Source organism: Silurus aristotelis (genome assembly GCF_946808225.1).
Source record: "Silurus aristotelis genome assembly, chromosome: 13".
Classification (NCBI taxonomy): domain Eukaryota; kingdom Metazoa; phylum Chordata; class Actinopteri; order Siluriformes; family Siluridae; genus Silurus; species Silurus aristotelis.
In genome coordinates this window covers 1,181,750-1,312,100 of record NC_139586.1, presented here as the reverse complement: position 1 = coordinate 1,312,100, position 130,351 = coordinate 1,181,750, and the positions used below count along the sequence as shown (strand labels likewise).

The window sequence follows — 130,351 nt, the reverse complement described above, 5'->3', positions numbered from 1 at the left end:
ACTTTTTGAACATCCTATTCCACATTTAGTCCACATTTGATCCTTCAATTACCTCCACTCCACTTGGAAAATGTTCTACTAGACTTTGGAGTGTGTTTTTTTTAGAAATTTGTGCACATTCAAACACATTCAATTCAGTTTCTGATGTAGGTGAGGAGGCCTGGGGTGTACTCAGCATTCACATTCATCCCAAAGGTGTTCCATAGGGTTTAGAGCGTCATAGCAGGAGATCTTATACCATGTGCAAACCCATATAAAGCACATCTTCATGGAGCTGGCTTTGTGCACAGGGGCGTGGTCATGCTGGAACAGGTTTGAGACATCCTGTACAACTCCAACATTGTGTAAACAGTTTGGGAAAAGAATCACATTTTGCTCCGAAAGTCAGGTGTCGCAATATTTTTGATTTCATATAGTGTTCCTTTACAATGCACTAAGATTTAAGTAGTTCTGAGGTCAGAAGAGATCAAGAGTAGATATTTTTGACGTCATTGCCCGAGGACCTCCGGGGTTACACATGTGTACAAAACATCTGTTTGCAGCTACAATTAACCTGACCTGAAAGCAGAGCCAGAGGTGAAACAACCAACATATCACACATTACATCAGGCTCTATATCTTTGATGTTCTAGTGGAGAAAAGTGCAGCAATAAAGTCAACACACACCAGTAGTTTACTGTGATTCCTTTTAAACAACAGTAATAATATCATATATATATATTTCTGTGATTTCTGTGAAAATCACCGTTCCAGCTTTTATTTATACATTCAATACTTTGGCATAAATGTACCAGCAACAACAATCATAATAAAAACTGCAAGAACAACATTAATAATAGTAATAACAATCACCACCACCAACAACTAATAACACATTAATAATTAACAACAACAATAACCAACAACAATCATAATACTGGCAACAACACCTACTACAACATCGTATTAACAAACAATTATCAATTATTATAACAGCAACAACAACGGTAATAACAACATTAATGATAGGAACAACAACAACAATCAATTATTATAACAGCCACAAATACTACAATCATAATAATATAAGCAACAACCACACCAGCAACAAATGCAATCATTGAAACAGAAACAACAGTGATAAATAGCAACAATACCAATATTATTAATTCTAACAACATTTATCATTGTAACAGCAACAACTGCATCTACCACAACTACGACAATAATAATATCAACAACAAAAACAACAAAAACAATCGATATAACAACAACAACAACAACAACAGTAAAAACAATAACAACAACAATAACAACATAAATAATTACAACAATCATCATTGTAACAGCAACAACTGTAGCTACCACAACTACGACAATAATAATAATAACATCAACAACAACAACAATCGATATAACAACAACAACAACAACAGTAAAAACAATAACAACAATAACAACATAAATTAATTACAACAATCATCATTGTAACAGCAACAACTGTAGCTACCACAACTACGACAATAATAATAATAACATCAACAACAACAACAATCGATATAACAACAACAACAACAACAGTAAAAACAATAACAACAATAACAACATAAATAATTACAACAATCATCATTGTAACAGCAACAACTGTAGCTACCACAACTACGACAATAATAATAATAATAATAACATCAACAACAACAACAATCGATATAACAACAACAACAGTAAAAACAATAACAACAACAATAGCAACATTAATAATCACAACATTCACCATTGTAACATCAACAATAGTGCCAACATCACCACCCACACCACTACAACTACAACAATCATAATAACATCAACAACAACCACAATCGATATAACAGCAAGAGTAAAAACAACAACAACAATAACAACATAAATAATCACAACATTCATCATTGTAACTTCAACAACAGTGCCAACACCACCACCCACACCACTACAATTACAACAATCATTATGACAACAACAACCACTAATACAAGCATCAGGATAATTATAATAAACATAACAACAATTATCATAACCGCGGCCACGCCCCCTACACCCCTCCCCCACCACCCCCGCTCATACTAGTGCCTTATTTGATTGTTACAGATAGTTAATTTATTCTGCATATTTTTAATTAACGGCGACATTTTTGTTTGATCTTCTTCATCACAATTATGCTATAAAACCATGACAATTCTAAAACAGAAATCATGTAAAAGTGTTTTCTCTTCGCGCTCGTGCTTTCCCCTCTCTTCCACTCTCACCTGGGCGGAAGTGACTTGAAAGTCGGCCAGGTAACAGCGCCGGCCCACTTCCCCCTCTTCCCTCCAGGTGAGACAGATCTCCCTGCGTGTTCCAACGTCCCCTACACACACACACACACACACACACACACACAGACTCAAGCCGAGCTTCACCTATCACCTCTGCATTTCCGTTCTGGAGCGATATGAACTTCCCTCATCCTCCTTTCTCACCTGTGCAGCGGCCGTGAGCAGGAATGGGGATCTTTCTCCTCATCCTCTTCCTTCACTGGTGGATTAGAGCGGCAGCAGGTAAGGACTCTTTAAATCTTAGAATTAGTTCACTGAAATCATTTCGTTATTGGTTTATTCTTTTATTTACAGCCATAAAAATCGAAATGTTTTTTAATTCTGCTACCATTCATCACACAGTGCGCGTGCCATGGCAAAACAGCCAAGAAAACTAAATCCGGTCAGACATATAGAGCATTTTCATGTACAATCTTATTTATCTTATTCCGTTGACCATGTCAACAAACACACATGCGTAAGTATACACACACACACGCGCACACACGCACACACACGCGCACGCATGCACGCACGCACGCGCGCCCATGCACACCTTGAGAGTGAAACCCGATTTCAAGAATGCGACTGAATCCGGAAAGATGTATTAGTTGTTATCCAGGGAAAATGCGCAACGTTTTAGGTTCATTCCTGATGTTTGTTGTAAAGAAAGAGTGATTTTGAGTGTTTTAAAAATTTTTGTTTGCGCCTCTCGCGCGTCCAGGTAGCTGTGGGGCGCGAGGCGCGCGGTCGTGCGGCGAGTGCGTGCAGCTGGGACCGCAGTGCGCGTGGTGCTCTTTACAGGTACGCGTTTACCTTCATCTTACCTGTATCCTCACCCTCAAAATTACCTTCACACTCATCCTCAACCTCATCCGCACCCTCACCTCATCCTCATCTCCCTCTCATCTTCACCCCCACATCACCCTCGCCCTTACTGCATCTCACCCTCACCTCACCCTATATCATCCTCATCTCATCTCATCTCATCTCATCTCATCTCATCTCATCTCATCTCATCATCAACTCATCCTCACCCTCATCTCACCATTTTTGCGATCTATCTGTTGAATGTTGCAATAGCTTTTTTTTTTCTACAGCTTTTCTCCACACACCTCATCCACATCTCATTACTTCAGGACTCATTTGCACCATTACACACCCACAGCTACATGGACACCTGATCATCACACTCATATAGAGGCCTTCCACAAACTGTTGCCACAAAGCCGGAAGTTCTGCACACAATCGTATGGGATTCCATTGTATGCTGATGTCTATTTACTGGAACTGAAGGTTGTGGTTTAGTGGCCACCATATCTGCATTTCACCTCCAGGGATGAATTCTGGGTGCGCCGGTTTCTGGTCCAAAAACTGGAATTATAAGCATATTTGTGTGTCACCTTCATGGCTGGAGGCTCAAATTCCATCTCCGCCTTGTGTGCATGAAGTTTGGAGTTTGCATGTGATTTGGGGGTTTCCTCCGGTCAGTCAGGTGGTCTGATTGGCCAAGGTCAAGGACGAAAACATGCTGTACCACGTGCACACCTGTACCAGCATGACACAGGGAAGGCAAGGGTTACCAAGATCAGAGATGAAGAACATGGTAGGACCGGAAGAACAGGGCAGGAGTGTCATGCACAAAAGAAGACCTTTGTTATGAAGTGCAACATCGACGATGCCTCAGGCGCATCTTAAAAATACACACGTGTAGATAAATGACACACTAAAATGTTGTGGAAATCCGTCTCAGAAGAATGAAGCTTATAATAACAACAACCGGAACCCAAACTTTATATCTCAATTTACAAACACCCTTTTGGCTGAATGAATCTCCACAAATCTCCACTAAATCTCCACAAAATCTAGTGGAACATCTTCCCAGAATAGGAATTACAGCTGCAACACATCTGGGAAAGTGTGTGACTTTTTTTTTTTGTTTGGCTTTACAGAATTTCACAGATTCTTTAGCAGCGAGCGAGCGCTGCGCAACTCGCGAAGAGCTTCTTCTTCAGGGATGTCCTCAAGAGTTCCTGCAGTTCCCGGTCAACACCGTAGAGCTGCTGGATGACGGGCCGTTAGGGAAAAGCGCAGACCCCGATAACGCGTCTTATATCGCACCACAGAGGATGGCGCTCAAACTTCGGCCAGGTGAGATGTCCAGGATGCTCTCAAGAATATCTGGGGGTTTTTGTTTGTTTTTGTTTGTTTTTACGTATTTAAAAAAAAATAATTTTACATCAGGAACCAAAGTGACCTTTCAAGTAAAAGTACAGCAATCAGAAGACCATCCGGTGGATATGTACTACCTGATGGACCTCTCAGCCTCGATGTTCGACGATCTGAAGAGGATCACACACCTCGGGTCGACGCTTTCCAAAGAAATGGCTGGTCTCACGAGTAACTTTCGCCTGGGATTCGGTTCGTTTGTGGAGAAGCCGGTTCTGCCCTATATAAAAATTACTCCAGAGGAGCTGAAAAACCCCTGCTGGTAACATTCCCATAATGAATTGCTCATTAAGATTAAACGGGACGAACCGAATGATGTGAGGCAGAAATATATTTCCGGAAAAGAAAAATATTTCATGGCGTGATGTTTTTTTTTCCGTTTAGGAGCGTCGAGCACGTTTGCCTGCCCACGTTCGGATACAGGCACGTCCTGTCGCTAACGAGCAGCACAGAGCAGTTTAATAAGATCATCTCGAAACAGCGCATCTCAGCGAACAACGACATTCCCGAGTGTGGCTTCGACGCCATCATGCAGGCGGCGGTGTGCGGGGTGAGGGGTTTGGTTCTCCGTCCTACACACATGCACTGAACACACCGGGCTCTTTTGCTGTTTCTGAAAGGAATCTGTTTTGCGTCCGTAGGACAAGATCGGGTGGAGGAACGATTCCATGCGCTTGCTGGTTTTTGCGAGCGACGCCGATTCTCATTTCGGGATGGACAGCAAAATGGCCGGCATCGTCATCCCTAACGATGGACAGTGCCACCTAGATGCCAACAACGAGTATTCCATGGCAGGTGAAATGGTAATGTGAAGCCCCTGAACTCTGATAATGTAAATAATAATTGCAGTATTAGAAAAGAACATTGACATTATATGGACAAACCCGTGTGGACACCTGAGCATAAAGTTGGTATGTCCTTTTTTGAACATCTCGCATGTAGTCTCCATCTGCTGGTTTAATAAGCTCCACTTTTCTAAGATGTTCCACTAGATTTTGTGGGGATTCATTTAACCACAAGGCAGGTTCTGATGTAGGTGATGAGGTTTTGGGTTTCACATTCATTCCAAAGGTGTCTAACAGGGTTTAGAGCTCTATAGCAGGCCACACGAGATCCTCCGCATCTTCTGACGCCATGTAAAGCATAACTTCATGGAGCTTCAAATGAAGGGAACCATGCCACCACAATTATGTGTCTCCAACTTTACAGTTTGTGGAAGATATGGCTGGAAAAAAGTCAGGAAATGTCCCAGTATTTTTGATTCAGACATTGCATGGTTTTGTTTCTCTCTCATGTTTAGGAGTATCCAACATTAGGACAAATAATAGACAAGCTAGTGGAGAACAACATCCTCCTCATCTTCGCAGTGACCGAAAACCAGAGACAAACCTACACGGTGAGATCAAGTCTTTCAGGATTGTGTACTAAATCCACACAGTAGGTTTTATGCAGGAAAAAAAAAAGGTTCAGCTGAATCCCATTAATGGAGGACGAGAGACACGCTGCGATCGCATGCCTCATTTAGCCGCGCTTTGGACGTGTTTAAACACGATCACGCCACTCGTGTTTACCAGGCATGACGAAACTTTTTCCTTTCGAAGCTTTCTCTGGACTCATGCCCGCTTTATATATCTCTATATCTACCTTCTGCATTCCGCAAGCCAGTGGCTGTTTTTATGTGGAATTTTGTTTTGTTTTTCTATTTTGTACAGAACTATGCAAGTCTAATTCCTGGTGCGACAGTGGGTGTGTTGGAAAGCGATTCCCGGAACATTCTCGAACTGATCTTGACTGCGTACAAGGTACAGTAGTTCTTTGTCGATCTCTGGATACCTTCGTGAACTCAACAGGTTCTGAGCTGTTAGAAGAGAGAAGAAGAGAAATCTCGGTGGTCTTTCAGAAACCCCACAATAATGAGAAATTCCACAATTGGAAACTTTGTGAACCTCTTGAGTCATACAGCATTTAATGAATATGGTCATTTCGGGGAGTGTGGGCGCGTATATGATGATGATGAAGGTGCTCAGTGGTTTTTTTTTTTTTCCATCTTCCTGGCCTTTTCTATTTTTTTCTTCTTGTCTGGGCCTTAATGTTCACAGAGCATGTCTGCACTCGTCCTCTCGAGGTCGTTTGATCTTGCCATTTCTGTTCCTTCAACCCCCACTTCTTCGCTCTCTAATACCTCGTTTTAGCTCAATCCATTGAAGCTCTTCAGAGCCCATTAAAGAAACCGGGTCTCCTGCCTCAGTTTTTACCTTAAAGAGATTGTAGATGTTCAGCATCTCTTTCTCCACTACGTCTGGTTTTCCTTGCTCTTTTAATAACTTCCACTATTCTAATAAGATGTTCCACTACATTTTGGAATGTGCTTGTGGAGAGTTAGTAAACTCAGGTACTAATGTAGGGTGAGGTGAGGAGAGGTTTTCAATATGGTTGGAGCTCTATAGCAGGAGATCTTCCACTCCAACCTATGGAAAGCAGATCTTTATGGAGCTGGCTTTGTGTATAGGTGCATTGTCATGCTGGAACAGGTTCAGGTCTTCTCGTTCAAGTGAAGGGAATATTTCATGCTACAGCATTCCAAGATGTCCTGTACAGTTGTGTGACTCCATTTTTGTGGTAACAGTTTGTGGAAGAACCACTTCTTCTTTTTCTTCTTCTTCTTCTTCTTGCTGCTCATGTTAGGAGTCGCTACAGCGGATCGTCCATCTACATATCATGCTGTTATCAACATCTGCCTCTTTCAAACTAAACACCTGCATGTCCTCTTTTACCACATCCATAAACCTCCTCCTTGGTCTCAATACTTCCATCAAGTGTAGACCAAAAAGGAAATATAGTGAAATATAAGATCAAAATAAGCTTTTCCTCCATCTGTATGTATTTGGATAAAAGGTCTCGTGTGAGTAAAAAGTGATGTATCTAAAGCTTTATTTATTTATTTTTTTAGGAGCTAAGGTCCGAAATTGAGCTGGAGGTCCTGGGGGACACTGAAAATCTCCATATCTCCTTTACAGCTCTCTGTCCAGATGGTGCAGTCCAGCCAGGGCTTAAACACTGCACCAATATCAAAGTTGGAGACGTAGTGAGTCCTCGTTTACTTACATTTTTTTCTACTACACTCAATCGATGGTTAATGCGATGGAAAAATGCGATGGAAAGATTTTAGAATATTATTGAGTGATAATCCAGATGGGTGTTGGTGCACGATGTTGAGGTGAGGAAAGTCCAAAAACTGTCATTGGTGTTTGTAGAGCAAAACTGATTAAATGGATGAAAATAAAGCATAATTTCTTGCAGTTATTTTATATACAGATATAGAATTACATGCATTTTTTCCCCACTTACTAATAACAAAGCCGTTGGCGTTAACTCCTGGTGCCGTTCAACACAATCTGAACACCTTCCTTCCAGCCAATCAGAATGGAGCATTCAGACTATAAAAGATGAGTTTTAGAATAACTACACGCTAAACTCAGAGACTTGATTAAAGTTCTTTTGAGTCAAACACACACACACACACACACACACACATACACAATCTGCTATCGTTCTTCTCTCAGGTGACCTTTAATGTCACGGTGGAGCTGGACAGCTGCCGGGACGCGTCTCATCATTTCTCGCTGCGGCCCCTGGGCTTCCAGGACACCCTGGAGGTGGAGCTGGAGTCGGTGTGTGAGTGCGGCTGCCAGAAGTGGGCCGAGTTAAACAGCATGCACTGCAGCGAAGGACGAGGTGCGCTGGAGTGTGGATCGTGTCTCTGCGCCCCCGGGTTTGTAGGTACAAGGTGCGAGTGTGAAGAGGACAAAGTGCAAGTCAGTGACTGCAGGTTAGAAAGACGTATCAACCGTATCCTGGTACAGCGTGTGATGGTAATATTTTTTAAACGTATACATTCGATGTGCCCACACCTGCACAGGGCTTCCGACAGCAAAGAGGTGTGCAGCGGACAGGGCGAGTGCTTCTGCGGCCAGTGCGTGTGTTACACGTCCGAGTTTGGGCTTGTGTACGGAAAATACTGCGAGTGCATGGACTTCTCATGCGTCAGATTCCGAGGGAAGCTGTGTGGAGGTTAGTAGTTAGTGTGTGTGTGTGTGTGTGTGTGTGTGTGTGTGTGTGTGTGTGTGTGTGTGTGTGTGTGTGTGTGTGTGTGTGTGTGTGTGCTCTCCCTTAATAAAACAAAAACATCCTGGTAATTACACGCATTCTTAACACCCAAATTAAAGTTCGATGCAGGGAGTAAAGTATGTTTAAGTCTCAGCGTGACGGTTCAGATTGTGTTGATTTTCAGTAGGATCTGTTCAACTTTAAGGAAAATTTAGGAGATGTTTGGGAAATATTGGGTTCTGGAATCAGCCCAGTTGAATAGATTACATCTTACACTGTCAATCTTTATATACGTGCAGATTTATACAGATTTCTCAATCCACCGATTTTGACCGCGCAACCGGCGATATTAATTTTCAAAAGTATTGGGACACCAATATCTTCTTCTCCCTGAAATATTACAGGCACACTCTTGTATGGAAAGTGAATTTTCCCTTCCACTAGGCCTCACTAGGAGAGTCAAATCTGTTTCAGCACTGCAATGGAGCTGCACAAATATCCAGCTCATAAAGATATGCTTTCCATGGGTTGGAGTGGAAGATCTCCTCCTATTGAGATGAACATGAACGCTGAATCCACCCCAGGCCTCCTGACTTTACCCTGCATCAGTACTTTTCCAACACCATTCTTGTGGCTGAATGAGAACAAATCTCCACAAAATCTAGTGGAACATCTTCCCAGAAGAGTAGAGCTTATTCTAACAGAAAACGGATATTAAGTGTGGAATGTGGGACGTTTAGAAAGGACATACCAATCTTACGGTCAGGTGTCCACAAACTTTTGTCCGTATAATATACATGATGCTACACCAGTGTTATAAATTACAAACTTAAATGGGAAAAGGACACGTGATGTGGTGTCTGGCCTCATTTTGTCATAGTGTGTATTACACGTGTATCACACGTGATTGTTGGCTCACGTCTTACTAGAATTTTCTTGTCCCCAGGAATGAATGATGAGAGCGTTGAATCATAGAGCAGGTAATATGATATAAAACTAAAGCAATAGTTCCAGGATTAGACTCAAGGAATACAATATCAATGATTCATTCCTTATTAACATCCTTAAAAAAAGCACCAGGTGGCAGGTACATGGACGTTTCTAGCTTTTTTGGCACTCTTGGCGAGATTCCTATTGACATAGAAATAGGAAACCCCCTCCCATAGCGTCACCCTCCCACCACCATGATCCACCCCGACACCAAACCATTTGCAGCTTTCCATAAAAATGGTTAAAAAAAATTTAAGTATGTAAATATAAAATGTATATTAAACTTCAGCAGAAAAATGAATAAAATGATTGAAATAGGTGTGGCTGAGGGTAGCAGAGACGGCTCAGTGGCGCCCCCACAGGTGGTTGCGTTTCCGAGACGTTTCACCATGAAAGAATACTTCTCTTTAATGAATAAAAAATATTTAAATATATAGACATTAGGATTCCACGGATTCCACATTTAGTCCCAATTTCCTCTTAGAACTTTCTTCACTCTTCTGGACATGGAAGAGTCAGGTGTCCCAATACTTTTGTCTGTATAGTGTATATGAAAGCAACTGCATTAATAGGTTTCGAAGTGTATATAAGTAATGTTATAAACTTTATATAGTAACACATCTGTACCTGTGTTCAGGTAACGGACAGTGCGACTGTGGCGAGTGTGTGTGCCATGAGGGTTGGACAGGCGAGTATTGCAACTGCAGCACCAGTGCACACACGTGCGAGGCAGCGGACGGCTCGGTCTGCAGCGGACGTGGGAAGTGTGTGTGCGGGAAGTGCGAGTGTTCTGTCCCCGGAGCTTCAGGGGACAAGTGCGAGAAGTGTGCGACCTGTGGAGACGTTTGTAGCTCAACCAGGTGCGTCCACCTTCACGTTCTATCACATATAGGGAGAAATAAATATGTGTCTTTGGGTGTGTATATTGTGTCAACGGCCACTTTATTAGGAACACCAACACATCAGTGAGGTTGCTTTTTACCGAAAGCAACCCTAAAGGAGTCAATGAGTTTCCTCATTGTATATTGTGTATATCCACATGATAAATTGTTTTTATTAGACTTTCCGGTTCACACACTGAGTGTGTGCTGGAGCATATATGTGTGTATATCGGTTGTTCTCTATAAAGCCAATTCAAAGTCATCATCATCACACTTCCCCTTTCCAAAGTACCCTTTCTGAAGTTTTTTCAACACATAAAAAACAAATATTGAGTTGAGTTGACCGGTGTATAATCTGTGTGTTCATGTAGGTCTTGCGTGGAGTGTCATCTAAAAACCGATGAACCTTCAGACGAGTGCATCCGTAGATGTAGCACGGTTTACACCACCATCACCAACTCTACAGGTCAGTGTTCACCTTCTCTGCTTTCTCTTTTACTTCATAGTGAGGGGGGGATTTGGTGTATTATATATTTACCATCATTATATTAAGATTATTGGCAATAAATATTCTTCGAATTAACAATAGGCTTCAGATAAATGATGAGGTCACAGAATAAGAAGGAACAATATTATGTAGGTGTTCAATAGGTTTTGAGCTCCTTAGCAGGAGATCTTTCACTCCAGCCAATGTAAAGCAGATCTTCATGGAGCTGGATTTGTGCGTGGTCATGTTAAAACAGGTTTGAATCGCTTAGTTTGTGAGTGGGGTAATGAGTAATATAAATATAAATAAAGTCCAAATTTGTTCTTATACTACAAACTACGGCCTACTTCCTCTTCTGTCTTATGTGTATATTTCCTAATTCGTCACTCGTACACACACACACACACACACACACACACACACACACACACACACACACACAATTGCTTTCTTTTCCCCTTTCAGACTTTGACGAGAGCCACGCGGTGATGTGTGCTCTCCGCAGCGAGAACGAGTGCCTGATCTCTTTCACGTTAGTGGGTGGTGAAAAGGGAAGCTCCGTGTACAAGCTCAGGCTTGGTAAGAGAGACGACTCTTCTCATTCCCCCACCCTATCATTAACGTTCCCACGTTCCCATTCGCGTTACGTCAAGGCGGCGTGAATAAGAGGCAGTCCGGGGATACAGCCGGGCCGAAAGCGGTGACCAAGATACAACCGTGGTGGCGCTAAAGTTCCAGAAACAAGTGGAGGGTAGATACAGGAAGTAGGAAGAACTTAGGAAGCCATAATCAGAATATGTGTGCAGAATTATTTATTATGTAATAATAGATAGTCATTCTGGAGAGTAATGGAGAGTGTGTTAGAGCAGTGAAGAAAAGAGTGCAGGCAGGGTGGAGTGGGTGGAGAAGAGTGATAGCAGGAGTGATTTGTGATAGAAGAGTATCTGTGAGAGTGAAAGGGAAAGTTTATAGGACTGTGGTGAGACCTGAGATGTTGTATGGATTAGAGACAGTGGCATTGAGTAAAAGACAGGAGGTGGAGCTGGAGGTAGCAGAGCTGAAGATGTTGAGGTTTTCGTTGGGAGTGACGACGATGGACAGGATTAGAAATGAGTTTATTAGAGGGACAGCGCATGTAGGACTTTTTGGAGACAAGGTGAGGGAGGTGAGATTGAGATGGTTTGGACATGTGCAGAGGAGGGACATGGGGTATATCAGTAGGAGAATGCTGAGGATGGAGACACCAGGAAGGAGGAAAAGAGGAAGACCAAGGAGGAGGTTCATGGATGTGGTGAGGGAAGACATGCAGGTAGTTGGTGTAAAAGAGGCAGATGTAGAGGACAGGGGGGGTATGGAGACGGATGATCCGCTGTGGCGCCCCTGTGTATGCGCATGACTTTTTAAACGTGTTTGTTTGGTCTTGCAGATTGTCCCAAGCCTCTAAATATCGCTCTGATCGCTCTGGGTGTCTGTACGTCCGTCCTCACTATCGGCATCACGCTGGCGGTGGTTTGGAAGCTTTTCATTTATGTACACGACCAGAAAGAGGTCGCCAAGTTTGAGGCGGAGAGAGCGAAAGCAAAGTGGCAATCAGTAAGTTATAGAGTTTTTATGCCAATTTCCTATAAAAACAAATATCGTTTCGTTATTTATTTTGCTTTCGTGTGTTTTTTTCATTTGCCGTATGTTCTGTTGCAGGGCACGAACCCTCTCTTCAGGAGCTCGACATCAACGTTCAAGAACGTGGCATACAAACACGCGACGGAGAGGAGAGCGAGAAATGAGATCTGCTGACCAGATTGAAAAAGAAAAAGAAAAAACGCTTTTAATATACTGACTGTAAAGATTTTTTTTCATGTGTGTGCGTGTGTATAGTTTGAGAGACTGTTTTTTATTTTCCTGTAGTATTTTCTCAACAAAAAAAAACAACAACCAGGCTGTGGAATATATTTTATTCTATTTATCAATTTGCTGCTAAATCACCGCAAATCCAGGACAACAAACGCAAACCCTCGATTCTGAAAGGAAAAATGATGTACGGGGAAACTAATGATTTAATTTATTCCTGATTTATTCTGAGGAATCAGCAGTCATTGCACATTTTATTGATTATAATCGCCGTTTTTTTATTGCTCGCTAGCAAGACTTTACGGAGAGTTCTTTCGGAGGGGAGGGAGGCGTTCGCGATTTTTATGATTGTGTTGTTTTTTTGCCGCCATCTTTGGCGAGATCTCGGTGTTTTGGGAGGAAAATAAAATGCTGATTTTATACCATTTCAGGTTTAGGAGCTGCAGTGTGACTGTCAGATCTTCAGGGTGTTTAATGGTTTCTGTGCTTATGCTAATTGCTGTACGTCGATACACTGGACATGTCGGGTTTAGCATTTTGCGACAAAATGTTTCAGGTGGATATTGGGTTTTTGAGACCCTTTCAGTTCCATGCATAAACTCGCTCTATCAGAAGTACTCTAAGAGAAGGTATTAGCGGACTGCCTCAACCCCACATGGAGGTGGAAGCGTAATGGTTTGGGGATGTTTCAAAACAAGGAAAGGTTGGACACTTATTCTGGAAAGTGAAAGGAATCCTGAACCAACATGCCTCCCATTCCATACATCAACAACATGCAATTCCATCTGGACTCAGTGGATACTTCCAAGCTCTCAGCATTATTTAGAGTCGTCTGGAGTGATGTCTATCATGGAACGGTTTGCCCAGTCAGCGCACCTAAATCCTACCGAACTGCTCTGAGAGGATCAAGAAATCTTCAACTAGTGAAGAACATTTCTGGCAAGTTTCAAGTATTTCAGCTGAACGGTTGGAGGAACGAACTGAGTGTGTAAAGCTGTTCTTCATGATTTTTTTTTCCCAGTGAAAACAAAGTGTGTACATCTGTCCTATTTTTTGGTGGCTTGAAACAAAAGGAACATGTATACGTCTCTCAAAAACCTTGCTGTTTCCATACTTTCGCCAGGCGCTCTATTGTGTGTGTGTGTGTGTGTGTGTGTGTGTGAGAGAGAGTGTGTTTACAACGTTGTCTCCTATATGATCGACTACACTGAGGCTGAGCCTTATGCTGTATTAATGTCCTAAGTTAAATGTTCAACGTCAAATAAAGTTGGATTTTTGCTGGCAAAGCTCCGTGTTATTACTACTTGTTTTTTCTCCTTGTTTATTCTTTGCCCGATCGACTCTCCTGATCGCTTTCGGGAAAATAAAATCCGTTCGTATGACTCCCTGATCCCAAGATACGTATATAACAGAGGAATGGTGTCACGCCAGACACACGTCTGAGGTCGAGTTTTAATGAGTTGTTGCATCATATCGATCAGACGATATTTACTTCACATGAAAATGTCATATTTTTCCTCCACCATTCCTCTGTTATATACGTATCTTGGGATCAGGCCGTCATACCAACGGATTTTATTTTCCCGAAAGCGATCAGGAGAGTCGATCGGGCAAAGAATAAACAAGGTGAAAAACCATCTCCACATCCTCTTGTTCCTTCACAAGAAACCTGGACGGAATGTGGAAAGGTGATTAGAGGTTGACTGATTAATTATTAGAAAATTATTCAGCATTGATCGTTGATTGCTGTCAGCTTTCGGCAAAAAAAATCCTTAACGATAGTTTTTCCAGCTTTAAGTACGCTGTTATTACAAGAGCGCCCTCTAGATGTGAATCACTGACGCTACATTTTGTTTTTTCCACGAGACTGCGTGCTGCACTAAGCGCAATATATTTATTAATAATTTATTACAAGTATAATTATATATTTATTAAAGAATATATTCAAATTAATATAATTTAGCACATTTTTTGATTGCTTATATACTTTATTTTTGTAATAAAGGTCAACTATTTTACATGAAGTGTTTGTTATTTATTGAGTGTCCATATAAAAAACGGATTAATCGGATATCGGAAAGTACGATCCAACTTAGATATCGGTATCGGTATCGGTATCGGTAAAAATCCACTATCGTTCGACCTCTCGAGTGTTTGAATGGTTTGTTTGATAATATTAAAAATATATTTGATTATTCTTTTATAATATTTAAAATAATTATATAAATATATTATTATCATAAATAAACATTATATAAATACAATTCGATTCATAATGTTTTAAAATTTATAATTCATATTTTTATTCGGTTAATGTCACAAGTTTAGTTGATATTGACAGTGATATCGTGTATAAATATCGGTACTGATACCGACGATTATTGTAAGTCTGATCGAAAAGGGATTAAGCGGGATCGCGCTTTTTAAGTTTGAGGCGCGCGTGACAGAGCGGAACCCGCCCAGAACCGGGTCGAGCCCGCGGAGAGGGGGGGACCTTCGGCTCGGCGCTGCCTCCTGCCTGCCTGCCCTGCTGACGTAGAACCACCAACCCCCCCCCCCCCCCCCCCCCCCCAAAAAAAAAAAAAAAAGTTGCGGAAAATTGCAGAGGAAAAGAAAAAAGAAAGAAAGAAACAAGCGAACAAGAAGCTCATTCCAGCTGCACTGGGAAGTCCTAGACCAGGAATGAGCTCTTCTTTCAGCTCGGAGGAACTCTTCTTCATCCAGCTGTGGAAATGAGAGCACTTAGTAGAACTTTTCAGCAGCTGTTCTGCGCGGAGGTTTGTGCCGTGTTTACTGCGCTTCTCCTTCTGACCAGCTTCAGTTCTGCTCCTTCTGCTGCTGCGCCTGATCCTAATCCTGCTGCCTCCACACAACATGAAGTTTTGGAGCAAAGTCAACTTTCCGACCTTCACAGTAAGTCTTTGATCTCACCCCAAAAAAATACAGAAGTGTAAACGCGGCCTCGGAACCGCACCATGGGCCGCTGTTTCACACTTTCAATTCTGACCTTCTGCTCTTTTTTTTTCTTTCTGCTGCGCTCTGCAAAATGCGCTCACATGATCTCTGGCGCCTGGAGAAGTGCAGAAGCTACTGAGCTTCTCGCACCAAAATACATGGCCACTTACATGCTGTTTTATCCTCAGACATAATCAGCATTAATGTAAAGGTGTGTGTGTGTGTGTGTGTGTGTGTGTGTGTGTGTATGGGCAAGAATCTTTAACCTACTTTTAAACACTGAGATGTTGAGCCCAATCTGATTGGCTGTCAGGGGACTGGGTGTGATTTTAGTCTTGGTTCATAAAAATACACTAATCTTTTTTTCCATTTAGTGTATTTGATCAGAAATGTAATAAAAATGTCTACACACACCAACTTTGACTGTAGTTCCAATAATCTATACAGTATGTGTGATAACTGCATAGTGTCTATTTGAGTCATGTGACAAAGACTCGAGACAATAGAACTCATGAGATGTTGTGATGTCGTTCATGGACGATTAGTTCCTTTTGAACGAGTCTTTAACTGGACTCGGAGGAATGAGTCGTCTCAAGGAAGGATTTGTTAATACAGGAGTCGAGAGTTAAACTGCGCAGTTTCCTGTACATAACCGACGCAGATTTTGCAACGTGTTGCTCAGAAGAAAATGAATGAATTACTTTTTGAGAAGACTCGTTCTTCACAGTGAAGACTCAAAATGGACTAAGCCCATCACTAATCTTTTAATAATTCATTTGAACCCAATGTGTTTTAATATTCTCATGTCTGCTGTGATTTTGCATCATGACATGTTTGCAGATCTTCTGTTTGGGAAATTGTTCTTTAATGGCACACCATATCAAGGCCAGTTAAATGGTGTGTGTAGCAATTAGGATGGATGGATGGATGGATGGATGGATGGATGGATGGATGGATGGATGGATGGATGGATGGATGGATGGATGGATGGATGGATGGATGGATGGACTCTGGCCTTCAGAACGGAAAGACTCAGTGGGCATCTGGAGCTTGTCCAGCATTTTAATGGGAGGCACAAACAGCAAACAGGACGAGCTGTGGTGCTCTCTCTCTCTCTCTCTCTCTCTCTCTCTCTCTCTCTCTCTCTCTCTCTCTCTCTCTCTCTCTCTCTCTCCTCTCTCTCTCTCTCTCTCTCTCTCTCTCTCTCTCTCTCTCTCTCTCTCTTTCTTTCTCCCTCTTACTCCTGTTTCCCACCTCCATTCAATCTTGTTTCATTCAAAAGGAAAAAAGGAAACAGAAAAATGTGTGTGAGAGACTCATTATCCAGCAGGGTGGTCAGTGGTGAGAACTAATCCCAACATCAAGCTCACACACACACACACACACACACACACACACACACACACACACACACACACACACACACACACACACACACACACACACACACACACACTTTAGAATCTTCCATTATTGCAGCTAGAATGAACTATATATATATATATAGTTTTCCTGAGGCGTATCCTGAGAGTCACATAGAATAGAGATTAACATGGCAGAGGTAGAGCTGCATCGTCCTGGAGACAGAACAAGAAAAAACATCTGGTTTGATTTCGTTTGTTTTCTTTTTTTTTGTTTTTGCGCTTCAAAGACGTGTTTTTTTTTAAGGGGTTATGCATTAAAACTCAAAAGGCACTTGAGTAAATTGATAATTTGCTGTGTGTGAACTAAAGAAGTAAAAGTGAAAAAAAAATCTACACCATACTGAAATGCAGAGCATCATATTTTTCCATTGTACTGTATTGCATTGAATTCCATTGTGAGGAAATAGGAATCGAAATCGGACCAGACTGCTTCAGAAAAGGGGTGAAGAGTATCTCATCTCTCTCTATATACAGTAGATAAAAATGTCTTTCAAAATTGAAAAAAAAAGTGTAGATGTGTTGTGCTGAGCTCATGCCCTTCCAGTAGAACATATGATTTCATTTCTGATGACTCAGTGGATAAAGACTGGGGCTGTCTGAGCAAATAAACATGAATGGAACGACTTACAGTTGTTATTTTCATCGTATGAGACACTCCACTTCCCCATTCACCCCACCCCCACACACTCGTCCCTGAATTGCATGAATGTGAAGAATGTAATTTAGTGGTCAGAAGTAAAGACAGACCCAAGTATTTCCACCTCTGGGCTCGTCTCAGAGACCCAGACCAACCATTGAGGAGCTTTCCTTGAATCGACCGTCTGGGTTTTTACACGCAGGGCTCACGTTTGAAGCTGCGTCTTTGTGTTTTTGTCACAAGATTAGGTATTCGGTTACACTTTCATGTCACAGACAGAGAAAAGCCCCTCACCCTGTAATATGACCTCGCAGCGCTGTCTTTGTGGATCATTGTGTGGATCATTGTCCTTTCTAATTTCTGTCTCTTTGAGTCTTGAGCATCATCTAGCATGGGCTTGCATGCAAAAATCTTTACCCATTGAGAATTCCCATTTGGGTGAAGGTCTATGAGGTGGTATCAAAAGGTTTTGAGACTGGCTCTGTTTATAAGAAAGTACTTTATTTATCTACTTTGGACATTTGCAGAGGAGGGACATGGAGTATATCAGTAGGAGAATGCTGAGAATGGAGCCACCAGGAAGGAGGAAAAGAGGAAGACCAAGGAGGAGGTTTACGGATGTGGTGAGGGAAGACATGCAGGTAGTTGGTGTGAAAGAGACAGATGTAGAGGACAGGGGGGTATGGAGACAGATGATCCGCTGTGGCGCCCACTAATGGGAGAAGATAAAAAAAGAAGAAGAAGACACACTATCACCTCCAAAATAGTCCCCGCTCCCAGCATTGAGCTGGATCTTCATCTTTGGGAAGAGGGCAAAGTCCACTGGACTCGAATCTGGGGTAGGGTGGGTGCGGAAGTTGCTCTTGAAGACCACTCACGTATATCATATAAATAATCATATATTTGTCCAGTTTCACATTTGCTCTTTGTTCTAACTTGTTTTGCGTGATAAAATGGTAACATGGTCTGAATAGCACCAGTTAGCACCGTCAGACCCCAAACGCTTTGACACCACCTCTGACTGTTTGAGGTTCCAACTGCTGACCATGAGATCTTTGTTTTACTCTTCTTCTCAGTAACCTGTGCACGTATGTGTTTCATCTTCATCACAGGTAAAGGTGCCTTCCTTCTCGAGAGTGCATCCTTACGTCTCTGCCTTTTCGCCAACTCTTCGGGGGTCTCCTTGGCCAGCTGTGATCGCCCAACCTACGGCTCATTATGGAAGTGGGTGTCTCGCCATCGCCTCTTTAACCTCGGTGCCAGCAAGTGCCTTGGCATCAACTCGACGAGCCAGCAGTCTGAAGTTGGCATGTTCACCTGTGATGCTTCTTTATATTTCATGTGGTGGCGCTGTCACGGCTATACACTGTTTGGCGCCACCCAGAAGAAACTAGTTGTCATGGGCTCTCGGGTGACTGTAAAGAGGGCCATTATGCACGAGTGGAGGATCTATGGGGAGCTTGGAGAGGCGCCCTGTACTTACCCCTATGAAGGCAAATTGAGTTCTTATAAACATATATATATTCGATCAACATGGTAAAGTCAAATGAACTCAAATTCACAACTCGTGTGTGTTTCTGTCTTTGTAGAAATCCACCCTCTCCTCGGGAATGCCCAGGGTATGCCATGTGCCCTGCCTTTCAAGTACAGTGATAAGTGGTACTGGGATTGTACTTCAGACGGCAGAGAGGATCAGCACCTTTGGTGTGCCACCACCAGCAGATACGACCAGGACCATAAGTGGGGATTCTGTCCGACTGCAGGTACACGCCGTAACACACTTTATGATCGGATTTATTACGTGTGTCGTCCAATAGCGTTGGAATTTTCAATTAGAAGATCAAATTCTATAAATGTTAATCTTCTGCTTTGGTGCATGGGTGGTGTATATACACTATATAGGCAAAAGTATTGGGACATCTAATTATTTTCCAAATTGTTACCAAAAAGGTGCACAATTCTACACAACGTCTATGGATGTTGTAGAATGTAATGTTTTCTTCACGTGTACTTCAAACTTGCATGCTTTCAATAGCTTGGAGTGGAAGATCTTCAGTGGCCTGCTATAGAACACCTTTGGGATGAATGTGAGTGTTGTCTGCACCCCAGGCCTCCTCACCTCATCTAAATGAGCAGAAATGCCCACAAAGTCTAGTGGAACATCTTCCCAGAATAGTGAAGGTTATTATAAGAGCTCTTATAATTCCCCCCACTCATCCGGGAGGATGTTCCTCTAGATTTTGGAGTGTGGACATTTGTGTTCATCAGCCACAAGGGTGGTAGTAAAGTCAGGTCCTGATATAGGTAAGAAGGTAAGGAGGCCTGGGGTGCAGTCAGCGTTCACCTTCATCCCAAAGATGTTCAGTAGGGGTGTAGATCAGAGCTCTATAAGAGGTAACTCAAGATCCGCATCCGAAGACGTCCTCAAAAATTGTGTGCCTCCAGCTTTGTGGTAGGACAAGTGTCTCAATACTTTTGTCCATATATCGTATATTGCAAGTTATTGATTGGACTCTGTCTGTGTGTATTTCACAGGTTCTGGTTGTGATTCATTTTGGGAGAACAGCACCGACCTGAAAGCCTGTTATCAGTTTAACTTGTACTCTCTTCTCACCTGGAGCCAAGCGCTCACTTCCTGTCAGTCACAGGGAGCCAGTCTTCTGTCCATCACACACGCTGCAGAGCACAGCTACATCAAAGGTATACACACACACACACACACACACACACACACACACACACACAGACACAAGGTGCATGTTTCTGCATAATTAATGCATCTGAAGGCAGAAACTGCATCATTTCTCTCCACAGACAGACTTGCAGACATGGGGGTGTTCGTCTGGACCGGGCTGAACCACCTTAGTCACGATGGGGGGTGGCAGTGGGCAGATGGATCTCCATTCTCTTTGCTGCAGTATACTTCAGGTCAGAGAGAATACTTTTTGAGTATATGTATAGTGAATAGGAAGATATTTGGAATTCAGTGTGTGTCGATTATTCACCCTATAATTCCCATTTCCCCTCTTTTTCCACTTTTCCTCTCGTGGTCAGACATGATGTCAGTCGTGGTGGGGCAGAACAAGCTGTGTGGGGTGTTTAACTCGGATGTGGGAAAGGGGCACTGGCAGAGCTTGTCCTGTGAATCCGCTTTGCCATACATCTGCAAGAAAACACACAACAGCAGGAGAGCCGAGCCTATTGGTAACAAGTCTGATTTACTTATCCATCTGTTCAGCTATCTATCTATCTATCTATCTATCTATCTGTCTGTCTGTCTGTCTGTCTGTCTGTCTGTCTGTCTGTCTGTCTGTCTGTCTGTCTGTCTGTCTGTCTGTCTGTCTATCTATCTATCTATCTATCTATCTATCTATCTATCTATCTATCTATCTATCTATCTATCTATCTATCTATCTATCTATCTATCTATCCATTTCTTTATTAAACCACGTCTTCTATACTTATCCATCCATAAAGAGCCATTTGTAGATCTAATAATCCACCTCAGATCCATCATACATCCATCTATTCATTTAAACACCCACATTTGATACCTGAGTTTATCCATGTATTTATGCATCCATCCATCCTTCCATCCATCTCTCTATCTGTCCATTTATGCTTTCATTCACATCAAATCTATACTCATCAGAATGATCTATACATTCAATAATACACACCAGATCCATCTATTCATCTATCCATCCATCTTTGTATTCATCTACCCATATTTCATCCATCACTTTATTCATTCATTCATCCATTTTTCTATATTTTCACCAGTCTATCCCGCCATCCATTCCAATATAAATGATTGCATTCATTAGCCCTCCATTTACTCATCCACTCATTCATCTGTCCCTCCATCCATTTAAAACAATATTTATTCATTCATCCATTCAACAATATATCCATCATCTATCCGTCCATCCACTCGTCCATCCAGCTATACATTCGAGCAAATATTTAAACACATCCATTTATCGCTAAATCCATCCATCCACCCGTCCATCCATCCGTCTATTTATGCTTTCATTCATGAATCCATTATCCCTCCATTCATCCATTCACTCATTCATCCATCTGTCCATCCATTCGAACCAAAATGTATTCATCCATCCCACCATTCATACATTTATTCAATGATATATCCATCATCCATCCATCCATCTATACATTCAAACACTTATTTAACCATGTATCCATTTATTCCTAAATCTGTCCATCCATCCATCCATCCATCCATCCATTTATCCATCTATCTATTCAATCATTTATTTTACCATCTATCTTTTTATCCATCCAGCCAGTCATCCACTCATCCATCCATCCTTCCATCTATCTATCCATTTAAACCAATATTCATCCGTCCATTCATCCCACCATCTATAAATGTATTAATCATAAATATATTCATCAACTATTATCCACCTACTCATCCATCCTTTATGTTTAACCATACAGTATTTAACCATGTATTCTTTCATTTCTAAATCCATCCATCCATCCATCTATCATCCATCCATCCATCCATCCATCCAAGTCGTATTTGTATGCAAAAATTCTATGATTTCTGATTCTGTAGTCAGAGAGAAAATATTTTTAAACTGTGCTAAACTCCATCATTTGTAAAAGCAAATACTCAACAGAACATTATAATACACTCTTTTCCCATGCTATCCTGAGTGTAGAACGTCTGTGAATGTTCTACAGGACCAACCAGCTAAAGCCCACCTGCAGTCTGAACGTCTTTACATATTTACACTGTAGCAAGAGCTATGCTTTTCATTTGACCTTGTAATGTGTTACTTCCTGATTCAGAAAACTGGCAGTATAAGAGGACTGTGTGTCTCGACGGTTGGGTCGATCACAATGGCTTCTGTTATCATTATGTGGATGAGAAGGGAAGCTGGGACAACTCATCGACCACGTGCAAGAGTCTCGGGGCTCAACTCGCCAGCGTCCACTCTCTCTCTGAGCAGGAGCTATTGCTAGCGCTCCTTATTAACGGTAATAAAAACGTTGCCTAAATTTGATTAACTGGAAAGTATAAATAATTATATATATATATTAGTTAGAGTTATTGATACACTATCTGGACAAAAGTTTTTGGACACCTGAGCCATTTGTGGTTCTTCTCCAAACTGTTGGTATGAGCTAGCATGAAATTTTCCAGTCACTTTAATGAGGAGACCCAAACTTTAGTAATTCACTTGTCTCCTAATGAGCACAAATCTCCACAAATCTAGTGGTACATCTTCCCAGAAGAGTGGAGCTTAATAAAATAGAAAATGGAGACAACATGTGGAACATGTCCACAAACTTGTGTCCATATATTGTATGCATATAGCATTTGAAAACCCTTATAGTTTTCTATTTGGGTTCCAGCCTCTGACTCAAAGGTATGGATTGGTTTGCATATGGAGGCTGGTTCTCCTAGAGTTGAGTGGTCAGATGGATCACCCATCACTCTTACACCCTGGCAACGGCAGCAGCCGTCTCCTCGCCGTGAAGACAAGCGCACGTGTGTTGTCGCAGACAAGAAGGTGAGATCCGGCGCTGAGCGCTGTCTTGGTGTACCATTGCATTTCTTAATCATCTCAGAATCCCATTATTGAGAATATAAGGTATACGAGGTGCTATCGAAAAGTGTGTATCTACGTTTACACGCTATCACCTTCAAAATAGTCTCCTTGCACAGCAATACAGTGCTCCCAGAGTTCCTGCCACTTCTGAAATGTATCCTGGAAGTTTTTTTTCGTGTCAACCACCTTCTGCGATTCCTGCCGGATCTCCACAATGATCACGGGACACGGGGTCAGAATAGCAGACGTGGTAACGCACGTGGCCAGGATAGCACCATTTGCACAGCTCTTGATGTACACACCTATGCAGGTCAGCGCTCCATGTGACTGTGCGTGCAGCCTTGTGCTGCCATCTGTTGGACTGTTACAAAACTAGTTTCGAAACTTTTTTATACCACCTCGGTAATTATTAATACAATGATTGTTCTGTAGCTAAAATCACCTAGCGTTGCTATTGATTGGTTAATAAATCGATTAAGTGATTGTGATAGCGTGTGTATTTGCGTGTGTTTGTGCGTTGCAGAACGGAAACTGGGAGTTTGCGGAGTGTGAGGAGATGCATCCAGCCATTTGTCGCTCTGTCGGTCTTGTACCCCTGCACCCAACTGGAGAATGGGATGAAGGCTGCTCTGAGGTTATACACAGCAAATAATATTCTTTTCTTTTCAACTTTGATCTCATTCATACAGCTGAGCAGTTATGGGATTAAGGATCTTGCTCAGGGGCCCAGGAGTAGCAGCTTGGTGTGGTTTGGATTTGAACTCACAACCTTTGGATCCAAAGGCCAATGTCTTAATCACTAAGCAACCACCTCCCCTGTTCATGCTTCATGTTGATGAAGAGCATAGATTCCAGACAAACCACCCAGATCTTAGCATCTATATTCGTAATATAGCTACCTCAGAACATCATTAAAGTTCTCATGGTTTTCATTCCCACCATCCCACCCTGCATAGTTGTAATGGCTTGTTGTGTCCACATGGCCATTTCTCATTCCTTGAGACAAATGAGTAAAGAAATAGATAAATGACTGGCATTACTTTTCTGATCACATGACCAATCTGGATGCTTTTTTATTATCCTGTGCATGGAGACACACTGATTTGCAGAGTGGTACAGGGTGGCTTCTGGTACAAATACAGGGTCTGTGCAGGTTTCTAGGAGTTTAGATGGAACAAAAAAGTGGGGTGGGAGAGCCTGCAGAATGGGGTAACAGAGAGAAACAATAGTCCGATTCAGCAGTTGACATGTGTCAGCCTGAAATTTAACTAGGCAAGAATTTGGCATCGTGACAGAGATTGTCAGAGAATGACAAACTAACATGGGCGGCAACATGCCCAGAGACAAAAGAAGACAGTGTGTGAATCCAGAATGAATTGTGAAGGCACAGACATACGTCCTCGCACACATACTGGCATTTACAGTGCATAATCCACTGGTGCATCATTTGAGACGTAAAAGAGACAGTAAGTAAATGGTGGCAGATGGCTCGAGATCATTTCAGGCTAGTTTATGTTACACACAGTATGCTCGTGTGTTTGTGTGAGTGTGTGTGTGTGTGTGTGTGTGTGTGTGTGTGTGTGTGTGTGTGTGTGTGAGGGTCAGTGTAATCAGGGCCAAATGAAGAGCAGTTGTGAAAACAAAGTCAGGCAGCTTGATGGAGATCTGCCCCCTCCTACTGACCCCTGAAGCAGAACCTACCCTAAAAACTGCTCATTTCTCAACAGCTAGTTGCCATCTACCAGATGGGCACGGTCAGGGGCCTTCGTACCATGTGCCTGAGTATGATTAGAAGAAAACACGCATTTGAGAAGGTTTCTTGAGTGTATTGGGGTATTTCTGTCTATGTTCTGAGTAACGGTGGAATCTTTGTAAATCAGGTTTTCGATTTAATATGCATGAGGACAGAGAGTAGAAGTTGGGATCTGATCACTAAGGTCTTAAAAACAGTTTGGCGACGAGAAATCAATCAAATATCAGTCACAGATTATTGGTCACTTTTCTAAATAGTAAAAGTGTAGCAGATGCGAGCGTGTTTTATATACAAAGGTGCTCATGAAGTCTCCTTTTAAGTGCCTCGTTTTTTTGCTCGAACGAATCTGTAATTAAAGGGCTGGAAGAGGAAGGGAAACTCCTGCTACAAGATCGCAGACCAGGAGCAGACCTTCAACGATGCGGTGAAGGGATATTACTGCAAATCCTCTCTTGTTGATGTCGAGGACAGGTACCTCGTCGTTTTTTTGTTTTTTTCTGCATTACCGTTTCAATGCCAAAATCGTCAGTACCATATTTTTTATGGTTACGCAGATTCGAGCAAGCATTTCTGAACAGCCTGATTAGCGCAAGGAACGATTCTGTGCCGCAGTTTTATTGGACCGCGCTCCAGGACCAGAACAGGACTGGGGATTATCATTGGTTAATGCAGAACGGAATGACAGCACCTCTGAGCTACACCAACTGGAACCGTTATCAGCCCTGTGCGTGAGCAGTGCTGGAATCAAACCCTCGGCTACGATGTATGATAGAGCGTGGGGACTGTGGTGTGGATTGTAATCAGATGTGAATATGTTTTGTAGTAGTGACCGGTGGAGGCTGTGTGGCGATGAACGGAGGACAGCGTCTCGGACACTGGGAGGTGAAGAACTGCAATTCCTATAAGGCCTTAGCAGTGTGCGAGCAGAGCGTCACCAGCTACCCAGATGCCCTCGTTCCTACATCGCATGTTGACCTGTTGACGCCCTGTCACGACGGATGGGAGAGTCATCCCGGTCTGCATCACTGCTACAAGGTCTGAAATGTATTCCAGTCTCTTTGATACAAGGAATCTGATCATCAACACACATCGTTCCTCCTCTATCTGACCAGAACCTTCTGTGTGAGGTTCTCTTTTTACATCGCGTTCTCTGAAAGTCTTGACGTTCGGATTGATTCCCAGGTGTACCACAATGAGAAGATCTTGATGCAGCGCTCGTGGGCCGAAGCGGAGTTTTTCTGCCGGGCTCTTGGAGCAGACCTCGCCAGCTTTCACTATTACGAGGACCAGGCGTTTGTCAAACAGCTCCTGACGAAGATGTTCGAAAGGTTGGTTCACGTTTCATTATGGATTTCTGCTCCCCTTTTTCTCTCATTTGGTCTATCTGTCCATGTTTTCTCTTCTTCTCTTCCAGTACAGAGGGTCGTTGGTTCTGGGTCGGATTCACTAAAAGAGATCCGCAGTCTGCCGGAGCCTGGGAGTGGTCAGACGGAACACCGGTGAGGAGCAGGAGGAAGAGATGAAGAAATGGATATATTTTGTGCATGATCTTTGCTTTGACGCTTTTGTAAGTTCACGTCTCTCTTTGCAAGTGAATGGAATTAGCTCCAAAGCTTGTCTGTTGTAGGTGGTGAAATCCTTCCTAGAGGACAAGAACGAGGATTTGAGCACTCACGACTGTGCGGTGTACAGCGATCTAACCAACACTCTCACACCTCGACCCTGCGACGCCAAACATGAATGGATCTGCAAGGTGCCCAGAGGTGGGTTTCAGATTGTCCATATGTGTGTGTTAGACACCATATTTCTAGCATTACAAATATATGGACAAAACTGTATGGACACCTGAGCATTAGATTGAACATGCCATTCCACATTTGGTCTCCATGCTGTTTGCGTCAATCTTCCAGGTAGATGTTTCACTAGATTTGTGGTGATTTGTGCTCATTCGAACACAAGGACGTTAGTAAATTTAGGTGAAGTGAGGAGGCCTCGGATGCAGTCAACGATCCCATTCATCCCAAAGGTGTTCAATAGGTTCAGGACTTAAGTGGAGAAAAAATTTAATTGCACAACATCCAAAGATGTACAATCGTACGTTTTTCAATTTTGTGCTAACAGTTTGGGGGAAAAAGCACATATGGCTGGAAATGTCAGGTGTCCCAATACTTTTGTCCAAATAGTGTAAATTTGACATCATGATTGCACGACTAAGACTTGTTTTTGTTCCTCTTCAGGTGTGACGTTAACAAAGCCTTATTGGTACAACAACCGTAAGTGAACCAGGAGTGCATGCGGACTGTAATAAAAGTTGTGTCTTCGATTTTTGATTGATAACATGAAATAATCGTGTAGTAACGAGGAAATGATATAAGGAAGTAACGAGTTGCCCCAAATACAAACACCCCCCCCCACACACACACACACACACTCACATGTTCATCACTTGTTGTAGAATTGTCCATATTGACCCCATGTAATATCAGAATCCGAAATTATAATCACACACGTGCACATTCAGAACATATGTACAGGACAAGTGAATCCTGTTCCAAAGGTTCGTGTGATTCTTGAACGTCCCGTTTCACATACGGTCCCCATTTGCTGCCATCATAACTTTCAGAAGATGTTCCACTAGATTTTTGTCTGTTTTGTCTGGAGATTCATTCATACACAAGAATGATAGGTCTCGCTTTTTTGGTTCGTATCAGCCAAGAAATGTTGCTGATCAAAGTGGTTGTAAGCATAGCTAATGTTATATCTCCACCGTGTAGAGAATGAGCCGTGGGTGTTCTACCGTGGAGCTGAGTACTTCTTGGCCAGTCAGGCATTCCCGTGGGAAATCGTGCTGTTCGTGTGTAAGATGATGGGAGCAGACCTGCTGTCCTTACACTCCAAAGAGGAACTGGTTTTCGTCAAAGAACGCATGATGAAAGTAAGTAAACACACTCATACCAGAGTGGAATCTCTTTCTCTTTTTCCGCATCTTGGAATGATTTGGTATCAGAAAGTTTCAAGACGAGCTCTGTTTTCTTGAAAGTACTTCACATATCTATAGTTAGCACACTATCACCTTCAAAATAGTCCCCATGGTCAGAAAGCACCACTGTACACTGACTTATGAAGGTCGGTGCTCCCTGTGACTGTGTGTGCAGCCTTGTGCTGCCATCTTGTGGTGTGTTATAAAACTAGTCTCGAAACTTTTTGATTTTTTGAAACCACCTTGTATAGTAGAGAATTTCTGCGAATGCAAGAACTTCATACCTTCATGGTGGGTTGTAGACCAGATATTTAGTGCATCCTGGAGTTGTAATGGGTGTGAAAGACCAAAATTAGGGCTGATTTCTCTTTTTTTTTTAGGCTGCTTCTAGTGCTCCAGATTGGTGGATTGGTCTCTCAGCTAACAGTGCACATGAAGGCTTCAGGTGATTTCGCATATTGATATTTTTCTGATGAAGAAATCTATGTTGGTCCGTATTTGGTGACCATCATAGTTCTTTATTGAACTTCTATGTTGGTCCAGCATGGTTGAGATTTATGTCATTCTTACTTACATGATTCTTCTAATCACTTGGTTGTGTCTCTGTGTTCTACAGTTGGTCTGATGGAACGGCTCTGAATTATGAGAACTGGAAAAGTGGAAAGCTTTCGAGACGATCTGGACAATACTGCGTCTTTATGTCCACGACTGGTAAGCAGCACCGAAACCTTCTCATACACCGAACCAAAGCACAATCTCACTCTGCGTTCTCTACAGGGGCGTGGTCAACAGGACATTGCATGGATCCTCACGGTTACGTGTGTAAGCGCAGGACTGCGTCGCTGGTCGAGACCCAGCGGGAGCCTCACTTCATTGGCGCCTGCCCAGAAAACTGGTTTTACTTCGGCCACAAGGTGAAACTTCATACAGTTAATCAAGCGTCAATCATGTTGGTTTTTACGACACCATTTGCCCATGAGTTTTTTTTTTTATCAAACTCTTTTTCTGACAACCCCCCCCCCCAGTGTCTGTTGCTGCATCTCCCATCCCATCCAGACCAGGGGAAGAGCTGGGCAGATGCTCAGTCCATCTGCTCCGGCTTCCAAGGCATGCTCGGTACAATCGAGAATGAGATCGAACAAGGTGAGGTCACTTAACATCATAATCTGGATTGTAGAATTTAAAATGATGATGGAGGATTATTTCTTTTCTTTGAAGCTTATATCACCATGCTGCTTCACGGCCAGTCTGATGGAATCTGGATCGGCTTGAAGGATGGAGACACCATGCAGTGGACCAATGGGAAGCCTGTTACCTATACTAACTGGTCTCCCGAAGAACCCAAGCACTCCGATAATGTATGTGGAGATTTGTTTCACGATTGAGTGTATTTAAACGCATGTGATTGGACTGTGTGTGTGTCTGTGTGTGTGTGTGTGTGTTGCAGGATGAGTGGTTGAGCGAAGGAATAGAACCATTGTGCACTGTCCTGTCCAATACTCACAACTTTCACTTTACTGGGAAGTGGTACAAGGAGAAGTGCACTCAGAGTGGCTACGGATTTGTGTGTCAGAAACCACAAGGTGTGATCATGTGATACAATGGATTTGTGTATCTCTACTGTTAGATCACATGAACGCGTAAGATGGAAATGTCCCCTTTTTTCCTCCAACTCAGACAAAACCAAACGTCCCGCCCACTCGTATCCTGGCCCCACCTCCCTCGAGTTGTCCGAGTACAAGAACCGGAGTTACCGCGTTGTCCGTGGCAACATGAGCTGGTACCAGGCCCTGACTGCTTGTGTGGAGAAAAATGCAAAGCTCGTGAGCATCACTGACCCGTTTCATCAGGCGTACCTCACTGTCCTGGTCAACCGTCTGGGAGCTCCACACTGGATCGGACTTTTGAGTCAGGATGTAAGTATGTAGTACAGGACACATTTGTACACGTGTGTGTTTGAGGACACTGAACATCTCCCCCTCCGCAGGACGGCATCAATTACCGCTGGATCGACGGAAGTAATAATATGTTTACGCACTGGGACACGGCGGAAAACAACGAGGACGATTCTGTCATGTTGGGAAACTGTGTGTTTATCGACATCAGCGGTGACTGGAAAAGAGCTGACTGTAACATGCCTCTTACAGGAGCCCTCTGCTACACACCGCCACCTAGTGAGAGAAATGTCCTGCCTCTTCTCTTCTCTTCTCTTCTCTTCTCTTCTCTTCTCTTCTCTTCTCTTCTCTACTCTTCTCTTCTCTTCTCTCCTCTTCTCTACTCTACTCTACTCTTCTCGTTTCTTCTCATTTCTTCTCTTCTCTTCTCTTCTCTCATTTCTTCTCTTCTCTTCTCTTCTCTACTCTTCTCTTCTCTCCTCTTCTCTACTCTACTCTACTCTACTCTACTCTTCTCATCTCTTCTTATTTCTTCTCTTCAATTTTATTTTCTCTTTTCTTTCATTATCTTCTCTTTTCTTCTCCTTCATTTTCATCTCTGTCATTTTTTCCTTTCTCTTCTCTATTTTCTCCTCTCTTCTTTTCTCTTCTCTTCTCTGCTGTTCTCGTTCATTCTTTTCTCATTTCTTATCTTCTTTTTTCCATTATCTTCTCTTTTTTCTCTTCTCTTGTCTTTCATTGTCTTCTCTTTTCTTCTCCTTCATTTCATTTCATTCGCTTCTTTTCTTTTCTCTTCTCCTCCATTCTCATCTCTTTTTCATTCTATTTTTTCTTCTCTTTTTTCTCTTTTCCTTCGTTCTCTTTTCATCTTCCTTTTTTCTTCTTTTCCCTTCTCATGCATTTTTACCTCTTCTTTTCTCTTCTCTTTTTCCTCTTTTCTTCTTTTCTCATTCATTGTCTTCTTCGTCCTTCTCTTCTCTTCTCAAAATTTTCCTTTCTTCTTTATTTCTATTAGTGCTTGTCTCCCCCTGAGCATCTTTATCATTCTTTCTTCTCCATACAGAAAGTATAGCGTTCTCCTCTGAGGTGGTTTGCCCTGAGACCTGGGTGAAGTTCCGTGGAAGCTGCTATAATTTCGAGCCTATGGTCTTTAGAATGTCTCTAGAGGAAGCCAGAGAACACTGCAGGAAAAAAGGTAGTGCAGCCAATGCGTACTGCAGTCATGTTACAAGTGCGCCGCCTGGTGTTCATGAAGCGAAGCGCATCTATTCTGTTCTTTGTTGCAGCAGTTTCATATACTATTCATATACAGTCATATACTAAGTGTTGGTTCTGTAATGACCAGACAATTCTTCTGATGTGCTGACGATCCGAGACGAGGAGGAGAACCGCTTCTTCTTGGAACACATGAAGAACTTTTATGACGGCTCCGAGACTGTCTGGCTGGGGATTTTTTACAACATGGACAGTAAGAAAGATGATTAACTTTAAGATTGAGTTCATGGTACTTCCAAAAAACAAGGGTATTGCAAGGGTTTTTATGATGGATAAGGGTTTAAATTTTTTTAATGGGGTTCCTAGGGTGGTTCCAGCTTTTAAAAAAGTGGGTTTGTATGATAGTTAAGGGTTCTAACTTTCTTTAAAATAAAAAAAAAGAAGGGGTTTAATTAGCAACCCTTTTTTGTTCCAGATAAAAGTGATTCCCAAAACTAAAAGAACTGTCCAGGGTACTGGAATTGACCATTTTTAAAGAGTCTCAATTTATAATAACGAAACAGTAGAAAATGATGTGTAAAATGTAATCCAACGTTCCATTTCGCAGAGGATGCTTTAAGCTGGCTGGACGGGTCCTCGCTGGACTACACAAACTGGCGCCTGAAGGCTCCGGATCCGAGGCAGATGAACGCAGACACGTGTGTCTCGACGCGGGTATCAGACGCCCAGTGGCTCCTGGTCGACTGTACAAACAGGCTTGGCTTCATATGCAAAACACTTTCAGGTGCAAACACATTCTAATGACCTCGGACCTTTGCATTTGCGTCTACATCTGTACATCTTCAAGATATTGGAATTCGTATTTTTGTTTCATTGATTTGCAAAGTCGATCATTTTCCCCCCAGCTTTTAAAATGATCCAGAAACATAATACAGAATACTGTATATATATTCTTTACTATAATTATCTAATAATTAATGGCGTTTTCTAAACCCAAGCGATTTTACATGTGTTTGTTGTTTTTATTCTTTTGTCTTATCGACAGTGCCCGTCCAAGAGGTCGAGGTGGAGCCGCTAACGGGTAAAAGCTCTCTCGTTTTGCTTGCTAGCCTTCACCGCACTTACACTTGAGCACGCTATTTGATTACGTTAGGGCAAATTTCATCATTCGCGAGTCTCAGCCGCCTTATTGATCTCCCTGCGTTTCAGCCGAATGTTTCAGCTCGAAAAAAAAGGCTCTCAGAACACGATGATGCACGAATGCACAGAGAGAGACTTCACGCTTTAAGTGAATAATTGTGAGATCGTCTGTGCGAAGGGATGATTTTATCTATATCATTCTGATATAAAAAACAATGATGGCATGCTGTTGAGAAAGGCGTGATTCGCCCTGCGTTCCTGTGCTTTTTTTGCGACTTAAATAGGTCCAGAACTGTGAAATTGATTTAGAGGAGAAAAATTGGTATGTTGAAAACAAACGAATGAGGTTTTTTTCCTGTTCCAGGCCTGCACCACGGAGTTGTTCCAGCTGCCGTCTTAGTGGCCATATTGTTCTTCGCCGTGATGGCCGGAGTGTTGTGGTTTATCTACAAGAGAAACACGCTGGGGTTCCGGAGGCTTCCGTCTCTCGGAAGCGCCTTTTACAGATCACAGACCACAGACTCGGACGGCAACGTGCTTCTGACGGATCTAGAGACACATGCAGGGAATTAGTGTGTGTGTGTGTGTATGAGTGTGAGAGATGTTTGGTTGGGGTGGGGTAGGGTGGGGTGGATATTCTGAGGTCATGCTTTTGGGACGGGGAATATCTGACTAAAGCCAAAAGGTTTTTTTTGGTTACTCGAGTGAAGACTGGGGTAGGGAGGGCATAGATTATAGGGATAGTACGAATAAAATAAGTGTGTGTGTGTGTGTGTGTGTGTGTGTGTGTGTATGTGTGTGTGTGTGTGAGCTAGAGAGAGAAACCTATAGGGCATCTCTTTGTTTAATGCTTCTCTTTGCTGTAACCAGCAGCAGCACTATTCACACGTGATGATGATGTGATACTTTCCAACAGTAACATGATCTATAAAGAAGGGAACAGCGAAGGTCCAGTCATCAGTAGCATTAAGGGAATCTTCATGAGCATACAATAATCTGCTAATCGAACACACCATCCATTTTCTTTGGCTTTTGCAGCGATCCTGTGCTGAATTTTCTTCCAGCAACACACACACACATGTGCATACACACAAATATGTTCTCAGAAGGCATATTTTGAAAGCCTTGTCATGCAGGAAGTTTCTTCCAGCCTGGATTAGAACAATAAACAATGACTCCTTCAGGAATAATGGTCTTTAAAAGCTTTTGAAATCAGCCGCAGCACACCCAAGCCACAGCAGCCCACAACAGCGAGATTTGTTTAGTTTGGAAGCACAGCACAGAATCTCAAGTGTTATCAGTATTTGAACACGGGGGGGTTTGGGATGAGCGTTTATTCTTGTGAACGATCCCGAATCCTGTTTGATCGGAAACGGATCTGCGTGTCGTTTTTTTTTTTTGTTTGTTTGTTTTTAAACGAGCACTTTATCTCGTTTCAGCGCCTGGTGTTTTACTGCTGCAGCCTTATTAGGGAAAGAAAGACCCGGATTTCCCAAATCCAGCGTTAATCCCTACACTGAAAGAATTCCGAGTCACAGCTGTATAGTAAAGACACAGGCAGTAATCGCCAACTTATTCCCAATTACTGACTCATATTCAAAACTCCATATGGACAAAAGTATTATGGCACCTTTTCTAGCATTATGTGGATCTCATTAAAAAAAAATTGGACTCATCTGTAGAAGATGATTTTGTTCCAGCATGACAATGCCCTAGTGCACCAAGCCATCTCCATGAAGATCTTCTTCTATTGGGATGAATTGGAATGCTGATTGCACCCCAGGCCTTCTCACTTCATCTACATCAGAACCACACTTTTGGGACGAATCTCCATAAATCCAACATCTTTCCAGAAAAATGGAGGTTATCATAACAGCAAACAGAGTGAATTTGGATAAAAAGATTCACATAGAAATCTTATGGTCAGGTGTCCACAATCTTTTGTCTATATACTGAATATAAGCCTCATATCCAGTGTCTGTTGGTTCAGCATTATTTGGTGTCTTTTTTTTCTTTTCTTTTTTTAATGAAATGCCCATATTTAGGGTATTTTAATTCATTTTTTAAAGATCAGCTGTGCTGATTTTATTAGTGCTTTTTAAATAGAAAGAACGTTTAGAAAAAGGAACGTTTTCGGAAAGCCTGCGTTTGTACAGACTACACGACGTTCCACTTTTGTATATGCACTGTGCTCATCGAAAAAAGGGGTAAAAAAGCTGTTCTGCTTCATGTGACGTGACATGATGAGGGGTGTTTTTTTTTTTTTTTGTTCCACGGGGGTAAGTAGCTGTACAGTATGGAATCATGGTTTACAGTTTTAATGCTCTGTTTGTTTTACGTGTAATGAAGTACACAATGCTGTACGATGCAGTCACTCTTCTAATGAACCTACTCGTATTTGTGTAAAATAGGAACGTATATTTTTTTTACCTGTAAGTTCTGATTCATGGTCCGTTCGAAATAAAGGAAAGGTGCTCAGTGTCACGTCTGACTATGATTTTTTTTATTTATTATGAATATGATCGACAGTTTGTGGAACGCAACGTTGTTCTCGTTTGTCATGCAGATCTCAAAAACTTCTCACATTCACCATCAAACACTTGCTGTACAGGGAATAATCAGATCAGCACAGTTTTTATACAATAGAAATAAAGGATCAATTGAAAAAACAATAAGTTTAGTCTCTGTTTCCTCTTATAATAGTCTCCATTCTGAAGATGTTCCTCTAGATTTTGGAGATTCATTCAGCTACAGGGATGTGTGTTAGTAAAGTCAGGTACTGATGTAGGGGAGTTGACGAGGCCTGGGGTGCATGCGGTGTGAAAAATTCACCCAAAGGTGCTCAATGTGGTTGGAGCTCTATAGCAGGAGATCCCATGGAAACCATATTTTCATGAAGCTGGCTTTGTGCACAGAAGCATTGTATTCCTGGAACAGGTTTGGGTCTCCAAGTTGGAGTGAGAGGAAAATTTCCATGCAAACACTTCCAGAGAGGTCCGATTTCATCGGTTGCCTCCAACTTTGTGGTAGAACCTCGTATGTGAGGAAAAATCTGGTGTCCCAATACTTTTTGGGCTTATAGTGTATATAGACCTCCACCTCCTTAAGGACCGAATACACATTTTAAATACATAAATTTGTCCTTATAGAGTTGAAGGAAAAATCTCCATGATATAGCTGCATCATTGTTGATGTCAGCGTTCATGGAAGTTGTAGACTCGAGCAAATTGTTTACTCCTGGATCTCGAGGACGTTCATCCTCAGCAGCAACGACACCTCGATTCAGAAGTAGGGCCCATTAACAACATTTGGTGGACACAGTTCAGGTTCTTGCTCAAAGTCCCATCAGTAGCAGTGCTGGGATTTGAACTTGTGACCTTCTGATCCAGCGTCTTAACCAATGAGCTACCACATGCCAGAGACGAGTCAAGAAAATAAACATCGAACAGCTTAAAAATATATAACATTCATCACAAATCCTCATTTTCCAAAAAGAAGAAAACAAGTCAGAAGGTTTGATGTAATTCTTTGAGAAGGTTCTGTGGAACTTTTCAGATTTGGGCGTGGCTTTGTGGGAGTTTTTCGTGACGTAGTTGACAGTTGACCAATCACAACGCCGCGTTTCTGTGGCTGATAGAAGTGTACAGGGAGCGCTCAGTGTCTGCAAGTCATTGGCAGGAGAGAAGATCTGAGCTGAACTGCTGGGGGATGTGTTACAAAGTAACAGAAGAAAGCTGTCAGTGTTACAACAAAGAGCAACCAACGCGGACAAACAAGTAACGAATGACTTAAATCGGCGGTGCTTTGCGCTGGAACCATGAACCGGACCGGGCAGGGAGTGCTTTGTGTGGTCCTGTGGCTGCTTCTAGGAGAAAGCTCGGTTCGTTCGGGAAGTTGCGCACCAACTGTGAGCACTGGTAAGTCTGCATTTCTGCTCAGAACCTCGACCAAGCGCCATATCCTCACATCAAAACCTCAACTTCATTAATATCTGAGAGTTTAAAGTGCAACGTTGACGTTTATTCACTTTGGTCGGATCTCAGTGACGCGTCTGAGGGAGTGAGGAAATGCTTGTTTGTTTATTCTTCCATTAGCCGTATGCTAATAGGTTCCACACCCTGTGCCACAGCAGTGTCTGAACTGCTCCACACACCTGACAGAACTTTCTATTAAGTGTATTTCTTGTGTGGACATATTTCCAAAGTTCTCAGACACTACTAATCCCTGTCAAACCTGCCTCCATGCCCTGAAAACTCTTCAGAATTGTTTTTGGTCTCCACCCAGGGAGCTGAAAAGGCCTGCAGACTTAAAGCTGTGTGTCAAAGCGAAAGTGTGGATCAGGAGGTTTTTTGTTCAGAGAAGCCGTCATGCCCATGCGCTCGACTGCGAAATCCTTGGATCCGAAACATTCGGGCGTCTGAAGATTGCATTTATTACATTATTTATGACCTTCATTATTCAGAGCTCCTGGAGCACAGAGGAACCCAAAAGTGCTGGGGTTTGAACCACGGACCTTCTGATCAGAAGCTTATCTTTCCTTTACCACTTCCACAGAGGAGGATTCGAAGTACGTTAGGATTCGATTTCACCTCCAGCATGCAAGATCTGGAAGCTCTGGTTGTTCCATGGGGTCTTGGAAACCCAGATCTGGTTACATGTGTGAAATGTTCTGAGGTCTTTTAAGGTCACGTTGTTTTTCAGAAGGAGTACTACCTGGTGTCTGTGCGCTAAAACCAAACAAACTTCCTGTGTTGAGTTTAACCTTCTTCTGGCGTGTTCTTGTGGTTTAGAGGTTCCGGTCCAAATGTGCTGTAGTGTCACGACTCCAAATGAACCACGTGGATGTTGGTGTTGGTGATGATCTGAAATTGATGAAAAAATCATGAGATTGAGTCGCTTTTAAATGTGACCTACATTTCTGTCCTACAGGTGATGATTCCTTTAGTATTCAGCACGAAGGCACCGGGAAGTGCTTCCTGGTCCAGAAGGGATCTCTTACGCTGGGAAACTGTTCCTCAGTGACGGCACGGTCGTGGAAGTGGGGCGCAGGACATCGGCTCTTCCACACCGGTTTATCTGCCTGCCTGGGATTGAACATTTCCTCCAAAACGCTGTCCCTCCTCACCTGCTCCAGCGACCCCAGCTTGGAATGGCGATGTTCCGAGGGATATATCATTACCATCTTTCAGATGAAGCTGAGCGTCACGGCCGACGGGAACGTCACCGCTAAGAGGGACGCGTCCGATTCGTGGAGAAGAGGAGGCACGACCGAGACCATCTGTGAACAACCGTACCGAAGTAAGAGATTCCTGGAAATGTATATATCATGCCTTTGAGAAGTATTTCCACAATAAAAAATAAACGAGCACAGAAAACGGTTCCAAAATGGCCAGATTCCTGTCTCCAGGGGAAAATAACAGCACGGAATCTCTTCCTGTTTAGTATAATGAGGGTGGGGACGGAGACCACTACACAGAATGTTTAAATCCCACGTTACAATCTGTAGAACATGGTTTTTGAGTTCTTGGAAGCGTTTCTGTGTTGATTTTGGTTGATTTTTAATTAAACATCTCAAAAAATGTATCACCAGCCAAGTCTGAACCTTCTGCCAGAGGGAACAAGGATTTCTTCAGAAATTTTCCATGCTGCTAAGCATAATTCACGATGCTCTCGATCTTCACAAGAGCCTCCAAGACACTAAATATTAACAGCAACAATCGTTTCTCCAACAGCGTGTTTTAGGAATCAACATTTTTGAATGTTGAATAGTGATGGGAAGATCGAATCATTTTAGTGAATCGGCTCTTTGAATCATCAAAATGAACGAATCTTTTTTGAGTCATTTACTTCATTCCTTTCTTTTGATCAAAAATAAAATGTTTAATAAGCAGCTCCCCAACACACCTCCTTACACCAACTTTGTCTATAGTTCCAATTATGAAAATATAAGTAGCTTCACCTCTCGTATCTTCTGGTCTGTTTCTTTAGATCTTTTGTCACATGACTCTCATAATTATTGTAACAATAATGTCAAAATTAGAAAAATGATTTCTTGAGCGAGTAACGTGGCAAAAGAACGAACGACTCGGACCAGAGATGAACAACTCAATTTTGCTCCTCGTACATAACCTACGGAGATTTCGTGACGCTCTGCTCATGCGCATCCATTAGAAAATAAACGAATCACTTCCTGAGACGACTCGCTCTCGTGAGTCATATTAAGGACTCGTTCAAAATAAACGAATCGTTTATGAACGACCCGTCACTAATGTTGAACTTTGGATTTTGTGTTTCTGTAAGAAGTTCTCCCACCTCTTCCTACTCATGGTTTGCCTGTGTGGTCATTGGTCCTCCTGTTCAAAGCATAATAACACCATGATGAGCAAAAACATGTCTGTTTCCTGTTGAGTGTTAGGCTTTTCCCCTTGGTGGTCATAGATAACCGATGGGACTTGTGCACGTTTTATTTCTACCCCCAGGAAAACAGGAGATGACTGAAAGCAGAAGTCTGGGGTCATAACAGCAAAGAAAGAATTTTCTTAAATTTTTTTCCAACAAGAATGATTATTCGTTTGCATTTTAAATGAGTGATATTTGTTCATATTTGTCCTGATGTTCAAAAAAATCGAAATCGATGTGCCTTTATTTTGGTAAATAATTCTGGAGGAATAACACAAACACATGGCAACTCATTTTACACGGTGAAGTCAGAAATCCTGGTTGTTGAAAACCTGTGTGTGAGTGTAAAAAGTGTGATCTATCAGGTAGCTGGTGATTCCTGTTTGTAATGTAGGTGAGCTTCTCTGGAGTTTTAGGGGGAATTCATCTCATAGATCAGTAACGCCACAGACATGATCCTTCCCTTTCACTTTCACATTAAAGTGTAATGCATTCATTTTAATAAATCGATCTGAAATATTATTTTATATACGATTTTACCAAGCTGGCATTTGATTCCAGAAGTGTTTTTAAAAATCAAAACTGCAAATGTTAATGATAATAAACTGTGTTGATAAAGGGGGAAAAAAAATGACGAGCAATTTTCTTTTGGCTAAATTTCCTGAAATTGAACGCGACTGGAAAAAACGAGATGCGTACCGAACCGTGAATTGTGTGTACCGTTAAACGCCTATTCATTTTTTAATATATATAAATAAAATGCTTGTATGTCGTTGTTATATAACTTTAACTGCTTTTTTTTTTTTTTTTTGTGGCTCAGTTCCAGGAACGAACGATCATCTCAACCCGAATGTTTGCTTTGAAGTGTCGCCTTTTCTACGTGTTAATTGTGTAATTTGTGGATTGTGTAATCAAGCTGCTTCCAAGAAATGTGTTTAAACCAGTTTGGGGACTTTACAAACTAATACACACATGCGTGCGCTCTCTCTCTCTCTCTCTCTCTCTCTCTCTCTCTCGTTCTCGTTCTCGTTCTCTCTGTAATAAATTCTTGTTTCTGTCTGTTCCCAGCCATTCACACTAGTGGTGGTAACGCTAATGGCGCACCCTGTATGTTCCCCTTCTTGTACAACAACGTCTGGCAGCACAGCTGCCTCGATCCCGATGCCACCCGCTCACTCGCCTGGTGCTCCACCACTGAGAACTATGATGAGGATCAAAAGTGGGGCAACTGTTTAAAATATGGTGAGCTCACACATATTAGTTACAATCTAAGAACACAGTTACAATCTGAGTTCCCTCAAGAACGTATTAGGAGGCAGGCGGCAAGTTTTAGTCTCCGCCTTCACTTTGAGCGTAGCGTTCTTATTAAACTTAAAAAAAAAAAAAAAAACATACACAATAGCGCTAGAGGTATAAATAATAAATTCAATTTGTAGTGTGTTGTATAGAAAAACAATGATCTTATATACACATCTGTATTACCCACATGTGGTCCTACAGATGTCAACTATTCCATAAAATCTTTCCATTTATTTTCTTTAATTGAACAGGATTTTAATCCATTTGAAAGCCAATTTTATGGAATATTATTTTGTGTATTAATGAACCAAGCAGGCATTTTATTTCGACTTGTTTTAAACTTTACTCTAAAACGTCTCAAGTCCCTAAAAAGTCCATTCCCAGGTCTAAATAAATGCTCCCTATGCTAATATATGAGCATGTTGGAAGACTAATTACCAATGAGCAGGTGGTGCAGCTGGGAAGGTTTCTGGCTCAGGGGTGGGCCCAGAGTTCAAGGATTCGATTGTGACCTCACATGCTGTGAACGAGGTTGTGTCAAAAAAGTTTCGAGGTCCGTTTTACCACAAAGTACTTAATTTATCTACATTTCCACCCTATCGCCTTCAAAATAGTCTCCTTGCACAGCAATACAGCGCTCCCAGCGTTCCTGCCACTTCTGGAACGTGTCCTGGAAGTAGCTATTTCTGTACCCTGTGAGAGATTAGAAACCAAACCTGCAACAGAGCAGAACAGTGGAGCTCATATTAAACAGGAAGTGCTGTATTATAAACAGGTATAAAGTACATTATGGAATGTTTTTTTTTTTTTTTTTTATTGTTTTGTAAAAGAAAATACAATTTCTCTTTGACTTCCTGTTTATTATTCATGTCTTTTCTTCTGTCTTTCCAAACTTACGCGGTGATGTCCATATAAGAGGAGGGATGCGGTGCATTATGGGTCGGCCCTTATGATGGTCATTGTTACCAGGTGGTTTCGACAGCGACGGTTTCTTGGCACGAGGCTCGGGATGCCTGCCGTAGTCAGGGAGGGGACTTGCTTAGTGTCGCCGGTCCTCACGAACTGCAGAAATGTAAATACACACACACACACACACACACACACACAAGAACAAAGATAATCCTTCAGAGTGCAGTGGAATCTATTTTTCCAGCGCATACTTATGAGTCTTAGGACTTTTCCAGAGATTTGTGTCTTTTTTTTATTTTTTTTTCCTTCTCCAAACTGTAAGCACACAATTGTATCGCACGTCTTTGAATGTGGGAGAAGGAACATATTCCTTCACCTGAACTAGAAGATCCACACCGTGTTCCTGTGCACAAAGCCAGCTCCATGAAGATATGGGTTGGAGTGGAAGATCTGTCCACAAAAGAACCCGACTCTTATGTTTTGACTTTGTTTTGATGTGATGTTAAAATTTACTCAAGTGGGCTGATGCCTAACATATTATGTATTATTATAAATGTTAAATATGTAGAATTGAAATAAGAATTGAATCAAATGAATTTCTGCAGTAACTCAAGGTTTACCAGAGCAGCTGTGGATTGGGCTGAACCAACTGGACTGGGCCCAGGGGTGGCAATGGTCCGATGGATCTCCTTTAATTTATTGTCCATGGGAACCAGGTAATGAAGCTTTTTACATCACGTCATTCGTTTTTTAACACCTCGTGTGTGTTTATTCCGCAAATCCAAACGGATTCGCACTGACAGTGTCCGCGATTGTTCTGGCGAGAGACGCAGTCCCACCACCTTTTGTTTAGCGCAAGCGTGTTTGTCTCCACGTCTTTGTCACCCTAAAGACAATACGCTTCTGTTGTCTCCAGGGTCACTGTTGTGCGTCGGTTTGAACAAATCCACCGTGCATGAATAGCCGCTTTGTCCATGAATGTATTTTCAAAATGCGGTGGGAGAAAACATCTGTCCCAGTCGTGTTTTTTTTTTTTTTTATTCGCCGTGGTTTCGAAAGACATGCTGTTTACCCATCAAGGCTCCAGTAAAAGACTTTTGTGTCATGGAAATAAATAAACCGCTGTGGTTTCAGAGCAGCCCATGTGGATGTCCCCGGAGTGCGGGGTGCTGCACCCTAGTTTGCGCTTCGCTCCCGAGTCGTGTGAGAACAAGCTGCCGTACGTCTGTGAGAAAAACGAGCACGCCAGCCGGACGGCGACGACGGGTAGGACGCCTCCTCGCTCGGTGTTGATTTCTTGGAAAATCTCGATCACTGTTTATTGAAGATATTTGTGTTTACATTTCTTGTAGATAATCTGGTGTACAAGGAAACGGAGTGTGAGAGCGGATGGTTCCCATGGCGCGGTTCTTGCTACAACCTTTACGGAACACAGATGGCCGAAAGGAAGATGTACGCAGACGCACAGCAAGAGTGCCTGAAGCATGGAGCTCAGCTGGCCAGCATCCATAGTCTGGGAGACATGCACATGCTCAACATGCACTTTACAGGAAGTAGGCATCAGCACAATGCAAAATATATTCAAATTCATTATAATTAACTGCTGACGATGCAGGTTCTGTATTTTAGCAACTCGACTTGATAATAGTATTAGGACACGTGACCTTTTCAGCCATGTGTTTCTTCCCCAAACTCTAGCACAAAGTTTGAGACACACAGTTGTGTAGGGCGTCTTTAGATTTGGGGTTACGGGCCTTGGTGTGGCTGGGATTTGAACTTCAACCTTCAAAGTCCAATGCCTTAACCTCTAAGCTCCACCAGAAGAGTGGAGGTTATTATAAGAGCGAATTGGGACTAGGTGTGGAATGAGATGTTCAAAAAGCAAATCTTATGGTCAGGTGTCCACAAACTTTTGCCAATATAGTCACGGTACACAAAGTTCACAGTTCTCTTGATTTTTAAGTCACGGTTTAGTACAGTTAGCGGGGAACACATATAAAATTCAAAACATAAAATTGCTTGTCGTTTTTTTTTTTTTATTAACGCAGTTTATTATTAACCTTTGTGATCATTAACATTCGAACGGTTTACATTTTTGAAACAATTTTACAATAAATGCCCGCTTGGATAAATAACATCTAAAATAATATTTTATACAAATAAAAAAAGAACAAATCCAATTAATTCAATACACTTTTTAAAATTTTAATGATTCAATTGATTTAGAATGAAAGGGAAAGTTTATAGGACTGTGGTGAGACCTGCGATCTTGTATGGATTAGAGACAGTAGCATTGAGTAAAAGACAGGAGGTGGAGCTGGAGGTAGCAGAGCTGAAGATGTTGAGATGTTCGTTGGGAGTGACGACGATGGACAAGATTAGAAATGAGTTTATTAGAGGGACAGCGCATGTAGGATGTTTTGGTGACAAGGTGAGGGAGGCGAGATTGAGATGGTTTGGACATGTGCAGAGGAGGGACATGGGGTATATTGGTAGAAAAATGCTGAAGATGGAGCCACCAGGTAGGAGGAAAAGAGGAAGGCCAAGGAGGAGGTTCATGGATGTGGTGAGGGAAGACATGCAGGTAGTTGGTGTGAAAGAGGCAGATGTAGAGGACAGGCGGGTATGGCGACGGATGATCCGCTGTGGCGACCCCTAATGGGAGCAGCCGAAAGAAGAAGAAGAATGATTCAATTGATTCAACAACTGAATAAATTGATGTGATAAAATAACATTTCTGGTTGGGTTCTTTAGCGTTTTCACGCATGCGCAAAACAAATCGTATTTCCAGTACCGAGTGCGTAGCCACAGTGACACTGCGCTAACTCTAGTTTCTTTCTTTCTTTTTTTTATTTTTATACTCCTGGTATTGTGTATATTTGAACAAGTTTATTAAGAATAATTTAAAAAGTGCGAGGCGGAGAGTAAACAAACTTGCGGTCCACCAATTAATACGTTCCTGAGGAAACTCGACTACGTTCTGCACCTAAAAAAGGATTGTGAATACGTGTACCAGTGCCCCCCCACTATGTAGTGTAAGATTAGAAGCTTTCTTTTTTCGAGCCAACAATAACAGCTGTGTCCATTTGATAAAAGTGCCACTGTGGTTTATGTAACCACATGCCATGGTAAGCATTAAAAAAACAAAAAAACACAATTCCCTAACTGAAAACATTTTCCACATTTACATTAAAAAAGGGAAATAAATTTTTTTTTTTTTTTAAATATCGTATTAGCACAGCAGAATGTGATGCTGCGTTGACTTCTTTCATTTGTTTATGGTTAATGGGCTGGCGGAGTTTAGGGAAGTCGACTGACATGTTTGTGTTTCTCAGAAACCCTGAACCCGTGGATCGGTCTGAAGGCTGACAGCAACACCGAGGTCTTTAAATGGGAAGATGGAACGAACGCGTCATTCACGTACTGGGCGCGTAATCAACCGCCGATGCTGAAGCCCAACACCACAGGCTGCGTGGTGCTCTCTGATTTGGTATGTGGATTTATAACGTACATCTTAGGTGTGAGGTGTTACATGATGTTGGTACAAGATGTGAAGGTGAAGAACGACCAGAGGTGAAGCAGCCTCACACCTAGTCATGGATTATCATCTTATAACAGTGTGGCTTCCCAGCATTGACTAGTTAAAGCTCTCATCGATGTTCACAGAGCAAAATTGACTCAATGGATCAAAATCATTGCTTAATTATATATGTCTCATTACAGCTACAATTCTGCTGCACCGAATCACACCCAGAGATAAAGTAGTGCCAGAAGATTAGATTTATTACGTATTGTATGCATCCGTACTGCATATTCATAATGAAGCTGTCGGTTAAAGCTTATTCATCAAAAATATCACCACACGCAGAACTCCTTCATGGAGATCATTAAGGTCTGAATGAAACCGGAACTGGATGATATTCTGGTTGCAGGTGTTTATCAGCAGGGCTTTTTCTTTTTTATTTTATTTTAGAACGCTGAATGGTTTGTGTTTTGTGTTCTAGCACTGTAATTAACTGTAATTACGGATTAGTCTAACTCTAATATGACTCCATTTTGCCCTGAGACAAAGTGCTGCATGATATGATGTAATAAGGGTGTCAGGTTGCACGGGCACAAAGCAAAGTGCCTTCATGCTGCAGCACGGAGTCATTTTACCGTACAACTGTGAGACCAATGAGCAATCACGTGGCTTTCAATCACGTGGCTTTCAATCACGTGGCTTTCAATCACGTGGCTTTCAATCACGTGGCTTTCAATCACGTGGCTTTCAATCACGTGGCTTTCAATCACGTGGCTGCATCCAGAAAAAAATCCACCTTTGCAATAGTTATCAGACTATCAGGCAAAGCGAAGATCAAAACAACACCACGCCCTTTTCTCACAAGCGCACCAGGTCTGCTGTTCCTCCGAGCTTCGGATACGCCGAATTTACTCTTCCGAATGATGTTCTCTTTTGAATATTAAAACCGAGGCCAAATGCATTCCGAATTTCCTTTCATAAAAATGTATTGTTGGATTTTTGGAGAGACAAAATGATGAATTTAAAGCTTGTATAACGTGTAAAAGCCCAGACGCACTTACAGTTTTTCAGTATTTGGAGCATTTCACAGATTCTCAAACATACTTGTTCAACCTCGACATCATGTCGTCACTTTTGAGCAATTTCTTGTTGTTTTGAACAAATGCTTAAGTACGTCTATTTTAGTGATTGTGTACAATCGTCTACTGTTTCCTACTTTATCAGTTGTTCGTCATGTTGACCAAACTGGTACTGGTTTCTCTGAGTCTTAACCCCCAAAACATACAGGCATCAATTCATTGCTTGAACTTGAACTAGGAGACCCAAACCTGTTCCTGCATGACAATACCTCTGTATGCATTACATGGGTTGGAGTGGAAGATCTCCTCCTATAGTGGTCAAAATTTCCCCCCAGGACTCCTCACCTCCCCTACCTCCGTACCTGACTTTACTTTCAGCCTTGTGACTGAACTAATTTTACACTCAGGTGTCCACACAGTTTTGTTCATATAGTGCATAAGAAGTAGGTTGAAAAGTTTAACCACCATATTTAATTTTTTTTCTTTTATCTTCCTCCAACCCAGATTCAGACGTGGTCTGTAGATTCCTGTGGCACAACAAAGTCGTTTCTGTGTAAGAAACCCGGCACGGTGAAGGAGAGCGAGGCAGAGAATAACTGCCCACGAGATGGGGTAAGGCATCATAAGTCTTGCCAATGACAATTACCAAAAAATGAAACTGAGAACTGAAAGTATGAAAGATCTCAATGCTTATTTATTGACCCTTTTTTGAATTTGGTCATTTGATTTTTGTTATGTATTGACGCAGGATTGGAGGAGGTATAAAAACGCGTGCTATAAAGTCGACGCTCGTGAAGTCTCTTATAAAAACAGCTGTAAACTCGTCATTAATGATCGGTAAATATTCCGATAATTATATATAACATATACATAAAATGTCCCATATGTATATTTACTACACACCCACACACACACATATGTTCTCTTCCCTGTTTAGATTTGAGCAGGCTTTTATTAACAGCCTGTTGAAGGAGCAGGCGAGAGGTAAGCAGCAGTTTTTCTGGATGGGGCTCCAGGACACCAAAGGCACAGGAGAGTACCAGTTGTTCAGCCAAAGCGGGCAGGCGAGCAGAGTCACGTACACCAACTGGAAATGGGGAGAACCAGGTTGAGCATACTTTGTGTTTGTACAAGTTAAAGCAGGCTTCTGTTTCCTGTTATGTGAAACCCCATGAACACCCTGACAAAGCGCCTCCCTCTGACCAAACACATGCTACAGGAAATCACCCGATATAGAAAATCACCAATCCCACTCTGTGTGTGTAATAACAAATAATCAGACAGACAGACCAGACCAGACAGACCAGACCAGACAGACCAGACCAGACAGACCAGACCAGACCAGACAGACCAGACCAGACCAGACTAGACAGACCAGACTAGACAGACCAGACTAGACAGACCAGACTAGACAGACCAGACTAGACAGACCAGACTAGACAGACCAGACTAGACAGACCAGACTAGACAGACCAGACTAGACAGACAGACAAGACAGACAGATTTTTCTGTGAACTGAAATATTTTATACATCATTTATAGCTTATTTGTGTACTTAAGAAACATGACCTTTAGATCTTGCTGGGTGTGTGTGTGTGTGTGTGTGTGTGTGTGTGTGTGTTTGCATTACAGGTAAAGCAGGAGGTTGTGCAGTGATGTCTATGAATCCAATGGGTCAGTGGTCTGTAGAGAATTGTACCGAGTTTAAAGCTGGTAGCATCTGCAAGAGTCCCATCGCTTCAGAACCTCCTGCCCCAACTTTACCACCGGAGTCAAAACTCAATGCCACCTGCCCCCCAGGATGGGTTTCTCGACCTGGAATGAAGTACTGTTACAAGGTGTGTGTGTGTGTGTGTGTGTGTGTGTGTGTGTGACTGTATGACTGTATGACTTAATGACGGTCACAAATCACTAACGCCATGCTGTTTGTCTGTGTGTGTGTGTGTGTGTGTGTGTGCGTGCGTGTGCACTTGAAGATCTTCAACGAAGAGCGAGTGAACCGTAAGCGCTCATGGGAAGAAGCCGAGCAGTTCTGTGAAGCCCTGGGAGCTCATCTGCCCAGCTTCACTGAGTTCAACGAGATGAGTTTACTTCATGAGATTATGAGGGATTCTGTTAGGTATAAAACACACACAGACACCTACAATCACACACACAGTGCTGATATTTAGGGTTCGGATCGAAACCCAATCCATATTCAGTACATAAGTGATTTTACTCCACTCGTGAAAGTGTAAGAGAACACGGCACGGTGTGACGGGCAGAGAGAACTGGGGCATCGTTTGTTTTCAGCAAAGTCGTAATGGTCCAGATGTTCTGGAAATAATAAAAAGCATGTTTAGCAACAGTTGAGACCGAAATTACGTAACACACTTTTGTGCTCGATGCGCTCTTACATTTTTGCCAGCAGACTTGAAATTTATTGCACGGTTGATGCAGTTCTTTTCTCGAAGGTATTTGCAGCAGAGTCACGTGTGCACACACTGAATATTTCTCTCTTTGGCAGCACACGCTCGGTGTATCACGGCCAGAATTTTCAAAACCCCAAAACTCTATTTCAGATTCAAACTTCACGAATGAGTCTCATAGAATGTTTACGACTGAGACAGCTACAAGTTTTGCGTGTGGGGAAACTTATATGGTGATTTTGATAGAAGGTCAAGGCACAAGATGAATTTGCTGAACAATCAAATGTAAATGAAATATAAAGAAAAACAGCACCAGGCGTTCACTCCAACAGCTTCATTATTAGTAGAGATGCAGCACTGATGCACATATGACTGATACACACACACACACACACACACACACACACACACACTGTAGATGCTGTAGGGAGAAAAAATTAATAAATCAAAGATCAATCTAGAAAAATCCAGTGTACTACTCCAGTGTCTAAACAACTCATTTACAAGATGGAACCTTGAACACACTGACGATGCAAATTTTTATTTATTTATTTTTTTTGTATTTTTCAGTAACGATCGCTACTTCTGGGTCGGCATGAACCGGCGAAATCCGAACAACGACAACCGATGGGAGTGGAGTGACGGGCAGCCCGTGAGTTCCTAATAAACTAATAACTTCTCGGTGTTGATTTACAGTTAGCATAAAGCCTATCCAGTCCTTTCATGCTTTTGATCGAACTGCTTCGTAACAGGTGTCCATGAAGATCTTTCCGAAAGAGTTCCACGAGGACGACGAGTACAACCGAGACTGCACCGCCTTCAAGGTGAGCTAGCGAAGGAAAGTGGTGTGGTGGATACGTTACTTGAGTTATGTGCTTTTGAATGAAGTGTTTGCAGGTCCCCAAGTGTTTTGTTCCTCTTTTAATTACAGCAATTGTTCTAAAGAAACTGAAAAGATACCTCGATCCTAATGATGTTCCAAATTCACTGTTTACATTTACTCGACACTTGAGTAAAATACAACACCGCTCCATTAAAACTACGCCCCAGGGATCTCAGCTCCTCGTTACAAAATGTCCCCTCTGCCTGCACCACTCTGTGTAGCATCTCTGGAGCCATTGAGCGTTGAGGAATGCTGTGTAAAACACACGGTTGTTCAGAGAATAATAATTACATGTGCTTTGTTTCTGTTCTGAAACCAGTCGCTGAAAAAGAGGTACATACTTCTGTTCGTTTTCCTGACCGAACAAAATCAGTTCTACCCCAAAGCCTTTCACTGCGACGCCAGGCTGGAGTGGGTGTGTCAGATCCCCCGAGGTAAGCCGCTGCAATAGACACTCGGTCTGCCCAGCATTTAGTCATGGATTTAATATGTTCAGAGCTGAGAAATACTTTTAAATGTCTTCCAGGTCAAACCCCGAAGAATCCCGAGTGGTACAATCCAGGTGGAGTAGAAATCCTTATTATCGTGGGTTCGTCTCGATTTCAGTACGATGTTTTTTGAAGGTTTAGTTTTGTGCTGCAGACGGACACCACGACACCTCGGTGTTTATGGACGGACAGGAGTTCTGGTTCGTGAACCAGCCCAAGTTGTCCTACGAAGAGGCGAGTGTGTACTGCAGCAGCAACAGTAGCAGACTAGCCACGCCTCAGTCGTTCAACACGGCCAGACATTTGCACGACCATCTCTATAAGGTAGGTGGTCCATTCTCTTAACCTCGCTCGAGAACAAAACGTCTGAAGCAATTTTATTGCCGCTCGTTTTTCTTTGAAGCATGCCCGTTTGGATCATTGGTGGTTGGACCTTCGTGAGCCTGGTCCCCTCGTTCCCATGAGGTGAGTCGAGTTGCATCCAGACTGATTTTGCCTTCGGCCCGGTACTGACCTCATCGATGTGTTTTCAGGTACGCTCATATCCACTTGGTTAAATCGAGGTTCTTGGGCAGATGTACTTCACTAAGTCCTGGATCCTTCACACCAGGTACACCGGAAAAGTCATTACTTTAAAACATTTTGCCCAGAAGTCATTCCGTTTGAACAATAGCACCTGGCTGTAACTTTTAACCGCGTTTAACACACAGAATTCCGTGTAAGCTGCGAGACCAAGCTGCCGTTTGTATGCGAGACGTTGAACATCACATCATCCGAGACCGGACCACAAGAACCGCACCCACCTGGCAAACCGTGCGAGGACAAAGAGGTGGCTTTCCGGGACAAGGTTGGTCGATCTGTTCTGCAGCAATTAATTATAAAACTTTCCAGCAAGGCGCAATCGCTGCTTCATGCGTCGTGTTTGTGTTTCAGTGTTACACAGTGACCAAGCCTGAGCTCCTGGGCTTCAAAGCAGCCAGTGAGGTGTGTCAGACCCTGAGGGGAACTCTCCTGTCTGTCCAAGATCAGGCCGAACAGGGTGAGCACACTTCCTGCTTTCTGAAACAAAACTTGTTTTGATAAGTGATCAGTCAGGGTGAGGGGCACCAGGACGTCATGTGCGCAAGCTCTGCTTTTGTTCTTCCATGGTTCTTCTTCATCATTTGTTCATTATCAAACAAGCAGCAATGTTTATGCTTTTTTTAATGGTTCTTCAGATTTCATCACCACCCTGCTGCCCGGGAAACCAAAAAAGCTTTGGATCGGATTGAAGGACAATCAGTGGGTGGACAACACGCCAGTGAAGTACCACAACTTTAACCCACTGATCCATGGCCAGCTGCGTCTTATGTACATCAATGCAAGTGTTTCATATCTGTGTTCCACTGTATTCCCAACTTTATTCTTAGAAGGATCTTCTGACTTCTCTGTGTGTGTGTGTGTGTGTGTGTGTGTGTGTGTGTGTGTGTGTGTGTGTGTGTGTGTGTGTGTGTGTGTGTGTGTAGTTGTTTGAGCAGGATGGCTTGGAGCTCTGTGCCTATATGTTCAATGATCCTCATTCAGACATGCTGGGCACTTGGGATTACACGTCCTGCTCTGAGGACCAGACCGTCGCTATCTGCCAGCATTATGCAGGTGGTCCATCTGTACTATTTTTTTTTTTTCATTATACTTTTTGCCATGTCAAATATTTGTATTATACTTTTTATTATTGATTTATTAATATTTATTATTATTATCTTATTATTTCCTTATAATTTTTATCGTCCTTTTTGCCATATCAAATATTTTCATTTATTTTTCTTTAATTTGGTTCTGATCTTCTTCCCCAGATAAGCCAGAGGACCCTGTGGTGATCGAGGGCGAGTTCCAAGTCAACAATAACACTTTCAAGCTGGTTTTGAAGGAGAACGTGACCTGGTACGATGCTCTGGAGTTATGTAAGAAGAATGGGATGAACCTGGCCAGTGTGGCTGATGCACACCAGCAAGCTGTGCTCACCGTCCACGTCAACAAAGCCCGGCGTCCGCTCTGGATTGGACTGTTCAGTGAAAATGTAATCTCAAACTTATGCACATGCACCACATGCTTTTTTACATTGTCACAAAGAAAACATTGTAGGTTCTATTGTTTCAGGTTTGTTCTTATGTTTTTTTTTATCGCAGGATAAGCAGTTCCATTGGACGGATCACACTCACACCGTGTTTAGCCGCTGGAGTGAAGAGAATGCTATAGGAGAGTGTGTTTATCTGGACACCGACGGCTACTGGAAGGCCACAGAATGTGGCGAGATGCTAAATGGGGCGATCTGTCGCAAGCCACAAGGTCTGAACATTTCTCCATTAAAGTAGTATTTATTTTACTTGACACCAGGAAATGATTCAGAATCAGAAATATATCATTTTTACATTCATATCATATTTACATTGAATAAATTTTTTTTTATAAACTAGATAACATCATTGTTCCTTCTGGAGACTTTAAGAAGTGTCCTCATGAGAGCAACGGACCCAACTGGATCCCATTCAAAAACAACTGCTACACGTTTCTGCTCCAGGCCACGCGATGGCAGGAGCACGACAAGTACAGAGAGCATGAGACGTGCCAGCGTCTCGGTACGGGCAATGCTGTTTAAAATATTCACGTTTATTCCTATCCTATATGCTTTTTGAACATTCAACATTTCAAGTCCATTGTTTGTTTTTCTACACTCAGTCGGAAAAGGTGACATTCTGACCATCCGGGATGAAGAGGAGAACGAATTCATTCGGACGCAGCTTCAGCCTTATAAAGATCTGGCTTCGTTCGTGTGGCTGGGGATGTACAGAGACGAGAAAGGTGCCTGCTCGTCTAGACGATTCTCATCATTATACTAATACTTTTAAAACAATCATGGAATCGTGGTTTCTACTCATAGATTTGATGATTGTCATTCTGTTTTATAGATGAGAAACTGAAATGGTACGATGATACCTACGTTCAGTACTCCAACTGGAAACGAGGAAGACCCACAGCCTCAGAGAACTTCATGACCGGTCTGAGTCTCTCTGGAGAATGGTACCTGTTTGAGCAGGAACAACTTTTTAAACAGTTCAAGCAGAGGACCATTGTGGTTTGCAAAATCGAAAACGGTAAGACTCGAGCTCAACGCGGTCGCGGTCTGATCTCTGAACTGAGAAAGTGAACAGGGTGTGAGAGAAACCGCCACAGAGGTGTTATCGTTTGTTTCAGAAGTGTAAAGTCAGTCAGTTATACCTTACTGCAAAACTTACTCAGTGATTTCAGTTCAAAGTCACAAATTCCAATGTGACTTGAGTCTTCGAGTATCTGATTTAAACAGTACTTGAGTATTTTACCCATATTGAATAGAATTGCGTGTGTTTTTGATGTCATTATATATGTCCTAAATTTCATTCTTAATGGTCTTAAAAGAGGTTTTAAAAAGTCATGAATTTGACTAAGATGCACTCGTCCTCAAAGACGCGTGTTAATGAAAAGTAATGAAAAGCCAAAAACAGTTTTTGTGATTTGTGAGGTTTTATTTCCTAAAATACAAATCCAATGCACCAACACTCCATTAACCAAGATCAGAGCTTCTTCAACATGCTAGAAAAAAACAAAGATCAAACAAGTCAAAGATTTCAAAATTCATGTCTTCAAAATAACTTTATTTTTATGAAACAATTAATATTTTGGTCAAAACATTTGTCATGTCACATTTTTTCAAGGACTTTTTGCACTTTTTGAAAGATTTTCATTCAGTTTTTCTCTTTTTTCAATATCGATCATATTTGTATGAAAAAAAAGTACCATTTAAAAAAAAAACGTGATTTGTCATGTATTTCCCTTTTTTAATGTTTTTTTTTAATGAAATGATGCTTATGAATATGGAAATTCATGATTTTAGAAGAAATATAATATTTAGATTGGAAAAAAAGGAATATTTTTGGCCAAAACATGATTTGTCATGTCATGTATTTAATTATTTTATTATTATTATTATTATTATTATTTTTTTTCAACAGTTTTTCATGAAATGATGCTTATGAATATGAAGATTAAAAATGTAAAAATACTATCATACTTTTTATGAAAAAAGTGATATTTTTGTCAGTTAAGACAGTATTATGTCACAGAGTAGACGAATCATTACTATTTGATGAAGAAATAAAATGAAAGTAAATATCGACCCTCCCGCAGAATAAAAAGCAAACTGTAATTGTTAACGCTCATCGTCAATTAAAGATTATAGTGAAGAAAAAAAAGAATCATTATAAATGTAGTAAAAGTTGCTTATATCTTTGTTACACAGATTTACTCAAATACTTTTCACCACTGGTTTGTTTCAGATCCCAAAGACGAGTACCTGAAGGACCCAGTCGACGTGAAATCTCCGTCTGGCTACAGCTTCCGCTTAGTTGCTAAGAAACTGAACTGGTACCAGGCCCTGAAGGAGTGCAGCAGCGATGGCGGCCAGCTTGTTAGCATTCACAACGAAACCGCCAACAGAGATATGGCGCTGATCTCCAAGCGAGACGGATTTCCGCTCTGGACCGGTCTCTCCAGGTTGGACGTAAGTAAACCGGTCTAGGATGATTGGCTTTTCTTTTTTTTTTTTCTTTTTTCCAAAAGATAGATTTTCCATGTAGCATAATGAATACCACAGTATTAAAAGTAGTCTTTGATGTTCCCATAGTTCAGCAGTTGGCCCTACGAGTGGTCAGATGGGACGGCCTTGAAGTTCCACCCCGAAGGGTTTCCGAGTACGGACGCCATTTCGGAGGAGAAATGCGTGTATGTGGACTCTACAGAAAGCTGGACTGCAGTGAGCTGCCTTGCCGAGATGGAGGGCGCCATTTGTTACAACAGCATTAAGAGTAAATAGTTTGCACGTATAATATCTAGTAGCCAATTGGTTCACAAAGCTTAGAGATACAGAGGCAAGATCTTCAGTCAGACCTCATAACTACTTACGGATGAACTCCTGAGGATGCCATCCACTTTATTCCCTAGAGTTTTGCACAGAGTGGTGTAGAAAACAAAAAACATTGTCAGGTTCTTTGTATCGATCAGGTTTTTGGAACCCATTTCCAATGTAGCCTCAATTTCCTGTTCTCTGTTTTAAAGATATGGTTTTTGACATGTACTTAGATGTTATCCTGCTCACCACCATACTATACGTGAACCGTAAAGGTTTGTTGAGTTACCACATCCTGACCTCTGTTATCTGCAAGGTGTTTTCATAAAAGATTTAGTTGTCATTGTTGCTCTGTAATTTTCCATGTAAACTCGAGTGCCATGTGTGGAAAATTCCCGGAGATTTCCTGGTTTTGGTGGCACTATTATATCCAGGTGTTTCTATTACAGTAGCATTTATTATTTTTATTTTATTTTATTATTATATATATTTTTTTGTCAGAGCCTCGGACCTCTGTTCCGCACAATGTGAACTGTCCGGAGAGTAACGGGGAGGTTTCATGGATCCAGTATAAAGACTTCTGTTACGCCATCGTCATGACCATGTACAACACCTCGGTCTTCTCCAACATGAACGCACAAAATGTTTGTAAGGAACTGGGTACGTATTTGCACCTTCAAGTTTGTTTTGAAAGTGACTTGGGAAGCTCAGGTGATTTATTCCCTTAGTGCCTTCAGGTCTATGCCTGAGGAAAAAACACTGATGTTTTGATTTACTTGCATTAATGACCTAATAGTTTGTTCTTGCTTTGAGTTTATGACCTTTATTTTTATTAGAGAAAATCATAAATGATGATTAAGGAAGATCACAAAAACCGAGTGTCATGCCTTTATTCCCCACTAGAGGGGAAAAAAAATTTGAGAACCACTGTATAATACTTTTCTATTTTCTATCTTTAAATATGAAATAAACTTCTATAAAGTGCATTCCTGGGTTGCATGATGGTTGCAGGGTTTCTTGCATGGGTTCATCTTCTGTTCACCCCTGTTGTTTTCAAAACTGTTGTTTTTATAGGACTCCCTATAAAACTGTGTATCAAACTGTGTAAATATTTTAAATGGGAAAAAAGCTGGTTCACGTCTTACTGTATACTTGTGTGCTTTCTTGGGCCGTGTCTAACCGTACAGTTGTATTGTATGCTTTCTAGAACCTTCCTCTCATCTCCTGACCATCAAGAATATGGACGAGAACGACTTTGTCACACGGCACGTTGCCGAAAACCCTCTCGCCACCTCCCGTGTTTGGTTGGGGCTGAGGACCATCAAGAAAGGTACAGCAACAGTATGTGGAGACGTCTAAACCTCTGCGGGTTTGTGTATCGCGATTTCGGAAATAAACTGAATCGAACTGTTAAATCCACAGACGAAGCTGTGATCTGGATGGATGGCAGCGAGCTCAATTTCTCCAACTGGGCTCAATTTCAGCCCCGGCCCGGTTGCGGCGTCCTGGTGTCCATGAACGGAACGTGGAGCACGGCGAGCTGCACCGGGAGCCACAGCCGCGTCGTCTGCAAGGCGTCTGCCAGTGAGTGGCCTTCAATCTTTATTTCATGCATTACAAATTTGTGCCCTGACTTTAAACGGAGCGCTTCTTCTCCTCTCATTTCAGAATCTCAAGGTACTCCACTGGCCTTGTTCTTTTTTGTCTTCGTGCTGCTTTGCATCATCGGCCTCGTGGTCTTCGTCGTGTATAAAAAGACCCGCCATCGTTACACCTCGACGGTACGATACCGGAGGAACTTTGACGAAGCGGACAGCGCCAGTATGATCGCCGAGGCCGAGTGAACGGCGCGATCGCCGCGCAACACAGACGAAGAAAAAAAAATCAGGTTCCTGTGCCTTTTTTCCCCCCAGTGTTAGGACTCGACACATTCAAACACCTCCAAGGCCTCGAGCAAAACGAATTCTTTGTGTTTTCTCTGTTTATACTGATCCGCCCAACGGCTGCAGGGGGTTTGGAGTGAATATCGCACAGGAATGTCGAATGATTACTTTGTAGATACTTAAAACCAAAAAAAAAAACCGCAGCTTGTTTGAATTTTATTTAAATTCCGTAATTTTTTTTATTTTTTATAAAAAGGCAAATATTAGTTATGCTGCAGTATTGTTTTTATGCCGTTCTGTGGCATCCTTGAGTTGAATTTTTAGGTGTTTTTTTTTTCTCTAATGTTAATTGCACTTTGTAAAATATCTCAAACTGGGATCATTTTAAAGCTTTAATCCCGTTTCTTTTTCTTTTTTTCTTTCTTCCACAAAAACTCCGCCTTCTAAAATATCAAACTACCGTGTGCTCAGTCCGCTTGCTTAAATTTTACCGATCTATTAGATGTAGTGATCAAAAAGAGGTTGGTTAGATGACGTTTATACACCGATCGTAGGCCCCGACTTCACTACGAGCATCGAATCGCATCGGAAAACGTTTCCGGCGTGCGCGTGAATGTCGTGAAAATCGTACAAGACTCAAAAAAACGTTACACATAACACAGCTATTATTTCAGACTTTTATTTACAGAGGGAACCTGAAATCACTCTTTCATTACACTGTGTAACAAAACGAATGTATCCGATGCCTTTATCTGACACGTGGCCTGACAGAGTTTACCTCTTTGCACTCAAACTACTGACATGTAATGCACTTTAAACGTGTTTTCTCGCCGACTGCTTCCAAACTCAAGCACAAAAGGAGGGATTTTTTTTTTTTTTTTGGTTGTTTGTTTTTGTTTTTCTTTGATGAAAATGTGTCGAAGCGGCACTCGAACAGCGCAGGGATCGGATGCTTGTGAATGATCTGTAAATATCTTTTAAGCTTTTCATAGATTTTCTTTTAGATGTGTGAGACCAAAGAGGCTTCAAGAAATCGCAAAAATCTGATCCAGCGTGATCCTGCTCAGGTTTTCCTTCCTCCCCGATTTACTAAAGTGAATGTTCAGGTTTGCGTAATCAGACTCACTCAATAAAACGCCGTCTCTGTGATCTGCCGTCTGGTGTTTTGTTTTTTTTTGTTTTTTTCTGTTGTTCTTCAAAACATGTGGGAGGTCCTTTTGCTTGAAGAAAGATTAGATAAGAACTTTATTAATCCTGAAGAAAACTGTTGTGCCAAAGACTGCTTCAGATTACAAGAAAAAAATTAATAAATCAAAAATATATTTTGAAAAATGAACTAAATATTCTATATGTGCATAATATTCAAAAACACCAGAGGGGGCTAATGAACATTATCAAAAAGTTTCAAGAGTAATTTTGTACCACGCCAACAGATGGCAGCACAGGGCTGCACACAGTCACAGGGAGCACCGACCTTCATAAGTCATTGTTCCAAAAGACATCGTCCTCTATACATCGTGAGCTGTGAGCTGCGATTTCATCATGGACAAGCAGGTTGGAATGAAGAGCAAACATGGAATTCTACATGAAAATAACATTTTGATAAATACATACATATAATGGCACAGTGATTTTGTCAGTGTTCATCTGCTCCCTACAGAAAGGGGAAATTGATGGCCACGGATAAGAAAGATGGCTGAACGTTCTCCAGTAGGACTCAAGTGTTTGGTTTTTCCTCATCATTCCCCTCTCCATCACCTCAAGCAGAGACTCCATCGCCATTCCTGATAAGCTTGAGTGTGATTGGCATCAATGGTCCTCACCCTGCTACCCCAGCACACGACCACGGAGTGTTAGAACATCTGCAGCACGCTTCTCCAGACAGTAAAGAGGAAGTACAGGTGACTGACCTGCATCTGTGTATTTAGTCCATTCCAGCTTGTCTATGGGAACACCAGGATTGTTATAGCTGTCAACAATGTCCACCTCATTCTCTATGATATTGATTGGGCTTGGGTAAGTCTTCAGCTTCCTAAAAATCTACACCACTCCACAAATTTACAGCCGTCAACAGCAGGAAAGATGAATTGGGATTCCGATTTCAACCACTAGAGGGCAGAAATGCCCAGTGTACAATGATGTGATTGTCAAACTGCCTAGTTTTTTTTTTATTTTTTTATTTCATTTGGTTTTTAAGTCGATTTTAATTTGAAGAAATTCTCATTAATCAAAGATCATCATCATCATGAAGAATGGTAATGAAGTAATGGGTTTATATGATACAGTATGTTACACTTAAATGAATAAAATTGTTCTGATTATAATAAGCAAATTATTCCTGGGATAAAAAATAACGTGTAATAATCACACATTTAAAATGATTCCTAATAATATCAAGAGCTGATATTCTATACAACATGGTGTATTCATTGAATTATGATTATTAACTAAAGCAGATGTGGGAACAGGTGTGTTTTGTGTCTGATGATGGAATAAATCTGATTATTTGTGAGAAATGGAGGAATAAATGTGGACTCACCCCCTGGAGAAGTGAACGGCGCTGAGCTTCAGGTCGGCCTGAGAGCACTTGGAAGCGTCTTGCTGAGCGAAACAAAAATACTGCCTCTGTCTCAGACCGAGCCTCGCTTCTCTCTTCCACCCCATGTATGGTGACACTTCAGACTATATATAGCGTTTACCTCCATTTTCAAAACTCATTTCAGTCTCCGAGTGAGCGTTAGGAGGAAAAGGATGCTCACTCAGGTGAAATGTGTATATATATAAATATATATATACTTTCTTTTGCATTAACCTTATCAAACATAACTGTTCAGAACCATCAGTAATACATTAGTAACACCCCCACCCCTATATGCGGTTCCCCCCAATGCACTGAGGCTTTAGGTTACTGATCAGAGATTCAGTGGTTCAAGCCCTGGTATCACCAAGCTGCCACTCTTGGGGGTCATTGAGTAAGACCCTTGTGCTCCAGGGATGCTGTAGGATGTCTGACTCCAGCTTCCTCACATCACTGGGAATTTGACTGTGCTGTAATGTACACGTGAGAACTAAACGTAATTTCATTTTACTGTGGCAAGAAAAAACTTCAGTCATGAAAAATATTTATTTCAATTCCCACAACTAATCCTCTGCCCAATCATTCGACTCCGGTTTAGAGGAGCGTTTGGGAATAATGATTTGCACTGCAAAAGAATCAGAAAAAAATGGGGTATAATCTTTATATGAGTCGACTCTTAAATATGAGTCTCTCGAATATGACTCAAAGAGTCGATTCCTGATGAAATGATTCAGCTTTGAAACTTCAGCCTCTTGTTAAAAATAGTACTTGGCAACCGGAGCAGGAGGAAAGGAGCCTGAAGAGGAGCCTAGAAAGGACTCCATGGCAGGACGCAATAAATAAATAAATAAACAAACAAACAAGCAAACAAATGACGTTTTCATCATGTGCAAATATGAGTTTGAAGGCTGTAGACCTCAGTGTTGGCGGGGTGATGCTCAGGATCAAAGGCAAACAAACAAACAAACAAATGTAAAAAAAAAAAATGATGAATAATTTTATGAAACAACAATTTTTGAATTTGTATTTGAATAAATTGAGAGTAAGAGCATTAAATGTATGTTTGCTCATTTCCTTCCATCCAGTCGACCTGTAGGCAAATGTGAACCTGTAATCACCTGAGTGAGCATCAGAACATCAGAACATCACCGCAGCGTGAAGCTGCTCCCACATCCTTTTCCTCCTAACGCTCACTCGGAGACTGAAATGAGTTTTGAAAATGGAGGTAAACGCTATATATAGTCTGAAGTGTCACCATACATGGGGTGGAAGAGAGAAGCGAGGCTCGGTCTGAGACAGAGGCAGTATTTTTGTTTCGCTCAGCAAGACGCTTCCAAGTGCTCTCAGGCCGACCTGAAGCTCAGCGCCGTTCACTTCTCCAGGGGGTGAGTCCACATTTATTCCTCCATTTCTCACAAATAATCAGATTTATTCCATCATCAGACACACAAGACACAGCTTTCAAACCTGTTCCCTATTCATAATCATCATCATAATGATATAATGATTAATATAATTAATTCACAATAAAATGACGATCAGACTGTTTATGATCATGAAGGAAAGAATCTGGTTTCTGTGTCACGTAGTTGCAAAGTTGACTTTTTAAAATGTTTTAATGCTATTTAGTTTTTGTTTATGTTCATTCATGTTTTAATTAATGGAACATTTCGAGCATGAAACAAACAAACAAACAAACAAACAAACAAACAAACAACCTCGAACATGAGCTTTTGTCTTTACACTATTATTGGAAAGTGTACAGTGCACTAATTTAGCTGTATCACACACACACACACACACACACACACACACACACACACACACACACACACTAAAACATTTGTAGACAAGTATAACCTCGAAATCAATTCAGCATGATGTGACTGTAACAGGAAACAGAATCGACTCACAACCAAATACCCTTCGTGTGAAATTGGTACTTTTTAAATACTTTTTATTCGATTTATTCTTTTGGTCCGATTTCATGTAAAAGTTTGACCTGTTCAAACGAATAGATTCCGTTGTATCGTACGATACTGGAGCTGAATTGAGAAGAATCGAATTTCATATTATGATATCGATTCATATGCAAGATTCATATTTACTTCAAGGAACGATTTCTTCTTCCTGCATCGTACAAACAAATGTGTCCGTCGTCTCGGCATCTTGAGATCGCTGCATCATTTGGGACCTTCTGGGAGAATTTTTTGCACATGGAGGAAAGTTGATCATTCAGAGAAAACAACAGGATCCAAGAAAAAATCTCTAAAGGCGGAGGAATGTAGAATTGGGAATGTAACAGAAGACAAATCCAGTCCATTGTTATAACTGTATTTAATAATAATCATAATAATAATAATAATAATAATAATAATAATAATAATAATGATAATAATGGATTGGGAAAATACTGTTCTGGAATCATTACTGGTCTTGGAATTACTTGGTATTAAATGGAAAAGAAAAGAAATGGAATCCGGACCCTAGTTTTCATCCTGCTGAGACTGATGTGTGTGTGTGTGTGTGTGTGTGAGATCAGTGTGTGTTCAAAATGAATGCACAGAATGCTCAGTTTCTTCTCTTTCTCTGGTGTGTGGATCAGAGCTGTAACCGATAAGCTCAAATAAGGAATAAACGGCTATGAAGCATGAACTGAAGAACTTTGGAAGCTCTGAACTTCCTTGTTAAAAGTACTTTGGATGAAATTTCGACGTCTCGCTGACGAGTTTTATTATTAAGTCGACTTTAGTAATGGATTTGATCTATGGAATGTGGTGTAATGAGAACACACAAGCCGAGTGATTCACACAGTGGAACATCCCAGTCCTCGTACCAAATTACGACACGTCATACTTTTTATCTGGTTATAGTTACATTTAATGCTGTGCAACATCCATGACGCAAGTTCGTTCTTATTAGCACTTGCGTTACAGCAGCTGTAAAAAAATATATATACCTGGAATTGGACAGATTTCCCACAAACTGGCACAAACCTCCGAAATGCTTCACAAACAATTTCAGGTGTTTTTTTTTACTAAATATAAAACCCTTCTAAACCAATCATAAGCCTCAAACCACAGTTTTGTGGTGAACATTTTTCGATTGGTCTCTTATAATTAATGAAGCTACACATGACTTCTTCATTAAAACATCTCTGATTAATGCGCCAATCGAAGAACAAACATCATGTACAGGAGAATGTTCTGGGAGGTGGTAGCTGTGGACCAGTAGGTTGTGAGTTCAAATCCCAGCACTACTGTAAATTCTGTAATGTAAATATAATATCTATTTCATGCTTAATATAGTAGCAGAATAATTAGTATTAAATGCACGATTTTTGTTTAAGAAGTCAACCCAGGAACCTGGTCTTTTGAGGACCATATAACCAGTGTGACCAGTTTGTAGGAGCTTGTGTACATGTTATCTTCTTGTTTTTGACCTAAATGATCAGTAGCCTGTGGGTCTGTGTTTGAAGTTCTCCTGACATGCCAACGAGGGTCATGCCGCTTTATGAGAAAACACAGACACAAGTTGGACATCAGTATACCAGCTCAAAGCATGTTGTTCAGCAGACCTCATCGAGGTACGGGGCATCATCATGGGTCGGACTGAACGCTGTTGAGTTGTGCACACTGGCACTTTGCTTGATAGGCTTACGGCAGCGGCTTTAACTAACACGCTCTTGGATCCTTGGATCCACATGATCCTTGAGCTGCTGGAGGAAAGCTGATATGGATAAAACCTGAAAATCAGTAAAAATTATAATAATAATCAGGGATTCCAGCTCCCGCTGTGCTTATGGTGTTTCACTTATGTGAACTTTAGTGGGTGGCTTTGAAAGAAAAATTGCCAAAAGTATGTGGACACCCGACCATCTTGCTCATATTTGGTTCTTAATTGAAAGCGCATAATTATTTTGCTAGAACAATAAAACACAAATCTGTCTCTTTACGAAGCTCCCATGCACAAAGCGAGCTCCATAAGGTGTGTCAATGTTGGAGTGAAAGATCTCAAGTGTCCTGCATAACCCCTGAGCTCCTTTTGGATGAACTGGAACACTGACTGAACGCAAAACCTTCTCAAACCACATCACATCACTACCTGGTCCTTCTAATTCTCTAGAAGGACCAGGTAGTGATGTGATGTGGTTTGAGAAGGTCTCGGGTTCACTCAGTGTTCCAGAAAGTATTCAGAGCTATAACATTTTTGGAAATCTGGTTAATTTTTGAAGAATATTTTTGAATTGCGTTGTTTTTTTTCAATCGAGTGATATTATCGGCTATATTTTCCATTCAAAACTCTTCTTGCTCCTAGCATACGTTCAGCAATACATACAAAACAAACCCGGCTTCGTAAGCTCGCTATGGCACAATCGTAACACAAAGCTGCTTTAAAGAGCCGCTTCGAGCTGGAATTACACTGTGCTCTGTAACGTGTCGGATTTTTACACTGACTGTTTGTCTGGATTCGGACAGGAAATCAAGCACCCAGTCAACAAAGAAGAGGCAGGTTGAGGCCACTGAGGTTATGGCAGAACCAGCCTATACGGTGCCAGCCTTCAGAAAGAGGTAAGACTTGGCACATGCCACCATTCCCATTCAGGAGGCTATTTTAAGAGTGTCAGAAAGCACCTGAAGCCGAAACACATTAACTGCAAGTATAAATGACATCATCGCTGTAACAACATCTGGATATGAAGAAATTTTTCTTGAAATGCGTGTGTATGTTTGATTTCAATTGAGTTCATTCCTCTGGATTTATTGCATTGTGCAGAACATTGCTCAATGTACATGCACCATCACTTGTTCCTCTACATTTGTTTCCATGGATAGAATGACAGTAAAATGTACTTGAGTTCAGTTTATCTGCTATATACAGTATGTAAATATTCTGTGTGTGTGTGTGTGTGTGTGTGTGTGTGTGTGTGTGTGTGTGTGTGTTACAGGGAACCTGAAGGTATGGAGGAATATCAGCGTGTTTCCTCTCATCTCGGGAGGAATCTCACAACCCTGCAGGAAGAGCTGCACAGTATGAGAGTGGCCACTCATGAGCAAGTGGTGAATATTGAGATTACAAATGAGGTAAAGATCTTTTAAGATTATATTGTTATATTTTTTTTAAATGCACAAGGACATTTTTCAAAATGTTCTTCCCATCGAATTAAGAGTCTACCTGAGCTGCAGTTCTATCCAGGATGTTCATCCTTCTATCACAGGTGAGAGCAATGAAGTACATCCGAAAAGAGCTTCCTATCGAGATTCCCAAAGCCCCAGACTTCCTGCTGGGTCTGAGATCTCATACTGTGTGGGAGAAGACTCCTGTCAAGCTTTTCTGCACCGTCTCCGGGACCCCCACCCCTATCGTCCAATGGTTCGTACTTTAATTAATAAGTACAGTTTTTAAATTATTAGTAATTAAAAAGTATTGGGACACCCCGTTTTTGTTGGAGGCACACAATTTTGTAGGTCTCCTGCATCCCAGGGCTTCTCACCTCACCTACATTAGCACCAGACTTTACTAACATTTTTATGGCTGAATGAATCTCCTAAAAATTTAGTGGAACATCTTTCCAGAAGACCGGAGACTAATATAAGAGCAAACAGGAACTAAATATAGAACGGGAAGATCAGGTGTCCACAAACCTTTGGACTTGTAGTGTATTTCTCATTGTTTTTAAAGGAATTTAGTTTACTACTGACTTTGGGAAAATGTTCCTATTCCAACTCCTAACCGTCAAGGAACAAATAGTGCATGAATACACTGCACTTATATTTTAATTGCACACAATTCTAATAAGCTCTTTTAATTAACAACACTGATTAGGATGAACCATCCACGTGGTCCTCATGATATCTCATACTTGCCATGTACATTCGCAGGTATAAGAACGGAGTTCCTGTCGACCCCCTGAGCGCACCCGGAAAATACAAAATCGAAAACAAATACGGAGTCCACAGTCTGATTATTAGCAGGTAGAAACACTTGACGATTATTTTATCGGATATAAAATGTATAAAATATCTACAACTGAACGATAGAGTTAGAGTTCATCATGCACAGGAGAACAATCAGTTACACTGGAATTCTTAATGTGTGAAATCTCTCTCTCTCTCTCTCTCTCTCTCTCTCTCTCTCTCTCTCTCTCTCTCTCTATATATATATATATATATATATATATATATATATATATATATATACATTTTAAGCTTACCGAACTGAATAAGAAATGCTTGGATAAGACATGTGATCTAATAAATCTGATTCAAACGAATCACCAATAAATATAAATGTCAAAATCATTCAAATGAGACTTACAAACTCCAAAAGCTTTGCTAATACAAACATATACACAACAAAAACTATTGAATAAAATACAGAGGTCACAGAATTGACCTCAGGAACATCCTGAAAGCTATAAAAGTGCATGGATTCGAGCTCAAACTCGAGACTGTAAGGCTTCGCTGTGACAGTAAAAGTTTCCTATTTGGTCTGAGATCGGACCTTCCCTCGTGTACAAGACACCTCAGCTGTTCGTTCCTTACTGCTGAGCTTGGTGTCATTTAATGCCGGGAATGTCTGACATCCGAGTCCCATCCACTCAAGAGTTACAGTAGTGACACTCTGCCTCTCTCTGCCCTCGTAACCAATCAAGCCAATGCCCTTTCAAATTATTTTTTTTCAAGTTATAAATCTTAACAGATTTTTCGTTTAGTTTAAAAAAAAAATTCAACACACACTTGAAAACTGCTCAATTTGTTCTTGCCGATTTTTTTTTTGCCAGTCGAGAGGCTTTAAAATAGGCAGCTGGCAGAAGGTCACATTTCTTCTTTCTATTCTCACACCCTGGCCTCTCCTTCAAGACCAGCACTGCATTTTTCAGATCTCTCTGCCAGTTCAGTGTACTCTCGCTGTGCTCGGATCGTGTTCCTTACCATGTTGTAGGCCTGCACCTAGGCAACACTAGGAACACTACAGGAGATGATTGAGAGGACGTACTTTAACCAGTGGTGGCCGAAGTACACAAACAATGCACTTGAGTTTAAAGTAGCGATCCACTCGATAAAGTCGATAAATTGGCGCCACCAAGCACCAATCAAAACAGGTTCAAAACAGAGTGTGCGCTCGAACCTGATTGGTGGTTTGCTGCGTGTTTGACCAGTTACATTTTTATCCGCTCATAAATAAAAAAAAAATTGCGACTGATAAGATATTTGACTTTAGCTTGAAATGTAGTGAAGTTAAAGTAAAAATCTCCCCAAATTGAAATACTTCTGTACATTTTGTTTGGCGAAGTGTTGCTTTATTTAATAGCCATTGCATTTTTTCCCCTTTAGATGCACAGTAGCCGATTCCGCAGTCTACAGCGCTGTGGCTACCAGCTCCCAGGGAAAGGTCACCTCGAAGGCCACAGTGTGTGTGAGAAGTACGATTTTCTCCTTTTCACACCCCCTTTAACCTCTTGTCCATTTGTCACCTTTCTGTGTATCTGCAATACTTTCACCAACTGCTCTGTCATTTCACGCAGGACCATCGGGGGCTGCAGAGAGCTCTTATCTCCCAGGCCATGGTGAGACGTTCGGGCAAACACCCAGATCTGAAGAGCCTTCTTGAGATCATTAGCTAGAAATAACATCCTTTGTCATGCTGTGTGCCATCATTAGGTCTAGATAAGACTTGGAAAATATGGTTTGTTTACAACTGATGCTAGGTTAGACGTACACCACAATTTTAACACATGATACCATGTGATCCAGCGTGAGATTAACATTAACATTGTTTCTGTAGTATGCCGGAAAAAAAAAAAAGACTGCGATGTTTAGGTGACATCTGTGGTGCCTTCAGTCATTTCCTCATCACTGCCCATGGAAAATCGAACCGTGTTTGTGTTTCCACTTCCCTGTAGCACCTTTGCCTTCTGATATCCGTCGTAGCAAGCTAGAAGTGACCCTGCTCGATAGGTTTGGAGTGACATTTGGCACGGAGGGCGAGTCTTTGACTCTGGTGGCGAACATGGTGGTGGTGCCTGACCTTCCTAACCTGCCACCAGAGGTTATGTGGTATAGAGATGGTAAGTGTGTTTTAAATACATCACAAATTTGTAAAAATAGCTGCCTTGTATACCCATGTGTGTGTGTGTGTGTGTGTGTGTGTGTGTGTGTGTGTGTGTGTGTGTGTGTGTGTGTGTGTGTGTGTGTGTCTCTGTGTGTATGCACTTCTAGAAACTTTACTGACACCATCTAGATGGGCTGAGATGTATGTCGGTGGTGGTTCTGCCAAGCTGAATTTACCCCACCTGAACAAGGATGACGAGGGTCTGTACACCCTGCGCATCTGGACCAAGGAAGGAACGACTGAGCACAGCGCCTACCTGTTTGTCAAGGGTCCGTTACACTTTGTGTGTTTTTTTTTTTTTAAACGGATAAAAATATTGGGACACCTGACTTTTCCACCCATATGTGGAAAACCACACACAATTCTACAGGAAGTGTTTGGATGCTGTAGCATGAAAGTCACATTTATTTAGTATAATATATGATCATCATCGTAGCTAATATCTAGTATTTTCAGTTGTCCAAACTATATACTAATATACATACTGATACTAATATCAGGCATAACATTATGACATTATCACATTATGAGCGGTAAAGCGAGTAACACTGATTATCTCTTCATCATGGCACCTGCTAGTGGGTGGAATTTTTTAGGCGGAAAATTTTGTCCTTAAAATTGTGTTAGAAGCAGGAAAAATGGGCAAGCGTAAGGATATTGAGGGAATCTGAGAAGGGCGAAATTGTGTTGGCTAGAAGACTGAGCGTCTCCAAAACAGCATCTCTAACAAAGGTTCCCCAAGGAAGGAACAGTGGTGAACCAGCGACAGGGTCATGGGCAGCCAAAGCTCATTGATGCATGTAGAGCGAATGCTGGCCCATGTGGACCGATCCAACAGATGAGTCTGACGAATAAAGGTATATCTTAATGATAGGAAGGTGGTCTTAATGTTATGCCTGATCGGTTGCCATAAAATGATGTTCTTGCATTATTAAATCCACACATAATATCATCAAACAAGGACTGGAAGCATTTGAGAGATATTTTCTCTATACATGTATATACAGATGCTGCACCCTCTGTAGTCGGAGCCCCAGGAGCTCCTATGGATGTCGTAGCCTCCGATGCCAATAAGGATTATGTCCTCGTTTCCTGGAAGCCTCCCAACACCACCTGCGAGCCACAAATCACTGGTTACTTTGTGGACAGGTTAGCACATCACATTCCCATTGGTGGCAAGTTCATATAACAAACTTCAAATATATTTATTGGTTTATTTTATTAATATTTTTTAATAGTCGCAAATCTGGAACTGCAACCTGGGTCCAGTGCAACAGCACCCCAGTTAAAGTGTGTAAGTTTCCAGTGCATGGACTCACTGAGGGGGATTCCTATCATTTCCGAGTCCGGGCGGTGAACAGCGCGGGCATCAGCCTGCCGTCCAGGATGTCCAGTGGAGTGACTGCTGCTGATGTGGAAAGCGACGTGGAAGGTAGGCTTGTGCGACGATCCAGCAGGGATTTGATGCTCTTACGTGTGTTCGGGGCGTTCAAGGAGTAAAATACTATTTAAGATTAACCTGCTGCACAGTGATATTGTGCATATTACTTTATTATATACTAAACCATATTTTATTTTAGTTTATACCATAGTCAGTCTGAATCAATCAAAGCATTACCTTATAAAAGACCATCCAGTTCTGGTTCCATACAAGGTAAGAGACTTATAGTAGACATTTCCTAATGACATTTCTGAGCTCCATGGAGGAGTTTTGCATGTGGTGGAACGTATAAAAGTGATTTTTGAGAAACGTTTTGAGGCACAAGATGACTTTAATGAACTGGGGAAGGAAATGTTTAAAAGTGACTATGGTATAAGGTGATAATCCACAGCTAGGTGTGAGGTCGCTTCACCTCGGGTCGTTCTGCACCAACATCCTAACAAGCACCTCACACCTAACCCTGGATTATCTCTTAGTAATGTGATTCAGGTTGTAAGATGATCCATATACATGACTACGGAAATATTATCTTTACTGCCACAACAGTGATTAAAATCGAGGGGAAGTATGATATTGCAATTCGTCAGGAGGAACTGCAAGAAGGTACTTTTTTCACGATATGCCACTGGTTCTATGAACTAACTCTTCTTTTCTTCAAGAATTTGCAGTACAAATAAAAAGCACTAATATTTAACATTGTGTTTTTTATCACATGAACTGCATGCACATTTATCCATCCATCCATCCATCCATCCATCTGTAGTGACACCATGATATTACCAGTCGACTAAAGCAGAAGGAACAGTCAGGACCTATCGTAAAAATTCTATATCTGTTTATTAAATCCTACATTACACCATGATGCTAAAATAAAAGTTATTTCAATGAAACTGTAACTGCTACATGAGCCATTAGAGAGACGGCTATTTATATATAATACACTCCTGATTATCAAAGAAGCATTTGAAGAAAGAAAACTCAACCCTAACCATAGATATATACGTACAGTATATCAACTTGGTAAATAAGTCTACTGCAGTATTGAGTTGATGGGAGTAGGTTTTGGCTGGTCTGGTGGTTTAGCAATTAGCAACTTCAATGATTCCGTTGCTTCACAATTATTTACCGAATTAAACAAACTAAACCTCCGATTTAACCGTCATTAACATTCCCCACACGTGTTCTTTTCTAAAATTCTTTATGACAAAAATAAATGCTTGCAATCTTTTGCTTAAATTATCTACACTAAATGGACAAAAGTTAGTGGACACCTGGCCTTAAGATTGGTATTGGGTTTTTGAAGATCCCATTCCACATTTCTGGGAGCCGCCATTGTTCCTGGAAGTGTGTGAAGTGTGCATGTGGAGATTTGCGGTGAGATGAGGAGGCTGTGTGAAAGTGGTGGTTTAAACCCCCAGTATTGCCAAGCTGCCTCTTTTGGGCCCTTGAGCAAGGCCCTTAACCCTCTGTGCTCCAACATTGCTGGGAAACATGAAGAAAGAATTTCACTGTGACAAGAATAATGCACCTTTTATTTCTGGGAAGTGGTAGCACAGTGGATGTTGGACATCTAATTGGAAGGGGGGATCAAATCCCACCACCACCAAGCTGCCACTGCTGGGCCCTTGAGCAAGGTCCTTAACCCTCAATTGCTGTCGCTCTGGATAAGGGTGTCTGCCAAATGCCATAAATGTTAAATGCTTGGGGTGCAGTCAGCGTTCCGATTCATCCCAATGGCGTTTAATAGGGTTTAGAGCTCTACAGCAGAAGATCTTTCATGTCAACCCAAATCTTCATAGAGCTGGCTTTGTGCACAGGATTTGTGCATTGTCATGCTGAAACAGATTTGGGTCTCCTATTTCAAGTGAAGGAAAAAAATGACACGTTGCATCCGCAGTTATTATATATCATTTTGAGCGTCAAAATTTCCACATATGGCTGGAAAAGTCAGGTGTCCCGATACTTTTGCACCCCATATAGTTTATTAGGTGATTTGTTTTTTTTTCCCCCCCTGATACAACTAAGTCGTATTCTAAACCAAATGTCCAATAAAAACCCATGCAAACTAAATGTAGTAAAATGTACGATGTTGTATTTCCAAATCAATCCCTGATCTGTTCTTATTCAGTGTATATCACAACGACGGGACCCCCGACCGACGTGCATGCTACTGAAATAAATCAAACGTATATTGTTCTGAGCTGGAAACCACCTATTCCTCGAGGACGGGCAACTGTGTGGTACCTAATTGAGAAGGTGTGTGAGTGTGTGTGTAGCTATTTAGATTTGTCTTTATTCCCATAAAGCATTAATCAGATGTGAAGACGTTTTTTTAACACAAAGAGCATCAGAAGGCTTCCTCTATAATCCGTTTAATACACATTTAACTAGAAAAGGAGCGTATATCTGTTGTATGTTTATTCCTTTTTTGTTTTTGCTGTTATTAGAAACGAATAACATACTCGTTTATCTTTACAAACCACCGAAAATGCAGGAATTGTTTACTTCCCTGACCTGCTCTTTGCCTTGGTTGACTTTGTACTTGTCCTTTAGTCAGTGGGTGAGAGTAACTTGTGGCAGAGAGTCGACACGGGTGTACAAATACGCTCACCACGTTGCCCTCTTTACGAACTGGAGGACAAGAAAGCGTACCGTTTCCGCGTTATCACGGTCAACAAGTACGGCCCAAGCGAGCCATCAGAACCCTCTGCTCTCATCCAGAAGGCAGACCCTTATGGTAAGCTGCTTTTCCTTCATAAAAAAAAAAAAAATCCTGGCTAGACGTTGTCGTTAACTTTTGAAATCTAAATAATAGAGAAAGCATTCAATCAGTTTTATATTATAATCTTGCAACATGATTGTGATTCCCAAATAAAACCCATCTATTTTGCAAGTCTGAAAAAACACTTGTATTAAACTTCAAACGCTTCTTTGATCATTTTGTCTCATGTGACGTATTTTTCAGGCATCGTTTCAAACATTGGTACGTACAAATCACAAGGTTTTAAGATGCAAGCATCGCCACTTTTTTGTTGTTGTTGTGAAGAGGACAGATTTTCACTGTAGTTGCATGTAACCATGTCACACACATCCCCCCCAACCAACCCCCACAAACAAACACACACACTCCCATAACTAAAACCAGTTTTACACTGCCAGATGTTCAGAAATGTAAAAAGACAAAACCAAATACTTAAAATGAGAAATGCAATGGTAGAGGATGAAGGGAGCATAATTCAGTGGTAGAGGATGAAGTAAGCATGATGCAGTGGAAAAGGTAAAGGATAAAGAGATGAGTGGTGCAGTGGTAGAGCATGGAGAGATCAGTGGTCCAGTGGTAGAGGATGGAGAGATAAGTGGTGCAGTGGTCAAGGATGAAAAGCGCTTGGTGCAGTGGTAGAGGATGGAGGGATCAGTGGGGCAGTGGTAGAGGATGGAGAGATCAGTAGTGCAGTGGTCAAGGATGGAAAGCGCTTGGTGCAGTGGTAGAGGATGGAGAGATCAGTAGTGCAGTGGTCAAGAATGGAAAGCGCTTGGTGCAGTGGTGGAGAATGGAGGGATCAGTGGTGCAGTGGTAGAGGATGGAGAGATAAGTGGTACAGTGGTCAAGGATGGAAAGCGCTTGGTGCAGTGGTAGAGGATGGAGGGATCAGTGGGGCAGTGGTAGAGGATGGAGAGATCAGTAGTGCAGTGGTCAAGGATGGAAAGCGCTTGGTGCAGTGGTAGAGGATGGAGAGATCAGTAGTGCAGTGGTCAAGGATGGAAAGTGCTTGGTGCAGTGGTAGAGGATGGAGAGATCAGTAGTGCAGTGGTCAAGGATGGAAAGCGCTTGGTGCAGTGGTAGAGGATGGAGGGATCAGTGGTGCAGTGGTAGAGGATGGAGAGATCAGTAGTGCAGTGGTCAAGGATGGAAAGCGCTTGGTGAAGTGGTAGAGGATGGAGGGATCAGTGGTGCAGTGGTGGAGGATGGAGGGATCAGTGATGCAGTGGTATAGGATGGAGAAATAAGTGGTGCAGTGGTAGAGGATTGAGGGATCAGTGATGCAGTGGTATAGGATGGAGAGATAAGTGGTGCAGTGGTAGAGGATGGAGAGATAAGTGGTGCAGTGGTAGAGGATTGAGGGATCAGTGATGCAGTGGTATAGGATGGAGAGATATGTGGTGCAGTGGTAGAGGATGGAGGGATCAGTGGTGCAGTGGTAGAGCATGGAGAGATAAGTGGTGCAGTGGTATAGGATGGACGGATCAGTGGTGCAGTGGTAGAGGATGGAAGGCTCAGTGATGCAGTGGTAGAGGATGAAGGGATCAGTGGTGCAGTGGTATAGGATGGAGGCATCAGTGGTGCAGTGGTAGAGGAAGGAGAGATCAGTGGTGCAGTGTTCAAGGATGAAAAGCGCTTTTTGCAGTGGTAGAGGATGGAGAGATCAGTGGTACAGTGGTAAAGGATGGAGGGATCAGTGGTACAGGGGTCGAGGATGGAAAACGCATGGTGCAGTGGTAGAGGATTGAGGGATCAGTGGTGCAGTGGTAGAGGATGGAGGGATCATTGGTGCAGTGGCAGAGGATGGAGGGATCAGTGGTGCAGTGGTAGAGGATGGAAAGCGCTTGGTGCAGTCGTAGAGGATGGAGAGATCAGTGGTCCAGTGGTAGAGGATGGAGTGATCAGTGGTACAGTGGTCGAGGATGGAAAGCGCTTGATGCAGTGGTAGAGGATGGAGAGATCAGTGGTACAGTGGTAGAGAATGGAGGGATCAGTGGTACAGTTGTCGAGGATAGAAAGCGCTTGGTGCAGTGGTAGAGGATGGAGGGATCAGTGGTGCAGTGGTAGAGGATGGAGGGATCAGTGGTGCAGTGGTAGAGGATGGAGGGATCAGGGGTGCAGTGGTAGAGGATGAAGGCAGATTGCAGTCATTTTATGACTATTTATTGATTTCATTGTGATTGTAGTGTAACATGTGACCTAAAAAGACCCCTGAGGTCTAAAACTGGCATAAATTGTCCTCTTGGTGATTGTGTGCATCACACAACACACTCAAGCATCATAAAAATATGTGTCACAATGGCACAGCCACCTCTAAAGAGCAGTTTGCTTTATAATATTTGTGTTTCAATACGTCTAACATCACTGTTCTTCTTTAAAGATGAAAAGTCAAGTGTGTGCTTTTCTAATTTTTTTGCAATTGTTTGGGTTTCCTGCAGGAGTTCCCTCAGCTCCAGGTCAGGTCAGTGCTTCTAGAAACACCAAAACGTCTGCCTTTGTGCAGTGGGATCCCCCCAAACAGGGCAAAAACCTTGTGGGCTATTATGTGGACTGCTGCAAGGTTGGCACCAAGGTCTGGACCCCCTGCAATCACAGGCCTTACAAGCACACCAGGTAATATCTTATCTAGGTTTTCTCTGACCTGCTTTTTTAAATAGATAAAAAGAAAACTAAGATATAGATTTTTTGACAGGTTTGTGGTCCATGGCCTGACTCCTGGTGACACGTATATCTTCCGTGTCCAGGCGGTGAATGCCTATGGTCTGAGCGAGGAGTCTCAGGAATCTGCTCCACTCTTCATTGATGCTGCTTTGGGTACGCAAGTAGATTTTCTTCTCTAAAGTTGTTCTTCAGTATTTAGAAAAGCATTACTCTCAAGACAACCTGTGTTTTGGTTTGTAATCAATGGGAATAAGCTGTGAATTAGAGATAGATTCCCCTGTTTTCTCACACAGAGCGAGGAGTGGATTATGGTATGTCAGATTCATACGATTTTCTCCACTAAACTCACTCTCTGGAGTTTCCTTAAATATTTTCCCCCTATTTTTTTCCCCTCCTAATAACCCCACATTAATACGTTTTATTCGTACCTACAGCCTCTCCGCCCACAGTGCACCTAAGGTGTGGAATCACATATCAACCTGTACCTCGAATTCAATGTGTACAAAAATACGAATTGAATTAATGTGATGATAATTACGCACTTCAGGTTCTGGTCCCATAACTTGGTTTGGTTGCTTTTCAGCTGTTCCCTCTGCCCCGTACGCCATCACTCTACTCAGCTGTGATGGAGCCTCCATGACCCTGACCTGGAAACGCCCTAAACACACAGGAGGAAGCAAGATCACGTCCTACTACCTGGACAAACGTGAAGCAGACTCTGTGTTATGGAAGGAGGTCAGCTCAAGGCCTGCCACTAGCAGAGTTTATAAGGTAAGTCCACTGTATTTACACTTCCTGATCTGGTTTGGAGAGTAAAACAAGTAAAATCAGTTGAGTGAATGCAAGAACTGATGGCTGACCTCATTGTTAAGAGCAGAATCAGGAGGCATGGACATTAAAAATGAGTTGATGACTTGCCCATTGACTCGCAAATAAAGTGTAGGGAAATTGTATTGACCTCATTAACCTGTACATTGTGAGTGCATTTCTGTAAGGACTCTCCTAATCTAAACACAGGTGGAGAATCTGACCGCTGGACAATTCTATGAGTTTAAGGTTCAAGCCTGCAATATGGCTGGCGTCGGTCTGCCGTCTGAGCCCAGCGTTCCTTTCGCCTGCGAGGCCTGGACCATGCCTGAGCCTGGTGAGTATCTCAGGTCTAAAAGTTTTTGCTTTTTTGTTCCTGTTCTAACAGGTTGGTTCCCTCTTTAGATGATTCCTCACACTGTTTTACACCATCAGGTCCTGCATATGACATCAGTTTTTGGGAGGTGCGAGATGATTCCCTCCTGGTGCAGTGGAAGGCTCCGGTCTACACCGGTGCCAGTCCTATTACAGGATACTTTTTGGAAATGGCCAAGAAAGGATCTTCTGATTTTGCTACAGTGAATGCTGAGGCTTTGAAGCATTGTTATTCAAGGGTAATGGAAACATACATCTTCCTAGAAGAGTGGAGGTTTTTATAACAGCTAATGAGGACTAAATGTGGAATGGGATGTTTAAAGATCACATATCTTATAGTCAGGTGTTGACAAACTTCGGTCCTACATACTGTAGATTACAAAGCTTGCAGAATTATATATTTTAGATATACCTGATTTGAATACAAGTGACCTTATGTACAAATGTACGAACCTGCGATTTTTAAAATTCTGCTGCTGTATATTTTTTCCTTTAGTCAACCTGCTAGTGTGGTATTGAGGGTTATTTTTTGACCTGGCAGCCAGTAAATGGTTGATTCCAGCTTGCTAAATCGAGACGAACTTACAATGATGACACATGAGCCTGATTTATAGACTGTTCAACCTCAATAAAGTGCCAATCTACGTTTGTAGGCTATTTATATTTGTATTTAATGTATGTTGCTTTATTCGTAAGTAGTTTAAGCGCATGGTTTTGAGGTCATGTTTTATGCACAAAAGCACTAAATCTAAAAAGAAAAAAAAAACCTGGCAACCTCAGATGATGGACTTCACACAGGTCATTTAAAGAAACTCAGGTCTTCACCAGGTTTGAACCATATTTTAGTGGAAATTGAGAATAAATTGCTTTGGGTATTTCCTTTATTGATGTATGTGACCTCATGTTGTCATGTAGGTGACCGGTTTGGAAACGGGAGCTTCGTATGTGTTTAAAGTATGTGCGGTGAATGCCTCAGGTAAAGGAAAGGCTTCGGATGTATCAGAGGCTGTGTGTGTGAAAGCTCTGCCAGGTAACTTTACCTCTGTATAATGTAAAAGGTCATATTTTTAGATATTCGAATTATCTGTGAAATAATTTGTGCTGGTAAAATAAATATATTTCTTCCTTTGTCTTCTACAAGGTACGAAGGAGATTGTGTGTGGTGTGGACGAGGAGACCGGAGATGTTTTCTTGTCGTTCGAGGCTTGCGACGTATCCGAGCTCTCCAAGTTTGTTTGGTCGAAGTCCTACAAAGTAATCAGCGAATCCAAGAGAGTCACTGCTTCGGTCGCCGGAAGAACGTGTGTTGCTCTACACTGAGGATACGTCATAAATGTAATAAAGTACAGCGAATACTGGAATTAATTTGTGTAAATGTGCTGCCTGCAGCTCCAAGCTGACGTTTGGAAACCCTGAAAAGGAAGATCTGGGTCTGTATTCTGTGGCGGTGACTGAGACAGATGGAGTGTCCTCCAGTTACACCCTCAAAGAGGAGGGTATGTTTTAATACACACAGCAGTCCGGTTTAATACACTTGCTTTGGTTTTAACTTCGGATTAACTGATTTATTCTTTTCTTTTTTAGAATTGAAAAAGATGCTTGATCTCAGCTACAACATCAGACATCCAAGTTAGTCTAGATCTCTGTGTTATGTTTCACATATATCACAGAGTTTGCACACACAAAAATGTGTTTAACGCTTTCTTTTGGATTGTAGTCGTTCCCCTGAAGACAGAGCTGAACTACGAAGTTCTTGAGAAGGGTCATGTGCGCTTCTGGCTGCAGGCCAAGAAACTCTCCTCTGCTGCGACCTACAGGTTCATCGTTAATGACAAGCACATCACTAGTGCTGAGGTATGGAGCATTTCCTGTGCATCCTGTGTGTCGAACCAGGTCTGGTCAATGTTCAAGGATGCTCCAGAAGTCCTTTATAAATGTAAATGTATCATGTATGTGTGTGAATAGGATCACAAGATTAGCCACAACGCCTCCACTGGAGTTATTCAGATGGTAATCGAACACTTCACCAGGGCCAATGAGGGCACGTATACCCTCCAGATCACTGACGGAAAAGCTAAAAATCAAAGCTCCCTGGTGCTTGTTGGAGACGGTGAGACATCACAATATCTATGCTTGAATTCTTCTCGGCCTGGTCAGTGTACGTGACTGTCACTTGGTTTGTTTGGTTTCAGTCTTCAAGGCTGCACTGAAGGAGGCTGAATTTCAGAGAAAAGAACACCTCAGGAAACAAGGTTATAAATGATGCCGAGTAGCAAAAGAAATACTCATGTGACCTTTCTATTGAGTATAACTCCAATCTCGTTTTTGTTTCTCGTCTTCAGGTCCTCATTTCTCAGAGTACCTGTCTTTCTATGTGGATGACAACTGCACCGTTATGCTTGTATGCAAGGTAAATACAGCCTCTGACTTTCAACACAGGACATATGCTACCTGCATAGCATACAAAATATATATACACACACACATATATATATATATATATATATATATATATATATATATATATATATATATATATATATATATATATACATATACACCTACATATATAAACAAAATTCGTGGTTCATGGTTTGTACCTCTGTTCTGTTTAATTTTGGTACAGTTGGGGGGAAGAAATGCAAAACATGAAATTGCTTGTCGTTTTTGTTTCCAATGTTTATTATAATTAACATCTGTGAACATCAACAGTTAAAATTTTTTATTTTTTTTTATTTTAAATAAAATACCTGATTGGTTTAGTAGAAAAAATGTAATATATAAAACTGAGGTATAATAAATCTAATTAATACAATGCACTTTTTTATTATGTTGATTAAATTGAGTAAATATTCATATCGCGAGACATTATTTGTACCGTGCATGTGAGAAAACTCAGATTTTCTGTGTTCTGTGCTAAATCGATGTCTTCCTGTCATTGCCCATTTTTTTCTTTTTTTTTTTTTTAATGACAGTCAAGCGATACGGATTATAGACTCAATTTAATCGATATAATAAAAAAGTGTATTGCATTCATATTATGCATATTCTGCACTCATTACGCATTGCTCATCACCGTCACTTGACCAGATGTTTATGCGATTGTGTTACAGTTGGCCAATGTCAGGAAAGACACAAAGTTCACTTGGTTTAAAGAAGATGAAGAAATCACTCTCGATGTCGCACCCAACCCAATGTCTGGATCCTGTGCTCTTCCTATCCCCCTGGTAACTGATTCAAAGTTTTCCTACGTGTAATATATAAGTGATAATCCACGGGTATGATTTCAATGCATATCGTGGAGGCTGAATAATGCAGATGTTGCTTGTCTCCTTCAAGAGCATTTAAAAGCCATTTTTTATTATATATTTCCCTTTTTTGAACATTTACTCTTCCAGTTCATTAAATCCAAGCTCATTAAGGTCATTCTGTATGGAACTGGAAATCTACGTTCGTGTGGTGACTCCGTAAAACAGTGATTCAATCGAACTTCTTGTGTCTATAATGGCTCATTCCAGCCAATCAGATTCAAGTATCCAGACTGACAATCATAAATATATGCATATTATTTTTAATGCTTTGTCCTGAAAATAGCTTTAATCCATTTGACAGTTTTCCAGAAAGGACCAGGGCATTTACAAAGCTGTGCTAAGTGATGATCGTGGAAAGGACACTTCAGTCTACGAGATTTCCGGCCAAGGTAATGTTTTTTCATATACCTCAGTTGTTTTCCATTTCTTGTGATATTGCAGTATTTAATGGAGATTGTTTTCTGATTTTATTCCATGTAGTATTTGAGGATATCATCAACGCCATTGCCCACATTGCTGGTACGTACGCATTTTTCCAGCGCACAATTTTCTCACTGAATGAGCATGAGTATGCAGAATCAGAGTGAACTCAAAGTCTAATTCTTGCTGCAGGTTCTTCTGCCTCAGAGTTGATGTTGCAGTGCACACCAGAAGGCATTAGACTGCAGTGCTACATGAAATATTACACAGAGGAAATGAAGACCAGCTGGTTCCACAAGTAAATCTGTCATTTCTTTAGGATTGTCAGTACATGATCATACCTGCACTGAAGTCAAGTTTGAATGGATTTAATGGCCAAGTAAAAGGACATTGTGCAACTGATGAATGTCTGAATTTTTAAAAATTGTTGCATTGATTCTTGTTTGGGATTATAGGGAAAGTAAAATCGCCTCCTCAGAGAGGATGAGAATCGGAGGCACGTCTGAAATGGCTTGGATGCAGATCTGTGAGCCTGCTGATAGAGAAAAGGGCCATTACATTATCGAGATTCATGACGGCAAAACCGCCCACACCCGTTCCTTCGACCTCTCAGGACAAGGCAAGTCATGCATTGTTATTTAATCATTTCGAAAGACTGTTCATGCCTATTTAAAGGCTTCTATTGGCTTGTTTTTCCTCTCAGAATTTTCTCAGTTTATATAAGTTCAATTCTAAAAAGAAAAAAATGGGACACTGTGTAAAATATAAATAAAACCAAGGTTGCAAATCTCATAAACCCGTGTTTTGTTCACAACAAAACACACATAGATTCATATCACATGAAACTAAGGAGTTGATTTCCTGAAACACATCTGAAATAATTTGGGATCGGGCAATAAAACTAAGTGTTCATCAAATTAAACAGTTGAAACCTTTTGCTAACTAATTAGGTTAATTGACAACAGGTCAATAAGATGATTGGGTTTAAACAGTGTATCTTAGAAAGTCGGAGTCTCTCAGAAGTAAAGATGGGCAGAGCTTTGCCAAGCTGTAAAAGACTGTCTACAAATTCTCAATGTTTCTCAACATAAAATTGCAAAATGGTTGAATATCTCATCGTTTACAGCACATAATTAAATCGAACGTGTCAAAGAAATCTCTAAAGAAGAAATTGCACAAGAGACAAGGGCAAAAATCACTATTGGATCTTCGCCTCATTGCATTTAAAACAGTGATTATTCTTTAATGGAAACCATTGCATGGGCTCATGAACACCTCCAGAAATTACTGTCTGTGAACACAGTTTGTCATGTCATCCACAAATGCAGGTTTAATCTCTATCATGCAGAGAAGAAGTCATGCGTGAACATGATCCAGAAATGCCGCCATCCACTTTTTCACATTTTCCACTTTGCCTCAGTACATTTTAAATCAGCTTTGGCCCAGAGAGGATGGCAGTTTTTCTGGATTTTCTCTGTTTTGGAATTGGGGTTGTACACTATCTTTCCAAAACTTTGTGGACACCTGGTCAAAAGTATAGTATGTACTTTTTGAGCATTGCATTCCACATTTAGTCCTAATTTGCTCTTATAGTTCCCTCCACTCTTCTGGGAAGATGTTTCACTAGATTTTTGGAGTGTGCTTGAGGACATTTGTGTTCATCAGCCACAAGAGTGTTATTAAAGTCAGCTACTGATGTAGGTAGGGTGAGAAGACCAGGGGTGCAGTCAGCATTCCAATTCATTCCAAAGGTGTTCATCAGGGTTTATATATAAATTATAGCAGGCTACTCAAGATCTTAATCTGTAACCCATGTAAACCAAATTTTCATGGAGCTCGCTTTTTGCACGGGGGCATTACCCTGCTGGAACAAGTTTGTGTTTCCAATGACCAGTGAACCTAAAATGTTATTATATTGCATCCAAAAATGTCTTATACAATTGTGTGCCTCCTGCTTTGTCGTAACATCGTTTGGATTTGAACCACACATGCCAGGAAAGGTCAGGTGCCCCCAAAACATTTGTCTATATAGTGTGTTGTTAAACTAATTGGGTATCTCTTCATTTGTTTATTCACGTCATTATTGAATATTGCAGAAATGATATTTATCAATGTCTTTTCCTTTTTCCTTATTAAAACAGCATACAATGATGCCTATGCTGAATTCCAAAGACTCAAGTAAGTAATACGGCATTAACACACATTTCACACATTCATAGTGATGTTTGTCATATATATATATAAATATATCTCTATATATGTGTGTGTGTACAGTATATGTACAGTATATATTCCCCACCTGTTTTTGCTAATAACTTGCATTTCTATTTACAGGGCTGCAGCTTTTGCAGAGAAAAGTAAGCACGCTAAATGTGACAAATCTAAAATGATGTACTAGTTGCACAGCTCTGCAATCTTTCTCTCATTGAATACAGTAATAAATATTGCTGATCGCACGTGACCAATTGCCTCGTCTTATCCTTTATAGACCGCGGCAGAGTAGTGGGTGGACTGCCAGATGTTGTCACCATTATGGAGTATAAGGTATTATTCTGTCCTGTACTTTTATTACAAACTGCATAAAGATTTTCCTCACCTTATATCTTTGTGGCCTCTCAACTTTCCAGACCCTAAATTTGACCTGCACAGTGTGGGGTGACCCCAAACCTGAGGTCACCTGGTTCAAGAACGAACAGGAAGTCATGTCTGATGACCACAACCAGATCTCGTTTGAGAGTGGCAAGTTCGCCAGCCTCACCATTAACTCTGTCACAGTGGACGACTCGGGCAAGTACAGCATCAACGTGCGGAATAAATATGGCGGTGAGTTTGTGGAGATCACCGTCAGTGTGTACAAGCTGGGTGAGAACATCCCTGAACCCAAGTTGGGACAGATGAGCAAACCTACCACAACACCGAAGCCAACTGCACCACCCTCTTCAAAGCCCCAGACTCCTGCACCATCCGTGAAGACCCCCACTTCTACCCCATCCCCATTTGGTAAATCCCCAACTCCACCTCAGTCTGCAAAGTCCCCTGTCCCAACTCCCAAATCCCCCACCCCACCAAGGAGTGCCAAATCCCCCACTCCACCCAGATTCATGAGGTCCCCAACACCCACAAAGAAGTAAACACAGGGTGGTTCCTATCAGTGGATGATTTAGATGTTGGTTTTGCAAAGCGAATAGTGCTAGATAAAAAGTTTGACCACCTAAGTGGTTTATGAATCACTAAATTATTGGCCAAAATGAAGAATATTCACAAACCCTGTTAGGTTGCCATTTCCATCAAAGTGGCTTTTACAAATTAGTATAGTCTTTGTTCTATGTGCATGAGATCTTTCAATAATGGCTTTAGGTAGATTTAATTAGCTCACTCTAGATCGTAAAGAAAAGTCAAGGAACTGCTGAATTACGTTGCCTCTAATTCAAAAAGATTACGATTATAAGGATTATGAAAGCAGCCACCATGATTTTGAATGGCATCTTCATATATAACGCTTATTCTGTAGCTTTCTAATGCTTTATTTTGGCAATAAAAACAGTGATTAACTAACATTTGTTGGATTTCCAGTTATTTTGCTTTGAGGAGTTTTACTATTTTGGATCAATAAATAAGAATCCGTCATGGCTGTGTTTTATAGCTTACGATTTCAGTGTCTTTGGAAAAATGGTCCTCTGGTAAAAAGTCGTGCAAAAAAAAACTCATTTTATTGAGTATTTTATTAATCTACGTTTACACACTATCTCGGTTCCTTTGCACGGCAATACAGTGCTCTCATGCTGAAATGTGTCCTACAAGTCTTTTCGAAGTGTGTCAAACAATTGCAATTCCTGCTGTATCTCTGCAATGGTGTCAAAATGGCAACTTCATCTTCGGGAAGATGGCAAAGTCCACAACAGCCAAATGGGCAGGGTGGGTGTGGAAGTGAGGTCATATCATTTCCGGTAAAAAATTCACATGTGAGGAGGAGCTCAGTGCCATGGTCAAAATAACAGACGTGGTAATGCACGTGGTCAGATTAGCACCTGTTACACAGGATGATATCTTTTGGCTCACTGACATATGAAAGTTGGTGCTTCCTGTGACTATGCATGCAGGCTTGTGCTGCCATCTGTTGGTGTGTTACAAACACAAATATTCTCGAAACTTTTTAAAACCACCTCGTATTTGCCTTCTCGTAATGGGAGGGAGAGGAGTTCAAATGAAACATGTTTATTTCCAGTATCTTGGTAGTCAGAGCAAGAACCATTTACTGTAGGAGTTAATACGAGTCCATCATGAAGAAACTGTTCCATCAGTTCAAATGAAGTATTCCAGGTTTTTGTTCCTGTCTGTATTAGTATCCTGTGTCTCGATCTCTAGGTGTTTCATGGCAATAAAATAACGCACAAAAGCTTCACCCAGCGCCCCACGAATCACACTGTCTTCTTCCAAGGCCACTAAGGCATCCTCCAGTTTAACAGGTATGGCAAACTGTTTCTGCTGCACTGGAGCTTTGGTAAGAGCCTCTTCTGCACAGAGGTTACGCTTGATCCCATCCAATCCCGCTGCAATGGTAGCTGCCAGGACGATGTATGGGTTCGCCATTGCTGAGCCAAGCTTGTTCTCAATGTGGGTCTCACGGCCACCGTGAACCTTTACGTTGAAAGTGCAACTGTTGTCATTGCAGCCACAAGTGGCGTGGACTGTGCTCTTCGAAACACTGCCTTTGGAAAGCTGAGTGCGGCAGACTAGCCCTGGTACAATTAGGCAGCTAAGAGCTGGTGAGTGGTGGAGAAGCCCTCCAAGCCATTTCTTGCCAATTTCAGACATCTCACCAGTGCTCGAATGAAAAAGATTTCTCCTGCCACTGGCATCCCATAGGCTGTGGGACAGGGAGCCAGAATTATACATGGTATTATCGGTCAGGAAGGTGGCAATGTAGTTATACTTCCTGGCCATTTCTTTGACACCAGTACGAAAGGTGAAGGCACTGTCGGCAGCTTCGATTCCAAATTTAGGCTTGAAGCAGATCTCCATTTGTCCTGGACCGCTAGCGGACGCAAAACTATCCACCCTGATGCCCATTTGGTACATCCCTCTGACCAGTTGCTGTAAGAAGGGCATGTCATTATTACTCAGCAAAGTAGTGGCGGGGAAAAGTATGACGCTGGGGCCCATTTGCTCCGACACTCCGAAGATGCAGCATTCATATGTGAAAGAAGAAAGAATGGCGATTCCCGCGGCTTGAAGTTGACCGAGCATCGTCTTGGCGATAAGGCGAGGAGATGTGCGCAGAGGGATCCCCGTGATGGTACAAGGATCGCAAATGATACGGGCGGTCTGCTCAGCCCAAGGAAGGACCCGGAAGGTGGAGAGATCAGGGATCAGAAGAATATCAGCGTTGAAACCAGCAGAAATCGGATGGTCGACCTCATTTTCTTTGGGGCTCAGAGTCAGCTCCAGGTAGCTTCTAGGCATGGGGACACCATACAGTGCTTTTTCCTGCAATGCCAATGAAACATAATAATTATAAATTATAATATTATATATAATATATATGAATTATATGAATTATAATATAATATTACAATGGCATAGTTAATCATATTAGTGCTTATTAAATCAATAACTGGACTGAGAAATCAATCAAGAAAATTTAAAAGACAGTGTGTGTGAGTAGTTACATGAAATAAGGAAGCAGGGACTGTCTTGGATCTAGAGACACCGTGGAGATCAGTGGCTTCAAAGCGAACAAAGCCTATATTCTCACAGTTGATCTGCTGCTTTATGTCTTCAACCTCTGAAATGAAGTTCTGAGATCCATGGAATTCTGTGTGTGGGTCTATGGAGCATAGAAAAATCTTGAAATTTTTCAATTTGAAATTGTTTGAGGAACAGAACATAAGCCTGGGGACTAAGTAAAGAAGAACTAACCTGTGTGTGATATCCCAGTGTTTGTTCTTTCACTGCTGGGCCTGTTTGTATGCCCACCACAAGATGAAGCGCTATCTCTTGTTCTTCTATCACTACCTTGAGTGGGCTTGAAGGTTGTGAAGGACCTAGATGGTACGTCATCTGGTTTACAGTCAATTCTTTGTCCAGGCACGTGGCAATGATGACTTTCTCTTGTATTTAGTTTGAAGCGTTTACTCAATAGGTGTTTCAGTTCTTCTATTGTCTCTTTAGGAAATCCTGCTTCTGGTAGCAAATCCGGTTGGCCTTCATTACTCCATTCATCCGAATAGCTGTTGTCCTGAATGGAAACCGTAGGCCAGCGGTGTGGGCCTATCGAAAGTATAGTAGAATTGTCAGTGGGGCTTGGAGCAGGCCAATTAGTCTGGATTATGGGCAATCTTCTTTCCCGTTCTGAAGACTCTACACGTTTTCCACTTCCCTCCTTCTTTTTGCCATGACTCAGACTGCCTCCATCTATTTCGTCTGAATCCATTATGGCTGTTTCCCTCAATTTCTTTGGAGATCCTTATGATGCATTATGTGTCCTTTCAAATTCGTGAGCTCCAAGATGAAAAAAGAGCTGTGTCCGAGCACGTCTTATATATCCCCCAGATACAATGCTGACTGATTTGGAAAAATCCCTTTGCGCTCACCATGCGCTCAGAGCCAAATGGTTTACATAACTCATATCCTCTGACTGAACTTTCCTGTACGCTCGGCCAAACAAAGACAAATCCAGGCGGTTCACTGGGCTATTCTATAGCAACCTGCCACGCAAAAAAAGCTGTGCGTCAGCTATTCTGAAGGCTACAATACACGCTTTATCAAATTTCTGGAAACATTACATAAGAGAGAACAGATGTAGAAACTTTGCATGCTCCATGATGTAGGCTGCATAATGCTTAGCCATTGTCTTTGTTCACCCTCAGTGTTTGAGATTTCCTGGCCAGTTTCACAGCATGTTCACGCTTCTATTAAAAGTCAAGTCAAGTCAAGTCAAGTTTATTTGTATAGCGCTTTTCACAACAGACATTGTCTCAAAGCAGCTTTACAGAAAACAACAGTGAAGGTGAATGGTGTGCGTTTGTCCCTGATGAGCAAGCCGTGGCGACAGTGGCAAAGAAACCTTGAGAGGAACCAGACTCAAAGGGGAACCCATCCTCATATGGGTGACATCAAGAGTTTGGTCATAAATCTTTCAACAATACAGAACAATTTGTGATCATCATAGATCCAGCATCAGCTTCTCCATGCCAGGGCCTTTAAACACTCGGCATCTACTTCTCCATGATCATCCATAGGTCCATAATCTTCACGAGGTGGGACGTGACTGGAGCTGGCCAAACCTCAGGATGCCTCGGGATGGGGAGAGAAAGAGAAGCAGTGGAGAGGAATTAGCGTAGCTGCTGTTCATGATATTAACAGCACAAGTTGATAATGTGCATGTAATCATATATTCTGGAGCACAAGGTTGTGATGTGATGTGTGTGATGTGTGTTATGTGTAGGCTTTGCTAAAAAGATATGTTTTTAATCTACACTTAAACTGGGAGAGTGTATCTGAACCCCGAACACTGTCAGGAAGACTATTTCAGAGTTTAGGAGCTAAATGTGAAAATGCTCTACCGCCTTTAGTGGACTTTGCTATTCTAGGAACTACTAGAAGCCCAGAGTTTTGAGATCTCAGGGAGCGTGACGGATTGTAGCGTGTTAAAAGACTGGAGAGATACATGGGAGCCAAACCATTTAGTGCTTTATAAGTGAGTAGCAGTAGTTTGTAGTCTATTCGAAACTTAACAGGAAGCCAATGCAGGGACGATAAGATTGGGGTTATATGATCGTATTTTCTTGACCTAGTAAGAACTCTTGCTGCGGCATTCTGAACTAACTGAAGCTTGTTTATTAATGATGCAGGACATCCACCTAGTAATGCATTACAGTAGTCTATTCTAGAGGTCATAAAGCATGGACGAGCTTCTCTGCATCAGATATAGATAACATATTTCTTAGCTTAGAAATATTTCTAAGGTGAAAGAAGGCTGTTTTTGTAACTTGATTGATGTGATTTTTGAAAGATAAGTTGCTGTCTAAAATAACTCCCAGGTCTTTTACCGTTGAACTAGTAGTTACAGAACAACCGTCTAAATGCAGGCTGAGATGCTGGAGCTTCTGTGTACTATTTTTTGGGCCGATGAGCAAAATCTACGTTTTATCAGAATTTAATAGCAGAAAGTTATGGGTCATCCAATCTCTTATTTCTTCAACACACTCAGTTATGCGAGCTAATTGAGCTGTATCGCCTGGTTTGGATGAAATATATAGCTGGGTATCATCAGCATAACAATGGAAGCTAATTCCATGCCTTCTAATAATATTTCCTAATGAAAGCATGTATATTGTAAAAAGCAGGGGTCCTAGAACTGACCCTTGTGGCACGCCATAATTTACTAGCATTATCCTGGATAGCTCTCCATTTAAATCTACGAAATGGTAACGATTGGACAGGTAGGATTTAAACCAGCTTAATGCCTGTCCCTGAATACCGATGTAATTCTGTAAGCGATCGAGGAGAAGATCATGATCTATAGTGTCGAACGCAGCACTAAGATCTAGTAAAACTAATAGGGAGATGTAGCCTTGGTCTGAAGCTAAAAACAGGTCGTTAGTGATTTTAACTAGAGCAGTTTCTGTGCTATGATGGGGCCTAAAACCTGACTGAAACTCTTCAAAGATATTGTTCTCCTGCAAGTGGTTACATAACTGGGCAGCGACAATCTTTTCTAAAATTTTAGACATAAATGGGAGATTTGAAATTGGTCTGTAATTCGATAGCGTGTTTGGATCCAGATTAGGTTTTTTTTAATGAGGGGCTTAATAACTGCTAACTTGAGGGATTTAGGGACATGACCTAACGGTAGTGAGGAGTTAATAATATTTAAAAGAGGCTCACCAGCTGTATATAACACTTCCTTCAGTAGTTTAGTGGGAATTGGATCTAACTGACATGTTGTTGATTTAGCTTTCATAATAGCATCATACAGCTCTTCCTGTCCTATACATGTAAAACAGTGTAGTTGTGGGGTTGTGAGTACGATTGTGTCGGGAGATGCTGTCAGAGGTTGAACCGCCACAATTGTTTTTCTAATGTTATCTATTTTTTCAGTGAAGAAATTCATAAAGTCCTCACTACTAAACTGTGATGGAACACATTTTTCAGATCCCTGATTTGTTGTTAGTTTAGCGACTGTACTGAAAAGGAACCTGGGATTGTTTTTGTTATTTTCTATGAGTTTGCTCAGGTGTTTAGCTCTAGCAGCTTTTAGCGCCTGTCTGTAGCTAAGCATACTGTCTTTATACGCAATTCTAAATACCTCCAATTTAGTTTTCCTCCATTTTCTCTCCAGATTACGTGTTGTTCTCTTTAGGGCATGCGTATGACTATTATACCAAGGTGCAGGTGCTTGTTCTCGAACCTTTTTTAACCGGAAAAAGTCACAATGCACGCATACACTCACACACCTATTTACCTCATCCATTCATCTTACCAACGTATATGGGATGGGGAAAAAAAACTCCAGACAACCCATGCAGACAACATGCAGACACCCAGAACAACAGTAAACTAAGGTAGAGTCTGAACAATATGCTACAATGGTGCAAACACCATCAGACATCTCCCTGGTTGCAAGATTCTGAAAGTCTCCCTCAAACATTGATGTAATAAATTTTGACAAAAAATGTTCAGCTTGTGCACAAACCAGGACCTCTGCCTGCCTGAACCACCACACTCACAACCGATCTACCAGTTTCACCTGGATTCACAACCTAATCTGTCCAACCATCAGCCTCCTTGCCTGAGAATCCTGTAACACACACACGAGGTCCACTGGGTGATGATGATGATGATGATGATGATGATGATGATGAAAATAATGATTATGAAGATGAACTATGAACTAACTATTATGATGATAATCATGAAATTGATGATGACATTCATACTATGATAATGATGATCATTAAATCTATGATGATGATGATGATGGTGATGAAGTGGATTTTATTTGAACCATGATGATAATTACAACAATGATGATGATGATTATGATGATGATGATATTATATACTATGACAATAAAGAGGAGGATGATGAGGAAGAACTTGATGATGATTAATACTATGATAATGATGATTAAAACGACAACGACAGTGATGATGATGATGATAAAACTATTATGATTATTAAAACGATGATGATGATGATAATTAAAACGATGATGATGATGATGATAATAATAATAATTAAAACGATGATGATTAAAATGAAGATGATGATGATGATGATTAAAACTGTTATAATGAATAATACTTTTATGATAATGATCACGACGATAATGATGATGATTAAAACAATGATGATGATGATGATGACGATGATAAAGATGATGATGATGACGATGACTAAGATGATGATGATGATGATGGTAAAACTATTATGATTATTAAAACAATGATGATGATGATGATGATGATAATTAAAACGATGATTAAGTGAAGATGATGATGATGATGATGAAAACTGTTATGATAAATAATACTATTATGATAATGATCACGACTATAACAATGATGATGATGATGATTAAAACGATGATGATGATGATGATAAAACTATTATGATTATTAAAATGATGATGATGATGATGATGATGATGATTAAAACAATGATGATTGATGATGATTGATGATGATGATGATTAAAACGATGATGATGAAGACGATGAAGATGATGATGACGATGACTAAGATGATAATGATGATGATGGTAAAACTATTATGATTATTAAAACGATGATGATGATGATAATTAAAACGATGATGATGATTAAAATGAAGATGATGATTATTAAAACGATGATGATGATGATGATTGAAACGATGGTGATGATGATGATGATGATGATGATGATGATGATAAAACTATTATGATTATTAAAACAATGATGATGATGATGATTATTAAAACGATGGTGATGATGATAATGATGATGATGATGATTAAAACGATGGTGATGATGATAATGATGATGATGATAAAACTTATGATTATTAAAACAATGATGATGATGATTATTAAAACGATGATGATGATGATGATGATGATTAAAACTGTTATAATGAATAAAACTTTTATGATAATGATCACGACGATAATGATGATGATTAAAACAATGATGATGATGATGATGATGACGATGATGAAGATGATGATGATGACGATGACTAAGATGATGATGATGGTAAAACTATTATGATTATTAAAACGATGATGATGATGATGATTATTAAAACGATGGTGATGATGATAATGATGATGATGATGATTAAAACGATGGTGATGATGATAATGATGATGATGATGATTAAAACGATGGTGATGATGATGATGATTATGATGATAAAACTTATGATTATTAAAACAATGATGATGATGATTATTAAAACGATGATGATGATGATGATGATGATGATTAAAACTGTTATAATGAATAATACTTTTATGATAATGATCACGACGATAATGATGATGATTAAAACAATGATGATGATGATGATGACGATGATGAAGATGATGATGATGACGATGACTAAGATGATGATGATGGTAAAACTATTATGATTATTAAAACGATGATGATGATGATGATGATGATGATGATGATGATGATGATAATTAAAACGATGATTAAAATGAAGATGATGATGATAATGATGATTAAAATGATGATGATGATGATGATGAAAACTGTTATGATAAATAATACTATTATGATAATGATCACGACTATAACAATGATGATGATGATGATTAAAACGATGATGATGATGATGATGATGATAAAACTATTATGATTATTAAAATGATGATGATGATGATGATGATGATTAAAACAATGATGATTAATGATGATTGATGATGATGATGATGATGATTAAAACGATGATGATGAAGACGATGAAAATGATGATGACGATGACTAAGATGATGATGATGATGATAGTAAAACTATTATGATTATTAAAACGATGATGATGATGATAATTAAAACGATGATTAAAATGAAGATGATGATGATAATGATGATTAAAATGATGATGATGATGATGATGATGATGATGATGATAATTAAAACGATGATTAAAATGAAGATGATGATGATAATGATGATTAAAATGATGATGATGATGATGATGATGATGATGATAATTAAAACGATGATTAAAATGAAGATGATGATGATAATGATGATTAAAATGATGATGATGATGATGATGATGATAATTAAAACGATGATTAAAATGAAGATGATGATGATAATGATGCTTAAAATGATGATGATGATGATGATGATGAAAACTGTTATGATAAATAATACTATTATGATAATGATCACGACTATAACAATGATGATGATGATTAAAACGATGATGATGATGATGATGATGATAAAACTATTATGATTATTAAAATGATGATGATGATGATGATGATGATGATGATGATGATGATGATGATTAAAACAATGATGATTGATGATGATTGATGATGATGATGATGATTAAAACGATGATGATGAAGACGATGAAGATGATGATGACGATGACTAAGATGATGATGATGATGATAGTAAAACTATTATGATTAATAAAACGATGATGATGATGATGATGATAATTAAAACGATGATGATGATGATGATGATGATTAAAACGATGGTGATGATGATGATGATGATGATGATGATGATGATGATGATGATAAAACTATTATGATTATTAAAACAATGATGATGATGATGATTATTAAAACGATGGTGATGATGATAATGATGATGATGATGATGATTAAAACGATGGTGATGATGATGATGATTATGATGATAAAACTTATGATTATTTAAACAATGATGATGATGATTATTAAAACGATGATGATGATGATGATGATGATGATGATGATGAAACTGTAATGATGAATAATACTATTATGATAATGATCACGACGATAACGATGATGATGATGACGATGATGATGATGATGATGATTGTGATTGTGACCTGGTTTCTCCCCGTCACGCGCTCCTCCTCTCCTCTCTGTTTCTCACTCGGTTCCTCTCTCAGGGCGCGGCTGCTGCAGGCTCCTCTGCCTGGTTCCCGCGAGCCGCTCACACGGACCTGACGCTGCCGCCGCGGCTGTATGGTGGTGGAACACACTTCAGAGATCTTCACATCTTTCTACGGACCGGCTTTATGGTTAAGCTACAATCTTCAATGAGTAAGCATATTCCAGTAAGTAAAGCCAGGATTAACTCCGGGGCCTGTGGTGGGTTTTTTATAGAGATTTATTTCATTATTATTTAAACCGGTTTAAATAAAAACTCGCTCATTGTCCTAGCCTGGGATGCTAGCTAGCATTTAGCGCGGTTTGCTAGCTCTTAGGGTACCTGAAAAGACGAATGATTTGACCTCATATGTTATATAGTAATTTTATTGAATATTAAAAGTGTATTTTTAGTATAGCGGATTTATTTCGTGTTATTATTTTTTCGGGGGGCGGCGGCGACTCTGTCACCTGGTTAGCATTACGCTTCGGCTAAGTAGCTAGCTAACCCGAGGACTGTGTTTTGTAACTTGAGGTTTGTACAAAACAGGATTATTTTGTGTGTCTTTAACCGGGTTTAATGTGTTTATATATAAAGTGAACAATAAGGATCGAGTTGGGGGTTTAAAGACCTACAGATATTTCCAGGTCATAATCATTGGGCCTCAGGTTGTAGACTAACCAGCTGTGTGTGTGTGTGTGTGTGTGTGTGTGTGTGTATTTGCCGCATTCACATTATCAGTCTCGGAGACATTCTGGTGTTCCTCTGGTATCAGCTCTTGACCTGGATCTGGTCTTTATTTAGGACTTTGGGTATATAAAATCTGACTATTTATAAAGCCTGACCCTAGATCCAGAAACCTTGGGTGATCCTCTAATTGATGATCCAGATGGTTGAAGTTAGTTGACCAGGCAGGAACCAAAAGAGGAACCGTTTTTAATATGTAATATTAATAGATACACACACACTTGAAAAACACTGCAGGATGTAAGAAAACCCCTGACCAGATTCCCAAAAATCATATTAACTGGTTAAGATATTTGCCAGAGATTTGCTGTCGCTACATGTTAGGATATCTTCTGGAAAAAAACATCTTGAGGAAAGGTCTACCCAGGGTTCATATACATTTTCGAAAAGTATGAATTAATTTGATTTGAGTGATTTTCAGGTCTGGATTAGTATGGGGTGCCCTATTCAGTTTACTAAAATATATATATATATATATATATATATATATATATATATATATATATATATATATATATATATATATATATATATTTAAACAATTTATATTATTGGCAAATTGAAATGACGCGTGGTGACGTGTCTTACGTTCAGACGTTTCAGTGTGGACGAGGAACTTTTGGGAGACGATTGAAAACAAAGCATGGACGTGGAAAACGGCGTTTTCATATTTATCCGGACTTGTGTAGATGTAGCCTCAGTGTAGCCGGAAATCCAAAACGGAGAGAAAAAATATGCGTTTTCAGGTGTTTTCGTTAATGGACTTTAATTCTGTTTTGTATTTTCTTGGTGAATTGCAGATGAACAAACCTTCTGTTGTAGGATTGAAGGCTTTCAGTTAAAAAATGAAATTAATAAATGATTTACATTGCAATGTTTTTGAATCGCAGTTTAAGTAAAATGCTGAACATCGAACGTGGTTCGGTGTCTTATAATATGGGCTTAAAAATCTGCACGTTTGGGTCTGGAGAAGTATGAATTTTTAAAATGAAAAACATGTAGGAACCCTGCATACCAGTTTATTAGTTTTGAGTAGATCAGATTTGAAAAACGAGCAGCTTACGTGTCATTGCCTTCAGATGATCTCAGGATGGTGGACATGTTCCCCTACAGCATGACTGGGTTTTTCTTCTCCTCGTTCTCATCTGTGTCTCTTCCCTTTTGTTTTTCTATTACAGCAGTTCTGTGGTGTATTGGGTCACACATTTATGGAGTTTCTGAAGGGCAGTGGAGACTACTGCCAGGCTCAGCACGGCGTATATGCGGACGAGTGAACGGCGAGCCCTGCTACCTCACCGGACGAGAGACTTGCGAGAGCGCTTCAACGTTGGCCTGGGTGGACACGGACAGCGGGGCGTCCACAAGCAGCCAGACCAGTCTGGATGGGGTAAAAAAAGAAAATCTCCAGAAGTGCACTGACCTCGTTGGCCCTCTGTTTCCTTGCTCACCCTTGAGGACCAGCCTTTTTTTTTTTTTTTTTTTATTAATTTATACATTTTTTTTCATCAGTTACATTTTTTTTCCCGTTTCATTATTTCAGTTTGCTCTTTTCCCACCCTGTCCCCCTAATTTTTGGCTAATTATTTTTTCCTCATTTGGTGGGTTCGAGAAGTTTCCTTCCGAATTCTTTTTTTTCCCCCCTGGTATATTTCCGTATACCGTTTTTTTTTTTTTTTTTTTTTATCAAAATGGCTCGTATGAATAGACCCGCCCCTGTGGAGATCAAGTATAAAAACATGAGGTTCCTCATCACCCATAATCCAACCAATGCCACTCTGAACAAATTCATTGAGGTGAGTTGTTTTTCTTTTTTTTTTAATAGCAATGTACTTCAGAGAAGCATGTTCTTGGGCAAATTTTGCCAAGAAGTCAGAATGCTCATTTGTGAAATTGTTGTCACACGTTCGTCTTTTTTCCTACTTTTTCTGCAACCAAATCATTCTCACTCTGTTTTTTCAACAGGAACTAAAGAAGTATGGGGTGACAACGGTCGTTAGAGTGTGTGAGGCGACGTACGATGCCAACCTGGTGGCTAAAGATGGCATACAGGTTCTGGTAAGTCCAGTTAAAAAGTGTGGTTACAGGCGTAACAAGTGAAAAGCGCTCTCCTGCATTCAGTTTAACTCTGTTAGAAGGTCTTTTCCTCTTCAGGTTTCACTTCACCCCTGAGATTATCCATTCCTCTGTTGATTAGTTTGGTGTGTTTTGGGTCGTTTGGAATCCTGAAAAGTGAAATTTCTCATTATCTTAAGTGTTTTAGCTGAAGAATTAACGTTTTGTGCCGTATTTAATTGGGATTTGGAGCTATTCGTTATTCCCTCCAGTTTGATTAAATCCCCAGTTCCAGTTAAAGATGGGGATAATAACAAGCAGCGATTTGCATCGGCATAAAGGTTAATGCCGTGATGCATCGATTTTAAAAAAGTGTGCATCGGATACAGGTTGGCATTTGTATCACAATGCATCATTTTGAACATATTTGCATTGGTAAAAATGTTTGATTATTAGTAGATGCGCAATTTTTTTTATTTATTCACATCGAATCAGTAACTGCTTCATATGTATCTCTAATATATCGTATTTTTGCCTATGCATCGAGATGCAAATCGCATTGGCCTCAGTTATAGAAATGCACATCCCTAGCTGAAGAAGAGCAGCCCCAAAATATAATGCTACCACCCCCAAAATATGATGCTACCACCCCCATGCTTCACCTTTGGAATAATGGGCTTTTGGTGATGCTCCCCACCCCATCCACCCCCAAACAATATCTTCTAAAAAAATCTTTTATTTCTTATGTATAGTTTCAGCACACCGTAACACATTACTCCAAGCTGTTTTGTGAGATTGGATGTTTTCTCTATTTTCCGTCTTGCTGTCCTACATCAGACCTCACAATTATATGAAGAATTCCCGGGGACTGATGGCACACTGAGGGAGCAACCAGTACATGCAAAAAAAAAAATCCTTTAGATGTTTAGATGCCTTTTGAAATTACGGGTATTGGTTTATTAATGTGACATGAATTATATTGGTAGAAAAATGCTGAAGATGGAGCCACCAGGTAGGAGGAAAAGAGGAAGGCCAAGGAGGAGGTTAATGGATGTGGTGAGGGAAGACATGCAGGTAGTTGGTGTAAAAGAGGCAGATATAGAGGACAGGGTGGTATGGAGACGGATGATCCGCTGTGGCGACCCCTAATGGGAGCAGCCGAAAGAAGAAGAAGAAGAAAGAAGAAGAAGAAGGTTTATTAATGTGTACTAATCAGTGTTTAACATGAGCTTGAATGTGATTGGTTGATTGACTTGATTCGTACAATAAATTCTATTTAAACCAGGGTGTGTAGGCATTTTTTTTCAATATACAATATATGTTGTTGCTTTAATTGAAAGACGAACGATGCAGAAATCCCCCAATGCTCAAATACCTCTTTCTCGATTGCTCTCACAAATCCTGCAGGATTGGCCGTTTGATGACGGAGCTCCTCCTTCGAACCAGATCGTTGAGGACTGGTTGAATCTGCTGCGGATTAAGTTCAGGGAGGAGCCAGGCTGCTGCATCGCTGTTCACTGTGTGGCTGGCCTTGGGAGGTAACGTTTTGTATGAAATGACTGATCTGACTGTAGGCGTTATGTAACGTTCTGTTATATGAGTGAACTGAAAATCTGAAGGCCTAAGATTATATAAAGGTTTATGCTGCACTCCTTTAAAGCGTTGGGCTGTGTTTGTGTTCTAACATATGACAAACGTGTGTGGACGCATGACCATTTGATTTGCATGTATATTTTTTTTTGACCAGCTCTTTTGTCATTTGTTATAATAACCTCCACTCTTCAGGGAAGATGTTCCACTAGAGTTTGGATTGTGTAGCCACTGTAAAGTCAGGTTCTGATGTAGGGTGAGGTGAGGAGGCCTGGAGTGCAGTCAGCAGTCCAATTCAAACATTCAGCCAAATAGTGACAATAGGAACTTAACAGTGCCGACGGATAAACGTTTGCTTGCTGTATAGTAATTATAGCCTGACAAAGCTCACAAAGCCTTTACTGTACCATATTACATTGGTTTGTTGTGTGTGTGTTTTTTCCTCCCCACAGAGCTCCAGTCCTTGTTGCCCTCGCATTGATTGAGTGTGGAATGAAGTATGAAGATGCTGTCCAGTTCATCCGACAGTAAGATACCTACTACCCCTTTTGAGCACGCTCATTGCTGAGATAAAGTCAGTCAGTGTGCCACCTCGTTAGGGATACATACTCACCATCCTCTTTATTAGGAACAATATATTAATACTGTGTAAATGTATATAGTGTAGTAATATATATACTATTGTATAGGACCTTCAGGAGATTTAGCAATCACATTAAATCCCTATCCTGATGTTCTGCTTTGCACTGCTGAAATGTGATTGCAGGCATTGAGGTGTTCCTAATATTGTGGCTGGTGAGTGTGTATGTAGTTTTTTAGCATTTGAAATCTAACTTGTGGAAGGTGGGAGCTCAGTGGTTACGGCTCTGGGTTACTAATTGTAATGTTGGGGGTTCAAGCCCCGGTATTGCCAAGCTGCCACTCGGTACCCTCGAGCAAGGTCCTTAACTCTCAGTGCTCCAGGGGCGCGGTATCATGTCTGACCCTGCACTCTGACCCCAAGTATACAAGTATAAAGCACCTGTCTTTCTTTTTGCTTGGGGTATTTTACCTGTTCAATCATGTTAAATCAGGGTATGAAAAAACGCACCTCACCTGTGTTCCGAGCTGCACGGCATCGGGAGAAAAGCTTCACCGATGGTGATTTTTAAACGCACAACGATGCCAAAAGAAAAACTGTTTTGAAGGAGGAAGACAGTGAACAATGACTTTCTTGGTAGGCTACTGTTTAGATACAAGCCGTGTAACAGACACTGTCTTTCATTAAAGCCTGTGTAAAGTTCATTAGTTTCAGTGTAGACACCTGCGGCTTATAGACAGGTGCGGCGTATTTATGTTCAAAATGAAAATCTTTGTTAAATTCTGTGGGTGTGGCTTATATATGGGTGCGTTTTATAGTCCGGAAATTATGGTATATTGAAAATAAGACTAATCAAATCTCTTCGTTAAATTGTTCCATGTTTGGTTTGGGAAACCCATGAGAATTTTCTACATGCAGTTAGTTTGTTCTGTATCCGTTTATTGCCTCTGTTCTTTCAGGAAGCGTCGTGGAGCGTTCAACAGCAAGCAGCTCGTCTACCTGGAGAAATATCGCCCAAAGATGCGTCTTCGCTTCAAAGATCCAAACGGCCATCGTAACAACTGCTGCATCCAGTAGAGCTTTTGTTCGAAGCCCTGCCATTTAAAAAAAAAAAATAATAATTCTGTAATGTGGATAGTTATTTCTCATCATTGGTGAACATGTAAAAAAAAATGCTAAAAAGAAAAAAAAAAAAAACACTCGTGCGTATCTCCCTTTTCGTGTTAATTTTACAGTGCAGCCTCTGTTGCCAAGGTGAGTGCTTGTGTAGGACCATGGTCACATTTCCCTTGTTACAACTTTTAATTCCAGCCATTGTTTAAAAAAATAATAATAATTTGTCGAAGCTGTTACAGGAGTGCGCTCTGCCAAACAGTATTTATTTTGTACAACTATACGACAGCGTAGGTATCATTTAAGTCTTTTATTTTGTTTCTGAAGATCTGAAAATGCCTTATTAAAACGATCGGAGGCAGGTTTAGGGGGAGAACTCGATGGCATGTGAAGGAGCCCACCTGTGAAAACAGCTGCAGATATAAAGATATATATAGCAGGGAATTCATGAATTAGAAGAAAATATATACATATATATTAAAAAATGAATAATAGTGTGTATGTGGAAGGTATGGGATCTAGTTTGTGTTTCCAAACTTCGTTTACTAATTACTGCCATGTCGATAGTGTGATCATTTTTTTTTGTGTGTGTGTTTGTGTGTTTGTGTGTTTGTGTGTGTGTGTGTGTGTGTGTGTGTGTGTGTGTGTGTGTGTGTGTGTGTGTGTGTGTGTGTGTGTGTGTGTGTGTTTTGGCTTCAAACTGGACCTCTGCGATATTTTGTAAGCCTTTTTATTTGATGTGCGTAACTTAAAACACAAACATTTTATTGGATATTTGATTTATGTACGGTATTTGAGAACGTGTACTTTTAGATCGGCTATTTATACTATCACTGGGTATGTGTTTTAGTATAGTGAGAGAATCTGTAACTGTTCACTGACGAGAGAAAAAATAAAATAAAGGAACACAACGAGGACACTGGTCATGTGCACGTCTCGCGTCTTGATTCGGTCCTGATATCGGGGGCGATCCGTATAGAAAAACATGCCGAGCTTTATCAAAACCATTTATTTACCCATTTCCACAAATGTCGGTGTGACATTAAACCGAAAATAAATAAAACCACTGAAAAGTTCACACATTTGAATGTAGGAAGGGATACGGTAAATAGCGAACACACTTCATTACACTTCGTTAATTGAATGTTAAAATTGATTTACACTGATTTTTAATACTCTTTTTGTTTTGTTTTTTTTTTAAATTCTGAAGGTGTAAAAAGTGTCATGGAGAATATGAAGAGCAGTCGGTGTGAGGTAAAGATCAACTGTATTTACATTATGTACGAGTTTAAACACTTTGCATTTCAAATGTGACCATACATATAAATTGTTTTGGGAAGAAAATAACCCTCTCGATGGAAAATAAGAAAAGAATTAACAAAATTCAGGTCTTTTCTAGGAAGGCTGTATATGCATACTGATTTATAGGAAATGTGATCAGTCACACTGTGATCACAGAGAAAAAGTACTACACTGGATACCCCTTCGAAATATGGACTCCATCAGGGAAGGGGTTTTCTCCTTTTAGTCTCTGAACTTTTGTGGTCACACTTTTTTATTTATTTAAAGTGCGTCTGGTCCCTTTATGTTATTGGGAGATGGTGGTGGTTCTCTGAGGACACACTGTGACGGCTCGCAGTATCCGTTAAGACCGTGAGGCCCAGGTGGTCCTGGAATGCCGGCCATTCCCGGTTCACCACGAGGCCCTTTGATGCCATCGCGTCCGTCATTGCCGTACGCCGGCTGCCCGGGTTCACCTGCAGAATCACAAAGACGTGTTCAAGCATAAATAAAGCATCTCTGTTTTCACCCCTAATCATTACAATATAGGAGTAGATTCTCAAATCTAATGTTCTCAGAAGGTGTTGATGAATCTTCTCTGAGAGTCGTTCAAATCACATGCTATATTAATTTCTTCGCTCTCCTCACTAACCAGTCTGGTAGGGATTCAGTGTAAATGCTTATAATAATACATAGATGTAAACTCTTCGACAAAGAAAAACTAGAGACTCCATTCACAGATGATTAGATGGCATTAAATGTATCTATAAACGGTTAAAAAAACATGCCTTTTTTTCTTTTGACCTGAGCAGAACTCACCTGGTAGACCTGGTAGCCCAGGAATGCCTTTAGGCCCTTGTACTGCAGGTCCTCTGTCTCCTCGGTCTCCAGTGTTACCTTTATTACACAATTATACACGGATCTTAAATCATTTGCAAATTCTTCATTTACAATTTTTTTTTTCTCACATGCCACAGCGTCATAATCCTGTACCTTTAGGTCCTTTTTGACCAATAACCCCAGGAGGCCCTTTAAGACCTGGCAACCCTCTGGCTCCAGTGTGTCCTGGAAAACCGCTCTCTCCAGGTGATCCAAGGGGGCCGGGTGGACCGGGAGGACCTGGCAACCCGGCGACGCCGGACTCTGGCCTCGTTAAGCTCGCAGCAAGCTGAGCAAGCTGCTCTGTGATAGAACAGATTTGAGGCTTTAGTCAAGCTTGAGCTGGTACTAGATTAAACACACAACCTACTACATGTTACTCGGGCTTATATAAGTCATTATATATTAAACACGGACCTTGCATAACCCTCATGCAGACGTGCTTGATGTGTTTGTCTGTGGGTCCTTTACCCTGAAAGATATCACAGAATATAAATTTTACTACATGGACAAAACTTTATCCTGCTGTGGAATCACATGATTCACAGGAAGAACATTCTTGATGATTAAGCGGATTAGCAGCAAAAGCTTCCTCATGAAACTTGTCAGCTCTGATACTTCTAATCAGGATCCACTCGGCTTTCATGGCAAGGATAATGAAGCTGCCTGGAGGAATAAAGAGCATAGCGTGGCGTACCGGTTGTCCCTGTGACCCAGGTACGCCTCGCTCTCCGCGGTCTCCCTGCATCCCTCTGGGTCCCGGGAGACCCGGTTCACCTTCAATTCCCTGCTGTCCACGCATTCCCTCTGGACCTTTGTTTCCGGAATCGCCTGGTTTTCCCAGCTGAGGAACACAAGCAAGTGAGGTTTCAGGTACTGATCTGACACCGTGCTAATCCTGATGGAATTCTGGGATTTTGAACACAAACGAGGCCACACTCACCGAACCTTTCTCGCCCGGTTCCCCTTGATCACCCTGCAGGAAAGAGGAAAATCACCAGTAACTTATAAGCTTCAGCTTTTAGTTTCTGTAGAAATGGTAGACTTCAGCAAGTCCCCTAACCCTCTCTTCAGCTTAACTGTATAACTGAGATAACTGTTAGTCACTCTGGATAAAGGCGTCTTCCAAATGCCACACGTTCAATTCTACTGCAGACACAAATAAAGGACTAATGAATTCAAAATGATCTTTTGTTTTACATACACCGTCTCCTTTTTCTCCGGGCGTGCCCTCTTCACCAGGTGCACCCTAAGCACACACACACACACACACACACACACAGTTTTCAGATTAAAATACTAGCGATAAACAGACGAACAATTGGTTTTGTTCTGATCAGACGTATAATACAGGCCTACCTGCTCCCCTTTGGGCCCGGTGAGTCCAACTGCGCCCTGATGACGATCAGAAAATTACGTCAAGTGTTTTACAATTATAAAATTCCATAAATACATACTGCATAACTATTTCCGGCCTTGATACATGTTTCTTTTCATTTTCACATTCTTGTTTAGCGTATTAAATTGTCGCATAGATTATTAGCGTTAATTCAAACGATAAACACTGCAGGATTTGGAGTTCCAGATTCTGTCCGATTAGACAGAAGGTACTCGATGGCAAGGACTCAGATAATAGAATCCAAGTTATACACTTTTTTATTTATTATTATTTTGTAACGTGGAAATTGTACGATCAGGGAAGTCGTCTCCAGTGTCCCGGCTTTTTCTAGTGGACAGTCCGGTTTTCCGCCACAATAGATTTGGGGGAATTGGGGAATTTAAATGTTTTTATTACATTTTTTTGCTTCTCATTTACATGACTCCAGTCCGAGAGATAAAAAAGAAAATGAGAGATAAAACTGAGGAAATTAGCAAATTTCAATATCACGATCAATAACAGAAAGTGATTCGTTTCACATCAGATTAAATTGTGAACAGTATAAAACGGCACGTCCTGTGAAATCGTACGCAGATTGCCGGGGTGTAAGAGATGTATATCAAGACTGCAGTGTTTCCCTCCTTACTTTTCATTCGTTTTGCATAATAGTGTGAAGAAATAGGACTCAATTTAAGACAAACTGGGTTTTTGTTGATTCCTTGCCTTACCCTGTCACCTTTCTGACCATGAAAACCGGCTTCACCTGGAAAACCAGGTAGACCGAGGTTCCCTTTAGGTCCCTGCACACAAGTACACACACACAAACACAGAAGCTTTTATGCATTAACTTGCAAACCACATAAAATAAAAAAAAAATAAATAAAAAAAAGAGGACAACTTTGAGCTCAGTGTGTTGCCGTGGCTGTCGTTAGCTGCGCGTCTGTAGATGGGGCTGCTGATTGCCTGATGCCCTGGCTGTTTTTAGGAATTCCTGCTGAACAGAAGGTTCTTTCAGACCCCCCGTTCTACCCCGAATATCCTCTTACCAAAGAAAATAACCCCTGAGCAGCCGCAAGGCTTCAATAACAACACTCTATTCATTGCTCGATGGCTGGGTCGTAGCGAAGCAGCTTTTTATTAAGACGTTTCATTACAATTTGAATTGAAGCACGAAATATGGAAATATGGACCAAGATGTCTGGATACAAGACAATATGATGGACTACAGCTAACACACCGCATACACCTTTTTATCCAGAATGGAAGCTGTTTGTTTTTAGTATATAACCCAATTATACCTGCATCTGCCATTGTTGGTTCTTTTGTATATGAAATGTTGGAGTAAAACAGTTCCCTTTTGTTCCGTTCGATTTCCTTTGTTTTCCCTTTCATTCAACGGTACTATTTTCTCTCATATATCTCATCCATTCTAGTAGATGGAGATCTAGTAGATACTTACCCTTGAACCTGGCTGCCCTTGAGGCCCATCTGGACCCCTCACCCCTCTCTCACCCTACAGAATCAGAGGGGGGGATGAAGAGGATGCAGAAGATGACACACAGAATGCATACGGTATATGATTCCAAGAATCTCGTGTTTGTGTGTGTGTGTGTATGATGTTTGCAATGATACTAAAAAGGAAGCATACTCACTGGTCCACCTCTTGGCCCCACTGGTCCAACTTCGCCCTGTTCTCCACGTTCACCCTGAAATCAATCAACCGTGCGTCAGTAGATTATGTAAATTCAATTTTGTGGACGCTTGAGCATGATATTGGTATGTGTTCTTTCACATTTCGTTCCCATTTACTGTTATAAAAACCTCCACTTTTCTGGGCAGAGGTTCCAATGGATTTTTAAGTCAACTTGAGATTTGTAGACATTGATTCAGCCACAAGTGTGATCCACAATTCATTGTGATCAATTCATTAGGCTTAAGATCAGAACTCTGTAGCAGGAGATCATCCACTCCAACCCATGTATCCTCATGAAGCTGTTTTTTGTCCACTTTGTGTCTGCTAGAACAAATTTGGGACTTCAAGTGAAGGAAAACTGTCATGCCGGCGTATCCAAAGACATCTTGTACCTTAACTAGGGCAAAGCATCATCAATAACATTCGTTATTCCACAGAAAATCGACCTACTTGTTTTCCGTTGTTCCCGATCGGTCCTGCTACGCCTGGGTCACCAGAGTTTCCCTGCAGGAATTCATGACATAGTGAAGATTAAGGTTAATATACACATTGTAATCTGGCCATATATGTGTGGTGTACGTTAGTATTGAGATGTATATGATGTGCTTGATGTTTATTAGGTCTCAACATGACTCAATTTAAAATCCCACCTTTGGTCCACTCTGCCCATTGGCACCTGGAATTCCTGGCAAACCCTAAGATAGAAAATTTTTTTATTTTATTTATTCTAGAACTTGTTTAAACAGATGTCTTTCATCCATTATATCATCCTGGAGGAGAGCATACACCCTGCATTGGAGGGCGGTCTCTGAGGAGTTACCGTACACACACAATTTCATGCACTCTTACAACTCCAGGTACAGATATGAGGACACCAGAGAACCTGAGCTGCAAAACAACAAAATTGTACACTTTTTTTTTTTTTTTTTTTTTTTTTTTTTTTTGAGTTCATCAAAAGGTCATGCTTACCGGCAGGCCTTGAGGGCCAGCATCGCCTGGAGGGCCTGCTTTCCCAGGGATTCCCTAAAATAAAACAACAATTTTGAGATAATAAAAAAACAAAGCATTCCACATCCACAGGTTGCACATCGCTGAGCAAATCAAGTACACAAATCTTTAATTTATGATCTTGTTTTGTATATTACGTTCACGCCTGGCAATCCGGGGATTCCCTCACGAGCATCTATTCCTGGCAAGCCCTTTGGGAAAGAAACCAGGAAATGCACATTATACTTTCCTACTGAGATTTGAACGATCATGAAATGTTGATGAATGTGGACTTACAGCTTGTCCTTTAGGTCCTGGTAAACCTAAAATGCCTGGAAGTCCCAAAATGCCCTTCGATGAAACAAAAAGAAGAGAAAATTAATGATGTTCCTTTTAACCACCGTCTTGTGTCTTATTTTGGTTGTTATAAAGATGTATATTGTACATAGTTCTGTAGAGGGGAACATTTTGTTTGTTGATACTCACTGGAGCACCTCTTGGTCCAGTCTCGCCCACTTTTCCTCTTTGGCCTTGATCACCCTACAAGAAACGCTCATTATTTCACACAATCCTGAACGAACGTAGGCATCGAATACGCTAACTAAATCACAGATTTCTGTATCTGTTTGTAAAAGTGGATTATGTAGGTGTTGGTTTTAATATAAAAAAAACTAACAATTGTCAGAGGTTTTAATCAGGTTCAAAAAAGGAAAGCATCATGATGTTGATCAGCACATAAAAAGACCATGAGCACATGCAGGTTGGTTTAGGAAGAAAGAAAACTCACAGGAGCTCCTTGAATTCCCTGAGGACCCACGCTGCCGTCTACCCCACGAGAACCCTGTGTGAGGAAGTGTACAGGAATTTTTTTAAGTAAATCGCCCCCTTATTTCAAGTAATTTATTATGTAGCTTGTGAATGTTTCTTTACCCGGTCGCCTTTAGGACCCATCAGACCAGTGATTCCTCTGAGTCCCTGCGGACCCTGAAATTACATCGTGTGATTGAATAAACGAGCATGGTTTAATAAAGTAACACAGGCTAATATTTATCATTTGTATTAATAATATCCGAAAAGTTGTTTACAGTTTTTCCTTGCACTCCATGTTCTCCGAGGGGCCCTTGGTCTCCCTCTTCACCCTAAAAGAAAACAGTACTTTTAAACAAAAGTTCTACACACTACAAATTCTAATCTCCATTTGGATTTTTCTTTAAAAAAAATCAAATATGACCAGCATTAAACTCTGGGAAACGTACAGGAACCCGTTTTATAGTCGTTACCTTGTGTCCTTGTCTTCCTGGTTCTCCGGATTCACCTTTGACACCTTTGTGGCCCTGCGTGCACAACGACCTGGCGTCACAATCACTTTAAGAAGAACATTAGCGCAGTGTCAGAGTTCTGTCACTTTATTTTTTGGTTTACCTTCATCCCTGCTTGTCCACTATGACCGTTCAGTCCACGCGTGCAGGAATTCGGACACTGCGAAACAATAGAAATGTCAAAAAAGTGACGAGCCACTAAGTCCATTCTTAAGGAAGGAAATAACTAGATTAAGAGAAACATAACAATTATGTCATGTTTATAAAGCTTGTAATCATTTTGTATGAGTGGAAAATGTGTAATACACCAATTTCTTACCAATTCTTCACCACTCCAAACACCAGGAGGCCCCTACAAACACAGAAAAAAACCTTTAACCACGATCACACCGAGACGATCAATCGCTAGAGAACTTGGATGATATTGCGAGACCTACTCTGGGTCCTGCCAGTCCTGGACGGCCCGTGGCTCCTCGCACTCCCCGGCTTCCCTGTTACGCATCACACACAGTATTAATACATCACCGTGTATCAGACGTGTGTATGACACTAAATATGTTTTGTAGTCTACATACTGGAGGTCCGGGTTTTCCTAATTCTCCTGGCAATCCATCCTCTCCGTCTGCACCCTTCCGAGGAAACATGCAAATCATTGAAAAGATGGTCGGCTTTGAGACTACAAGAGATATCTTTATTTATACTGGGAGTCATAAATAAAAAATATGAGTAAACTTACAGCTTCTCCGTCCTCTCCAACTCCCTGCAGGAGAAAGAAAAGCAAAACTCGAATCGATTCATCAATAAAGTCAAACCAATCAATAAAAAATTGAATGATGTGCAACCATTAATACTATCCGGTGTGTAATTAGTGTATTATTATATATTTAATTAATTATTATCAATATTGAAGTTTAAATCTCTGACATATATTTTAAAGCAATATACATATAAATATAAATATTATAATATAATGAAATGGTGTTCACTTACAGGTTTTCCTCTCAGGCCAGGATCACCGGGTTCACCCTAACGACATCCAAGAATTATTAGACAACTCGAAATGTGTCTGTATTGTGCTTCATGCAATAGATTTATGACACTTACTTTTGGTCCAATGGGCCCAACTGGACCAGGATCCCCAACAGGCCCAGTCAAACCCTGAGGAAGTACACGCAGACATTTACAGACTATATTCATTTCATTTATTGATTGATTTATTTACCTATGGCAAGAATGTGTGCAGACAAAAGAATCCCTATGTACTACCCATAACCTCGTCCTCCTGGTGTAATAAGACGCTTGACAGATGTGTGCAGCTGTATATAGTATTCACAAGAACTTCAACAAGAAATTATTTTATATTTGAGTTTAGTGAATATATAAGTTGAATGCTGAAATTCCCAATGGCAGAATTTCTCTTTAATTTCCTTATTATTAAATATTATTCCTAAAACTAGCTATATAAATGATTCTTTATTGGTCATATTTTATTTACAGGCTGATACACAATATTATTGTTATTCAAATTCTGCAAACAAATTTGCAAACATTGTCATTAATGTCATTGTCATGAAATGATATAGAATTGAATTAAAACTTTCATACATCTAATAAAAGAATAATAATTATTTAAAAAATGATTCGAGATTCATATATAATGCTCAAATAATCCTAATATCACAGAAAATTATATACCGAAATCCAGAAGAATTTCAACTTGGAATTAAAGTGTAAACACTCGAAAATGGATTATTTGAGATCCAGAGGTCAAAGCTCCGCCCCACCTCCTCTACTGTATATAAGCTGCGATGCAAATGATCATCTGAGTATGAAGGGTCTCCAAAGATCTGCCTCCGAAGTGTGTTCATTTCTCTACAACCCCCTTAACCACAGTGGTAGGAACAAATCCACTCATTTATTGCTGATAAAACAGATTATGATGATGAACATGATGATGAACATGATGACAAAGTGAGCTTCATGGCCAGCAGGGACGACATACAGGAGACATTTTGTCTCGTGTCCTGTAGCATGAGGCACCATTCCATCCAAATCAGCGCCTGTCCACAGCCTTCGTCCTTATACACAAAAAGGCTTCTGTCTGCATGAAGCCCATATGGGTTTCTCTCTCTCTCTCTCTCTCTCTCTCTCTCTCTCTCTCTCTCTCTCTCTCTCTCTCTCCCTTCATCTAAGTGGCCAGATTAATGTCCAGTATGTTTTTTTTTTATTTCACAAGTTTTTTTTTTTCCTTTTTTGGTGCCAAAATAAACTGTAGGTCTGAATACACCATAGAGCTCCATAGTGTCCTGCCTCTACAAAACCTGCTCAGAGATGAAGAGCTTTCGACATCGTATTCAACCGATGTTAAAAAAGAAACATGTGACATATAAGACCTACGTCTGCTCCAGGATTTCCTGGAAGTCCGTTAGAACCGTTTTTCCCATCATCTCCAGCTTGGCCCTACAATATAATATAGAGTCGAATGTAAAATGTTATAATGTTATACATGGCAGAAGGCAGGCGTTTGTCTTCGACTACTAGTAACTCGAACGATTACTTACAGGAGGACCATCCGAACCAGGACCTGGACCTCTCTCTCCCTACAAACAAAGAACAAACAACAAATGCCCTCTGAGATCATTTACATCTGAAATAATGTTTTTTTTTATTACAAAAAACAAAAAAAACTAAGTAGGACTTACATCAATGCCATCGATTCCAGGGAAACCTGGAGGGCCAGGTAACCCCCTGGGACCAGGTGGGCCCCTCTAAACACACACACACACACACACACACACATAGAATTGAATAATCAATTGGTACCTTTATCATGATATATGAAGGTCTGTTTTGCTAAACTTCACAACAATATCTTCCAGGCATAGAGCCATATTTTACAGAAAAATCATTTACAGAAATCCACAGACAATATTATATTTCTTTATTATTATTATTGACACAGATCTTTATTCAGTTCAGACACTGATAAGGAGATAAATACCTTAATTATAGTTTATTGAGTATAAAAACTGGATTTAGATATGTGCATAGAAATTAAGTTAAAAGAGAAAAAAAAGCATCCAATTTGAACGAATTCTGTCTAAACGCATCAGATCAGCAATCTCTTAAAATACACCTGAGACTCACAACAATAGTTTTGCAGTTTGCTGGCTGTAAGTGAAACTTACCTGTGCAGAACAGATGAGGAATATTTGCAGAAAAATCACCAGTAAGGATGTCCGGAGTCTGTTGGCATACGCCATGGTCTCCTTGATGGCTCGGAGAAGGCAAAAAAGTCCTTTTTGGGGGGTTCAAGCTTTTTCTGTTAAAATTCCTGCACTGAATCACCCCACACCATACACCCAGATGCTGGAGCGCCTATTCAAAACTCATGTTTATTCATGAGGACGTGCTGAAACTCAAAAGGCGATTGGTCGGTGTGGAGACAGAGGGCGGTGTCAGGTCTTCTGCTCATACCTGTGGGTAAAGACTGCCTCCTGAAACTTTCAGCACAATATTTATATTTTAATCAAACACAAATATGAATGAAAATGAATGAGTATCAGTGAGTAAACGCTATTCGAAGCGTTTTAGAAATTACATTTGGTTTACAGTGATTGTAAAACTATTCAAAATGGATTTGTAGTGTAATAGCTGTGACACGCCGTGTCTCTCCAGGCCTATAGATGGCGCTATATTCTTACACACCCCTCAGGACTTCTTTTGGTTTAGGATAGAAGAAAAGGCGTCATTTTTAAAGCTGTGTTTGTAACCGTCTCTTGTTGTCTTGACGCTGAGGGAAATAAACATTTAACTGAAAGGTAATACGTTTTATCTGGTTTATTTTATCTACTTTATTTAGTTGTGTATATATAAAGTATGTATTTAGTTTGGTTTATTTGTTTTTATTAGCAACATCCCCAAAATAAGCTTAAAACTTGCTAGGTGAATTAGCCAAGTCAGTGTGGGTGTGGAACTCAAACATTTTTATTATTATAATCTTTTTTAAATGAATTTATATTGAAATCTTCACTTCAATTAAATAAATACTAAAATATCTGCAAAACAAGTTAGTAAAGAAATAAAGTATGAATGTCGTGACAATTTAAATCATTGTTATTATTATTATTATTATTATTATTATTATTATTATTATTATAACTTGGACTAAGAGGACAACTAGACTTTATTATAGAATGTTTCTCTAAAACCTTTTCATTCTTGCATTTAACTAAATGAATGATTTATAGTGGAAGAAATGTAATGTATTTATATATAGTTTGTAGTTTTTTACTTCAATTAAGTAGATATAGAAATACCTGAAAAAGCAATGAATGTTGTCTCAATTTTAAATAATTATCAGACTCATTATCGTGTGTTCTTTAAATGCAAAGTGCAAAAATGAAAAGGCTCCAAAGAAACCAGAATAACTGAGTTTATACACTTATTTATTAATATATAAAAAAAAAAAACAACCTTATGAAACCTTCACCGTTTATTTATATATATATAGAATTGTGGTGGAAATCAAACATGAATTTTTTTTTTTTTATGTGGAATTTTCTTCACTTCAATTAAATAGATACCGATAGATAGTTGGGGAAAATTAAATTTTATTTTAGTCTTTTTTTTTTTGCAGCATACAAATAAAACTGTTAAGAAAAGATGGATATTAGGAAAATGGTTTCCTGGCTTTAATTATTAATCTTATCATATGATAGTTTTTACGCAGGAATATGGAAAACTTTGACTTTTCCGAGGAAGAAATCCAAGAGCAGTTGGCTGTCCTCGGATACACCAACATACCGAAACAAAGACTGCATGAGTTCAAACGAGGTGTGGCTTTGGTTTTCTTACTCTCTTTTTTCCTTAAACCATCATAAACGAATGATTCTGTGAATGTTGATAGTGAAAGTCTGTAAAGAGCTGTGATTCTCAAATGACAGTTGATCGAGCGCTGATGAAACTACCAGGTGATAAATGTGATTATACATAAATTTTGTAATCGGGCAGGACTGTATGAAATGTACATGATAACAGGAAGTATTTTTATACACTTAATCCTCTCCGTGTGCAGATCTTGACTTGTTGATTCACCACGACAAGTCCAAAAGTAGCGCTTCGGATGATTGGAGCTCGCCGAAGTCTCACAGCAGCTCAAGCAGGAGTCCACCAGCGTTCAGTAAAGAGAAAGGTGGGTGCGTCGTGTTCCTGAAATGACTCGAATATCAAAGCTATTGTGTGGCTGTGAAAACAGCCACACAATAGCTTTTAAAATTTGTTTATTTTTTCAGTCCAGGTCCTCGGCGCTGCATCCAAGCACCGCTCTATTTACTGTAGGAACACTGCAGCAGATCAGCACAGACACACAGCACAGGTATGTGCTTACTGAAGCGTAATACACTTTTTAATCTTCACCCAAATATCATCATTAAATGGCAATTGAAAACATTTTTTTTACCAATAAAGGTGAAGCTACAATGATTTGCACACATTTTGAACTCTTAGTAACTGACTCTGCCTTAAAGCCCCGCCCCTTTACACCAAATCACATTTATCAAAGTAATCATAATCGTAATCATCACCTCCATCTTAATCACCATCACCACTATAATCTTTACCGCTATCTTCATCACCACCACCACCACCATCATCATCATCATCATCTCTGCCACTGCAATTCTTATTCTAACCATTTCTGCCAAAAAGAAGTCATAAATGCAATTTTTCATTCTGATGTCTAGATGAAATTTTGGTCTAAAGTAACCCCCCCCCCCCCCCCCTTTCAAACACTAAATGAAATGTGTCTTCTAGTATACATTTTTAATAAATGCAAAAGCAGCAGAGTGCAAACAATTAGCTGCAACTTGCAACAATTCATAAGGATTTTTCCCCAAAAGATTCTACTTTTTCCCTCTAAACCTGATTAAAAAATAACAGCAGTACATTTTAGCTGTTAATGTTAATATCAAATAAATCTGTCAATTTCACTTAAAATATAAATTAAGAATAATAATTAAAAAAAAACTCAAATCTTTAGCGACCCCTACCGGGGGGTTGTGATTCACGGGGAATTTTCCCTCAACTCCATTCCCTGTGACTCGCTCTTTAGAAATATAAACCTATAGTGACTAATTTATGTATTTTACATATATTTTTTATGTCTTTAATTCTGGGACAGTGTCTATAGTTACAAGTTCTATGGAAATCAAATGGAACTGAAACGTGGATATTTAAATGCTTTGTTTATGTTCAAGGTTCTGACTTCGACGTTTAACGATGAAAACTGTGACAGTCTGAACCTGGGGCCAGGAGATTCTTACATAAAGCACTCAGTGGCTCCCAGATGCATCAGACCCTCCACAGCTCCGAACAGGCTCGAAGTCCTGGATGCCTCCTCTGATATTTCCTGTTCAGTCCTGGGGGAACCCGTGAAGCTCCAGAAAGACCTTCATGCTAACGTGAAACCGGCTCTCAAGAGAAAAGTGCTCAGGTTAGCGTCCTGTTTGTTTAAAAACAACAAAGTAGTAGCCACGTTATCACACTTCGCTTATTGTCGACAAAAAGTGCAAAAGTTAGTACACCCTGAACATCTGAACATGTTTATTAAAATAAAGCCTGATTTAGATTGGGTCTAGAAAAATGAAATGGGCAAAATTTTGTTGTAAGGAATTATTTCTCCACCCGTTTGAGAGGTGTGTGTGTGTGTGTGTGTGTGTGTGTGTGTGTGTGTGTGTGTGTGTGTGTGTGTGTGTGTGTGTGTGTGTGTGTGTGTGTGTGTGTGTGTGTGTGTGTGTGTGGTGAGACTGTAAATAGGTTGGTGTCCCTACAGATTAAAGTAATAGTTTTTTTTTTTTTTTTTTTTGGTCAATAATTAAAAGAATATATATATTTTTTTTTTAATAATTGAAATAATTCCGAATTTTTTTTCCCTTTAGGAAGCGCAGAGGACATTCTCAGGTGTGTGACGAGTCTACATACAGTGAAGACTCTGGTAAGCTTTGAATGTCCTACAGTCCTGCTACCACCACGTGGTGCTATAGGTCATGGGAGGTCTTTGGAATTAGTGCTAATCTTCTTAGTCACTGAACCTCCTTAGAAACTGCCTCACTCACTGCCAAAGCTCAGAGAATGGACTGAGATTTTCTTCCTCAGAATGTATAAAGCTTATTACAGCCACTTGGAAAATCCCTATGAGCAGGACAACGAATCTCTGTCCTCCTCTTTCTGGACCGACCAGGAAAGTGAAGACCAGGAAGCAAGCTATGTAAAGGAGGACGGGATTGAGACGGCGCTTGAAATCTCGAAACGGGAAATGAACAAAGAGATGAATGATGACCGCAGTCTAAAGAACCCAGGACAAGAAAACGATGATGAAAAAAAAGAGAGTAAAGATTTGGTCACTGAAGGTTGTGTAGGAGGGAAACTCTCAGACGGGGAGCCCCTGATGGTCGAGAACCTGCTTGCTGTAATTGATGCTGGAAATGAGGACGAAAGTGATGCAGACAAAGAGATGAAAGACAACGGCGAGGAAGATCAAAGCAAGAGTTTGGTTAACGAGTCCGGAAGCGACGAGGAAATCGAATATTTCGCCAGCGAGTTTAGCCTGGGTGTAACGGCCGCTAAAGAACCAGGAGAAGAAAAATCGGCGCGAGACGACGAAGGGAAAACGTTTGGTGCGGTGCGAGATGACCGAACGTGTGCAGGAGGACGGAGCTGTAAAGAAGAGCGATACCCAGGAATAAGAAATACTTTTACAGCTGAACAACATTCAAATCCAGACAATACCAATGGAATATTGCTAAATGTTGATGGCACAGAGTCGGTTTACCAAATACACAGAGAAAACAAAGAGTGTGCTGAGCAAACGTGGAAGTACAGTTCTGAGGATGACCTTGGGAGCACGAGCAGCCTCACTGCCAGCATTTTAACTTCTGGTTATGGAACCTATAAACCAGAATCCCCTAGAAATGATATTGATGTTAAAGATGACTGCAGTCTCTTCGAATCGGAGTTCGACCCAGAGTACCCCAATGCCCTTTACTCTCAAGACCACCTTAATCTCTCCTGGTATCGAGACCATGTTTATTCCGAGAATCAGATTCCTTCAGCGTCACTACACAGAGGTGATTGCGGCCCTTTTACAGAAACCGTTCAAAGCACAACTGATAAAAAGAAACCCACATCTTTTACTTCACGCCCTGAGGATTCACGAACGCGCTCTACGGCGTTTTACCAGGAACACGTCAAAATGTGCAGCAGCGGCGTGTTTAATAGAAGACTTGATGAATATACCACGATAATAAAACCTCCTTGGATTGACGAAGGACACACGAAGCAAGATTCCAAAAATACAAAAGGAATAAAGGCACATCTTGGTAGACGTGGGTGACTTATTTACCATTGCTTAAGTTTCAGTTAATCCTCATAAACACGGTGATAAGTTTTTGCCCTGTTTTAGAAAAAACTGGGAGGTGATAGACTCCAGATCAGAAGGTCACAAGTTCTAATCCCAGTTGCTGCCACTGTGGGATTTAGGCTCCACAACTGCTCAGTTGTCAGTCGCTTTGGATTAAAAATGTCTGCCAAATGACAAATGTAACCAGTAGCTGGATTAATGTGTCTAACCCTAGCTCTCCTACTGAAGGGTTCAATCTGCACAGGCAAAACAATTAAGGCAAATGTAGAGATGTGAGCGCTTAGTGGTTAAAACATCAGACTTTCAATCTAAAGGTCAAAATTTTGAATCACAGCCACACACATTTGCTATTTGTGGGCCCCTGAACAAGGCCCTTAACTGCTCAGTTGTAGGGCTGCATTATTGATTTTTTTGATTAATTGGGCAATTTTTTATTTTTTTATTTTTTCGCTCGAATTATAACTATATAGAACCCTAGTTCAGTGTATTGATGTATAAATGTGTAATATAATTCATGAAAATAGAGAGAGGTCAAGGCATTAGACTTTGGATCTGAAGATTGGGGGTTTAAATCCCAGCCCCTGAGCAAAGGCTCTTAACCCCATAGCTGCTCAGATGTATGAGTGAGATCAATCCAAGTCTTGAGCCAAATGTAATAACTGGTGGTGGTGATAATCGCTTTTACAAAACGCATGTCCAGTAAATTATTAATTTATTTATTTTAAGAACCATTGAGTGAACTGGAAGAGCGTTTAGAGCAGCTGCGCGTGTCCGCTCCTCATGCCCGACACGAGTCGTTCTCCGACACCTACGAGACGAGCAGCTCCAGCGTCACACACAGCTCCACAACAGAAGAACTGCCCCGTGCTTTTCAGATCTACCTTAAAGGCATGGTCAGTACAGTCACTTCAAATATCCTATAAACATCTGGGTAGACCGTTCCAAACTGACATGCTGATTATGGGGGGGGGGGGGCAATTTCTGCCACATTACATGCTCTTACTTTTTTATTTATTTTTTATTAGAGGAGATCACGCAGTGAGGAAGACCTCAGACCTCGTCCCAAATCCTGTAAGCTTTTCATATTGCTCATAATCTAAAATCTTCCCCAGTAGGTTTAAAGTTGTAATTACTTACCTGCAAATGTCCCAGTAGTAAAGTCAAGGTTCAAAAACTAAAACATTTCCTGAAGTATATTGACTGTAATACTTGCTTTTATTACTACACAGCTTATAAAATTGTCTGTTTTCTCTTATCTTTATATAAATAATTCATCTCAGTTATTCGTCCAGTCTTGGATCATCCACACACAAGAAACCTGAAGAAAACGGATCCTGTTGCAAAGTACTTTTTTTTTTTTTTTTTGGACAAACACTACATCCATTCCTCAATATTGGTTATATGGTGAAGAAAACTTTTTTCCCCTCCACTTAGGTATTTCCAGTACAAACAGGATTGGGAGATGTTTAAACCCCCTGGAGAGAAACACAGGAAAGAGCTGCACTGGGCCATTAGGGTACTATTCTTTTCTTCTTTTTCCCCCCTCCATATTCCAGGCCATTATTTATTATAATCATCTTTATAGAGCTGTGCATTTGCATCATTTTTTTTTTTTTTAGAGAAAAACAAATGTATAGCATCATGTGACAAACCCCTTTTTTTTTTCCCCCTCCAACATCAGGAACAACTCATGTACCAGCCTCCGCCTGTAAGTTACATCCAAATTATTCATATTTGCACGAAGTCTTTTCTTTAAACAAACCACTAAATGTAGTTTTATTGCTGTTTTCAGCCAAAGCCTCAGCGAACTTACATCCCGAACACGTATGTGGTGCCTACGGAGAAGAAGCGTTCCGCTTTACGGTGGGAAATCCGCCACGATTTGGCCAACGGCATCATTCCTGCAAAAGTAACCTATACGTGGCTTTGATCCGTGCCACATTCTTTTAGTTTTATTTATTAATACGTTTTTATTTTTTTCTGTCCTGTGAGCTGTATGTTTGAAATAAATGTCAACGTTTTAAGAAATAAACTTGTTCTTTTAATACACAGGCGTCTACGGCAGGTCACTATAGGGCAATTTGAAAGGGTAGAGCGGGGTGAAGCGGCAGTCGTGCCACAGCAACTTCTTTTCTAGAAACTTCACAGCCTCCAGCGTGAGGACCAGACTCTCGTGTTTCAGCATGCTGTGAACATTCAAACCTGAGGAGAGAAAGAGAGAGAGAGAGAGGGTCAACCCTCCAAATTTTTTGTTTTATACCAGTGATAGGGTGAATACTGGATTATGATTGGCTGAACGTTTAAAACACAGGTAATTTGCATTCGTCGATTAAATCTAAATGAATGCACGGTATACAAAACACCTGTAACCATGGTAACGTCCAGTTCCAGGTTCATATAGTGTGTGAGAGCTTTTGTACACATTTCCTAATCCTTATTGAGCGCCATGTAGGATTTTTGATGAATCAGCACCAGGTGTTAATTTCAAGTTTCATTATAAGTAGACGAGTCACAGTCCTTCAGAGAGTAACATTAATAACAGCTTTGTATCATCAATGCTGGTACGTGACCAATTTATAAGGTGAAAACGGATACACGGTCTGGTGAACTAACCTGGTGTAACTCCTCACACCTAACCCTGTATCATCTCCATCAGTCTGTAAGACTTTATCTTGTACATACCTATAGCTGGAATGATATTAATAGTCTTCATGTTTGCTGTGGCCTGTAGAACGTTGTCAGAAAACTCCTCCCCTCTGTATAAGATTCAAAAAGAAGTTCAGGATGAAAAAGAAATGGTCTGTGGAATTTTCTACCAATAAATAGGGTTCTAAAGAATTCACTTACACATCCACGATCAGGACTGACTCTCCCCACTGCCTGTGTCTGACCAGTTCCTCCAGATAGTGTGGGTCCGGAGTGGGAAACTCCAAAGTGTCAATAACGTGAAGATAATCCTAAAATAATAACAACAACAAAACCCAGACTCAGTGAGGCACACATTCATAGATAAGCTACAACTGTTGACTGAGCATTTACTAGAAAGTAAAACCATAAATGTAGGCAAGAGGTTTGAAGAGTGATTTGTAGTTTCACTCATGATCAACATGGAGGTTATTATAACAGCAAATGGAGATTAAAATGTGAAATGGGATGTTCAAAAAGCACAAATCTTATGGTCTGGTGGCCGATTTTTTAAAAATGGATACTGGATTAAAAAAAAAAAAAAACAAATCCTTGTAAAATAGTACTGAACTTTACAACAAAAACGTAATTATAAAAATGTGCTAAATGAAAGTAGTATTTAAATAAATACAATTCGCCTCTAGAGGGCGCTCTCAATAACAAGTGGACCATAACCCAGGAAAAAAAAAATCAATCAGTTGATGATTGCCAACAACTTTCAGTGCCCGGACCTGTATGTGTTACACATTTAGCTTTATGTACACATGGAACACGCTCAAGAACATGGTTATCGGCTATTGGCATACCTGTGCAAGTTTGGCAGTCAGGGCGATTTTCAGGCCTTGTACACGCACCTTCATGGGCAGCATGTAGTAATAACTGGTTGGTCCTCTTGGACCGTGAGCAACTCCACCTAAAACAAATAAGATGGTGTGTGTGTGTAAATTATATATAATTAATATATGGAACATCACACTGAGCTAAAACTATATTTACGATACTGTTATCTGTGAAGCTTGTTTTGGTTCCTTTACCTCCTCTCCATAAAGGGGAGCGAATGCTTCCTTGGCGAGCACGTCCACCTCCCTTCTGCTTCCAGGGCTTTCTGCCTCCTCCTCTGACCTCTGCCCGGCTCTTCACCTTGGCATGGCTCTGCAGTTTTATTAAAAAAAAAAAAGTCCTACATCCCTGTACCAGATTCATACAATTTGTCTAGAAAATGTACTTTACACATGGGCACACTGCAGAAATTTATACAAAATAAGAGTTTTCTGGCTACTCACAATTCTTTTGAAGTTCCTCTGCCAGACCTCCACAGCATGGAGTATATCAAGCCTTCAAGAAATAATAAAAAAAAAACAAGGAAAATGGTTAAATTGTCTGTTGTGAAATTTTCAGTATTCGTCTCAATGTCTCTGAAATTATTTACCTGACTGGAACAGAAAACACATCGGGGTGAAGATCCACGACCCCCAACGGCTCACTGTCATAACTGCCTAGGGAGTGCAACCACGTCTGAACGGGCGCGAGATGGGACGGAATATCAGCATCGCATCTGCGCAGGACTGGAAGCTCCGAGGCGGTGGGGACGGCTGCCTCTGAAAATTCGTGCACGAGTTACAGCAAACAGTGGCCAAGGAGTTCTCAACGTTCTCCTACAAGCTGCCTGACCCACAAAAACAAACATCTAGACTTTAAGAGGTAAGAGCTCCATTAGATAACTACTGCAGGGATGAATGTGTTGGAGCTATGGAGAGTTTTTGAACCATAACTGATGCAGTGAGGAGCTTCTCATTTCTTACACAAACATCAGAATACATATGCTGTGGTCATGGACAAGATGTTTCTGAAGGGTCAAATTACTGGCAAAGTAAAACACCCGAGGAGCTTGCTGAAATCTGGGTTCAAAACTGTTGTGTTTTATTAAAACCTGGAAGGACTGTGGTGAACCATCATCTTTCAGGAAGAAATGTGGTCAGGAAACCCCCCCACAAATGATCAGAGATCACAATGAAATTTCACTTAAAGTGTTTCTTAGTGAAAGTAAAACCATTTCCACATGCACAATACAAAGAATCAATGAATTTAGACTAAATAGCAGTGGATCCTTAAAAAAAACTAAATCTGGGGGGGAAAGCGCCACCTATTATCCAGCAAGCATAAAGATTGGATTCTGGAGCATTAGGAAAATGTCATGTGGTCTGATGAGTCCAGAGTTTTTCCCCTGTGCCAGAGATGCAGAGGATGTGATCGTGCCTGTCCCTATTTTACAAGCCTGTGGGGGCACTGTTATGATCTGGGGTTGCTTCAGTTATACCTTGAGAAACCATTGAGAATCTTTGGGAAGTACTGGGAAAGACTCCCCAGTGAATCTGCCATCAACAATCTAAGATCTTGACGTGAAATGAACGTTATTGCACATGCTAATCGAAACGATACGTGTGGCGTAATCAAAGAAAAAAGGGAGGTCCAGTGAAATATTGGAAAATGGTCTTTTCTTCGTTCACTGAGGCAGTGGAATGACCTTCCCCTCACTGTCTGAACAGCCGAATTACCTGGTGATCTTCAAGTGAAGACCTGCCTCTTTCCTAAAACACAAACTAGCACTTTTCCCAGTTTATTTAATCTTGTTTATATTTATTTACAAAAATCTAAGGAGCCTGTGTTTGGTTTATTCATTGGGAGACTCGAAGCACTTTTGTACGTTGCTCTGGATAAGGTTGTCCACCAAATGCTGTAAATGTTGTTAGAGAAAAAAAACTAAACACTTTTTTCACCTCCAGAGATCCTCCACAAAGCACAATATAAATGGAGTATTTTTTTTCCTCAAACTTTAATCTGGATAATTTATGGCCATTCCCTCACAAACTCTTTATCCAAGGTAAAATGTAAATAAAATCTTACTCCCTAGGGAGCCTAGTGGCTCCCTAGTTTCAAGTCTTGCTACTGAGTTGTGTTTTGTTTTCTTTTGTTGGTTTATAGTTATACAGTATTTGGACAATATTTTGAATTCTCACACAGACAAATTGTACCATGACATTTTGACCAGTGGGGAAACCAAAACTCAAGGATATAAAATAAATAAACAGTTAAAAAAATATACTCCAGTGACATTCCCCATCATGTGTATGATGTCTGAGCTGCTTACTTTTTCTCGGAACTCCGATTAGATTGGATGGAAGACGCAAATTTGACGGGAGCGCGCTTTCTCCAGAGATGGACGACACCAGCTAGTTTGAAGAAACAAACAAAGCACTATCAAAACTTTATTCAGCTGTAAATCCGTGTGTTGTGTCTCTGAATTAAACAGTAGTATTTAATATAAACACCGTTTCAGGGTTTTAGCGCTAGCATAGCATTACACCTAAATAACTAACACTGCAAGCGTTATAACGGCTTATGAACACCTTTTGATGACTTACCCGGGAACAAAAGCGTCTGGTACATATCGTGAAAGATGCACGGAACATAATTCGTCCCAAATTAACACACACAAGCACGAAATCACCGACACATCGTCCGAATCGTATTCTAGAAGGTCGTGGTGCGTGAGCGCGCCGTCGCGGATGTATGACGTACAGCGCGACTTCTGGAGTCGCATTAATTACACGTGTCTCCTCTAGACGTGAATGAAATCCGCGCTGATGTGTGTAATATTCAGGAAATGAATTCAAACTGCTTTCTGATAAAAACGAGAAACCAAATCTGGATCTATTATTCTAATTAATTTTTTATTTACGTTTTTATATAATTTCATGAATTTAATTTGTCCTGATGTGTTGAGCTTCTTGTGTTGAAGTTTATCTAGAAATCTGATCAGTCGTGGCATCAGATTCCATGGCAAATTTTACCAATACATATTTTTATGAAAAAATGTGAGAATACCCTGCTAGAGAAGATTGATTTCCAATGTCAGTATCAACCTTTCTAATGTTCCACTGAACATACACACCTGAGACTTTGTGGACATCTGTCCAACCACTATATATTGTATTTGTATCCGAGTAATCACAAATCTCCAGACTCGAAAATCTATTGAAAAGCTTCAGTATGGGTGTGTTGATCAGGTGTCTCTGAGGATCTTAAATATGAGAACTATTGATCCAGTTCGAAGTTCAAATATCTGAACGAGTTCTGCATCCAAAAACATAAGAAATAAAATAGAATGATTACAACACTGACTTATCTTTATGAAACCACCTCCTTCTTCACTTCCTTCTTAATCTCCAGTGCTGGAGCTAAATATTCTCACCTAATCTGGAAAAGTAGTCATTTTCAACCCATGTACAGTAAAACCTCGGTACTCCTCTGTAATTCGCTTTGATTTGTGCTAAAACTGATGAATCTCAAACAAGTATTTTTTTTTTTATGCAGTACTGTATACGAAATAAAGAAGATTCATGAAGCTATTTGTAACCACTTTAGGACTCATGATTTAGGATTAAAATGTACAGACAGCACAAAAGAGAACACTTTGGAGGGCACTCTATAGCACAGCTCACAAGCTTACATGAGACTCTTAATGCATCTGTTTCACCGCTTGAGTTTCGCGAGAGCCAGTGTCGAGTTCTGAGCATGTGACGACTGAAAAACATTTTTCAGTTGTCATAACGTGCCGAGTACCAAATTTGACGAGTACCGAAGAACATCTCAACAAAAAAAAAAAAAGGTGGGGGGTGCACAATTTTGAAGTGCGACTTTATTTGAAAATGTTACAAATGTTATGGTTGCATCCTATCATGCCTCCCCCATTTCTTAAGAAAAGGACTCTGACAAAAAAAGGCACAGTTGTTATGCTTCCAAAAAGCTGAATCAGGTGATTGCATAGGGCTCAGAACCTCAGCAGATTCCAAATTATCAGTATGTCGTACATTAACAACGAAACAGAACGCACAATCGGTGGAACAAACCGTACAGAAGCGAACACTTACACCGGTTAGATGAAACCAAAAGGAAAGATGAGCAGAAGCTTCTGATTAAACGGTTCATTTAATTTCTACTAAAGACCCCGAGATGAGGCCTGGATTAAAATTTCCTCAGTGCGTGTCTTACTCACGTATTTCACTGCTCTTTTCTAAGACACTAATCCTAACGGCAGAAATCAGACCGATAATCAAAACAAAATTTCAAGTATTATCTTCAGGATCCCGATGAGAATGGTCCACAGGATGGGCTCCTCGTCATCAAACTCCTCCCCAGTGCCCGGCTGTGGGTATTTGGGCTGTTCGTGATTTTGCTCTGAAGAATACAAATCCTTTTCAAACAGGTCCTCGGTTAACGCGGTCTGATCGTGAAACACTCTCATCTCGAACTCGCTCTCCAGGTAAAACGGGTGCCCGTAGATCCCGATGCCCACCGGTCTAACGAAGTCGTTGGGAACCACGACCACGTCATGGCCGCAAGTTGCCGACTGAAGCTTATAGGTATCAAAATCTGGGCGCAGCGTCTTGTCCGAGACATAGAGGTCGGCGTCGCCTTTGAGGCTGAGCATGTGCAGGACGATGCGTCCGTCGTGGTTGAGCCGCAGGTAGCTGTAGTTTCCCGCGCCGACGTGGCCTTGGACAACGTGAAGCAGGACCCATTCGTCAGGCACGGAGAACTCCTCGAAGGCCTGGGTTGATTCTTGGACCTGAGAGAGGAGTACCAGCAGGAACAGAATACGGAAACACACCATGGTCACTGCTGCCAGCCACCAAACTTATCTGTAGCCTTCCTGTAAAGACAAGAGAATAGAAGAGCTTCCGGTGTATGAATATATCAAAGAATAGAACCGCAGTGAAGTGTTAGTCCTTAAACTTAAAAAAACGTACAAGCTCTGTTATTGTTCACTTAAAAAGTTCAGAACACTGGACAAATTGTGATCTCTGTAACTAACTGTTCCATGGTCGTTGGTATCAGATAGACTGATAAGAGTGCTTCAGAAACTGGTGATTACCTGGGATTTTTACACACGACAGTCTTTAGAGTTTGCCCCAAATAATAATAGGGAGAAAAAAAAAACACAGCTGAGGTAGAAAAACTTCTTGTCTGATGAGAAAGGTTATGAGGAGAACATCCAGACTGGTTCGTAACTGCATTCAACTCAATCACGTTACAACTGCATATATCAGATATTCAACATCAGATTAGAAACACAGAGGAATTAAAAACTGCCCTGGAATGCAGCTAGACAACATACACTGCATTGCGACAGACACTCAGCTTGGCCTGATAGCGATTTCCAAAGAGTTCTAAAGCAAAAAACATCGTGTGGACTTGTGTACTTTGTGTACGTGACTAAATGCTGCGGCAGATTTCTCAGCTGCACGATCTCAAGTCTAATGCGGCTTGTGCTTTTATCGCATTATCGTTTCGGAAGCAGTTATAAGTTGGCAAATTGTTTCCAGCAAATGATGCGACAACTCAAAAATCAATCAAGGATCAATTGGTACCAACAGGCACGAGAAAAATATTTCTACGGCATCACACCACCTCCATCAGACTGGACTGTTAGAGGTAGGTCCAGGTCAACGGATTGATGCCGAATTCTGCATGATCGGTGGATTTTTAGCTCAGAGATGTGTAGCCCGAACACCTCGTGGTTCAGTGAGTTGAGTTGCCGTTCTGCACCGTTATGAAGAACGGAGACCCTGGATTTTCAGTTTCAACCAACAAATCTGCTGAATATTTTTTGTTTTTCGCACCACTCTGGGAAAGCTCTCCAGGATGTCATGTGTCATATAAAATCATGTGTTTCTTAAATACTCAAGCAAACACTGACACTACGATCAAACCCCCTCAGATGCCACCACTGGTCCTGTGTTCCTGTGAACCTGACCTACTGTCACCGCAGTCACATGATTAACTGATTGGGTAATAACACCTTAAAAAAGCAGTAAAAGAGTCCCCAATGAAGCGGACAGTCAGTATGTGTATAATATCGATGCTAATTAATGTTCAGGAAATGTGAGATTACAAAATATTGACAAAAGAATAATAATAAGTCGCGACCCCTGGTATAACCAGCTAAACACACCAAATGACATTATATACACCAATGTCTGTAGCAATGCTACGAATTCGTCGAAAACACAGGAAATCCATTACAATGTTACAAAAAGTCATTAGTATTTTGGTGAATTTTGTGAAAAAAAGTTTTATTACTAAACACTAGAATAGGGCGCGCGCGCGCTCTCCAGGCAGACAAGCTAGCAGGTTAGCAAGAAGTCTTTTCTGACAAGCGAGATGTCCATAAAGAACTAATTTCAGCTTTATACATTTAAATAATGATAATATATATCCTGTTTGAGAACTTCGTGCTATCTATTTAGTTAACAATTGGTTAATTCTTACCAGCACATTGTCAAAAGTAAGCCGCTAACAGCGCTACAGGAGAAGTTCTCTCTCTTCTTCGTGGATACGGCGAAACATGTTCGCTTGACCCCTGCAGGTGGAGCGGGTGTACTGCCCCAAACGATTTCTGCCTCCATTAATCCTAATAAGAATCATATTGTTAATTTGTATGGTTTGCATTTTTTTTCTTAAACATGTCTAAGGTGGAAAAAATGTTTAATTCGACCTGCGATAGCATCTAAAAACAAGATCGAAAAGGGAAAGAAAAGCTGGTGTAGTGTCTGTAGTGTCCGCTAGAGGGCAGGATCTTAGAACAGTATTGAAAAGCGGCTAATGTGTGCACGTCTCTTGCCGGGCGCGGTGGCGCGTGCCTGTAATCCAAGCTACTGGGAGGCTGAGGCTGGCGGATCGCTTGAGTTCAGGGGTTCTGGACTGCAGTGGACTATGTCGATCGGGTGTCCGCACTAAGCTCGGTATCGATATGGTGCTCCTGAGGGAGCTCGGGACCACCAGGTCGCCTAAGGAGGGGTGAACCGGCCCAGGTCGGGAACGGAGCAGGTCAAAGCCCCCGTGCCGATCAGTAGTGGGATCGCGCCTGTGAATAGACACTGCAGTGTAGCCTGGGCGATACAGCGGGACTCAGTCTTTTACTCTCACTTTATACTACACAACATCATCCAGCTCTCCTTTTATTCTCTCATCTTCTCATCCTCAATACACTCATTTTACACTCTACATCAACACGCTTTAAACACCGTACACTTACACACTCACCACAAACATCTCCTACAAAACACCACAAACCATCAGCAACCATTTACAAATTTGCGCCTCCTACTGGCCATGACTTTATGTTTTGTACTATACAGTTGTAATTTGGCGGTTGTTCCAGTAGGAGGCGGTGTGCTGCTGCTGGACAGCCCGTGTTATAAAATCCATGAAATGGGTTTTTAAAAGTAAATAAAAAAATAAAAAAAAAAGGTGTGAGTTTGGTGTGTAAATGGTTGCTGATGGTTTGTGGTGTTTTGTAGGAGATGTTTGTGGTGAGTGTGTAAGTGTACGGTGTTTAAAGCGTGTTGATGTAGAGTGTAAAATGAGTGTATTAAGGATGAGAGAATGAAAGAATAAAAGGAGAGCTGGATGATGTTGTGTAGTATAAAGTGAGAGTAAAAGACTGAGTCCCGCTGTATCGCCCAGGCTACACTGCAGTGTCTATTCACAGGCGCGATCCCACTACTGATCGGCACGGGGGCTTTGACCTGCTCCGTTCCCGACCTGGGCCGGTTCACCCCTCCTTAGGCGACCTGGTGGTCCCGAGCTCCCTCAGGAGCACCATATCGATACCGAGCTTAGTGCGGACACCCGATCGACATAGTCCACTGCAGTCCAGAACCCCTGAACTCAAGCGATCCGCCAGCCTCAGCCTCCCAGTAGCTTGGATTACAGGCACGCGCCACCGCGCCCGGCGAGAGAAGTGCACACATCCGCCGCTTTTCAATACTGCTCTGAGATACTGCCCTCTAGCGGACACTACAGACACTACACCGGTATTCATTTCCCTCTCTCTGCTCTGGGGTTTATCACATTCAAAAGATCTCAAATCTAATATGTTTCCTTTATAAATAAATATATTTTGCATATAACGTCCACAGGGGTCCTGTTTTTTATTTTTGTCTGCACATTTTACTAACAATCACATTGGTTCATCCTGATCACTGCTGTGCAGCCTGAACAATACAGCAGGACTCAGACTTCTATCAGTAAAAGTAAACATTATATAACAAGCCACAAATGGCTGCTGTAATAAAATATTGTTTGCTAGGCAAAAAAAAAATGAAATGGTTTTAGCATTTCATTTTTTAATTCAGAACCTGTGAACTTTAGTAATATAAAAGCTACGTGCCACTTTTTTGAGGCCAAGAATCCAGACCCGGTTAGTCGCACACTGAAGACAAATATCAATATATATTTATTTATAAAGGAAAAATGTTCGATTTTAAATCTTTTGAATGTGATAAACTCCAGAGCAGAGAGAGCGAAATGAATACCGGTGTAGTGTCTGTAGTGTCCGCTAGAGGGCAGGATCTTAGAACAGTATTGAAAAGCGGCTAATGTGTGCACGTCTCTTGCCGGGCGCGGTGGCGCGTGCCTGTAATCCAAGCTACTGGGAGGCTGAGGCTGGCGGATCGCTTGAGTTCAGGGGTTCTGGACTGCAGTGGACTATGTCGATCGGGTGTCCGCACTAAGCTCGGTATCGATATGGTGCTCCTGAGGGAGCTCGGGACCACCAGGTCGCCTAAGGAGGGGTGAACCGGCCCAGGTCGGGAACGGAGCAGGTCAAAGCCCCCGTGCCGATCAGTAGTGGGATCGCGCCTGTGAATAGACACTGCAGTGTAGCCTGGGCGATACAACGGGACTCAGTCTTTTACTCTCACTTTATACTACACAACATCATCCAGCTCTCCTTTTATTCTCTCATTCTCTCATCTTCTCATCCTCAATACACTCATTTTACACTCTACATCAACACGCTTTAAACACCGTACACTTACACACTCACCACAAACATCTCCTACAAAACACCACAAACCATCAGCAACCATTTACAAATTTGCGCCTCCTACTGGCCATGACTTTATGTTTTGTACTATACAGTTGTAATTTGGCGGTTGTTCCAGTAGGAGGCGGTGTGCTGCTGCTGGACAGCCCGTGTTATAAAATCCATGAAATGGGTTTTTAAAAGTAAATTAAAAAAAAAAAAAAAAAGGTGTGAGTTTGGTGTGTAAATGGTTGCTGATGGTTTGTGGTGTTTTGTAGGTGATGTTTGTGGTGAGTGTGTAAGTGTACGGTGTTTAAAGCGTGTTGATGACGTTGAAGTGGTGATGTAGAGCATATGTATCAAACTCAAGGCCCGCAGGCCACATCCTGCCCAATGTACAATTATATCCAGCTCGCCAGATCATTTTATATAGATCTATTTTTATTTTTATTAATGGCCCGGTGATATAAAGCATTGTTAAAAGAAACTACAGATCCCATTATGCGGCGCTTCAGCTGACTTGCCAAACGCCAGGCTACCTGGGATCATTCCAGTGTCAATTAAGTCAAGCTTCTGTAAATGTATACAACCCTATTGTAAAGTTATTGTGATGCTAGCTCCTCACAATGGCCAAGAGAAAAGTGGATTCTGAAAACAGGGCCTTTCAAAACCGATGGGAGGCTGAGTCTTATTTGTGGAGCGAATGTGGCTGTAATTTAGGAATTTAAGACGCCACTACGAGACAAAACATCAGGAGAAGCTGAAAAACCTGAATGCAGAGCAGAAGATACAGAAAGTAGAACAGTTAAAGAAGAATCTGGCATTTCAGCAGACGTTTTTCACCAGAGCAAAATCACAAAGTGAAGCTGGTGTGAAAGCAGAGGAGAATCAGAGTCACATCAGCCGGTTATTTACTGAGGGAGTTTCTGAAGAGCTTCATGATGAAGCTGAAAATAAAGTAATTTTAAAGTATTTATTATTTTTTTTATGGCATAAGAGCAAATAAATCTGATTGTTTTGTTATTTTAACGTTTACTTAAAAGCACAATCTTTATAGATTTTTTCAGGGTTTGTTTCGCAGCATGTTCATATTTCTAACTTGTATAATTTTGGCAAGATATATTTTTATGGAGAGCTCCCTGGTGGTCTAGTGGTTAGGATGCGGCGCTCTCACCGCTGCGGCCTGAGTTCGATCCCTGGTCAGGGAACCAACCCCAGCCATTAGGGTTGCACAAGCCTTAGTGCCAGTCCCAAGCCCAGATAAATGGGGAGGGTTGCGTTGGGAAGGGCATCCAGCGTAAAAACATGTACCAAGTCAAACATGCGGATGATCCGCTGTGGCGACCTCTAATGGGAGAAGCTGAAAGAAAGAAATAATTTTATTGAGCACAAAATATTTTAAGTTATTTGAGTGCACACATCCGCCGCTTTTCAATACTGCTCTGAGATACTGCCCTCTAGCGGACACTACAGACAGCATCTTTTCCTTTTCCATTTGTCTCCATGGGTTCTGTAAATAAGTTTGTTTATTCCTACACATTTTTTCTAACAATTAGATCAGAAAAATTCAGTTGCAGCAGGTCTGAGTGTGCGCCTCACCGAGTCTGGTTTCTTGGCCTAAAAAAGCTTTAAGTAGCTTTTATATTTCTAAAGTTCCCAAGTTTTAAATTAACTGATAAAATTTAATGTAATTAGTAAACATTAAATGCTAAAACACTAACAGATTTTTTGTCTAGCAATTATATATTTTTTACAGCAGCCATTTGTGGCTTGGTATATAAAGCTTTCTTTTACTAATAAAAGTCCTGCTGTATTGTTCAGGCTGCACCAGAGGTGGCAAAAGTACACACATCCTTTACTTAAGTAGAAGTACAGATCCTCATGTTTTAAAATACTCAGGAAAAAGTTGAATTACTGATTATACTTTTTTACTCAAGTCAAAGTAAAGAAGTTTTGGCTCTGACATGTACTTAAGGAAAAAGTAGTTATTACTTCCACCTATTTTAGCTGTTAACTGGACCTCACATCATATTAGATTAGGTTCATCGGATTAAGGCTGGTGCCTCGCTGATGGTAAGGATCAGGGTTTGAATCCTGCTAGTTGCGATGTCGGTTATGTTTCTGCTTCCTAAATCTTTCTTTAGCTTTATATTCTTGTGTTGATGGTTTAAAGGTAGATAGACCTGCTCTAAACAAACTTCTTGGTCTGTCTTCTCTGATGGTCCAGTGGGTTAAACCAGGTGTTATGCTTTTGGTGAGGTTCAGGGTTTGAATCCTGCTTTCTGCCTGCCAGTCACGATCAGGATTCACTTCCTACATCTTTCTTTAGCAATATATTTTAGTTTTTAATGGGTTGAAAAGAAAGATAGACCTGCTTTAAACAAGCTTCCTAGCCTGTCCTCACTGATGGTTCAATGGGTTAATGTTGGTGTCTCGCTGGTGGTGGGGATCTTGGTTCGAATCCTGCTATTTACAATGTGGATTCAACTTGTGCTACCTACATCTTTCTTTAGTGTTAAATTCTTGTGTTGATGGTTTGAAAAGAAAGATAGAATTGCTCTAACAATTGCCACTAACAATTGGTGGGGTTCAGTGTTTGAATCCTGCTTCTGTGTTTCTTTTTGGTCTGAATTTCTTGCTTTGAAGCATGAAACGAAGGATAAACCCCCCAAAAAAAGAAGATGAGTTGTGGGACTTGATGGCTTTGTGATAAAAGCCTTGCCTCTGAGCTCAGAGGTTGCTGGTTCAAATCTGGCTTGTCCCCACACTGGGGAAGTTGTGTGGAATTTAGTGGTGAGCAATGGAGTGGGTGTGAACAAGGATGTGAAGACCTGCTGGGTTACAGTGTCAGAAAAGACAAAAGATTTTTGCATTTAGGGGGGGGGGGTAAAAGTAAAAATTTTGTCTGGAGCCTATGTTGAAACTTTTTGGGATGTTTTTGCTTCATAACCCCCTGTTTTCAGCTTCTCAGATGCCAGGGGGGCACACGCCTGAATATTGCCCCCCTGGTTCAGGATATGCCCTCTGAAACTGTCCACATCTGACCTTCCACGCAGCCATTTCTGACACCTATATTACTACCGGAACCTTCCACACTCTTAACTTAGAGCATTGGCCGGGGTTTGAACCGGCAACCTCTCAACCCAGAAGCAAAGCTCTTCCAATTGAGCCACAGGATCTCCTGCAAGAACCTGATTTTTAGGACCTTTTTAGGGACCTTTTTTGGTTCTTTTATAAAATTTTTTAAACAATTTAAAGGAAAGCTAAGAGGGTAGGAATTGAACCGGGTGAGTCAGATAGCAGAGACCGCATCACTAACCACTACACTACCAGAGGGGTGACAAACAAGGCTTTGCTTTTTGGACTCTTGGTTTTTCTATAGTTAAAAGACCACAGTTTTCTCTTAGATCATGATGGCAGAGGGTCAAAACTTCTCCTTCCTGTTCATTCTCTCAGTTACTCGAAGTCTATGAGAAGTGACTCAGGTACAAGAACCACATCTCCAACACCTGCACCACTGATATACCATGATTTACCAGCAACCAATTTTAATGACCTTTTATTGTTCTGTTTTTAAAAACTTCTTATAATGTTCAATATGAAACTAGAGGTAAGAATCGAACCAGGAAAGTCCTGTATATATGAAACCATGTATCATATTTACAGCATGTGATATGTATGGAAGCATATGTACAGTGATTAAATAGAAAGGCTGTATCAGTGCAGAGACGTGTGGACATCATTAAGAGCCTTTGCTATGTTTCCACACGGACAGTTAATGAGGTGATACTGGAGAAACTGCACCTCTTCAAGTCAAGTCAGGAAGCTTATATATATAAAATTATAGACATTTTACAGATTTGAATGATGTATTGTTTTTATCTGTACGATCAATAAAGACAGTAATTTAATTTTGTGTCGCCATTATGAGGGAAAAACCCACAAAACGCCACCAGAGGGTA

At 40.9% G+C, this 130,351-nt stretch overlaps 11 protein-coding genes and 1 long non-coding RNA gene across 26 annotated transcripts in view; 8 read left to right on the top strand and 4 right to left on the bottom strand.

Moving 5' to 3' along the window:
* The window catches only part of itgb6 (integrin, beta 6), a 15,554-nt gene extending 1,417 nt beyond the window's left edge, over nucleotides 1-14,137 (top strand). The window contains exons 2-17 of one of the 2 annotated variants that reach the window (XM_083558052.1): nucleotides 2,483-2,552; nucleotides 3,034-3,113; nucleotides 4,262-4,460; nucleotides 4,554-4,800; nucleotides 4,923-5,088; nucleotides 5,180-5,341; nucleotides 5,839-5,934; nucleotides 6,251-6,340; nucleotides 7,489-7,623; nucleotides 8,102-8,367; nucleotides 8,458-8,609; nucleotides 10,273-10,495; nucleotides 10,888-10,982; nucleotides 11,469-11,582; nucleotides 12,430-12,596; nucleotides 12,702-14,137. In XM_083558052.1, coding sequence (XP_083414178.1) covers nucleotides 2,498-2,552; nucleotides 3,034-3,113; nucleotides 4,262-4,460; nucleotides 4,554-4,800; nucleotides 4,923-5,088; nucleotides 5,180-5,341; nucleotides 5,839-5,934; nucleotides 6,251-6,340; nucleotides 7,489-7,623; nucleotides 8,102-8,367; nucleotides 8,458-8,609; nucleotides 10,273-10,495; nucleotides 10,888-10,982; nucleotides 11,469-11,582; nucleotides 12,430-12,596; nucleotides 12,702-12,797 — 2,343 coding nt within the window. In that variant the 5' untranslated portion in view covers nucleotides 2,483-2,497 and the 3' untranslated portion in view covers nucleotides 12,798-14,137. Of the gene's footprint in view, nucleotides 1-2,273; nucleotides 2,553-3,033; nucleotides 3,114-4,261; nucleotides 4,461-4,553; nucleotides 4,801-4,922; nucleotides 5,089-5,179; nucleotides 5,342-5,838; nucleotides 5,935-6,250; nucleotides 6,341-7,488; nucleotides 7,624-8,101; nucleotides 8,368-8,457; nucleotides 8,610-10,272; nucleotides 10,496-10,887; nucleotides 10,983-11,468; nucleotides 11,583-12,429; nucleotides 12,597-12,701 lie in introns of those variants that run through there. The other variant, XM_083558051.1, reaches the window with a different exon arrangement.
* Nucleotides 14,138-15,323: 1,186 nt separating this feature from the next.
* On the top strand, nucleotides 15,324-33,060 carry pla2r1 (phospholipase A2 receptor 1). 2 transcript variants are annotated; one of them, XM_083557993.1, is made up of 30 exons: nucleotides 15,450-15,764; nucleotides 18,980-19,360; nucleotides 19,457-19,630; nucleotides 20,403-20,567; nucleotides 20,682-20,795; nucleotides 20,922-21,071; nucleotides 22,689-22,877; nucleotides 23,256-23,413; nucleotides 23,976-24,086; nucleotides 25,564-25,676; nucleotides 25,760-25,929; nucleotides 26,029-26,240; nucleotides 26,388-26,533; nucleotides 26,620-26,704; nucleotides 26,833-26,968; nucleotides 27,443-27,478; nucleotides 27,980-28,140; nucleotides 28,566-28,630; nucleotides 28,802-28,896; nucleotides 28,963-29,099; nucleotides 29,211-29,328; nucleotides 29,404-29,543; nucleotides 29,633-29,768; nucleotides 29,863-30,101; nucleotides 30,173-30,359; nucleotides 31,144-31,275; nucleotides 31,426-31,548; nucleotides 31,903-32,079; nucleotides 32,341-32,376; nucleotides 32,800-33,060. In XM_083557993.1, the coding sequence occupies exons 1-30, from the start codon at nucleotides 15,584-15,586 to the stop codon at nucleotides 33,006-33,008; spliced, it is 4,476 nt and encodes a 1,491-aa protein (XP_083414119.1). In that variant the 5' UTR covers nucleotides 15,450-15,583; the 3' UTR covers nucleotides 33,009-33,060. The 2 variants fall into 2 exon arrangements, with proteins under 2 accessions (XP_083414120.1, XP_083414119.1); XM_083557994.1 differs by lacking the exon at nucleotides 18,980-19,360 and having other exon boundaries at nucleotides 15,324-15,764.
* Nucleotides 33,061-36,045: 2,985 nt separating this feature from the next.
* On the top strand, nucleotides 36,046-57,373 carry ly75 (lymphocyte antigen 75). The gene is made up of 35 exons (XM_083557992.1): nucleotides 36,046-36,352; nucleotides 37,365-37,733; nucleotides 39,903-40,076; nucleotides 41,050-41,205; nucleotides 41,648-41,758; nucleotides 42,177-42,308; nucleotides 42,395-42,595; nucleotides 44,378-44,532; nucleotides 46,149-46,256; nucleotides 46,393-46,481; nucleotides 46,582-46,751; nucleotides 47,277-47,482; nucleotides 47,621-47,763; nucleotides 48,623-48,704; nucleotides 48,805-48,876; nucleotides 49,255-49,369; nucleotides 49,462-49,497; nucleotides 49,578-49,747; nucleotides 49,827-49,888; nucleotides 49,957-50,033; nucleotides 50,134-50,270; nucleotides 50,357-50,462; nucleotides 50,641-50,783; nucleotides 50,929-51,058; nucleotides 51,256-51,479; nucleotides 51,589-51,748; nucleotides 51,877-52,038; nucleotides 52,139-52,261; nucleotides 52,369-52,554; nucleotides 53,773-53,996; nucleotides 54,120-54,300; nucleotides 54,843-55,001; nucleotides 55,549-55,671; nucleotides 55,764-55,925; nucleotides 56,010-57,373. The coding sequence occupies exons 1-35, from the start codon at nucleotides 36,253-36,255 to the stop codon at nucleotides 56,183-56,185; spliced, it is 5,124 nt and encodes a 1,707-aa protein (XP_083414118.1). The 5' UTR covers nucleotides 36,046-36,252; the 3' UTR covers nucleotides 56,186-57,373.
* A 2,628-nt stretch (nucleotides 57,374-60,001) lies between these two features.
* myom2a (myomesin 2a) lies at nucleotides 60,002-82,248 on the top strand. 9 transcript variants are annotated; one of them, XM_083559690.1, is made up of 38 exons: nucleotides 60,002-60,187; nucleotides 62,281-62,388; nucleotides 63,281-63,373; nucleotides 63,751-63,886; nucleotides 64,021-64,175; nucleotides 64,685-64,777; nucleotides 66,140-66,228; nucleotides 66,331-66,372; nucleotides 66,709-66,873; nucleotides 67,025-67,186; nucleotides 67,925-68,066; nucleotides 68,156-68,349; nucleotides 68,905-68,961; nucleotides 70,487-70,614; nucleotides 70,912-71,095; nucleotides 73,558-73,732; nucleotides 73,812-73,933; nucleotides 74,074-74,091; nucleotides 74,364-74,551; nucleotides 74,798-74,924; nucleotides 75,023-75,201; nucleotides 75,878-75,992; nucleotides 76,104-76,263; nucleotides 76,352-76,458; nucleotides 76,547-76,591; nucleotides 76,680-76,816; nucleotides 76,928-77,072; nucleotides 77,155-77,214; nucleotides 77,305-77,372; nucleotides 78,076-78,189; nucleotides 78,575-78,662; nucleotides 78,754-78,792; nucleotides 78,886-78,991; nucleotides 79,149-79,312; nucleotides 80,835-80,871; nucleotides 81,028-81,050; nucleotides 81,182-81,237; nucleotides 81,321-82,248. In XM_083559690.1, the coding sequence occupies exons 1-38, from the start codon at nucleotides 60,063-60,065 to the stop codon at nucleotides 81,822-81,824; spliced, it is 4,650 nt and encodes a 1,549-aa protein (XP_083415816.1). In that variant the 5' UTR covers nucleotides 60,002-60,062; the 3' UTR covers nucleotides 81,825-82,248. The 9 variants fall into 9 exon arrangements, with proteins under 9 accessions (XP_083415816.1, XP_083415818.1, XP_083415817.1 ...); XM_083559693.1 differs by having other exon boundaries at nucleotides 60,086-60,187; nucleotides 62,257-62,388; XM_083559692.1 differs by lacking the exon at nucleotides 62,281-62,388.
* Nucleotides 82,249-82,408: 160 nt separating this feature from the next.
* On the bottom strand, nucleotides 82,409-85,233 carry lgsn (lengsin, lens protein with glutamine synthetase domain). 2 transcript variants are annotated; one of them, XM_083559701.1, is made up of 3 exons: nucleotides 84,613-85,233; nucleotides 84,363-84,520; nucleotides 82,409-84,180 (listed from the first exon to the last, which is right to left on the bottom strand). In XM_083559701.1, the coding sequence occupies exons 1-3, from the start codon at nucleotides 85,124-85,126 to the stop codon at nucleotides 82,996-82,998; spliced, it is 1,857 nt and encodes a 618-aa protein (XP_083415827.1). In that variant the 5' UTR covers nucleotides 85,127-85,233; the 3' UTR covers nucleotides 82,409-82,995. The 2 variants fall into 2 exon arrangements, with proteins under 2 accessions (XP_083415827.1, XP_083415828.1); XM_083559702.1 differs by having other exon boundaries at nucleotides 82,858-84,180; nucleotides 84,363-84,539; nucleotides 84,613-84,891.
* A 6,565-nt stretch (nucleotides 85,234-91,798) lies between these two features.
* Nucleotides 91,799-93,862, top strand: LOC310736289 (uncharacterized protein). The gene is made up of 2 exons (XM_083559704.1): nucleotides 91,799-91,982; nucleotides 93,721-93,862. Exons 1-2 carry the CDS (start codon nucleotides 91,944-91,946, stop codon nucleotides 93,814-93,816), a joined length of 135 nt encoding a protein of 44 aa, XP_083415830.1. The 5' UTR covers nucleotides 91,799-91,943; the 3' UTR covers nucleotides 93,817-93,862.
* A 92-nt stretch (nucleotides 93,863-93,954) lies between these two features.
* Nucleotides 93,955-98,041, top strand: ptp4a1 (protein tyrosine phosphatase 4A1). The gene is made up of 5 exons (XM_083559703.1): nucleotides 93,955-94,335; nucleotides 94,505-94,597; nucleotides 96,002-96,132; nucleotides 96,637-96,711; nucleotides 97,724-98,041. The coding sequence occupies exons 1-5, from the start codon at nucleotides 94,231-94,233 to the stop codon at nucleotides 97,839-97,841; spliced, it is 522 nt and encodes a 173-aa protein (XP_083415829.1). The 5' UTR covers nucleotides 93,955-94,230; the 3' UTR covers nucleotides 97,842-98,041.
* Nucleotides 98,042-99,266: 1,225 nt separating this feature from the next.
* col9a1a (collagen, type IX, alpha 1a) lies at nucleotides 99,267-108,789 on the bottom strand. The gene is made up of 32 exons (XM_083559699.1): nucleotides 108,603-108,789; nucleotides 108,117-108,182; nucleotides 107,976-108,014; nucleotides 107,812-107,874; nucleotides 106,519-106,572; nucleotides 106,405-106,440; nucleotides 106,151-106,174; nucleotides 105,990-106,043; nucleotides 105,852-105,905; nucleotides 105,734-105,766; nucleotides 105,518-105,574; nucleotides 105,376-105,429; nucleotides 105,181-105,234; nucleotides 105,026-105,079; nucleotides 104,883-104,936; nucleotides 104,582-104,635; nucleotides 104,393-104,446; nucleotides 104,254-104,307; nucleotides 104,078-104,131; nucleotides 103,759-103,803; nucleotides 103,559-103,612; nucleotides 103,068-103,121; nucleotides 102,875-102,928; nucleotides 102,144-102,215; nucleotides 101,397-101,432; nucleotides 101,242-101,286; nucleotides 100,981-101,013; nucleotides 100,735-100,881; nucleotides 100,455-100,509; nucleotides 100,152-100,340; nucleotides 99,978-100,055; nucleotides 99,267-99,634 (listed from the first exon to the last, which is right to left on the bottom strand). Exons 1-32 carry the CDS (start codon nucleotides 108,675-108,677, stop codon nucleotides 99,441-99,443), a joined length of 2,043 nt encoding a protein of 680 aa, XP_083415825.1. The 5' UTR covers nucleotides 108,678-108,789; the 3' UTR covers nucleotides 99,267-99,440.
* Nucleotides 102,869-106,531, top strand: LOC310736290. The gene is made up of 3 exons (XR_014536506.1): nucleotides 102,869-102,987; nucleotides 103,546-103,644; nucleotides 106,407-106,531. It is a non-coding gene; the product is annotated as an uncharacterized lncRNA (long non-coding RNA).
* Nucleotides 108,790-109,100: 311 nt separating the features above from the next.
* On the top strand, nucleotides 109,101-116,046 carry hyls1 (HYLS1 centriolar and ciliogenesis associated). Of its 4 annotated transcripts, none has more exons than XM_083559684.1 (12): nucleotides 109,101-109,235; nucleotides 110,136-110,250; nucleotides 110,492-110,608; nucleotides 110,709-110,791; nucleotides 111,672-111,907; nucleotides 112,353-112,408; nucleotides 114,560-114,726; nucleotides 114,862-114,904; nucleotides 115,114-115,177; nucleotides 115,268-115,349; nucleotides 115,515-115,541; nucleotides 115,626-116,046. In XM_083559684.1, the coding sequence occupies exons 2-12, from the start codon at nucleotides 110,151-110,153 to the stop codon at nucleotides 115,761-115,763; spliced, it is 1,113 nt and encodes a 370-aa protein (XP_083415810.1). In that variant the 5' UTR covers nucleotides 109,101-109,235; nucleotides 110,136-110,150; the 3' UTR covers nucleotides 115,764-116,046. The 4 variants fall into 4 exon arrangements, with proteins under 4 accessions (XP_083415810.1, XP_083415811.1, XP_083415808.1 ...); XM_083559685.1 differs by having other exon boundaries at nucleotides 114,859-114,904; nucleotides 115,126-115,177; XM_083559682.1 differs by having other exon boundaries at nucleotides 114,859-114,904.
* Nucleotides 115,852-123,917, bottom strand: mrpl4 (mitochondrial ribosomal protein L4). Its single transcript, XM_083559687.1, has 10 exons — nucleotides 123,851-123,917; nucleotides 119,941-122,231; nucleotides 119,667-119,748; nucleotides 117,948-118,116; nucleotides 117,802-117,853; nucleotides 117,553-117,670; nucleotides 117,325-117,431; nucleotides 116,681-116,790; nucleotides 116,516-116,589; nucleotides 115,852-116,035 (listed from the first exon to the last, which is right to left on the bottom strand). The coding sequence occupies exons 2-10, from the start codon at nucleotides 119,986-119,988 to the stop codon at nucleotides 115,890-115,892; spliced, it is 906 nt and encodes a 301-aa protein (XP_083415813.1). The 5' UTR covers nucleotides 119,989-122,231; nucleotides 123,851-123,917; the 3' UTR covers nucleotides 115,852-115,889.
* Nucleotides 121,632-122,192, bottom strand: cUnh6orf120 (chromosome Un C6orf120 homolog; the record flags this gene model as incomplete). Its single annotated transcript, XM_083559552.1, has 1 exon — nucleotides 121,632-122,192. The coding sequence occupies one exon, from the start codon at nucleotides 122,190-122,192 to the stop codon at nucleotides 121,632-121,634; it is 561 nt and encodes a 186-aa protein (XP_083415678.1).
* Nucleotides 123,918-130,351: the final 6,434 nt, after the last annotated feature.

Bases quoted from the DNA above. Each gene is read 5' to 3' on its own strand.
- pla2r1 (XM_083557993.1), top strand. From the start codon at position 15,584: ATGAGAGCACTTAGTAGAACTTTTCAGCAGCTGTTCTGCGCGGAGGTT. The intron at 29,544-29,632 runs GTATGTGGAGAT...TGTGTGTTGCAG, and splicing joins AACCCAAGCACTCCGATAAT to GATGAGTGGTTGAGCGAAGG. The intron at 30,360-31,143 runs GTGAGAGAAATG...TTCTCCATACAG, and splicing joins CTGCTACACACCGCCACCTA to AAAGTATAGCGTTCTCCTCT.
- ly75 (XM_083557992.1), top strand. From the start codon at position 36,253: ATGAACCGGACCGGGCAGGGAGTGCTTTGTGTGGTCCTGTGGCTGCTT. The intron at 42,309-42,394 runs GTAGGACGCCTC...CATTTCTTGTAG, and splicing joins CAGCCGGACGGCGACGACGG to ATAATCTGGTGTACAAGGAA. The intron at 48,877-49,254 runs GTGAGCTAGCGA...TTCTGAAACCAG, and splicing joins GAGACTGCACCGCCTTCAAG to TCGCTGAAAAAGAGGTACAT.
- myom2a (XM_083559690.1), top strand. From the start codon at position 60,063: ATGGGGTGGAAGAGAGAAGCGAGGCTCGGTCTGAGACAGAGGCAGTAT. The intron at 74,552-74,797 runs GTAAGTCCACTG...ATCTAAACACAG, and splicing joins CCACTAGCAGAGTTTATAAG to GTGGAGAATCTGACCGCTGG. The intron at 77,073-77,154 runs GTGAGACATCAC...GTTTGGTTTCAG, and splicing joins CCTGGTGCTTGTTGGAGACG to TCTTCAAGGCTGCACTGAAG.
- lgsn (XM_083559701.1), bottom strand. From the start codon at position 85,126: ATGGATTCAGACGAAATAGATGGAGGCAGTCTGAGTCATGGCAAAAAG. The intron at 84,521-84,612 runs GTTAGTTCTTCT...TATGCTCCATAG, and splicing joins CACTGGGATATCACACACAG to ACCCACACACAGAATTCCAT. The intron at 84,181-84,362 runs GTAACTACTCAC...TTGGCATTGCAG, and splicing joins TCCCTGCTTCCTTATTTCAT to GAAAAAGCACTGTATGGTGT.
- LOC310736289 (XM_083559704.1), top strand. From the start codon at position 91,944: ATGGTTAAGCTACAATCTTCAATGAGTAAGCATATTCCA. The intron at 91,983-93,720 runs GTAAGTAAAGCC...TTTCTATTACAG, and splicing joins CAATGAGTAAGCATATTCCA to CAGTTCTGTGGTGTATTGGG.
- ptp4a1 (XM_083559703.1), top strand. From the start codon at position 94,231: ATGGCTCGTATGAATAGACCCGCCCCTGTGGAGATCAAGTATAAAAAC. The intron at 94,336-94,504 runs GTGAGTTGTTTT...TTTTTTCAACAG, and splicing joins CTCTGAACAAATTCATTGAG to GAACTAAAGAAGTATGGGGT. The intron at 96,133-96,636 runs GTAACGTTTTGT...TCCTCCCCACAG, and splicing joins TGTGTGGCTGGCCTTGGGAG to AGCTCCAGTCCTTGTTGCCC.
- col9a1a (XM_083559699.1), bottom strand. From the start codon at position 108,677: ATGGCGTATGCCAACAGACTCCGGACATCCTTACTGGTGATTTTTCTG. The intron at 106,441-106,518 runs GTAAGTGTCATA...GGATGTCGTTAG, and splicing joins TTGGGCCCATTGGACCAAAA to GGTGAACCCGGTGATCCTGG. The intron at 100,056-100,151 runs GTACAGGATTAT...TGTGTAATAAAG, and splicing joins TGGTCAAAAAGGACCTAAAG to GTAACACTGGAGACCGAGGA.
- hyls1 (XM_083559682.1), top strand. From the start codon at position 110,151: ATGGAAAACTTTGACTTTTCCGAGGAAGAAATCCAAGAGCAGTTGGCT. The intron at 110,792-111,671 runs GTATGTGCTTAC...TTTATGTTCAAG, and splicing joins AGCACAGACACACAGCACAG to GTTCTGACTTCGACGTTTAA. The intron at 115,542-115,625 runs GTAAGTTACATC...TGCTGTTTTCAG, and splicing joins TCATGTACCAGCCTCCGCCT to CCAAAGCCTCAGCGAACTTA.
- mrpl4 (XM_083559687.1), bottom strand. From the start codon at position 119,988: ATGTTCCGTGCATCTTTCACGATATGTACCAGACGCTTTTGTTCCCGG. The intron at 119,749-119,940 runs GTAAGTCATCAA...TCTTCAAACTAG, and splicing joins CCAGACGCTTTTGTTCCCGG to CTGGTGTCGTCCATCTCTGG. The intron at 117,854-117,947 runs GTAAATAATTTC...TATTTCTTGAAG, and splicing joins GTGTTTTCTGTTCCAGTCAG to GCTTGATATACTCCATGCTG.